General features: G+C 46.8%; 1 protein-coding gene, 3 long non-coding RNA genes and 4 pseudogenes across 8 annotated transcripts; 1 reads left to right on the forward strand and 7 right to left on the reverse strand.

Moving 5' to 3' along the window:
- Positions 1-2,822: 2,822 nt before the first annotated feature.
- LOC145535936 (uncharacterized) lies at positions 2,823-5,206 on the reverse strand. Its single transcript, XR_014075543.1, has 3 exons — positions 4,326-5,206; positions 3,868-3,996; positions 2,823-3,688 (listed from the first exon to the last, which is right to left on the reverse strand). It is a non-coding gene; the product is annotated as an uncharacterized LOC145535936 (long non-coding RNA).
- A 19,995-nt stretch (positions 5,207-25,201) lies between these two features.
- Positions 25,202-27,846, reverse strand: LOC145536023 (24-hydroxycholesterol 7-alpha-hydroxylase pseudogene; annotated as a pseudogene). Its single transcript, XR_014075601.1, has one exon. The product of XR_014075601.1 is annotated as a 24-hydroxycholesterol 7-alpha-hydroxylase pseudogene (transcript).
- Positions 27,847-49,125: 21,279 nt separating this feature from the next.
- LOC145535698 (zinc finger protein 510-like) lies at positions 49,126-75,800 on the reverse strand (annotated as a pseudogene).
- Positions 72,512-73,769, reverse strand: LOC145535532 (casein kinase I pseudogene; annotated as a pseudogene). Its single transcript, XR_014075451.1, has one exon. The product of XR_014075451.1 is annotated as a casein kinase I pseudogene (transcript).
- Positions 75,801-77,056: 1,256 nt separating the features above from the next.
- LOC145535530 (Krueppel-like factor 5) lies at positions 77,057-78,567 on the reverse strand. Of its 2 annotated transcripts, XM_081563987.1 has the most exons (2): positions 78,442-78,567; positions 77,057-78,369 (listed from the first exon to the last, which is right to left on the reverse strand). In XM_081563987.1, exons 1-2 carry the CDS (start codon positions 78,565-78,567, stop codon positions 77,203-77,205), a joined length of 1,293 nt encoding a protein of 430 aa, XP_081420113.1. In that variant the 3' UTR covers positions 77,057-77,202. The 2 variants fall into 2 exon arrangements, with proteins under 2 accessions (XP_081420113.1, XP_081420112.1); XM_081563986.1 differs by having other exon boundaries at positions 77,057-78,567.
- Positions 78,568-92,013: 13,446 nt separating this feature from the next.
- Positions 92,014-101,627, forward strand: LOC145535536 (uncharacterized). The gene is made up of 2 exons (XR_014075455.1): positions 92,014-92,531; positions 98,650-101,627. It is a non-coding gene; the product is annotated as an uncharacterized LOC145535536 (long non-coding RNA).
- Positions 101,628-116,948: 15,321 nt separating this feature from the next.
- LOC145535534 (uncharacterized) lies at positions 116,949-118,272 on the reverse strand. Its single transcript, XR_014075453.1, has 3 exons — positions 117,908-118,272; positions 117,450-117,578; positions 116,949-117,270 (listed from the first exon to the last, which is right to left on the reverse strand). It is a non-coding gene; the product is annotated as an uncharacterized LOC145535534 (long non-coding RNA).
- A 20,562-nt stretch (positions 118,273-138,834) lies between these two features.
- LOC145535527 (24-hydroxycholesterol 7-alpha-hydroxylase pseudogene) lies at positions 138,835-141,430 on the reverse strand (annotated as a pseudogene). The gene has a single exon (XR_014075449.1). The product of XR_014075449.1 is annotated as a 24-hydroxycholesterol 7-alpha-hydroxylase pseudogene (transcript).
- Between the last annotated feature and the right edge of the window lie 2,749 nt (positions 141,431-144,179).

A 144,179-nucleotide genomic window follows, 5' to 3' on the forward strand; every position in this document is an offset into this window, starting at 1 on the left:
TCCTCCAGCCAGAGGAAAACAACAAGGCCAAGAGTGCCCAAAGGCCAAGAAAAACAAACAATTAGGCCCTCATAATAAATCAGCAACCAGTGTAGGAATCAATGCCCTGGGGAAGGATGCACTGCCTAGGTTAATCTTAGGTGCTCTTACTTGGCCTAGGATCAGGGATAACCAGGGGCACAAAGTACCCTGTCATTGGTTGGTTGATCCCAACCAACAGGAAAAGCTGCTTGAGACAAGAGATGATGGAAATTCGGAAGTGGCCACCATTTTTAGCAGTCAGCCAGCTAAAAAGGGAGGGAAAAAGAAAATCAAATTAAATGTGGGAACTGTTCCTCTAATTCTCTCTGCCTCCTCAGCTGGTGACAGGCTCCCTGCACATGTCTACATCCCTAGACTTCGCCTTTCAGGGGTTTCCAATTGACTATTAGAATGACCCCAGACACCTGCCACCCGCCCAGGCCCCTTGGCAGACTGACATTGCTAGGATGCTGCCGTTCACTGTGAGCTCCTTCCCTACTGCCCTGTGGTAGGGCTGGACGCGTGGGCTCAGGGACTGGCGGGCCATCTCTGCCTCCATGGGTGACGGGAAGAGCACTACGATGGAGCTGGTGGCGGCGAGGTTAAGGGACCATCTCACATCAACCTTGCCTGTGCCTCAGGCCTACTCTTCATTCAGAGGCCTGTTTCCTTCTGGCCGTTCTCACTTGTCTCCATCGCCACACCAATCTGCTCCCAGCCCTTCCAGTCCCTCAGGCCATCTCCACCCACCATCTCTCCCTGCCACCCCTGACCCATACCCCCGAGGCCAGACCCTCCAGCCGTCTTCTTGGTCTCCCTCCCCACAGCCCTTCCTATCCCCAGGCTGACCGCCTTCTCTCCATTCCACTGTCTACAGTAGGCCGATTCCTCCCTGGTCCAACCCCTCACCTCTCTTCAAATAGGATACAAATTGAGAAGTTGGCTTCTAGGCCCTCTGGCCACGGGCAGCACATGCCCACCAAGTCCCGATGCAGCATGTCCACCAGGCCACGGCCCGGTGTGTTCTCTTGGCCCTGGGGTGGCATACCACCGGGCCCTGGCACCACATGCCCACCTGGTCCTGGGTCGGTGTGGCCACCCGGCCCTGGCATGGCTTGTCCACCTGGCCAAGGCGCAGCGTGTCCACCGGGCCCTGCCAAGGCCTGTCCGCCCAAGCCTGGCAAGGCGTTTCTGCCAGGTCCCGGAGCTTGAGGTACATGAGCTGGTTCTGGGGCACCAGCCGCGGCTGCACCCGCCTCTCCCACGCCTCTGAGGCCCTGGTTCCCTTCGGGGCCATTTGGGTCACCAGGTTTATCCGGGCCTCCATGGCCTCTAGCACCTCCTGCCATGCCACCTCTGCCGGCACCTGGGTCTGCAACCTCCAGGACCACTCATGCTGCAGTTCAGCCCACCACGGCCAGCCGGACCGTCTGAGGGGCTGCGGCACCCAAAGGAAACCACGCTCCTGGGTGGGTGACGTTACTATGGGTGCCGAGGACGCCTATGCAATCAGGCCCTGACATCAGTCCCTGGATGTCCCTCCTAGGTGGTTATGAGCACGTGAGTTTCCCACCAAACGTGGAAACACCAAGTGAGCCCCTTCCCCTTACACCTCTGCTGCCATGTTCACACGTGACCAGCCTACTGACTTCAACTTCTGGAAGGGAGTCGAGCACCAGGGCCAGGCCCGGTCGGTCCCATTCGTCTCCCACACGTAGATCAAGTCTGCGATCTTGTCCGTGCATGTGGGCATGTGCAGGTGCATGCACATGGGGGTGCGCTGGGAACCGGCCCTGCAGTCCTGAGACCAAGAATGTGGAGTAGGCTGTTCCTGCCCACCTGGAGAGGGAAGTGGGGACTACTGTTGTGCCCACTGGGGAAGGCATGGGGCAGGGATGCTTGTGGGTCCAGGCACACAGACTGCAGGGACTCCAGGCTGTGGGCGAGCCCCGGGCTCCTCAGAAGCACCGGAGGAACCAGCTAGACTCAAGGGCAGAGGGAAGGGTCCTGTTCTCCTGGACACTCGCAGTCTCTTGCCCTCTCCTGCTGGCACAGCTCTCATGGCCTTTCCCTCCCCAGGGTCAATGTCTTGAGGCTGTCCAGAAGGCTGGAGGTACCAGGGGACCTCAACTGGGAGGTGACCCTGTGTCTGCTGATCTGATGGGTGCTGGTCTACTTCTGTGTCTGGAAAGGAGTCAAGTCAACAGGCAAGGTACATCCGGAGGAGACCCTGTGGCTGAGGTAGCACTGCCTGGGCGTGGGGTTCATCTGCCAGGGACCACTGGTGACATGGGAGGTGACTGCATCAGGGGTTGTACTTCAATCCGGTCCCTGAGCCCCACCCCCTGGCTGGAGAGTCCTCGGCCCCCCAGCAGCATTCCCTCACCCACACTGGAGGGGAAGAGCCACCAGCATTGGCTGACCCTTTCCTGTGTGGGGGGCATCCCCATCCCACCTTTCCACCCTCCCAGTTTCTGTTGATTCTGGCTCCCAGTCAGTTTTAGGGTGTGCAAAGACCTGGTCTACTGCCTATGTCTGTCCCCTGCTCTGTGGCCAAGAGGACCCCAGGGGGAGCCTGGACATGTCAATGTATGGCAAAAACCACTATAATACTGTAAAGTAATCAGCCTCCAATTGAAAAGATAAATTAATTAAAAAAAAAAGAAAGAGAGAAGTAAACAGGTCAGTATTTCAAATTCTTGGAATATATTAATACTTTAAGGAAATAACCATTAATGGAAAGAATTATAAATTCCACTAATTCATTAACCATAGTAATGAAAAACGTGGAAACAACTTACATGTTCCATAATGAGATTATTATTGTTGTTGTTGTTTTTATTTAAAGACCCAATTTTAATTTTTTGGCCACGCCACAAGACATGTGGGATCGTAGTTCTGCTGCCAGGGATTGAACCTGCAGCCCTCACACTGGAAGTGCATAGTCTTATCCACTGGACTGCCTGGGAAGTCCCAATAATTACATTATGTTGCATCTTCTATCTATTGAATAACACATTTCTGAAGAGAATTTAGAAAGTGGAAAAGCTAGTATACCAAATGAAAAAAAATTCAGGAAAAAAATTAAAGCTAAACATGATAACTTCTACATCACATGCTATTATATATTTAATGTGCAAGTACAACTAGAAAAAATTCTTAAATGTAGACAGTATTTAGTGCTGAACATAGGGCTCGATTTTCATTTTCCCAAATTGTTTTCAATTCCCTTGTTATTGGAATTCAAACATCTGAATTTCAGTACCTTCCCTCTAACACGAGAACAAAGATAAAAAGTGTTTTTAAAATCCAAAGCGCATTAGCTGAAAAGAAACTGGGGCACAAAAAGTGACTTAGTTTTATTTTCTGCTGTAATAAACACTGAAGCACCCCACTCCTCAAGCAGCAGGGAAACAAAGCAAGTGAACCAAGAGAGACCAAAGGCCAGTAAAGGCAAAAACTTAGACTCAAATAACAAAGTGGCGATGACTCTTAGCTTGAATTCCCTATGCCCCGCTGAGTAGGGGACACAAGGTTAGGCCTCAGCCCCTTTCCTCAGCGAGGTGGGAGCCCAAGGCTCCGAATGTTCTGAATCACCAGGGAAAGCTGATCGAGGAATGGGTTCATGGAAAGTCGGATGAAAGCAATGTCTTCAGCAGTCCATCTACTAAAAGCAGGGAAAAGAAAATCAGGTTAAAGGGAAGATTGCTCCTGTAGGTCTAGGGTACCAACCCCCCTCCTTATACCAAGCCCCACAGTGTCTCCATCATAGCACGCTTAAGAGGGAACTCAGACCACAGCACCCGCCACCCCCCACTTCCCAAGGCAAACTCGTCTGGAACTCACACAAGCAGGTCACTGCCATTCACTGCAAATTCCTTCCGAATCAATCCTTGGTGGCGTTGGGCATCTGGGAGCAGAGATCTGCGAGCCATGTCTGCCTCCAGGGGCGACTGGAAAGGCACTCTGAGTGTGCTGGGAGAGACACGGTTAAGGCACCATCCATTACTGAATTTTCTGGTATCTCGGGCTTCCTCACACCTCAGAGGCCCGCTTTTACCCCAGGATGCCCATCCTCCCAACCACAACCTGAGACCACCCTGAGCTGCCTCCCTAACCCTTCGGTCCATCTCCCCCACCCTCCAGGCTCCTCAGGCCTCGACAACCTCCTTTCCTGCCAGGCTGCCCAGTCCTGCTGCCCCGGATCGCCCCCGTACTCCCTTCTATCCCTTCCTCAGGCTGCCGGCATGTTTCCCACCACCACACCACTGACCCTGCCCAGAAAGGCTCCATGAAAAGGATACAGCACCACCTCTTCACGTCTACGCCTTACAACCACGGGTGCTACATCTCCAGCAGGTCCTAGGCCACCTGGTGCCTGCTCACCCCGGGGACGAGCTCCAGGATCTTCCATCACCGCTCTTCCTCTGCCAGGCCCACCCCGGCCTTCTGGGGACCGGTGACGATCCTCACCTTCGGCGCTGCCTGAACCACTCTGGCAAGGAGGTGCTCTGGAGCTATGCTGGTCATCTCGGCCCTCTGCACCACCGGCACCACCACGCGATGCCTGCATGGCTGCTGCGCGTCTCCCTCAGATGCCAAATAAGGGGCGGAGAGACTGGGCCCCTCACGAAGTCCCTCCCCTTCTGCGCAAGGACGCCAAAAGTGCGCCTGCGCATACAGCCCAGCCACCCATGGGCTGCCATGGAGACCCCGTGAGGCTGGAGAGACTCCGCTCCGACACAATGCCACGCTCCTTTCAGGTGCCCCCGATGCGCCTGCGCACACGGGCCCCTCCAGTGCCGGCTCAGATGGCGTAGAATGGAGCCCGCCAAGTGTCCACGGAGACGTCACTGAGACACAAATGCCAACTTTCCCGTCTCATGGCCTAAAGCTAGTTCCACAGTGCAACTTTGATTTCTCCAACGTATGCCGCAAAGGGTCTCACGGGACTAAGGTGGGAGTCGAGGGCAAGGGGCCAAGCCACACCACCCACCCTGGTCCCCTTTTTGCCCACTCCACATCATAGCTGTGTTCTTTGACCGTAGTGATAGCTAGCACTTCCTATGGTCCAAGCGTTATTTCAAGTGCTTTCATGTGTTCGTCCATCACTTCAGTTTTCAGACAGTATTGCCATGGCACAGGCCTCCCTTGTGGTTCAGCTGGCAAAGACTCTGCCTGCAATGTAGGAGACCTTGCTTCGACCCCTGGGTTGGGAAGATCCCCTGGAGAAGGGAAAGGCTACCCACTCCAGTTGTCTGGCCTAGAGAATTCCATGGACGCTATAGTCCATGGGGTCGCACAGAGTCAGACACGACTGAGCGACTTTCACTTCACTTCACTTCATAAAATGAGAAAATATTCCAAAATTAATACTGAATGGCAATAAACTACTGTCTTATTCTCCAGCTTCTTACATTGTCTTCACTTGTGTTGCACTCCTTGAATATCTGGATCTCAGAACTTCCCCTCCAACCAGAAGACAAATACAGTATTAAGAAGTGCAGAAGCTAAAACTAAAGTCAGAGAGGGCACAGTAGCTCATTTTCATTTTCTGCAGTTAACAATCACCAAACTGTGTGGACCCTGAACCCCCCAACAGCAGCACAGGCACAAGATGAAGCCTGATCCATCTACTGCAGAAATCAATGCCCTCGGGAAGGACACTTGAGGCTAGGGCACATACGCTAGATTTAACCCTGACTTTCGTGCAGAGGCTTAGTAAAAAGTGGAGGGGGGGAAATAGCGCTGCAAGGTCCTCATCACCAGAGAATTCTGCAGACAGACGGCAATGGACGTCTGGAGCAGGGCATGGTTTTCAGCACTCAATTGGCTAAAATAGGGAGGGAAAGTGAAATTCAAGCTCCCAACAAGAAGGAGGAAGTGGAGCATGTCCTTCCTCTGTCCCCGTGCACCGACAAGCCCAGAGCACCACATTTCTCCTTTAGGCTTAACCCTGCATTATGGCTCCTCCTGGGCCAAGACTGGCCCTGGCCACTGCCCACCACCCCCTCCCCAGCCCGGGCCCCTGCCCCCTTTAGAACTGACAGAACCAACAGGCAGCCATTAACATTGAGCTCCTTCTGAACTGGCGCTCACGGTGGAGTACTTGGAGACAGGAAGTTGTTTGCGATTTTTGCCTGAGCGAGTGATGTGAAAGGTACGGTGAGGCTGCTGGTGGAGATATGGTTAAGGCACCATCCGCATTTCTCATTTTGCCTGTACGTCAGGCTCCCTGCTCATGGAGACCCACCTTCTCCCACAAGGTTGCCGCTGGACACCCTGGATATCACCGCCCCGACCCTCTGGATCCCTTCAGGTTGCTTTTCCTCACCACCATGCCCTGGCAGCCAGACCAATCCTGACCCATACCCTCCAGCCCCCCAGAGTACCCTCCTCCTACACTTTAGGCCCCGCTGCCTGCAACCACCCAAACCACCCCTAGCCCACACCCTGAAGTGCGTGGCCGCCCGGCAGGGTCCTCAGCTCATGGTGGACAGCCATGTTCACGTCCCCTCTGGTTCCTAAATACTAGGCTCCGAAGCGCTCAGTGGGGCTGCTCATTCCAGCACCACATGAGACCCAGCGACCAGAGCAGGACTCAGGGAACTTCTGAAGCCAGCACCTTGTCCCCTGCCCTCTCCCCTGGTCAGGGCAGGCTCTGCCGACCTGATGGAGCCCTCAGGCCTGCCTCGACCCTTCCCCCTCCCCCTGCCCCTCATAGTCTCCTCACAGCTCTTTCAGGAAACAAATACCACTGTGGAGTCACGAAGACTTTCAGTTACATCCTCCTGTAAGCCACGGGCAGGCACGGCTTCCATCCCCAGCTGGAGGAAGATGAGACACAGAGAGGTGAAGCAATCTGCCCGACATGGCAGGCAGGGTTGCCCGAGCTGAGGTCCGGCCCAGGCTGTGGCTCCAGGATCCGCTTTACAGGGCAATCCTCCATAATTGGTGTTAAAGACGTGTGTGTAGGTGCTCATCCACCAAGGCCACACCCCATCCACTCAGCGCCCCGCTAATAACACCCTGTGTCAGGCCACTACTGCTTCCTCCTCACTAAGGCCTGTCTCGGCGGCTTGGGCTGCCGCAAAAGAACAGCACAGATGGGGCCACTTAAACAGAAAGTGTGTATAGCTTACAGTTCTGGGGGCTGGCAGTCCAAGATCAGGTTGCCATCAGGGTCGGGTTCTAATGAAAACCTTCTTCTTGGTTCACAGACGGTGCCCCGGGCTGTGTCCTCACATGGCAGAGAGAGATCATCTCTCACGTGTCTTCTTATAAAGGCACTGATCCCATTCATGGGGGCTCCATCCTCGTGACCCAATCACCCCAACGCCTGCTCCCCCTCCTGACACCATCCCACTGGAGATAAGGGTTTCTGTGCATGAATTTGGGGGACACAAACATTCAGCCCATAGCAGTGCCTTCCAGCTCTGCTGTGCAAAAGCCAAGCCTGTTCTGCCTCTTTCAGGAAGCCTTCCATGACTGCCTCCATCTCCCTCCCTCTAATGCATGAACACCAATCAACATCATGTGATAAAGGGCATCATTTAAGCTCTGAACTGCAGCGATCACCAAGCACAGTTCCTTGTCATAAAAAACAGGGGAGTTAAGACTCTTTAGCTTCTCAAAGTCTGTAGTAACTTTCCTAGATTATGTCATGTGTATGCATCTTGTCCAAATATTAATCTCCTTCAGGTCTCGCTTTTTTTAAAATTATTTATCTATTTTTTAACTTTACAATATTGTATTTGTTTTGCCATACATTGACATGAATCCGCCATGGGCGTACATGTTTTCCCCTTCCAGAATCCCCTTCCCACCTCCTTCCCCATCCCATCCCTCCGGGTCATCCCGGTGCACCAGCCCCGAGCACCCTGTATCATGCATCGAACCTGGACTGGCAATTCGTTTCACATATGATCTTTATCTCATACAAACACTGGCACAGCTCTGGGCAAACACAGGGATTACGCTTTTGGGTCTGAGCCATCCGAGTTCTCTGCTCCTGGCCTGAGGTCCCACCAGCCCCCTCAGATCCTAGTGAAGAGGCAGCAAGCTCTGCACCAGGACTTGAGCCTCACGCAGCCTCAACTAATCCCCTAACGGGACACCAGCATCTCAGGACCATGGCGCCACATGCAGGGGGTGGTGACAATGGTGGTGTCTGCGCCCCCATCTCTGTCACTCACCAGCCATGGATTCAGGGCGCATTTTAATGTCAAAACACAAGCTGTCTTTTGAAATGTCTCAGGAGGCAAATCTCACTTTTCCAGGCACACTGGGAACAGGTAGGGAACAGGCGAATTATTACTAACTGACCTGATTGGTGAGGTGAGGTCACTGGACAGGATCATGTGCGGGCAGGTGCGTGGGGAAAGGGAGGAAGAAATGAGCTGGGGGCTGAGGAGGAGAGGGTGGGCTACGAACGCCCCCCAGGGGTTGTGAGCGGGTAGGTCAGCCGCCTGTGCATCTGGGACTGTCCCGTGTTAACACTGAACACTCAGAAAAGCTGGGGTGGCCTGTCACCCCGGTTCAGGTGACCCGTAAATGGTGGGGAGGGCTCAGCTGGTCTTTATTACCTGTATCATGGGTTGAAAATTCCCTGGACAATCAATGAGAAAAATTATGAAAAAAAACCCAAAGTCCCACATCTTCCTATATGGTTATAGACATCCACACACCAACCTTCACGCGTGTCTGTGTCCACCTATTGCAATGACACCAAGGAGGGTGTTTTAGGGCGTCTCTTAGAGACGGGTTTGATCCCTGGGTCGGGAAGATTCCCTGGAGGAGGGTGTGGCAGCCCACTCCAGTATCCTTGCCTGGAGAATCCCATGGACAGAGGAGGCTGGCAGGCTACGTACAGTCCACAGGGTCACAAGGAGTCAGGCATGACTGAAGTGACTTCACACACATGCTGTGTTCCTGCTCAGACTCAGCCAGAACCTTCCCGGGCCTCCTAGACCCACCAGGAGCTGCAGGACCGTGACATGTCACCTGACAGGAGCTGAGCCTGCAGCTGAGGGTGGGGAAGGGCGGCAGAGAGGCTCTGGCTCTCTGATGTCACAAGGCAGGTTTGGCCCCCAAGGACACACATGTCTTAAAGACAGACGTGGTGGCAATGGCTTTGGGAGCCCAGCTTAAGGCACTAGGTGCTCTGCCTGGTTCTGAAGGGGCCGCACCAGCCAGGGCCTCCTACCCATCGGGGAGGCTGGCTCTGCTGAACCAGGACATGGTTGAGCCCGGTGGGGAGCATGTGGTGAGAGAGTTTAATAGGCAGCCAGTCTTGTGTGCTGAGCTTGGTAATTAGAACTTCTGGAAAATCAGTGCACTCTAAAATGTTAGCAAAATGAAGCTGTTAATTAATTAAGCCAAATTTCAAGCTCCTTAGAATTTCAGGAGACATTTAAGCTGCAAACTCTCACTTGCAATTATGGAAATGTGACTTGGAGAAGACTTAAAGGAACCGTCATCAGGAGGGTCCTCCTTGAGGGTGCTCCTCACTTGCTTTCCCTTAATGGGAACCAGGGCACCATCGTAACCACAAGGGGACCAGGGGACCGCTGTGCAGATAGCCCCTGACTCATGATGCCGTGACTGCTGTCATTTTAAAAGCTGTACTTGGAAGTTTGAAATCTGCTCTTTTCTGGGCAGTGCTGTGTGGTCCGATCCTCTCTCGTGATGCTGGGCAGGGCAACTCCCGGTCAGCCTCGTGACCACGGGGGAAACCACAATACACGAACGACCGCTCTGGACCCAGATGGCCATTCTGCTTTTCACCTTCAGTACACTGTCCAGTAAACTACACGAGATATCCAACACTTGATTATAAAATAGGCTTTGTGCTAGAGGATTTTGCCCAAACCACCAAAGGCAGTTCCAAATGAGGAAGGGAAGCAGTGGTCATCCCCTAACCTGGACTACAACAGGAGCCATCATTTAGTGCCTGCTGCACACTCTGTGTGGTTACTACTATGTGATTTGAGCATCTAGATTACCCCAGGTTCTCCCAATAAACATGCAAATTAGGCATCTTAATCACCGTCATTTTATGGATGAGGAAACTGACTCAGAAGGCTCAAGGTCGAAAAAGCTAACAGGGTCGCCTGGCTCCAAAGTCTATATTTTTCCATTTTGTAATTTTCTCATCATTTGGGCAAAAATTATTTCTTTGGCTCAGATTCAACATACTATTAGGTTTCTCCTTCCACATCAGTGGCCAAGAAAGGGAACTAACTTTGACCATATCAAAGAAGGCTGCTCATGAGTTGTTCCAATAAACTTCACGGCATGCCTGGAGGTCTTTCTACCCTGTTTACAGATGAGGAAACTGAGGCTCTGAGGGGTCTTTAAAGTCACACAGTCCTGTGAGTGGCGGGGCTGGGTTTCAATCCAGCTCAGTTGTTGTTGTTATTGAGTTGCTAAGTTGTGTCTGACTTTTTTTGCGACCCCATGGACTACAGCATGCCAGGCCTCCCTGTCCTTCGCTGTCTCCTGGAGTTTGCCCAAGTTCATGTCAAGCCAGTTCAGGCTGCTTCTAAACTCTATTCTTTCCACCAGGGGAGTACTTCCCAAAGTTTGATTCACCATCAACCACCTTCATGATGTTTTTGTATTTTGATTTGAGTAACACTTAGTACTATTATTTGGGGCTTCCCAGGTGGCTCAGTGGTAAAGAATCCAACTGCCAACCAGGAGATGTGGATTTGATCCCTGGGTCAGGAAGATTCCCCTGGAGGAGGAAACGGCAACCCACTCCAGTACTCTTGCCTGGAGAATTCCTCGGACAGAGAAGCCTGGTGGGCTACAGTCCACGGGGTCACGAAGAGTCAGACATGACTGAGCAACTCAGCACAGTACTATTATTTACTAGTTATCTTTCAATCATTTCCCTTTCAATGCAAGCACATTTCATTTAAAAGGGATATTTTGCCTCACTAGTGTGAAGGGAACACCAGTATTCTCAGTAGTGAAGAGGTGGTAGGCATAAACAAACACCAACAAAACCAAACATTATTTCTAATTCTGTCTAGGTCTACCTAAAGATCTGTTTGTTTAAGATCTATTTAAAGGTCTCTTTGTTAAAAAGCAGTGTTAGCAGGCATCAGGGCTTGTCAAAGACTTTCTCCTGATCTATATGCCAAAGTCTGAAAGAGAAATGAAAATGGAATAATTTGTTTACTACGTACTGCCACCTTCCTTAGCTCTCCATGTCGCACCTACAGTTCGGCTCCAGACCATCCACCACTCGCCTCTTTGTTCCATAACATTAAGGAACTTCACCTATGTGTGTGGAGGAAAACAACCTTCAGAAAATGTCTGAGTTGCATCAAAACACTTTAAAGCTGCTTCTCATGGGTTGTTTCTGCCTAAGATGGTGTATTAGGAAGCAGAACTCGGAAAGATGCTCCTGGCTTTACCAGCCTTCTGTAAATAAATACCGGCTTGTGTAAATAAATACCGGCTGATTTGTTTGGTATGAACAGGATGGTGGAGCCATCAGGGAACACACAGAAACTGGTGGTCCTTAAGGCTGTGGGATTCCTGGCAAATGGAAGGCACTCAAACACTGTTGAATGAACAGGGCTTACAGCCATTATCATGAGAGAAAAGAGACCAGAGCAAATGAAACCAGGGTTGTTTTTTTCCTGTCCTCGACATTTTCACTTATTGTAGCTCAGGTTAACATGAGGATACAGGCAGCTGTAAGGGGGAGTCACCAGTGGCCTGTCTGTAAGGGAAGTGCTGGTGCTGATGGAGAGGAACCAGCCCCTTCTGGTGCCTTGGGATGGGGGATGGACCCGGTGGAAGTAACTGGTCCCAGTGGACTGGACCATTTCTCCTCTCCCCTTAGGCTGAGACGGCTGCATGTGGAAAGAGCACAGCAGGTCCATGGACACAGCTCACTTTTCCTTGCCGTTCATGATGGAGAAGCTACTGAAAGTCAGTGTGAAAGCTCTGGTGTCTACATGTCAGGTCTTGGAGGAGGCCCCACCCAGGGTATGAGGCTTTATCTACAACACTGCTCACTGTCCAGGGAAGTTGTACTGCTGTGTTGATCTGTGCTGTTTCCAGCCAGAATGCAATCTAGGGAGGGTGGTTCCTTCTGGATGGAGTGGCAATAACCTAAGAGTCTTGAGTTCACAGATGCTTTTAAAAGATTTCTAAGCTTCACATGTTCATTTTGGGCTTCCAAGGTGGTGCAGTGGTAAAGAATCCGCCTGCCAATGTAGGAGGTGCAAGAGATGTGGGTTCGATCCCTGGGTGGGGAAGAGTCCCTGGAGTAGGAAGTAGAAACCCACTCCAGTATTCCTGTGTGGAAAATTCCATGGACAGCAGAGCCTGATGGGTTACAGTCCATGGGGTCGCAAAGAGCGGGACATGGCCAAGCACACAGACACATGGCATGTTCATTTCGATGAGACTCTCAATAAAATTAACCTGACATAGTCTAGACCTTCAAGATGAGTATCTAATAACCAAGCCCTACCATGTAATTTTCGTTCCTGACTTGATGTTCACAAGCACAAGAGTGCCTGTGACACTACTAGAGGTGTTGTGAGCCAATGAGAAAAGAATAAAAGTGAATTTGACATGTAAATAATACATCTCTGACGAGCAAAGCAAAAATAAGATCATGCTCTACTGTTCCAACGAAGGTTTCTCAGCAGGTCAAATAAAGAAAGTGAAAGTGTTAGTTGCTCAGTCGTGTCTGACACTTTGCAACCCCATGCACTGTAGCCCGCCAGGCTCCTCTGTCCATGGGATTCTCCAGGCAAGAATACTGGAGTGGGTAGCCTATTCCTTCTCCAGGGGATTTTCCCAGCCCAGGGATCGAACCTACGTCTCCCACATTGCAGGTAGATTCTTTACCATTTGAGCCACCCGGGAAGTGCCAAATAAAGAAAAGTCATGGGAAGCTGAATCACAATATGACTAACACAGGCATGAAGATAACACAGGCATGAAAAAAGAAAGGCAGGAACAGTCAGTGCTATGATCACCAGGCACTGCTGCTTTTAAATTTGTTGATTTTGTAAATTTGTTGAGGCTCGTTGGTAAATTATATCTGGCTTTATAAGTTCTGTAAATATATACCAAGCTTTGTGTTTGTACAAAAGTACCATTTTAATAAAGTGATTTAAGTCTAATTCAATAATGTATTTACCGCATTAGCAGGTCAATGTTACTCATGAACATAGATGCAAAAAACATAGAGAAACTACTAGTTTAAAAAACCAGCAACCTATGTGTGCATATACGAAAAAGCTAGATTTATCTAACTGGATTTCTCCTAGTCAAACACGAGATGGCAAGGGTGAACGTCAACACTCTAGGAATCAGCGAACTGAGATGGACTGGAATGGGTGAGTTTAACTCAGATGACCATTATATCTACTACTGTGGGCAAGAATCCCTTATAAGAAATGGAGTAGCCATCATAGTCAACAAGAATCTGAAATGCAGTACTTGGATGCAATCTCAAAAGCGACAGAATGACCTCTATTCATTTTCAAGGCACATCATTCACTATCATGGTAATCCAAGTCTATGCCCCAACCAGTAACGCTGAAGAAGCTGAAGTTGAATGGTTCTATGAAGACCTACAAGAACTTTTATAACTAACACCCCCAAAAGATGTCCTTTTCATTATAGGGGACTGAAATGCAGAAGTATGAAGTCAAGAAACATCTGGAGTAATAGGCAAATTTGGCCTTGGAGTACAGAATGAAGCAGGGCAAAGGCTAATAGAATTTTGGCAAGAGAATGCACTAATCATAGCAAAAACCCTCTTCCAACAAGACAAGAGAAGACTCTACACATGGACATCACCAGATCATCAACACCCAAATCAGACTGATTATATTCTTTGCAGCCGAAGTTGGAGAGGCTCTATCCAGTCAGCAAAAACAAGACTGGGAGCTGACTGTGGCTGATCATGAACTCCTTATTGCCAAATTCAGACTGAAATTGAAGAAAGTAGGGAAAACCACGAGACCATTCAGGTATGACCTAAATCAAATCCCTTACAATTATAGAGTGGAAGTGAGAAATAGGTTTAAGGGACTAGATCTGATAGACAGAGTGCCTGATGAACTATGGACGAGGGTCATGACATTGTACAGGAGACAGGGATCAAGGCCATCCCCAAGAAAATCAAATGAAAAAAGTAAAATGGCTGTCTCAGGAGGCCTTACAAATAGCTGTGAAAAGAAGAGAAGCAAAAAGAAAAGGAGAAAAGGAAAGATGTACCCATTTGAATGCAGAGTTCAAAAGAATAGCAAGGAGAGGTAAGAACGCCTTCCTCAGTGATCACTGCAAAGAAATAGAGGAAAACAATAGAATGGGAAAGACTAGAGATCTCTTCAAGACAATTAGAGATACCAAGAGAGCATTTCATGCAAAAATGGGCTCAATAAAGGACAGAAATGGTGTGGACCTAACGGAAGCAGAAGATATTAAGAAGAGGTGGTAAGAATATACAAAAAAAGTATACAAAAAAGATCCTCACGATCTAGATAATCACGATGGTGTGATCACTCACCTTGAGCCAGACATCCTGGAATGTGAAGTCAAGTGGGCCTTAGGAAGCATCACTACAAGCAAAACTAGTGGAGGTATTGGAATTCCAACTGAGCTATTTCAAGTCCTGAAAGATGATGCTGTGAAAGTGCTGCACTCAATACGCCAGCAAATTTGGCAAACTCAGCACTGGCCACAGGACTGGAAAAGGTCAATTGTCATCCCAATCCCAGAGAAAGGCAACGCCAAAGAATGTTCAAACTACTGCACAATTGCACTCATCTCACATGCTAGTAAAGTGATGCTCAAAATTCGCCAAGCCAGGCTTCAGCAATACATGAACCGTGAACTTCCTGATGTTCAGCTGGTTTTAGAAAAGGCAGAGGAACCAGAGTTCAAATTGCCAGCATTCGCTGGATCATTGCAAAAGCAAGAGAGTTCTAGAAAAACATCTGTTTCTGCTTTATTGACTATGCCAAAGCCTTTGACTGTGTAGATCACAATAAACTGTGGAAAATTCTGAAAGAGATGGGAATACCAGACCATCTGACCTGCCTCTTGAGAAACCTGTAGGCAGGTCAGGAAGCAACAGTTAAAACTGGTCATGGAACAACAGACTGGTTCCAAATAGGAAAAGGAGAACATCAAGGCTGTGTATTGTCACCCTGGTTATTTATCTTATATGCAGAGTACATCATCAGAGATGCTGGACTGGATGAAGCACAAGCTGGAATCAAGATTTCCAGGAGAAATATCAATAACCTCAGATATACAGATGACACCACCCTTATGGCAGAAAGTGAAAAAGAACTAAAGAGCGTCTTGACGAACGTGAAAGAAGGGAGTGAAAAAGTTGGCTTAAAGCCCAACATTCAGAAAATTAAGACCATGGCATCCGGTCCCATCACTTCATGGCAAATAGATGGGGAAACAGCAGAAACAGTGGCTGACTTTATTTTTCTGTGGCTCCAAGATCACTGCAGATGGTGACTGCAACCATGAAATTAAAAGATGCTCACTCCTTGGAAGGAAAGTTATGCCCGACCTACACAGCATATTAAAAAGTAGAAACTACTTTGCCGACAAAGGTTCATCTAGTCAAGGCTATGGTTTTTCCGGTGGTCATGTATGGATGTGAGAGTTGGACTATAAAGAAAGCTGAGCACCGAAGAATTGATGCTTTTGAACTGCGGTGTTGGAGAAGACTCTTGAGAGTCCCTTGGACTGCAAGGAGGTCCAACCCGTCCATCCTAAAGGAGATCAGTCCTGGGTGTTCACTGAAGCTGAAACTCCAATATTTTGGCCACCTGATGTGAAGAGCTGACTCATTTGAAAAGACTCTGATGCTGGGAAAGATTGAAGACAGGAGAAGGGGGATGACAGAGGATGAGATGGTTGGATGGCATCACCGACTCCATGGACATGAGTTTGGGTAGACTCTGGGAGTTGGTGATGGACAAGGAGGCCTAGCAAGCCGCAGTGCATGGGGTCACATAGAGTTGGACACGACTGAATGACTGAACTGAACTGAACTGAAACCTACAAGTAAACTGTAACAACGTCTGCTCAGGGCTCCCCCTTTGGGGCACCCACAGGGAGCCTGGAACAGAGAGCTCATTTAGTCGTCTGTAAGCTACTGTGAAGCTTTACTTCCTACTTGGCTTTCGTACAGGATCCCTAGCCCAGCTCCGTACTGCCCTTTACTCGGAGAAGCTGGCCTGCTCTCCTCTGGTCATGTTGACATTATTCATATATTTTTGCCTGTGCTGAGTCTTCTTTGATGGACACGGGCTTTCTCTAGTTGGGGCGAGTCACGTCTACACACTAGTTGCTGTGCACAGGCTTCTCATCGCAATGGCTTCTCTTATTGCAGAACATTGGCTGTAGAACACAGCCTCAGGAGTTGCGGGGCATAAGCTCTGTTGCTCCATGGCTTGTTGGATCTTCCTAGACCAGGCGTTGAAGCAGTGTCTCTTGCATTGGCAGGTGGATTCCCATCCACTGAAACCCAGAGAAGCCCTCCTCATGTTTTATCTTGCTCGTCCTGAACTGTAAAAGCTTCTCTAACCTCTCCTTTCTCCTGGATTAAAAGTATATGTGTATGTGTGTGGGGGGGATGAATCATGTCTGACTCTTTGTGACCCATGGACTGGAGCCTGCCAGGCTCCTCTGTCCAGGGGATTTTCCAGGCAATGGAGTGGGTTCCCATTTCCTTCTCCAGGGGATCTTGCCCACCCAGTGATTGAACCTGTGTCTGTTGCATCTCTTGCATTGGCAGGAGGATTCTTTACGACAAGCACCATGTCTCTTTTGAAAGCCCGAAAGAAAGCATGTGGCTTTACACATTGGACCACCTGAATCATTTCCTCTACAAGGAGTTCACTGACACCATCCACTCACACCTGCTGTGTGACCTTTCCCACTCCTTCCAAACAGGTCCGGCTTAGCATCTGCAGCCTTTGACACATCTCCCTTGACATGGGTTTCAACCTAAATATCAGCTTTATTACTGATGAAACTGATTGGGTAGACCGTGATTGGGCATCTGAGCCAAGTCAATTTGCTGACTTCCTCCAGACTGGCTGAGACATGGGAATGGCCGCCCTCGGGGAACCATGGGCCCTGAGGATTGATCCACCTTCCCAGGTTGCTGCCTCCCATGTCAGGTTCATTCCCTGTCACACTCTGACCTGTGTGACAGACCCATTTTCTTCTGTACATATTACCTCTGAGATTTTCTTTCTCATACTGAGTCAGAATATCTGTCACACACACTCTTTCTGTAATATTCCTGTGTCACTCTATAATGCGTTTTCCATCACACTTATTCTCTCTTGCACCCTATCTCTCCCAGACTCTATCTCTGACACTCTGTGCCACACACTCACTCTGTCATCGTATGTGTGAGAGAGTTAACTTAGGTTGCTAGGGAGACCAAGGCTCTTCAAGGAAGAGGTGAACATTCTTTCTTTTTCACATTCTTTTACTTTAGACATGGAGGCCTGGTCCGCAGCAGAATCTCTTGCTCAAGGACATGACTTTTTTGAGCTCAGAACTTATGTCATGCGAGAAGGTCTGGGTAAAACTTCTATGGCTTTGAGCTCTGGGTTAACCCATTTCTTCTGGGTGATATCCTGCAGATGTCATCCCAGGATGTATGTTATGGGAAAGGGTCTGGGCAATATTTTCACCGCCTTGAGGCATCATTTTAATCTAAATCTATTTTCAGCAGCTAGCAGTAAAGTATATAATGCTGTCTTTAAACTAGCAAAGCAGGTGCTCTTTCCACCCGCTTCTGATGTCTATGTCAGAAGCTTTTTCTATCACTATCCCTTTAATAAAATTCCTACTACACAATTCTCTGAGTGACTGAAATTGCGTCTGTTGGTCCCGGAATTAAATGTTTTCCTTTGCAGGCCACGAATCCGGTGGCACTATTCAACACTCACTGCACATGTTAAGTTACCATCTATCATCCTGGGGGCTCACTATCACTATCACTATCATCTGCAACTTAGTCTCTGCCCATGATATTCTGTCCTCTTGAATTCCTGTGCCAATGACACATTCACTCTGTCACACTCACTCAAAACCATTCACCTGTCACAGTCGTAAAATCTCTGAGAAACTCATTCTATCATAGACTGTCTTTCCTTCATACTTCTGTCACTCTGTTCTCACACATATTATTTGTCATTGTCATTATCTTTTTCCTTTCCAGATCTCACAATTCAGACCCAACTTAGGTCCCATGCCTGATGGAGCACTGCAGTCATCAGCTGTGAGAAATGGAGAAACCAAAATGCACAAGACTTGGAGCTGCTGGTGTTGGGGAGAGAGTGGGTTTATGTGATTTGTTTGGAGGAGAGCTGCATCATGGGAGACAGGAGACTGACATGGCAATACTGTCTGACAACTGACCTGGTGGACCAACACCTGGGAAAGCACCTGAAACAGTGCATGGACCGAAGCAAGTGCTAGCTCTCACTATGGTAGAACAGCACAGGCACCGACGTGGAGTGGGCAGACGGGGCACACTGGTGGGTCATGTGTCTTGGCCCCTCACCCTCTAGTCCATCATAGTCTAGTGAGCCCCCTTCTACAGCATGACTATTCTTACAAGTGTCCCCCCAACCTGACAGTGGGCCGCTGAGGGAGAGATGTGTCCAGGCTCCCCGCTGGGGTCCTCTTGGCCACACAGCAGAAGACAGACACTGGCAGTTGGCCGGGTCTACCCACACCTTAAAACTGACTGGGGGCCAGGATCGGCAGAAACTGGCAAGGTGGGAAGGTGGGACAGGGATGCCGCACCCACAGGGAAGGGTCAGGCACTGCTGGTACCTCTCCCCTCCAAGGGGGGGTGGGGTGAAGGCTGCTGGCCTTGGATCTGGAGGGCCGAGAAGACTCTCTGGCCAGAGTGTGGGGCTCAGGGGCAGGACTGAAGTACAACCCCTGATGCAGTCACCTCCCAAGGCACCAGTGGTCCCTGGCAGATGAACCCCAGGTCCAGGCAATGCTGCCCCAGCCCTGTCGTCACTCCCAGCTGTACCTTGCCTGTTGACTTGACCCCCGTGCAGACACAGAAATAACCAGCACGCAGCAGGCAAGCAGGCACAGGGTCACCTCCCAGTTGAGGTCCCCTGGTACCTCCAGCCCTCCGGAGAACCTCAAGACTTTGTTTCTGGGGAGGGAAAGGCCGTGAGAGTTGTGCCAGCAGAGGGCAAGAGACTGCGGGTGTCCAGGGGAACATGGCCCTTCCCTCTGCCCTTGAGTCTAGCTAGTTCCTGTGGTGCTTTTGAGGGGCCCGGGGCTCGCACACAGCCTGGAATCCCTGCAGTCTGTGTGCCCAGACCCCCAGACGGCCCTGCCCCATGCCATCCCCGGTGGGCCCAAGAGTAGTCCCTGTTTCGCTCCCCAGGTGGTCAGGAATAGCCCCCTCCACATCCCTGCTCTCAGGACTCCAGGGCCAGGCCTCAGCGCACCCCCATGTGCATGCACCTGCAGATGCCCACACACATGGACAAGGACGCAGACTTGAGTTACGTGTGGGAGACAAATGGGACAGACTGGGCCTGGCCCTGGTGCTCGACTCCCTTCCAGAAATTGAAGTCAGTAGGCTGGTCACATGTGAACATGGCAGCAGAGGTATAAGGGGAAGCGGCTCACTTGGTGTTTCCACATTTGGCGGGAAACAGTTATGTGCTCAGAGCTGCCCTGGAGTGACATCCAGGGACTGGTGTCAGGGTCTGATTGCATAGCTATTCTCGGCCCCCATGGTGATGTCAACCGCCCAGTGGCGTGGTTTCCTTCGGGTGCCTCAGCCCCTCAGATGCTCTGGCTGGCCGTGGTGGGCTCACCTGCAGCATGAGTGGTCATGGAGTCTGCAGACCCAGGTGCCAGAGGAGGTAGCATGGTGGGAGGTGCTGAAGGCCAGAGAGGCCCGGATGAACCTGGTAACCCAAATGGCCCTGAAGGGCACGAGGGCCTCGGAGGCATGGGAGAGGCGGGTGCAGCAACGGCTGGAGTCTCAGAGCTGGTACAGGCACCTCACATTCTGGGACCTGGCAGAGACACCCTGCAGGGCTTGGGCGGACAGGCCTTGATGGGGCCCGGTGCCCAGGCCATGCCTTGGCCAGGTGGACAAGCTATGTCAGGGCCAGGTGACGATGCCACCACGGGACCAGTTGGGACATGTGGCACCAGGGCCAAGTGGCCACACTGCCCAGGGGCCAGGAGGACACGGCGGGCTGTGGCCTGGTGGACATGCTGCATCGGGTCTTTGTGGGCATGTGCCACCTGTGGCCAGAAGACCAAGAAGCCACATTCTCAATTTATATCCTATTTGAAGAAAGATTAGGGGCTGGAGCAGGAAGGAACGGACCTCCTGTAGACAGTGGAATGGAGAGAAGGCAGTGAGCCTGGGGATAGGAAGGGTTGTGGGGAGCGAGACCAAGAAGACGGCTGGAGGGTCTGGCCTCAGGGTATGGGTCAGGGTTGGCAGGGAGAGATGGAGGGGGGAGATTGTCTGAGGGACTGGAAGGGCTGGGAGCAGACTTGCTGTGGGGATGGAGACAAGTGAGAACGGCCAGAAGGAAACAGGCCTCCGAATGAAGGGTAGGCCTGAGGCACAGGCAAGGTTGGTGTGAGATGGTCCCTTAACTTCGCCGCCACCAGCTCCATCGTAGTGCTCCTCCCATCACCCTTGGAGGCAGAGATGGCCCGCCAGTCCCTGAGCCCACGCGTCCAGCCCTACCACAGGGCAGTAGGGAAGGAGCTCACAGTGAACGGCAGCATCCTAGCGATGTTAGTTTGCAAAGGGGCCTGGGCGGGTGGCAGGTGTCTGGGGTCATTCTAATAGTCAATTGGAGAACCCCCAAAGATGAAGTCTAAAGATGTAGACATGTGCAGTGAGCCTGTCACCAGCTGAGGGGGCAGAGAGAATTAGAGGAACAGTTCCCACATTTAATTTGATTTTCTTTTTCCCTGCCTTTTAGGCAGCTGACTGCTGAAGATGGGGGCCACCTCCAAATTTCCATCATCTCCTGTCTCAAGCAACTTTTCCTATGGGTTGGGATCAACCAACCAATTACAGGATACTTTGTGCCCCTGGTTATCCCTAAGCCTAGGCCAAAAAAGAGTGCCTAAGATTAACCTAGGCAGTGCATCCTTCCCCAGGGCATTGATTCCTACACTGGTTGCTAATTTATTGTGAGGGCCTAACTGTTTGCTTATATTGGCCTTTGGACACTCTTGGCCTTGTTGTTTTCCTCTGGCTGGAGGAGGAGGGTCTTTCAATATTTCTTGTAGCAAAAAATAAAGCTGAACTGTCATTCCGTGTCTGAATATATTTTCAAATACTGTGCCTCCACAGTTTCTTGCCTTTGTCCTTGGTTTCAAGGGAAGGTTCTGGGCTTCAGATAGTCTAGTAGTACAGTGTATTTGAAGAACAAGTTAGGGAATGGAAGAAAATTAAAATGTATCATGGCTTCTCATTCAGCATTAACTGCTGTCCGTATTTTAGAATACTTTCTTAGTTGTATAGTGGCAATATATGGCTCAGCTGGTAAAGAATCCGCCTGCAGTGCGGGAGACCCAGGTCTGATCCCTGGGTTCGGAAGATCCCCTGAGAAGAGAAAGGCTATGCACTTCAGCATTTTGGCCTGTTGAATTCTATGGATTTTATACTTCATGGGGTCACAGTGTCGGACATGACTGAGAGACTGTCACTCCATATTTAACAATAATGTAATTTTTGCATGTTCAGGATTAATGTGTCCCCCGGATTATTTTTATTTAACATGTAAACATTTTTATCTTTCTAAAATGTCCTCAAAAAGATGTACTTGGATGCATAAAAGAAGTATATAATGTAAGTTAAATTAAACATTTAATATGTTTCCATTTTCCCTATTAATGTTTCAGTGGAATTTTGTATAATTCTTTGCCTGACTGGTTATTTCCTCAAGATAGATTCCAATGGGAAGAAGTACTGTGTTAAAAATTCACATTTCTATTGATTTTTTAAGGCTATTGGTCCACAGTAGGTGGTTGCTACTCAAAAGTGTGCCCTCCCACCAGAATTCTAGTTGGCCCACCACCTTTTATAAGTAGGTCTGATTCCTCCCAAAGTAAAATGCTTAGCTTGCAAAAGATCAAACAACTCAGAAACACTAGAACTGTAACTTATGGCCTACTGACCTTGTTTTAGAGCAATGTAGTTAAGTTTAGGGACAATTAGTTAAGTCTTTGGGGGAGAAGTTAGCTCCCTCCAATGTCTAGTGTTTCCTGTAACTTCACCAGATTTGCTGATAGTTTTAGTAGTTCTGTGAATTTCATTGTACTTTCTACATGTATGATCAGGTTATCTGCAGATAAGGTGTTTTCAGTCACTCAGTTGTGTTCCACTCTGTGTAACCCCATGGATTACAGCCTGCCAGACTCCTCTGTCCATGGAATTTTCCAGGTAAGAATACTCAAGTGGGTTGCCATTTCTTCCCCCAGGAAATCTTCCTGACCTAGGGATCGAGTCCACGTCCCCTGCATTGGCAGGTAGATGATTTACCACTGTGCCACCTGAGAACTAGCACAGTGTTAAAACTGAAAGAAAGTAAATGTGCATCTTCACTGAGTAAAGATTCAGTAAATAGGAGTAAGCCCATCCCTTGGTGGCTCAGTAATAAAGAACCCACGCGCCAATGCAGGAGACTCGGGTTCCATCTCTGATTCAGGAAGATCCCCTGGAGTAGGACAACCCATCCAGTATTCTTGCCTGGGAAATCCCACGAACAGAGGATCTTGATGGGCTACAATCCATAGTGTTGTAGAGTAGAACACAACTGAGTGACTAAACAACAAAACAATAAGAAATCAGAAGAAGTTGAGAATCTGTGTGAGGACATGATACATTGCTGTTCTTAACGGTATGCTCCAACCATGTGATTGTGGGTATTGCTTTTGACACTTTTTTAATTTGTGTGAGTCTCAGTTGCAGCACACAGGCTTTTATCTAATAGTTGTAGCGTGTGGGATCTAGTTGGCTCACCGGGAACTGAACCTGGCCCCCGTGCATTAGGAGTGTGGAGTCTTTGCCCCTGGACTACAGGGGAAGTACCTGACATAAGTATTTTCTTTACTTGGAAAAATACTACTTTGCTCTATTCGATTAATGGGCTTCCCAAGTGGCACAGTGGTAAAGAATCTGCCTGCTAATGCAAGAGATGCAGTGTCAATCCCTAGGTCCAGATGATCCCTGGGAGAAGGAAATGGCAACCCACTGCAGTAATCTTGCTTGGGAAATCCATTGGACAGAGGAGCCTGGTGGGCTACAGTCCACAGGGTGGCCAGAGTTGGACATGCCTGAGTGACTAAAGCACTACCACCAACACATTATGTACAATAATTCTGATTTAAAAAGTAGGATTGTTGGGTCAAAAAGTAATCTCTCTTTAAAACGTTTTATACATGTTACCAAATTGCCCTCCAAAAAGGTTGCTTCGATTTGACTTCAACCGATTGGGCATGAAAGTGTCCATTTTCTTACTTCCTACCCTGTATTTGTCAGCTTCTTGCTTAGTCTCTAAGTTGTGCCCAACTCTTTTGCAACCCCTTGAACTGTAGCCCACCAGGCTCCTCTGCATATGTCCTTGGGGTTTTCCATGCAAGGATAATGGAGTGGGTTGCCATTTCTTTCTACAGGGGATCTTCCCGACCCAGGGATCACACTCATATCTCCTGCTTGGCAGGCAGATTGTTTATTTTACCACTGAGCCACCTGGGAAGCTCATTAATCTAATAGAGCAGACGATTATTTTCCCAAATAAAGAAAATACTTAGGTCAGAGACTTCCCTCGTGGTCTAGTGGCTAAGATTCCACACTCCCAATACAGGGGGCCCAGGTTCAATTCCTGGTGAGCCAACTAGATGCCATATGGTGCAACCATTAAATAAGAGCCCGCATGCTGCATTGAAGATCCTGCATGCTGCAACTGAGACCCACACAAATTAAAAAAGTAATACCCACAGTCTCATGGTGGGAGCATACTCTTAAGAACAGGAATGTATCATATCCTCACACAGATTCTCAACTTCTTCTGATGTCTTTCTTATTGTTTTGTTGTTTAGTTGCTCAGTTGTATTCTAGTCCACAACAGTATGGATTGTAGCCCACCAGGATCCTCTGTCCATGGGATTTCCCAGGCAAGGATACTGGATGGGTTGTCCTTTCCGACTCCAGGGGATCTTCGTGAATCAGGGATGGAACCCGAGTCTCCTGCATTGGCACATGGGTTCTTTACCACTGAGCCACCAAGGGATGGGCTTACTCTGATTTATTGAATCTTTACTCAGTGAAGATGCACATTGACTTTCTTTCAATTTTAACACCGCGTCACTTCCCAGGTGGCACAGTGGTAAAGAATCCGCCTGCCAATGCAGGAGATGTGGGTTCAATCCCTAGGTCAGGATGATCCCCTGGAGGATGGCAACCAACTTGAGTATTCCTACCTGGAAAATTTCATGGGCAGAGGAGCCTGGCAGGCTATATAATCTATGGGGTTGCAAAGAGTCGAACACAACTGAGTGACTGAGAACACCTTATCTGCAGATAACCTGATCGTACATGTAGAAAATACAGTGTAATTCACAGAACTACTAAAACGATGAGCAAATTTGGTGCGGTTGCAGGAAATACTAGACATTGGAGGGCGCTAACTCCTCCCCCAAAGACTTAACTAATTATCCCCAAACTTTCCACACTGAAATGAAACAAGGTCAGTAAGCCATAAAGTTATAGTTCTAGTGTTTCTGAGTTGTTTGATCTTCTGCAAGCTAAGCTTTTTACTTTGGGAGGAATCAGACCTACTAATAAAAGGTGGTGGGCAAACTAGAATTCTGGTGGGAGGGCACAGTTTTGAGTAGCAACCACCTACTATAGACCAATAGCCTTAAAAAATCCGTAGAAAAGTATATTTTTAACTCAGTACTTCTACCCTTTGGAATCTATCTTGAGGACATAACTAGTCAGGAAAAGACTTATAGAGAAGAATTGCACTGAATTATTATAAGGGGAAAATGGAAACATATTAAATGTTTAACACTTACATTACAGTACTTCTTTTGTGCATCCAAGTACATGTTTTTGAAGAAATTTTATTTTTATTTTTTTTATTTTTTCGCGAAGCTTATTTATTGTGCAACCAAGGAGGCAGACGGCATTTTATTGACTCTTAGAGGGCAAATCACGCTGTGATTGGGGTCAGATATTTCCCCCGAACATGATAGGATTTCTTTTCTGGATTTCATAGTAAATATTTCAGGCAAAGGTCTTAAGTAGTAGATTGAAATGTTATTTGACTTGACACGTCCCTTAGAGCTTCCATAAATTAGGAAAAATATTATCTCTTCAACTACAATTATAAACACCTTGAATCAAAAGGGTGCTTTCATCTTAGTTAAAATACAAATGAATAAATCAGTCAACATACATGTATTGAATATATCCTATAGAGAAGTGCTGTCCTAGGCAGAGTGGAGGATAGAAATGAGTGTCAGACATGATCCCTGACTTCACAGGTCTTAGAAAGTGATCATTTTATTCATATATTTGGCATTAGACATGTTTCTTAAATAATTAAATTAATAGTGGTTTAAGAATTCCAATTGCTAGTTAAGAATCATATTAAGAAAAAGAGCAACTTTCCAGAAATCATTATTTAATACTCTTTCAAGTCTAAGACTATTAGCCTTTTTCAAAATAGAAGTATGTTGTCTTCACAGTGAATTTAATGTATGAAAAATTTCATTCAAATGACATTATTTCTATTTAAAGTTTTGATATAATAATGCAGGGATCCCCAGTCACGAATCAGTATTGGGCCCTGGGCTGTTAGGAACCAGTCCACACAGCAGGAGGTGAGTGGTGGGAGAAACGGAAGACTCTGCCTCCCCCACTGATCTGTGGAAAAATTGTCTTTCATGAAACTGGTGTCTGGTCCCAAAGAGGTTGGGGACTGCTGCAGTAATGTACAAAACCAATGCCAACTTCTGAAGAATACCTCTTTTTGGATCACTGAAACATTTTACCCTGTATTGAGGCCTCAGTATCAATGAGAGTGATGTCAGATTCTTCGTCTACACTTCAAATACCAAATACACACGCCACCTGGACATTGTCTTGAACTAAATCCTAAAATAAAATTAAGTGACGTGTTCTTGTCAAACTCAGGTCTAGGTGCCTCCGGGCTACTGGATGGGGTTCAGTCATTCCTCCAGACGGCCCTGGCCCTCAGGCAGACATCATTTTCTTTGTTTAAACTGAATTCGGCATCGTCCTTCCGGCTGCTGGACACCCACCAAGTGGAGAGAACTCTGTTTTGGCAATGGGTCCAGAAGACTACAGTCATAATAATAAAATATTAAAATAATACATATTTGAATCTCCAATAGAGCCAGCCACCTTCCAGGACACTGGTACTTCCCGCTCCCAAATGCCATGAAGCAGTCCAAGAAAGCATGCTTCTCTAAATTTGCCTTTTTCCAACGTTCAGGCTTGAACAGGTCAGGTTCAGGAAAATACTTTGGATTTCGATGTAGCCAAAATGGAGACAACATCAATAAGTCACCAGAAGGAACAGTGTAATTCAAAATTTTAACTGGCTTCAGCACTTTTCGAGTGATGACACCAGGGGCTCGTAAACGAATGGTTTCCAAAATACACCATTTAATTAGAGGGAGTTTCTTCAAGTCATCCTCAGACACTTGAATCTTATCTTTACCTGCTGTGCCAAACACAGATGCTATGCCTTCCATAATGGTCCTGTGGATTTGGGGATGAGACAGGACAAATGCAAATGTCCAAAATGCAACAGGGACAGTATTGGACAGAGAAGCCCAAAGTAGTAAGAGCCCATAATTTGGACTCTTTTGTTCATTTGCTTCCATCTCTAGGAGATCCAGTACAGCCTGCATTACTGTCGGGGAATTATCTTTGGCAGATTTGTACGTTTTTATATCTGGGATGTTTTTCTCAAAAAGTGCCAGAAGCCATTTTTTGGATTTTGACCAGTTTCTGAAGAGGCATTCTGGCAACTGGGATCCATATTCAAAACCTTCATCATAAGCTTGAAAGTGCTGGTGAAACTCCCTGATTTTCCTCTCATCTGTGGGAAACAGACCTTTTTTAAAGAGTATGTTCACTGTGACTGGGTAAAGGAGGTGCCTCATAAACTTGTTCAGGTCTGTGGTCCCGTGAGTACCTAAATTCTGCAACTGTTCCTGTAATTCTTCAGTCAATTGTCCAGGGAATTTGTATAGGTTGAAAGTCCCCATTTTCCCTTTCACCGTGATATAAAGTTTCTCATGCAGTTTTAAAAAGATATTCTTTGCGATGGAGGCTGTACGATAGATGGGGTTTTGCACTGCTAGTTCAAAATTTACTTCTTTGGATTTTAGAAACACATTAATTCCCTCTTCTTCAGTAACAAAGGTCATTCGGGTGCCCATAACAATGACTGTAAATACTGGTCCATACTTGATTCTCGCTTTCTCTATAAATTCTAGAGGGGTTTTTCCAAACTCAAATCCAGCTCCAATCCAAGGAATCCAGCCCCCTATGCACGGCGGTCTACGCAAGTTCTTCCACTGAAGAAATAATAAAACAGCAACACAACCTAAGATTATAATCACTGCTGGGGAAATAAATTCCATGTTTTTGTCTAGCACCTTCCTGAGTCAGAGAAGGGAAAAGTCTTGCTTCTTCGCCCTGGAACAGGGCACTCACTGGACCACTCAACTTTTCCGCTGTTACTTTTGCAGTTTGTTCGACATCTAAACTTTAGCCTCTTTTCGCCGCCCCAATTTTTAGGTAATTTTTGCATCATCTCTTCCTCCCACGTCCACGTTTTTCTCAAGTCCTGGCTATCCGGGACAGAATTGAAGAAATTTCAGAAAGAGGAAAAGCGTGTATGTTAAATTAATTCCAGGAAAAACTTAATCCTGAACTTTCAAATATTACATTATTGTTATTTATGAAGTGACAGTCGCTGATTCATGTCCAACACTGCGACCCCATGGACTATACAATCCATGGAATTCTCCAGGACAGAATACTGGAGTGGGTTGCCTTTCCCTTCTCAGGTGATCTTCCCAACCCAGGGATTGAATCCAGGTCTCCCACATTGCAGGTGGATTCTTTACCAGCTGAGCCAAATATTGCCACTGTAAAACTAAGAAAATATTCCAAAATACTGACAGCAGTTAATGCTGAATGACAAGACATAATACATTTTAATTTTCTTCCACTTCCTAAATTGTCTTCAATTACACTGTACTACTAGCCTATATAGGAGAAGGCAATGGCACCCCACTCCAGTACTCTTGCCTGGAAAATCCCATGGATGGAGGAGCCTGGTAGGCTGCAGTCCATGGGGTCACGAAGAGTCAGACACAGCTTAGCGAATTCCCTTTCCCTTTTCACTTTCATGCACTGGAGAAGGAAATGGCAACCCACTCGAGTATTCTTGCCTGGAGAATCCCAGGGACGGTGGAGCCTAGGATTGGGAGCCTGGGACACCAGCAGCCTGGTGGGCTGCTGTCTATGGGGTTGCACAGAGTCGGACACGACTGAAGCAACTCAGCAGCAACTAGCCTATATGAAGCCCCGAACCTTCCCTTGAAACCAAGGACAAAGGCAAGAAACTGTGGAGGTGCAGTATTTGAAAATATATTCAGACAGAGAATGATAGTTCAGCTTTATTTTTTGCTATAAGAAATATTGAAACACCCTTCTCCTCCAGCCAGAGGAAAACAACAGGGCCAAGAGTGCCCAAAGGCCAATATAAGCAAACTAACAGTTAGGCCCCCTTAATAAATCAGCAACCAGTGTAGGAATCAATGCCCTGGGGAAGGATGCACTGCCTAGGTTAATCTTAGGTGCTCTTTCTTGGCCTAGGATTAGGGATAACCAGGGGCACAAAGTACCCCGTAATTGGTTGGTTGATCCCAACCGATAGGAAAAGCTGCTTGACACAGGAGGTGATGCAAATACTGAGTTGGCCACCGTTTTTAGCAGTCAGCCAGCTAAAAAGGATGGAAAAAGAAACTCAAAGTAAATGTGGGAACTGTTCCTCTAATTCTCTCTGCCCCCTCAGCTGGTGACAGGCTCACTGCGCATGTCTACATCCTTAGACTTCACCTTTGCGGGGTCTCCAATTGACTATTAGAATGACCCCAGACACCTGCCACCCGCCCAGGCCCCTTTGCAAACTAGGATCGTTGGCATGCTGCCATTCACTGTGAGCTCCTTCCCTACTGCCCTGTGGTAGGGCTGGATGCGTGGGCTCAGGGACTGGAGGGCCATCTCTGCCTCCATGGGTGGCGGGAGGAGCACTACGATGGAGCTGGTGGCAGCGAGGCTAAGGGACCCTCTCACACCAACCTTGCCTGTGCCTCAGGCCCACTCTTCATTCAGAGGCCTGTTTCCTTCTGGCTGTTATCACTTGTCTCCATCCCCACCCCAAGTCTGCTCCCCGGCCTTCCAGTCCCTCAGGCCATCTCCCGTCTCCATCTCTCCCTGCCACCCCTGACCCATACCCCCGAGGCCAGACCCGCCAGCCGTCTTCTTGTTCTCCCTCCCCGCAGCCCTTCCTATCCCCAGGCTGACCGTCTTCTCTCCATTCCAATGTCTAGAGTAGGCCCTTTCTTCCCTGCTCCATCCCCTCACCTCTGTTCCAATAAGATATAAATTGACAAGTTGGCTTCCTTGTGCTCCGGCCACAGGGGCACATGCCCACCAAGTCCCGATGCAGCACATACACCAGGCCCCGGGGCAGCGTGGCCACCGGGCTCTGGCATGGCTTGTCCCTCCAGCCAAGGCGAAGCATCTCCACCAGGTCCCGGAGCGTTAGATGCCTGCACCGGCTCTGGGGCTCCAGTTTCGGCCGCACCCGCCTCTCCCGCACTTCCGAGGCCCTGGTGCCCTTCAGGGCCATTTGGGTCACCAGGTTATCTGGGCCTCCCTGGCCTTCAGCACCTCCAACCACAACACCTCCACCGGCACCTGGGTCTGTGGCCTCCATGACCACACACGCTTCTCATCAGCCCACCACGGTCAGCCGGAGCATCTGAGGGGCTGAGGCACAAAAAGGAAACCATGCCCCTGAGCAGGTGATGTCATGATGGGCGCCGAGAACGCCTGTGCCATCAGGCCTTGACGCTGGCCCTGGATGTCCCTCTTAGGTGTTTATGAGCACTTCGCTGTTTCCCACCAAACGTGGAAACACCAAGTGAGCCCCTTCCCCTTACACCTCTGCTGCCACGTTCACATGTGACCAGCCTACTGACTTCAACTTCTGGAAGAGAGTCGAGCACCAGGGCCAAGCCCGGTCGGTCCCATTTGTCTCCCACACGTAGCTCAAGTCTGCGATCTTGTCTGGGCCTTAGGGCATGTGCAGGTGCATGCACATGGGGGTGCGCTGGGAACCAGCCCTGCAGTCCTGAGACCAAGAATGCGGAGTGGGCTGTGCCTATCCTGCCTGCCTGGGCAGGGAAGCAGGGACTGCTGTTGGACTCACTGGGGATGGCATGGGGCTGGGCTGACTGGGGGTCCAGGCTCAGAGACTGCAGGGACTGCAGGCTCTGGGCTTGCCCCGGGCCCCTCAGAAGCACTGGAGGAACCGGCTAGACTCAAGGGCTGGGGGAAGGGCCGTGTTCCCCTGGACACCCGCAGTCTCTTGCCCTCTGCTGGCACAACTCTCATGGCCTTTCCCTCCCCAGGAACAAAGTCTTGAGGCTCTCCGATGGCCTGTTCGTGCCGGGGCCCTCAACTGGGAGGTGACTCTGTGTCTGCTTGCTTGCTGGGTGCTGGTCTACTTCTGCGTCTGGAAGGCGGTGAAGACAACAAGCAAGGTACAGCCCGGAGTGACGACCGGGCTGAAGCAGCACTGCCTGGGCATGGGGTGCATCTGCCAGGGGCCATTGCTGCCATGGGAGGTGACTGCATCAGGGGTTGTACTTCAGTCCGGCCCCTGAGCCCCACACCCTGGCCTGAGAGTCCTCTCGGCCCTCCAAATCCAAGGCCAGCAGACTTCCCCCACCCCCTGTAGGAGGACAGGCACAAGCAGTGGCTGACCCTTCCCTGTGGGTGGGGCATTCCTGTCCCACCTTACCACCCTCCCACTTTCTCTCGATTCTGGCCCCCAGTCAGTTTTAGAGTGTGGGTAGACCCAGTCTATTGCCTGTGTCTGTCCCCTGCTCTGTGGCCAAGAGGACCCCAGCGGGGAGCCTGGACACATCTCGCCCTTAGGGGCCCACTGTCAGGTTGGGGGAACATTTGTAAGAATAGTCGTGCTGTAGAAGGGGGCTCACTAGACTACGATGGACTAGAGGGTGAGGGGCCAAGCCACACGACCCACTAGTGTGCCCCGTCTGTCCAGCCCACACCTGTACCTGTGCTCTTCCTTCGTAGTGAGAGCTAGCACTTGCTATGGTCCATGTGCTGTTGCAGGGGCTTTCCATGTGTTGGTCCACCAGGTCAGTTGTCAGACAGTATTGCCATGTCAGTCTCCTGTCTCCCATGATGCAGCTCTCCTCCAAACAAATCACATAAACCCACTCTCTCCCCAACACCAGCAGCTCCAAGTCTTGTGCATTTTGGTTTCTCCATTTCTCAAAACTGATGACTGCAGTGCTCCATCAGGCATGGGACTTAAGTTGGTTCTGAATTGTGAGATGTGCAAAGGAAAATGATAATGACAATGACAAATAATACGTGTGACAAGAGAGTGAGAGAGTATGAAGGAAAGACAGTGTATGATAGAATGAGTTCCTCAGAGATTTTACCACTGTGACAGGTGAATGGTTTTGAGTGAGTGTGACAGCCTGAATATGTGATTGGGACAGGAATTCAAAAGGACAGAATGTGGTGGGAAGAGACTAAGCTGCAGATGATAGTGATAGCGATAGTGAGCCCCCAAGATGATAGATGGTAACTTAACATGCACGGTGAGTGGTGGAAGGTGCCACCGGATTTGTGGTCTGCAAAGGAGAAGATTTAATTCCAGGACCAAGGGATGCAAGTTCAGTCACTCAGAGATTTGTGCAGTAGGAATTTTATTAAAGTGATAGTGACAGAAAAAGCTTCTGACATAGACATCAGAAGGGGTTTGAAAGAGTACCCGCTTTGCTAGTTTAAGGAGAGCATTATATACTTTACTGCTAGCTGCTGAGAATAGATTTAGATTAAAAAGATGCCTCAAGGCGGTGAAAATTTTGCCCAGGCCCTTTCTCGTAACATATATCCTGGGATGACATCTGCAGGATATTAACCAGAAGAAATGGTTTAACCTAGAGCTCAAGGCCATGGAAGTTTTACCCAGACCTTCTCCCATGACATAGGTTCCGAGCTCAAAAAAAGCATTTCATTGAGCAAGAGATTCTGCTGCCTACCAGGCCTCCATGTCTAGGGCAAAAGAATGTGAAAAAGAAAGAATGTTCACCTCTTCCTTAAAGAGCCTTGGTCCCGCTAGCAACCTGACTAAGTTAACTCTCTCACAGATACCATGACAGAGTGAGTGTGTGGCACAGAGTGTCAGAGATAGAGTCTAGGGGAGACTGGGTGTGAGAGAGAATAAGTGTAGTGGAAAAAGCATTATAGAGTGACACAGGAATGTTACAGAAAGAGTGTGTGTGACAGATAATCTAACTCAGTATGAGAAAGCGAATCTCAGAGATAATATGTACTGAAGAAAATGGGTCTGCCACACAGGTCAGAGTGCGACAGGGAATGAAGCTGACCACGGGAGGCAGCAGCCTGGGAAGGTGGATCAATCCTCGGGGCCCATGGTTCCCTGAGGGTGGCCATCCCCAGGTCTCAGCCAGTCTGGAGGAAGTCAGCAAATTGACTTGGCTCAGATGCCCAATCACGGTCTGCCCAATCAGTTTCATCAGTAATAAAGCTGATCTATTTAGGTTGAAACCCATGTCAAGGGAGATGTGTCAAAGGCTGCAGATGCTAACCTGGACCTGTCTGGAAGGAGTGTGAAAGGACTCGCAGCAGGCATGAGTGGATGATGTCAGTGAACTTGTAGAGGAAATGATTCAGGTGGTCCAATTTGTAGAGCCGCACACTTTCATTCAGGCTTTCAAAAGACAGGTGGCGCTAGTGGTAAAGACTCTGCCTGCCAACATGAGAGACACAACAGACACAGGTCCCATGCCTGGGTGAGGGAGAGTCCCTGGAGAAGGAAATGGGAAGCCACTCCAGTATTCTTGCCTGGAAAATTCCGTGGAGAGAAGAGACTTGTGGGCTACAGTCCATGGGTCGCAAAGAGTCAGACACGATTCTCCCCCCTCCCCCACATATACACATGTAATTTTAATCCAGGAGAAAGCAGAGGTTAGAGAAGTAGTTACAGTTCAGGATGGAGCAAGACAAAACATGAGGAGGACTTCCCTGGGGGTTCAGTGGATGGGGATCCACCTGCCAACGCGAGGAACACTGCTTCAATGCCCGGTCCTGGAAGATCCAACATGCCACAGAGCAACTGAGTCTGTGCTCTAGAGCCCACGTTCTGCAATAAGAGAAGTGACGGCGATGAGAAGCCTGTGCTCAGCAACTAGAGTGTAGACACCACTCGCCACAACTAGAGAAAGCCCGTGTTCATCAATGAAGACAAGCACCGGCAAAAGTATACGAATAAAGTCAACATGATGAGAGCACAGCATCTAGAGTGTAGTCCCCAATCCCTTCAACTAGAGAAAGCCTGTTTGCAGAAAGGAAGACCCAGCATAGGCAAAAATAAATAAATAAAATCAACAGGAGGAGAGGGGAGCAGGCCAGCTTCTCCAAGTAAAGGGCAGTGCAGTGCTGGGCTAGGGACCCTGTAGGAAAGCCAAGTGGGAAGTAAAGCATTGCAGTTACTTACAGATGACTAAATGAGCTCTCTGTCCAAGCTCCCTGTGGGTGCTAAAAAGGGGGAGCCCTGAGCAGACGTTGTGATAGTTTTAGTTGTAGATTTAGCAGATATTAATAGGTTTTCACCATCATCCCTGGAGAAAAACTGTGTCAGGCCAGAACCGGATTCTCATGGACATGTAGAGAGTAGGTGTGGACACTCTGGTCAGACATGTGGGAGGAAAGCCCAAAGATCGTACAGAGAGAGGGTCTAGCGTGTTGACTTCTGTCATCCATACACAAGTGGAAATTCATGAATTAAGCAGACCCACCTGAGGGTCTGACATTAGAGCAGAAAGACAGTCAGTGGGACGTCTAGGTGTCTCTGACTCACGCCTCCACAGTCGAGACCATGAGGACACCCTCATACACCCCCACTGAGGGGACTGGTCACAGTTTCCCAGGAGCAGAAATGCTGGAGGTCAGGGATGTGCAGGCTTCACTGGATTCAGTCATGCCAGACTGCTCCCTCCTATGGCTGCCCCCATCTCCACTCCTACTGTATCCTGCGACCTTTGGGGGTTTCCTCCGCTGTAACTAGCCTGTTTGTATCCTGTCCCCATTTCCACAAATCAGAATTGCAGTTAAATTCTGGATTATCAGCAGAATATTTAAAATATCGGTATATTCTTGATATTAATCTGTTATGGGCTTAAAACAATATTTAGGAAGTAGTTCCCCATTCCTGGCTCAGAAGAATATTTTATTACATTTTCTACAGTAGCTTTATTTATTCGGTAACTCAAGGAACATTTTTTGCTGGACACTGTTCCAGGCCTCCATGGAGGTTCCAGTCTAGCCGGGACAGACTGTCAAGAAATGAAATAACAACTACACTAGATAGCCTTTGGGAATATGGTGACATCTCTGGCCGGAAGGGCAGCAGGAGAAAAGACAGGGAGCACTTGGAGGAGTGGTTTTCCCTTTTCAACTGGGTGGTCAGGGTCGGCTTTGTTGTCAAGCAGAGACGGAGTGAGGACTTGAGGGAGGTTTGGGAGCGTGAGGAGACCAGTGTGGCTGGAGCAGAGTGGGTGAAGAGGAGAGCAGCAGGACAGGGGGCCAAGACCTGACGGGGACTGGATGTGGAGGCCTCAGGGGACATGCTGAGGGCTTGTGCTCAGAGTGAAGTGGGAGGTGGTGGAGGGTGGCTGTGGGTTGGACTGTGTCCCCCAGAAAAAGATGTTGAAGCCCCACCCCCTGGAGCCTGTGGATGGGACTTGATTTGGAAATGGGGTTTTGCAGATATAATTAGTTAAGGTGAGGTCACAGTGTGTTACGGTGGCCCAAATCAAGTGACTGCTACGTTTATAAGAAAGCCATGTGAGCACACAGAGAGAGAGGCTGTGTGAAGACAGAGGAAGAGTTGGAGTGAAGTGTCTACAAGGCAGAGAAGGCCAGGTGCTGCAGGCCACCACCAGAACCTATGAGAGAGGCCTGGAACTGACTCTCCCTTGGCGCCATCAGAGGGAATCAGCCCTGCCAACATCCCAGTCTCAGACTCCTGGCCTCCAGAACTGTGAGAGAATAAATTTCTCTTGCCTGAAGGCATCTTCTTTGTGGTACTTTATGATGGAAGCCCTAGGAAACTCATACAGTTATCAACAGAGTGGTGATATAATCTGACTGATATTTTTGATTCGTGAAGTCTGGGTTCATATTGTTCTTTTTGTTTTTCATGCTTATCAATATTGACTTCATATGTGCAAGACTTGCCTGCTGAAAAGTCACAACGTTCTCATCTGAGTCCTTAACTTTTTATACTTTTAGCTTTTGCGTGTAGAGCTCTGAGCGTTTGACTGTAATCTTTGTGAATGATGGAAGGTAAGTACACAAGGCAATGGAGGTTTGCTTTCCCCATATGGATATTCCACAACCATTTGCTCAACAAAAGATTATCCACCCCCGCCCCCCCGCATTGAATTACCTAGACTCCTCTGCTGAATATCCATTGACCACATACATATGTCTGGAAATGCTTCTGGACTGTCAGTCCTGTCCCATGGATCCACAGCTCCATTACTGGACATGTACAGTAAGCTATGAAACTAGGCTGTGTTTGTCTTTTTATTTGTGCATAGTCACAAGTCTTCAGGCTATCATCGCGCTTCTGTTCTCACATAAATTTCAATATCAGCTCATCAGGGAGTTCTCTGGTTGTCCAGTGGTTGAGACTCTACCTGCCAATGCAGAGAACACGGTTTCGATCCCTGCTCCGGGAAGATCCCACAAGCTGAAAGGCCACTAAGCCTGAGCACCACAACTGCTGGGCCTGTGCTCTGGAGCATGACAGCTGCAACTACTGAAACTTGAGTGCCTAGAGCCTGTGCTCTGCAACAAGAGAAGTCACCGCAATGAGAAGCTTATCTGCTGCAACTAGAGCGTAGCTCCCACTCACCATAACTAGAATAACCTGACGTGTGCAGCAACAAAGACCCAGCCAAGCCAAAATTACGTAAACAAGCAAACAAATGAATCTTTTAAAAAAGAACCTGCCTCACAATGCAGGGGACATCGCTTCAATCTCTGGTCAGGGAACGAAGATCCTATATGCAGTGGAGCAACTACTGAGCCTGGGCATCGTGACTGGAGTGCCTGTGCACTGCAACAAAAGATCCTGCGTGACACAATGAAGTTTCCACATTCCCCAAATAAGACCTGATGGAGCAAAAGAAAGAAAGAAAGAATTTGTTTAAGAAATCAGCTCATCAATTTCTGCAAAAATCGTTGCTGGCATTTTGGAGGACTCTATCGAGGAGTTTGGGTGAAATTGATCCTTGAACAATATCAATTCTTCCCATCAGACATGATTGAAGAACATGCATATGATACATCGCTGCATTTTTAGGACTTCTTCAATTTCTCCCATGGTGGTGTGTGATAAATTTTCTGAAATGTTCCCTAATGTTTCATAAAGGGCAAGGAGTCCTGTGTGTCTGGATCTAACTAGGCAAAGGTGAAGGAAAGTTGCATGGCTCAAGGTAGCCTGGAGTTAAAACTCCCCTCCAGGTCCTCCCCACCGTTCTAAGCAAAACAAAGAACTCTCTCACCCGAATTAAAAATAGACATTAGGTTGATTACACCCAGCTCCAAGCTGGCCCAGCCTCTGGCCGATCTCCAGAACTCCTTGCTCCAGCCATTTAAGAGATAACTACTCCCAGCAACCTTGGAGAAGAACAGGCCCCCTTAAGACAGTAGCTTTCTACATACATGCCTATATATACTTACTCTTTTCTTAGATAAGTGCAGCAGCTCGCTAACCTGACTGCTGCCCCTTCTCACCTCATAAAAGGTGATCTGTTCCTGTAGAGTGCCAATCTCATTCTTTTTCGGAACCTCGCCTACTCTAACTCCGAACCTTACATTTTTGGTGCTGAGACGCAGGAGGTTGAGGTTCCTTCTCCTTCTCCACAGCTAGCTCTTTGGAGTGTGGAAGACTGTCGAGCTCACGTTCCTGCCCGGGCTTTCAAGACCTCCTCGAGTGGACGCCCTGTGCCTTCGTGAGCGGTACAGGTCCTGTGTAAGGGCTTTATTGGTTTTCCACGTGCCCCGAGGAATACTGACCCCCCTTCCTGGTTTCTCTACACTCTCTTTTTCTCGAGACTGACCAACTCCAGCAGAGAGGCCTTTTGCCATTCGACCGCTTTACATGCAACACTCCATTCAAGCCAGCCCCTAAATTAAGGTAAGATCCAATCCGGACGGTTTTTCTAGAGGCGCCCTAAAACTTAGTCCTCTCCGGGTCCCAGGGACCCCCGGCCTAGGGCCACTCTGTAGGCGAAAGTAGGGATGCTTCCCCTCGACACAGAGCTCTCTTCTCATAACTCCTATTGCAACTATGGTGACAACTCGAGCTCCCAATAGGAACCTCTGCTTGTCTTTCAATTATGGGGTCTAGCCAATCTGTCCTAAAGGATTCCCCTCTGGCCCGTGTTCTCAAAAATCTCAAGCCACTCTCTCTCACTGAACTCAAAGCTAACCGATTAAAACAACTCTGTATACAGATCTGGCCTCAATACCAATTAGACAACCAAGACCACTGGCCTGAGTTCGGGACTTTTGATTTCAATATTTTATCAGATCTCACTAACTTCCTCAAACGGAATGGCAAAGGGTCAGAGGTCCCATATGCCCAAACCTTTTGAGCCCTTCGGAGCAGGCCCTCCCTATGCAAGAACTGCTCCACCCACGAGGTCCTTCTATGCACCTTGCCTCCCAAACAAAAGGGCTCTTCTTCTTCAACTAACCACTGGTCATGACCTTCCGCACCCCCAGAATTTGACCCAGCGGACGAGCCCCCTCCCTATCTGCCACCCCGCCAACCCTCTCCTTCCCCCTCATCCAATTCACCTACTGACCCCAAAACCTCTCCTGACTCCCCCTCAACCCCGCCACCCCATCTCCCTGACCACCCCTTCCCTCTTCCCTCCCCTCCTGCCACACGGTCACATACCCAACATATGTTTCCCCTGAGAGAGGGAGCAGGGCCAAAGGGCCCCACACGAGTCCACGTGCCATTTTCATTGTCAGATATCAGCCAGATAGAAGAAAAGTTAGGATCATTTTATGAAAATCCTACCAGATACAGAAAACAATTCCTGAAACTCTCCCAGGCCTATAACCTCACATGGAGTGACATATATTATATCCTAAATGCCTCTCTCACCCTAGATGAAAAAGAACGTATCCGGCAAGCGGCAAAAGCCCATGCCGATCACTTCCATAACCAAGACAGGGATAGCCCAGCTGCTGATGAGGCGGTGCCTCAATCAGATCCCCACTGGACTTACCAGCCCAGTGACCCAGGTATCAGGAGACTGAATCATATGATTACCTGCCTTCTAGAAGGAATGCAGAAAAATGCTCATATCCATGTCAATTATGATAAAGTCAGAGAAATCACCCAAGGGGCAGACATAAATACAGCCTTATTTTTGGCATGCCTCACAGAGGCAGTCCAGAAGTTTACTAACTAAGATATCACCACCCTGCTGGATTACTCTACCTTCATCTTCAGTTCATCAGCCAGTCCGCCCCTGACATTAGACGCAAGCTTCGACAGCTAGACAAGGGTCCTGAGACCTCCCCCCAAAGAGACCTTCTAGAAGTAGCCTTCAAGGTGTTCAATAATAGAGAGGAGGAAGCTAAGAGAGAAAAAGACCGTGAGAGAAAAGCTAAATATGCCCTTTTGGCGGCAGCAATTAAGGGAAGAGATCAGCCCGGCCCAAGTCATCCCAGACTGGGACTTAAGACCTCCCCCCTGGACCCTGCTTCCGATGCAACCAGTCAGGACACTGGACAAAGGCATGCCCAAACCTGCGGCCCCCTACAAAAGCATGCCCAACCTATGGTCAGTGGAGACACTAAAAGGTGGACTGTCCCCAGGGACGCCCTGACAACACTGGGGAGGTCCCCACCTCCCAGACCTGGAGAGTGGAATGTTCATAGGGATGCCCTGGCACCCCTGGAGAGATTCCCGCTTCTCCCCAAAACCCCAGCCCAACCCTACGAGAGTTGTTCCAATGACGGGGCCTGGGTTCCAGCCTCCCCGTCCGTGTCCCAGACACGAGCTCAGAACTTAGGGTAGACGGGGTAATGGCCAGAAAAAAGACCTGTATTATAATAGACACTGGAGCCGCTTTCTCTCTCTTAACTTCCTACTCTGGCCCAACTCAAGACTCAGAACTCACAATCAAGGGGGTCTCTGGAGTTCCCTTAAGGCCAAAACTCAGCCCTCCATTACTCTGTCAATTTGAAAAATCGACCTCATACGCTCATTCCTGATAATGCCTAAATGCCCAATGGCACTCCTAGAGAGACATTTGTTATCCAAATTGGGGGTCTTTATTACCATACCCCACCTCGATACAGTCTCTATATTCTGCATGAAGACGGCACCTGGACTGTCCCTCTCCCGCACCCCTGACTTTCCCTTAGATCTACCCGCCTTGGACCCCCACGTCTGGGACACTGATCACCCATCCATAGCCAAACATCATCCCCCAGTCCACATTACCCTAAAGGACCCCTCGAATATAATCACCCAACAAGAGTATTCTCTCACCCCCGAGGCCCACAGGAGACTTAAGCCTATCATAGACCGGTCTTCTTCAGGCCTCTATCTTAATGCCTACCCATTCACCACACAACACCCCTATTCTGGCAGTAAGGAAGGGACCAAACTCTTGGAGACTGGTCCAGGATAGGCAAAAAATCAATGAGGCCATCACGTCGACTTTCCCAGTAGCCCCTAACCCTTACACCCTTCTGTCTGCCATACCCCCGACTGCAACCCACTTCATGCTATTAGATCTCAAAGACACCTTTTTCACCATCCCCCTCCACCCCTTCTCTCAACCCCTTTTCGCCTTCACCTGGCAAGACCCCGAGACTCATGCTTCCCAACAACTAACAGTTCTCCCCCAGGGGTTCAGAGACAGCCCCCGCTTTTTTGGACAGGCTTTACAAAAGGACCTAGAGACACTCGACCTAGCCCAGAGTCATCTCCTCCAATACGTAGATGACCTCCTCCTTTGTAGCCCAACCCGAAAACTCTGCCTCCAACACACTGCCAAACTCCTTGGGGCCCTGGGATCCTAGGGTGATCGGGTGTTCCCATCCAAGACCCGGGTGTTCCCATCCAAGACCCAAGTAGTACAGACAAACGTCACCTATCTGGGGCTCTCCATGTCCCACCAACAAAAAATTATTCCCCCAGATATAATCCAGGCCTTAATTAACTGTCCACTTCCAAAAACCAAAAGAGAACTCCTGTCTATCCACGGCCTCCTAAATTTTTTCCGTATCTGGATCCCTAACTTCTCCCTCTTTGCAAAGCTGCTCTATGAGACAACTGAAGGATGTCTGGATGAGCCCCTCTTTAACCCTTTCTCGCTGGCCAATCCTATTCGCCAGCTCACCCCGAGCCTCCTCCGAGTGCCAACTCTCCACCTGCCAGATCACACCAGACCATTCTTTCTCTTTGCCCATTCCAACCAAGGACAGGCCCTGGGGCTTCTATGTCAGCAGGCTGGAGACACCTGGGCTCCCATAGCCTATCTGTCAAAACAGCTTGACATGGTGACCAAGGGTGGCCTCCCGACATACAGGCCACGGCTCCTATCGCAGCCCTCGCACCCAAAGCAAATAAACTCTCTAGACATGCCCCTTTAACAGTCTGTTCTCCACACACCTTCTGAGACTTACTATCACATCGGGCTTTCCTCTCCCTTCCCCCTTCCAGGGTACAGGTCCTATACGCCTTTCTCCTCAACCCTCGGCTCTCATTCTCCCCCTGCGCCCCCCTTAACCCCGCCAGCTTCTTACCCACATCCTCTACAACAGACCCTCTCCTACATAGCTGCAACCACCCTCTTAATACCTAAAGCCCCAAAACCAACCCAAAATGCTCCTCTAAATGTATGCTCACCTCATTCCTTCAAAGATTTACTCTCTCATCAGACTTTCCTTTCTCTGCCCCCTGCTCGAATACAAATCCTCCACACACACCTCCTCAACCCATCCCTTTCTTTTATGCCTTGTAAACCTCTTAATCCTGCTAGCTTACTCCCTACACCAGATCCAGAAGCAGAACACCTATTTCATGACTGTGTTCAGACCTTAGATATGACACTTAATCCCTTTGAACATATAACCGATCAGCCCCTTACTGACCCCAACGTCCCATCCTGGTTCATAGATGGCTATATGAACACTAATAGTCCAGAGACAGCCCAACAGAGTTATCCCCCCTTGCCTCATCAAGTTAGCCACACTCCCAGCTCACACATCCTCACAACAGGCTGAACTGATAACTCTTACACAAGCTTGGACCCTAGCCAAAGACCAAAAAAGAAACATTTACACTGACTCCAAATATGTCTATAACATATTACATTCTAACATTGTAATCTGGAAAGAGAGGAGATTGCTCACTCAGAAGGACACACCTATTCTCAATGCTTCTTTTATTTCTGAACTCCTCCATACGGCTCAGTTCCCCAAACAAGCTGCTGTAATACATTGCCGGAGACATCAGCAACATAGTCCTATCTCCTTTTAGACCAATATACCAAATCACAAAACAAAATGACAAGCCGCCTCTGGTAGTCCTGTCTTTACTATAGCCAAAATTGGTGAGCCTAACATCCACACTTTACTTTCATATTTACATTCCCTTTTCCACCCCTCTACAAAAGTACTTAAGACTTGCCTTCAGAACTTGATTAAACTGACTAAAGACGATGTGACTTATTTCAATAATCTGACCCAAACTTCTACCATTTGTCAGCGGACAAATCCTAATTCTAACATTCGCCCCCCTCCTTCCCCCACCCACCGAATTTATAGATATCTTCCCACACAAGCCTGGCAGGTAGATTTCACCCACATGCCACCCGTAAAAAGGCTGAAATTTCTCCTAGTCTTTGTAGATACATTTTCTAGATAGATTGAAGCTTTCCCGACTACTAACAAATGAGCCCCTACTGTGGGTCAGGTTATTCTTACTGAAATCCTCTCAAGGTTTGAAATGCCTTCCTCCCCCCAGGCTGACAATGGACCCGAATTCACATCCCAAATCACCCAAAATATTGCACGAGCCCTTCAAGTTCCTTAGAGGTTTCACATTCCATATCATCCCCCATTTTCTGATAGGGTTGAGAGAGCCAACCAAGTCCTAAAAAAAAACTCTGACCAAATTAACGATCAAACTTCATCAAGACTGAACGAAACTCCTCCCTTTAGCCCTCTTAAAGGTCCGGCCTTACCAAAAAAACCCTTAAATATCAGTCCATTCGAGGCCATGTATGGGAGGCCCACAATACCTTTGGCTCTTCCCCCCTCCCAAGACAGTCCCAAACTGCTTTCCCACCTTCCTTTTCCTTTACTTGCCCAGACACGAGATGCCCTTTGACAACATATGGATAACTTACTCCCCCGACCACACCCCAATCTTCCATACCCATCCCTTCAAATAAGAGACAAAGTCTATATGACAGTTCAGTCCCACTCAGATCTAACTCCAAAATGACAAGGACCCTACACAGTAATTCTGCTGACCCCTACTGCTCCAAAACTAACAACAAAATCACCCCTTGGGTACACATTACCCGGTTAAAAAAGGTTATGCAGCCCATTGATGAAAATGCTTACCAGACTAATACCTATTAAGTTTCTCACACAGGCCCTACAACTCTAAAGTCCTCACCACTTCCACCGCCCCAAACTGGCAACAGATGAGCCTGTCGGTTTCATGGCTACAATTATTCCTGAGACAACTTCTTTTTTTTTTTTTATAAATTTATTTATTTTAGTTGGGGGCTAATTACTTTACAATATTGTAATAGTTTTTGCCATACATTGACATGAATCAGCCATGGGTTTACAGGTGTTCCCCTTCCTGGACCCCCCACCCACCTCCCTCCCCATCCCATCCCTCTGGATCATCCCATTGCCCCGGCCCTGAGCCTGAGACAACTTCTAGCAGAAAGCTGGGTCTGGAGTCCTCAAGGAGCCACGCTGGAACACATTGAAGATTACATCGCCACCCTGTGGCTACAGGAAGCCTTTTCTAACCTTTACCCCTTCTCAGACCATTCATTTTTATCATCCTCCTACTCACCTTTGGGCCTTGTTTGTTTAATCTTTTCCAGAGATTCCTCCAAGACCGAATCCGAGCCTTTTCCTGAGACCAAGTCAAGACTGTTGTTTTGCTTGAGACCCTGATGGCTAAAATAAAAAATCAACACTACAGGCCTTAGACTTCCTTCCTCCCGTACCACCAACCCCTGACCCACATTTATCAGCACGAAGAAGCCCTGAACATTAAGGGCACCCACCTCTCTTTCTCTTTTTGTATATATTCCTTAGGGTCTGGAATGAAGGAAAGTTGCACGGCTGGAGGTAGCCTGGAGTTAAAACTCCCCTCCGCGTCCTTCCCACCATTCTATGCAAAACAAAGAACTCTCTCACCGGAAGAAAAACATGGACATTAGGTTGATTACACCCAGCTCCCAGCCGGTCCAGCCTCTGGCCCATCTCCAAAATTCCTTGCCCCAGCTGTTGAAGAGATAACTACTCTGAACAACCTTGGAGAAGAACAGGCCCCCTTAAGACAGTAACTTTCCACATACATGCCTATACATCTTTACTCTTTTCTTAGGTTAGTGCAGCAGCTGGCTAACCTGACTGCTGCCCCTTCTCGCCTCACTAAAGGTGATCTGTTCCTGTAAAGTGCCGGTCTCATTCTTTTTCTGAACCTCACCTTCTCTAACTCCCTTACCTTACAAGCAGTAAGTCTATTTCTCTTTCTTATCATTTATGTGCTCACTGGAGCATCACTTTTAATTTCCTACAAGAACTTTCCCTTTGCATTCATAACTTCAGTAACTGGTGTAAGAGGCCTAGCTTTCAGCCTGCCTCAAATTCTGATGCACCTTCCTCACTCAGCGTAACCATTTCTAGATGTTGATTTGAGCTGAGAGACTCTTCCTTTCACTTGAACACTTAGAGGCAAATTGTAAGTTTATCAACCGGCCTAATTTTCAATATTATTATGTCTCAGGGAAAGAGAGGCCTGAGGAGGACAGGAAGCAAGGCAGTTTGAACACATACATTTATCATCTAAGTTTGCCAACCTAGAGTCATGGATTAGTAGTAACATCAAAGATCACTGATCATAGATCAAGATAACAAGTGTAATAATAATGAAAAAGTGAGAAATATTGCAAAAATTACTGTAATGAGTCACAGAGACAGGCAGTGAGCAAATGCTATTGGAAAAATGAATGGTGCCAACAGACCTGCGGAATGCCCGGTGCCCACGAACTGTCAATTTGGTTTTTTTTGTTTTTTTTTTTAAAACCCACAGTACAGAAGCAGACTCATAGACACAGAAAACAAACTTAATCGTTACCAAAGTAGGAGGTGTTAATTCGGAGTATGGAATTATCAGATGTACATTACCATATATAAAATAGATAAACAACAAGCACCTACTATATAGCACAGGGAACTAGATTCAATATCTTGTAATAAACTATAATGGAAAAGAATTGAAAAAAAGAAAAAAAACTCATGATATCTGTAAAGCACAATAAAGCAAGGCACAAGTAAAATGAGGGAAGTCTGTACTAGGAGCTGGGGGAGGGCAGATGTGGCTCGCAACATTTCTTCAGACAATAGTTTCAGAGGTGAGCATCTATACTCAGGGAAAAAGGAGAGAAACTCATGACCAGTATGGACAGAAGCCAGGCACATGGTGACAGCTTTCGCTGGTTGGTTGAGCAAGGAGCAGGAGGGGATGTGAAACTTGTTGCAAAAGAAGCTGAAATGTCTTATGGCTCAGTCCATCTACAGTCTACCATGCCTACCTCAGATGCATTGAGAAACCACAGCCAAAGGACTCAGAGGTTTCTGTAGTAGATCCTTCCTGCTGTGGTACAGCTTCTTGGGGAGATTTCACCAAGACAAACTTCCGTAGGAAACCACAGATGAGGCAATGACTGGCATCCGGGCTCTACTGCCCCATACTGGATCTATAATGCTGATGAAGACGACATACTGCCAAGAGAGAAACTGACCCCCAAAATTCTAGATACATTCTTGAGATCAGCTCCACTGCCCTGAAAAATTTCCCTAGCCTTTATCTTAAGAGTGAGCAAAAACGGAAGTTATAGAGGTATAGATGGACTTCAGGATGTGCTACCCCCAAACATGGCACCTTGGTGTATAGAATACTCTAAGTGGAAAGACTCTGAGAAAACAGCTGAAACAGTGCATTCCCTCCGACCTTCCCCCCTGCCCTTCTTCCCTGAAGCAGGTCATTGAACCCTCAGGTGAGTGGTTCCCTGGCTATATACCCAGACTAAAAGAGCATCCTTACTTATCTCAGAAAACAAAGGGACCCTAAGAAACAGTTTGTGCTAAGTCTCTCCCAGTTACTAAACTTACTCTCTGACTTATCATATTCCTCCACAACCATCCAGTCTTCCTCTAACCCAGCACAGAACTCCTCAGGTCTAACTGTTGCTTCGTGTCTTCATTCCCTTATCAAGGCTCCCACATCATGTAAAACTTATGTGTATGCTTTTCTTCTGTTAATCTTTCTCTGTCAGCTTAAATTTCCCATTCAGCCAGGGACCCTAAGAAGTCAAGAAAACCTTTTTGCTCCCCCACTGTAAATAAAAAGGGTAGCACATGCCCTGAATCAAAGTGGACATCTTTAAAAGTTGCTACTGCTCTAGTCTTCCCTTCAGGGATCACACACCATTTTGAGAGTCCCTTGGACTGCAAGGAACTCAAACTAGTCAATGTTTAAACAGATCAACCCTAAATACTCATTGGGAAGACTGATGCTGAAGCTGAAGCTCCAATACTTTGGCAACCTGATGCGAAGAGCTGACTCATTGGAGAAGACCCTGATGCTGGGAAAGACTGAAGAAAAAAGGAGAAGGGGGCAGCAGAGCATGAGATGAATAGATAGCACCACTGACTCAAATGAACATGAATTTGAGCAAAGCCTGGGCGATAGTGAAGGACAGAGGAGCCTGGCATGCTGCAGTCCATGGGGTCACAAAGAGTTGGATACGACTTAGTGACAGAACAACTGCACTAGTAATACCTCAGCTAGCCAATGGGCACAACTAGAAAGCCACATGGCCATGGCTGCAGAATCAAGGCATCCTCAAATTTGAAAGAGATGGCATCAGTCACAAGGAACTTGCTGCCCGATACAGAGCTCTGGGCATACTGAAAACATGAGATCCTTTGGTTGAGGCCCAAGCAGCTGCTGCGTTGTTCAAAACTAAACATAACGGTAAAGACTTGCCTTCTGGCATGGAGCCACACTCTCACTCTACACGCTGTCCCTTCCTTCCCTTGTATTCTGCATATTGGCCATTTTGAAGCAGTTATTGGGTTGGAGTGGGGCTTCCTGTTCCCAAGAGGGACCAAAGGCCATACACCCCCCTCTGAGTATTCTGGAGAACTTTGGTGAAGGGAGAGACTTGGACTTTTAAGGATCTGTTGGCGACATGCACCTCGACCGTTCTATCTGATCTCGAGGGGTGAGAGAGCACCCAGATCCAACTGATGGGGGTTAGGCCTGGAGAAGGGAAAAGGACCATAAAGTCGCCCTGTTAAGTCAATTCAATGTACACCTGACCCCTGAACAACATGGTTCTGAGCTGTATGGGTCCAATCATGCATACATTTTTTTCAAAACATCTACTGAAAACATTCTTTGGAGTTTTAACAACTTATTTGAAAAATTTGCAGATGAATCGTGTAACCTAGAAATATTGAAAAATTAAGAAAATAGCGGGTACATCCTGAATTCATAAAGTACGTGTAGATAACAGTCTCTTTTGGCATTTACTACCATAAAATATACACAAATCTATTATAAAAAGTTAAAATTTATCAAACCTTCAAGCACACGTTTATAATCCATGGCGCGGTTCACAGTCAAGAGAAATGTAAGCAATGGAAAAAGTCAGGAATACATTCTAACTGCATAAATTGAACCGTAGTCCATACCTACTACTGTAATCATTTCATAGCCAGCTCCTTTTGCACCTGCCATGAGCTCAAGACATGCAGGTATCCACTTAAACACCATGTGATAGTAATCATCTCTGTGTGAGCAGTTTGTTTTTCCAAAAAATTGTGTGTTGAAGTAATAAGCCATCTCCTATGGTTCTCAAGTAGTTTTCATCATGCTTAGTGCAATATTGTAAACCTTGAATGACACCATGAACCAGACCAAACCACTAGTGATGCTGGAAGTGCTCCCAAGAAGCAGAGAAAAGCCACAGCATTACAACAAAAAATTGAACTGCTTGATATTTGCTATAGGTTGAGGTCTGCAGCTGTGGTTTCCCACCATTTCAAGACAAATGAACCCATCGTAAGGCCTATTGCTTTTGAAAAAAGCAAATTGGTGAAGCTGCCATTGCAGCTATACCAACAGGCCTGAAAACCTTGCACTTTTTGTGAAACGCTGTATCTAATTTTGAAAATGCAGCTGTAATGTAGATGCGGGATTGCTCTGAGAAAGGCATACCAAAAGCCTCTATATGATTCAAGGAAAAGCAAAGTCTTTCAACAACAACCTAAAGCAAAGGAAGGTGAAGAATCTGAAGCTGGGGAATGCAATGTCAGCAAAGAAAGGTCTGATAATTTTAAGAAAGAAGTTTGTTTGGCTTTTAAAATGTCAAGATGAGAGGAGAAGCAGCTTGCACCCACCAGGGGGCAGCAGATGCGTTCCAGATACCAGGCAGAAAAACCGCTGAGGAGAGGGATATCTGCCTGAAGAGGTTTTGAATACAGATAAAAGTGCCCTATTCTGCCGGAACCATGTGGAAAAAGACATTTACGAGTAAGTAAGAGAAGCAAGCACCGAGATTGAAGGCAGGGACGTCAGGACTGACTGACGGACGCTCCGTCGTGTCCGACTCTTTGCTTCCCCGTGGACTTTATAGTCCGTGGAATTCTCCAGGCCAGAATATCGGAGTGGGTAGACTTTCACTTCTCCAGGGGATCTTCCCCACCCGAGGATCATACCCACGTTATCTTGCTCGTCTCCTGCCCTGGCGGTCGAATTCTTTACCACTAGCGCCCAGGTAATGGATATAACATACAAAATATGTGTTAATCAACTGTTTATGTTAACCGTAAGGCTTCCAGTCAACAGTAGACTATTAGTAGTTAAGTTTTGGAAGAGTCTAAAGTTATACTTGGATTCTTGCCTCAGAGAGGGGTTGGTGCCCCTAACCCCTACGTTGTTCAAGGGTCAACAGAACTGTCATTGTTGCTTCCATGACCCAATACATCACCGGGACAGTGTTTTGCATGCTTGTTCTAGGAATGCTGGATGAAGACCAAAGGAAATTCTCTGGTTCAGGGGCTGCCACGTGTAGAGAGATGACAGCAGAGTGTGCAGTGCATTCCCCAACCCATCTCCCTATCCTCTCCCAGGTGTCCGAAGAGAAACAGCAGAGAATCCCTGGAGGACAAAGAGAAGTTACGGCCTTGATTAAGACTAAGATGCGGCAGGTAGATTAGGACAGTAAAGCATCAATACAATGGCCCAGTCTGGCCAGTGGGAAAAACCAGCGCGGGGTGCAGGCTCACTGTGGATTACCGCCAGCGGAATGTATGTTGCTCCGGTGGCCCTGGCCATTTGAGACTTTGTGGCTGTAAACAAATGTACAGCACAGACTGATGGCACTGGGAGTGCTGTGTCACCGCCTAGGCCTTCTTTTCTGTCCCACTGGACTTGGAAGACACTCCTCCATGGGTCTCTTGCGCTCCTACACATCTTGCTGAGTGTGACAGGAAAGCAAGGCCCCGAGTGCTCTTTCCCTGGCATTTCTCAGGTTTGTGCTTACAGCAAATGACTCCAAGGCTGGTTTCCAGGCTTCTCTTAGGGAGCAGGTTGCCCAGGCTCAGGGTCCTTTCCTGTAAGGCAACTCAGTGCACAGGCAGGCATTTGTCAAGGATGATCTGCGTCACCTCTGCGGGAACTCAGGCTTAGGAAACTCACAGCCTTTTAAAACTCACAGCCGTTTTTAAAAAACGGAATCTTCCCTGTTGCTAGAAGAGAAAGAGACCTTTTCCTCCTTCCCTTTTCTTAGAACATTTCCTTGAGAAAACTGGTATTTATAAACCCTTCCTCTGCCCCTTGGGTACATATGTAAATCTGAAAAGGGTTCATAAGCCTTCTGCCAGCAAAACAACCCGGGAATAATTTTCTTTTGGGCCTAGGAGCCATCTCCTTGAACTATAAACACCAAAGCAGACAGTGCTCTGTCTCTCTGTCATCCTGGCACCTTAGCCTCAGGCCCTGGCTCTAAGCTGGAACACAGTTCAGTTCAGTTCAGTCCCTCAGTCCTGTCTGACTCCTTGTAACCCCATGGGCTGCACCACGCCAGGCTTCCCTGTCCATCACCAACTCCCAGGGCTTGCTCTAACTCATGTCTGTTGAAGTCAGTGATGCCATGCAACCATCTCATCCTCTGTGTCCCTTTCCCCTACAGCCTTCAAACTTTCCCAGCAACAGGGTCTTTTCTAATGAGTCAGTTATTCACATCAGGTGGCCAAAGTATTGAAGATTCAGCTGCAGCATCAGTCCTTCCAATGAATATTCAGGATTCATTTCCTTTAGGATTGACAGGTTGGATATCCTGGCAGTCCAAGGGACTCGCAAGAGTCTTCTCCAGCACCAAAATTCAAAAGCATCAATTCTCTGCCTCTCAGCTCTCTTTATGGTCCAACTCTCACATCCATACATGACTACTGGAAAAACCATAGCTTTGACTAGACGGACCTTTGTGGGCAAAGTAATGTCTCTGATTTTTATCACACTCTCTTGGATTGTCATAGCTTTTCTTTCAAGGAGCAAGCATCTTTGCATTTTGTGGCTGCAGTCACAATCTGCAGTGATTCTGGAGCCCAAGAAAATAAAGTCTCTCACTGTTTCCACTGTTTCCCCATCTATTTGCCATGAAGTGATGGGACAGGATGCCATCATCTTTGTTTTTTGAATGTTGAGTTTTAAGCCAGCTTTTTCACTCTCCTTTTCCACTTTCATCATGAAGCTCTTTAGTTTCTCTTTGGTTTCTGCCTTAAGGGTGGTGTAATTTGCTCATGTGAAGTTATTGATATTTCTCCCGACAATCTTGATTCCAGTTTGTGCTTCATGCAGCCAGGCATTTCCCATGAGGTACTCTGCATAGAAGTTAAATAAGCAGGGTGACAATATACAGGCTTGACGTATCCTTTCTCAGTTTCGAACCAGTCTGTTCTTCCATGTCTAGTTCTAACTGTTGCTTCTTGACCTGCATACAGGTTTCTCAGGAGGCAGCTTAGGTGGTGTGGTATTCCCATCTCGTGAAGAATTTTCCATCGTTTGTTGAGATCCACAGAGTCAACGGCTTTAGCATAGTCAATAAGGCAGAAATGCATGTTTTTCTGGAATCCTCTTGCTTGTTTTATGATCCAACGGATGTTGGCGATTTGATCTCTGGTTCCTCTGCCTTTTCTAAAAGCAGCTTGAACATCTGGAAGTTCTCGGCTCACGTACTGTTGAAGCCTAGCTTGGAGAATTTGGAGCATTAATTTGCTAGTGTTTGAGATGAGTACAATTGTGTGGTAGTTTGAGCATTCTTTGCCATTGCCTTTCTTTGGGATTGGAATGAAAACTGACCTTTGCCAGTCCTCTGGCCACTGCTGAGTTTTCCAGATTTGCTGGCATTTGAGCGCAGCACTTTCACAGCATCATCTTTTAGGATTTGAAATAGCTCAGCTGGAATTCCATCACCTCCACTAACTTTGTTCATAATGGTGCTTCCTAAGACCCACTTGACTTCAGGATATCTGACTTCAGGATATCTTGACTTCCAGGATATCTGACTCTAGGTGAGTGATCACACCATCGTGGTTATCTGGGTCATTAACATCTGTTTTGTGTAGTTCTTCTGTGTACTCTTGCCACCCCTTCTTAATATCTTCTGCTTCTGTTAGGTCCATGCCATTCCTGTCTTTATTGTGCGCAATTTTGCATGAAATGTACCCTTGGTATCTCTAATGTTCTTGAAGGCATCTCTAGTCTTTCCCTTTCTATTGTTTCCCTCTGTTTCTTTGCATTGATCACTTAGGAAGGCTTGCTTATCTTTCCTTGATACCTGCTTGTCATAAGAGACAGGAGAAGTCTGACTCTGCCTTCGGATAAAGACAATTAACTGGCACAGATGCCACTACCATGACCAGCTGAGCTTAGGATGAACTACAAGAGAATGTAGAGAAAATGGTGGTCTCAGGTCCTCTTGCAGGACCACTAGTTGTCGTTCTTCTTAAGAACATTCAGGTACTGGACTGTGTATGCTCAGTTAAGCAAAAGGTTGATTTCTTGCTACCTTTGCAGTCTGATTAGCAGATTGCGCATGATGCCAAGCACAGTCTGGTTTAATACTCAGTAATGAAATCATTCTGTCTCTATTCTCCATTTGTGGAGAAGATCTCCTGCGTTTTCAGGAGACTGTATTTTTAATTTTCCCAGTTTGCTGATGAGGCTGGGATGGCCTGAAATTTCCCGAACTGAGCAGACCAGTGAAGATGAATTATAAAATGCCTCCCCCTTAGCTCTTTGCTCTTTTCCAATACTACCTGCATGGATCTCACTGTCCAGATTCTAGATTTTCTTTTTGAGTAAGCATGCATAATACAGGACCTAAAAATCCATCAGGGTCACCATCAGCTTTAATGGTGGGAAAGACGGGAAGCCCAGATGTTGCCTGCAGATCTTCTCTCTTGAATGGCCACTAGAGCTCTAGATGACATTTGGAAGGGAATCCATTTGAAAGGAAAATGCAGGCTTATATTGGCCTGAGGATGCTTCCATTAATTTGGATGAATTAACACATGCGGTGGTTTTTAGAAGAACCTCTTGCCCAGGTTTCCCTGGTGGCTCAGACGGTAAAGAATCTGCTAGCAACACAGGATACGTGGGTTCAATCCCTGGGTCAGGAAGATCCCCTGGAGAAGGGAATGGCAACCCACTCCAGTATTCTTGCCTGGAGAATCCCACGGACAGAGGAGCCTGGCAGGCTACTGTCCATGGTGTTGCAAAGAGGTGGACACGACTGATCGACAAACACTTGCACTTTCATCCCCAGCAAAGGAATTACTTGTGTTTACAGGATGAGTATCATCCTAGGAAGAAGGTTAAACACTATTTGGGAAGATGTAGGAAAATGGAAGAGGAAGTGGGAGAATTAAAGTCACTTTCTCTTTCTGCAAATCCTCCTCCTCCTTTCTCTGCTGTCTCCCCTCATTTTGGTCCCTTTCCATAGCATCTCTTTATCTTCACATCTCGATCAGACTTCTAGTGAAGGCAAAACTATGATCTTCAAGATGGGCAGTTAAATAGATTTCCCTGCAAAGAAGGACAAGGAGACAGTAATGAATTATCGGCCCTATGTGAGGTGTGTGAGTCTCATGCCCCAGCTCTGACTCCATTTCGGGCTTAGCCTAGATCCCAGCCTTCAAGAGTATTTTCTTATCTACAAACTAAATAGCTAGAAAAGCCGAGATGAGAAAGCAATACTGTTAAGGAGTAAGTGGGAACTTTAATAAAAGACGGTGTCCCCACCCCACCTCCCATGGTGGCTACAGGATGGGGATTTGTCACTTGGAATAGACCAGCAAAAATGGTGCTAGGCTGAAAAATACAATATGGGAAAGGAAACCCAAGAGTCATCTAATTCTACATTTTTCCTGACTCAATGACAAGACAGTTAGCCTTCCCTAACCACTTTGCCAATGAAACTGATGCCATTAAGTGGCTACCCAGACTTGAAACAGTACAAATCTACATGCTGTTCAACTTCCCTACATTATTCACTGAGGGATTCTTTTTGTGGGCCCAGGAAAGACCCACAGAAGTTTGCACAAGTACCTGGCAGTGTGTTTTCAATTTACAGCCCCAAACATCGGGATGTGCCCTGGTAGCTGCACAGAATTGTGCAAGCAGCAGGCTGTGGTTGGTTGATGGAGCAGGCATGTCAGGACCGAAAAGCAACCCAGCATATCAGGGGGAAAGGTGGCCAAAAGACTCAGACTATATGCCACCTCCCACAACCATGGAAGAACTAATGACTTGAGGGACCCACTGAGAGGCCTGCACATGGCCATACTTGAAGTCCTTCTACGAAAAGTGAGCTGGGAGAAATCACCCCACAACTTACCGGCCTGGATCCAGAGGCAGTTCAAAATCACCCACTAGTCCTAGCAACGTTTGTTTCAACCTAGAACAGACGATTGCATAAAACTTAGCAGCAGCTGCTCAATTTGGGGGCATGCTAGAGAAAAAGGAAGGAGAAAAGAAGCAGTTAAACATCACTGCGTTAGCCACTTGGTTACAGCTATTTTCTAAGGGAAGAACCCCTACTCTGGACAACACGTGAAGGGGGCCAAGTTAGGTGGGAAAACTGTATGTCATTATTACAGTATGCCAAGACACTGGATGAGGGACTGGAGAAAGAGACTCCTGAGAATGCAGAATCTGCAGGAACAAGGGAATCAGGAAAGCCCAGGACGAAACCCTCAGCCAGGGAATACTAGGGAAAAGTCTCAAAGTCAACTGATTGAGGGAACCTTGGAGGTGGAACCCAGTGAACTACAGGTTTCAATAACTTTCCCTGAGGCTAATCTATGCTTGCCTTTTCTGGTAAATATTCATGCTGCAGAAGACTCTTGAGAGTCCCTTGGTCTACAAGGAGATCAAACCAGTGAATCTTGAAGGAAATCATCCCTGAATATTCATTGGAAGGACTGATGATGAAGCTGAAGCTTCCAAGGCATGATGTGGACAGGAGCAGGAGCAGGGTGGGCAAGATCAAGGGCAGGATGTGGGTGGGCTCAGAGGCAAAAGTGGGTGAATTGGGCGGCAGGGTTTGTGTGAGGAGCCACCAGGGAAGCCCACTTGGGTGGGATTGGGAGAAAGTGTGGCCTGGGTTCAGGGTGAAACCACCCTCCTCTTCATCTTTAGCACCTCACTTTCAATCTCTCCCCAGAGCCACAAGGCTCTTCTACGATGTTTACAACCCACAGAGTAAGAGGTCCCAAGCCCTCAGTGGACCCCAAGGTGAGACTTTTCCTTCTCTATTTCATGACCTTCCATTTCCCCCCTTCTCCCTACCTGACCACCTTCTTCTTCTGGTTCTCCATGCTTGAATTGCCTCCTATTCCTTCTTCCCTCTGCCTGACTGCTTTCATACCTACTGACCAATCTCGGTGGGTCCCCTCCTCTCTTCCTGACCTCCCCTACACTCCCCCGCCCTACTGCTCAGGCATCTTCTAGTCTCACTTTTCTCTCTGCCTGGTTGCTGTTTCTTTATTGATAAGCTCCTTGCCTGACCACACCCCCCCAAACATTTCTCTTTCTGCCTGTCTCTCTCTTTCTGCCTGTCTAGCCTCCATTCCTCTCCTGCTCAGTAAAACCATCTCCTGTTCCTCCTGTCTCCTTGCTTGCCCATCTACTTTCTTTTCCTAGCCCCTGCCCAACATTCCACCCCAACCATCCCTGAAAAGCCACCCTCAATTCCTCTCTTTTGAATTTCGGACTTCCCTTCATTTATGTTTTTATTCTTGCTGCCTCACTTGTCCAGTCACCTTCTCCCTGCTTCTCATCTCCAAAATCCCTTCTTCTTTGCTTGATCAGCCCTCATCCCTCCACACTCCTGACCCCATTCCTCACCTCCTCTATGTTTTACCAACCTCCATTCACCTACTGTGGTCCAGCTAGTAAAGAATCCGCCTGAAATGCGGAAGACCCGGGTTCAATCCCTGGTTTGGGAAGATCCCCTGGAGAAGACAAAGGCTACCCACTGCAGTATTCTGGCCTAGAGAATTCCATGGGTCCATGGGGTCGCAAAGACTTGGACATGACTGGGCGGCTGTCACTCACATTCATCTACTTCTCCCTGTCAGACTTCCCCTCCATCCTTCTTCTCCTTCCTGTTTGATCTCTTTCTACTCTTCCATCCATCCTACCCATCACACCCTTTCCTACATCCTAGCTTAGCTTCTTCCTCCATCCTCCGTGCTTGATCATACCCGCTTTGCCCCCTTCTTCTTTACCTAGTAATCACTGAATTCCTCTCTTCCTTCCCGCTAGGTCACTTCCCGCCCCTCTCCTTCTGCCCGACTGCCCTCCAATCCCCCTCTTCCTCTCATTTTACCTGCCTGATCACCCTCCATAGCCACCCCTCTCCATACCTCATCATTATTCTTTCTGCCCTCAGGCTCCAGATGATCAGGTGTGTGGTTGTCCACTAGTGCACAATGTCTTTGAGGTCACTGATGATTTCTGTCATCTCCCCAAATGCCTTTGCAACCTCCACTATTGCTGGGAGAAGCTGAGGTGTGCCGAGGTGGACCTAGAGCATGTTTGTGTGGTAGGTTACGAGGCTGAGTGTGGCTGAGGGGCAGCATGGGATCCTAGAAGCCCCTTCTTACACTTACCCCCCGCAGTTGCACGAGCTGGTTGAGCAGGAACACAAGGAGCGCACAGCCATGATGAATCGGACAGGGTTGCCGGCCCTGATGCTTCACCAAGCAATCCAGCATGATCCACTCACCACTGACCTTCGCTCCAGAATAGACAGCTGAGCTCTGCTCAACTGAGGTCCTATGCCCGATACCTGGTCCAAGGGAGACACTACAAATTTCTCACACACCTGTTCCTATAACCATGTCTTTCTCAGGGCATCTCAAAGTTTCTCTGTGCTTCTCTGTTCCCCATTTAGTATCCTGTCTCTACGCCTCCTTAAGGTGGACTGGTCTTTAAAATTTCCCCATTTCTGTCCTTTCTCTTATCCCCCGTCTCTCTCTTTCCTGAATCTGGGCGGGGCCAAAGGGTCTGCCCTGTGCTCATCTCCCACTGGCCAGAGTTTTGTTTAGAAACTTGAGATTAGCAAGACATTTTAATATCTCCTGGTGGCCCCTAATCCAGTCTCTGTGCCCACAAACTCAATTCCACACCTCCGATGGTGGTGGGTCACAGTGCAGCTTTACTTGGGTGGCAGGCTCATTTGGAGTTGGCTGAGAAGTGCTGCACACTCAGCTCAGTTTGTCCTTTTCTGTCAAGGGAGAGGTGAGGCTACAAAGTGGGTACCAGTGACCCTGAGTCCCCCGTCCCAGGCCATCAGGTCTGTCATTGTCACCTGATCAGTGCACTTTGACCAACTTCTGTATAATTCTTGGCATTCCCCAGGCCAGAGGTGCTGGAAAAATGTTGCAATGGAGGGAAAAGGTGATGATTCCGTTTTGGGACACTGAGGAGAGTTCAAGGTGTCAATGCGATCGTGCCCTTGCCCCTGCCCATCTTGTTCCACCCCTCACCATACCATGAGATCCCAGCCCTTCTGTCAGCCTTGGCCCCTGTCAGTAGAGTCCTGGTCTATGCACACCCCCACTCCCAGACCTCTGATCCTGTCTTGTTCTCCTCTTCCCACTACCCTGCTCTGGGTCTACTCTTTCCAGCTGACTCTGTCTACCTAATGCCTGTAGGGTTGCCAGAAGAGGATTGGGACCTCTGCCACATCTGCCTTTGCCAGGCCCTGCCAGGCCAGTGGAGGTGTGTCCAGTAACGCTGCCTGTGGGGACTGGTATGCCTCCAATGAGAGACTTCAACTACTCTTCCTGTTCTTTTTATATTCACTTGACCCTCAGAGATTTTGGGGGGGCAAGTAATTTTCACTATTGTTTCTTCTGCATGGACTCAGATATTTCATCTAAATATTTCGGGATGTTGCTCTAGACTTACACCTCGTATTCCACCATCACTAGTATATTAGTTATCTAATGCACTCCCTATCTGGTGCCATATCTCCTTTTTTTATTCCCAGTATTGTATTTTTTTTCTTTCTTGATCATATTTTCCAGGAGCTAATCCCTTTAAATAATTATAAGATTAGATGTTAGTTTTATTTATACTCCCTAAGTTTATATTTATTTATGTAAACTTTCATTTGATTAATTGCCACCTTGATTGTTTGTTTTGTGTTTCATTTGTATGTGTTTGCTTCATTTTGTTCTTTCTTGAATTGAATTCCTAACTTTATTATTTTTTGTTTTCCAGTCTATTATAGTAGTAAAGGATTTGAAACTACACACGTTTTTCTAATGCAGCTGTACCTCATAAACTCTGGTCTGAAAAGTGCAACTTCAGAATTGATTTCTCACTCTGATTCTACCTTTTGAGGAATGTTTCTTAGTTTCTAACTGCTTAAGCAGTTTTGGCTATCTTTCCTTTCTATATTTGTAATTATGCTTTTACTGTGATGAGAGAATGTAGCATGTGGAATATGAATACTCAAAATATGACTCAAGATTTTCTTTGTGGCCCAGATTACTCAAGTGAGTTTTGTAAGACTTTTCATGGATGTAAGAAAACATATTTTCTGTTAGGTTCAGATTACTCATTAGGACTTTTCTATCTAGTTTGACAGTTACTGCTTCTTTACTCTGACTTTTGTCTTTTTGTCTGTTCCAACTCTTCTGTTATCAAAAGATAGAATAAATGTTGTAATATTTTAAGACAAATTTCTCTTTGTAGTTGTGTTTTTGGCAGGTAGAGGTGGGAAACCCTAAAGTACACATCTTAGGCTCTTTTGCACAACGCCACTATGGGTTTTCTCTGTTTTGCTTGTTGAGTCCTTTTGACCTTGAATTTACTTTGCCAAGCACATCATCACTGCTTCTTTTATTTTGCAGCCACTAACCTTGTGTGTGGGTTTCCCAGGTGACTCAGTGGTAAAGAATCCACCCGCAATGCAGGAGAGATGGGTTCTATCCCTGGGTCGGGAAGATCCCCTGGAGTAGGAAGTGGCGCTCCACTCCAGTATTCCTGCCTGAAAAATTCCATGGACAGAAGAGCCTGGGGGCTACAGTCCAGGACTTGCAACGAGTCAGACACGACTGAGCAACTGAGCATGCACAACCTTGTGTATCTTTGCCTAAACCTTATTTTTCTCACTGTTTAAGGTATGCTTCTTTTCAACTGTATACATTTGTTGCTCTCATCGCACACTTGCGTCTTCGGCTTTAGTCCATTTAAATACGTGTAAGTACGATAATCTTGTCTTTTCTATTATACCATCCTTATTATCAATTTTACTGTTTCCTAAATGCAACGTTTTTCTTTCCTTCTTCCTAATACTTTGATGCTTCTGTTCATTTTTGTCCCTCCCCCTTACCGCATTAATGCTTTTTATGTTTACTAATTGTACAATTATATATTGGGTCACTTCTAACAGGCATGATTTATGTGTTCTCTATTATTTGATCAGAATATAATCAGCCTTTCCTTGTAGAGAAAGATATTTATCACCCGTATTTGCCTCAGGAAGATGAACAGTATTATTTTGGGGTTTTTCTAGCAATATTTAAACTGCTCTTTGGAAGACTGTATTTTTCTTAGGGTAAGTCAATTCTGCTTCAAGAAAACTTACTTAGTATTTGTACCTCAAGGTCCCAATCACTTTATTTACCATAATTTAACTCTAGCTATATGAATGTGCAAATGTTTTACCACAACAGTTATTGCTAACCATTGTTTTGCTCTCTTATTTTGAGATCTATCTTCTCATTCCGTATTCATTTATTTAGAATACTTCCTTTAGTGTTTTCATCAAATAGAGTAAACTGGTGGAAGAGTCTTCAAATTATTTAGTGTCTGAACCTGTTGTTCTTTTGCTTTAAGGAGTGTTTTCTTGGGAGTGGGTATAGGATCTCTGCACTAGAGTCCTTCTTTTTAAGTACACTTTTTATTTTTGTATTGGAGTGTAGCAGATTAACAATGTTGTGATAGTTTCAGGTGGCAAACAAAGGGACTCAGCCATACACATATAGGTATCCAAGAGTCCTTCTTTATTGATGGCCTATGAGAAGTGGCTTCTAAGATGGCTCCCAGTGATCCCAGACTCCTGGTAGTCAAGACTTTGTGTAATTCCCTCCATTTGTGTGACTCACTTCTAAGCAGTAGCATACCTTTAACACTGAGGAGATGCCACCTTCGTGATTTGCTTACAAGAGATTGTAGCTTGTGTCTTGCTAACAGACTCTCTTCCTTGTGGACTTAGTGAACCAACTTGCCGTGTTGGGGAGGCCTAGATAGCAGGGAACTCAGGATTGCCTTTGACGAATAGTATGAAACTGAGGCTCTCAGTCCAACAGCCCAGATGAACTGGATCCTGCAAACAACCACATAAATGAGCTTGGAAGAACATCCTTCCCCAGGTGAGCCTTCGGATGAGGCCCCAAGCCCTGCTGAGACCTTGATGGCAGCCACACGAGAGACCCTGAAACAGACAATCGAGCTACGCCGTGCCTAGGATCTTGACCCACAGAAACTATGCGATAATCAGTATGTGTTGTTTTCGACAACTCAGTTTATGGGGATGTGGAGACAGACAGGTAGGGACTGGAGGGTCAGTGATTTTGTGAAAGATACTAGGTGGGTTTCTGAAATGAAAACCATAGCATCCATCAGGAAAGTTCAGTGTTTGGCTGCTCCATGAGGCAGTTTTCAAAACTACGTGGGTCATTAATTGGTAGTCTGGGGAGACAGATAATTGGAAACCTGCGTGGGATGGGGCACTGCTGCACTTGTGTTGGTTATTATTCAGTGTTGTCATAGTCATCACTGTGGATTAGTAATATGAGGAGCCTGGCCATTCAAGTGACTTTGAAGTGTCCTCTGGCAGTCCCTGTAGTCCATCCATGGGTGGATTCTGCTGGTCAGTGAGTGATTGGCAGCGAGAGGAATCAGGGGTATAGTGCCAGGGACGTGAGGTGAGCAGAGACCAACATTTTTGAGTTGGTCAGTCACAGGGGGACTTGGTGCACACCTGGTTTCCAGGGTCTAAGAAAGGAGGGAGGATGAGTTTGAGTTTTGGCCTCTGTCAGAAAAGGGAAATTCAAGCAGGTTGCTGTGGATGTGCACAGAAATATGCAGAAGCTCAGTTTATGCCCACAAGATGTCCTCCTTCAGCCAGAGCATCTTGAAGACGATGGATAATAGGAGTATTGTTTATTGGGAGCCGACCCGGTATGGGGTTCAGAATCACAGACTGACTTTGGAGTCGGCTGACCTTGGCTTCAGTATTTCCTGGTCTTTCTACTTGCTAGTAGTGTGACCTTGGGATAACTGACTTAGCCTCATTGTGCTTCAACAGCTTCTGCTGCCAAATGGTTTTAATGATCATCATTGTCATGTAGCTGGCAAGGTTACAGTGAAAATTAAATGAGGTACCTGATATTGATCAGCAGGGCCTCAGGGCAGAGCAAGTGTGTCACAGGAGGGGCAGATTCCAGACTTGCTGCCCCTGAGATGAATCACCATCCCACTGCTGAGCGTGAGTACCACGTGGCTGGTGTCCCACATCCAGAGCCCTGCCTGTTTCAGTGAAAAATGTGATGTAGTTGATGGAGGAAAGGTGGGATGAAGGGTGAGCCCCAGAGCCGGGGAGAGGGGGAGGTCCAGGGTGTCTGCAGGCAGCAATGTTCAGGTAGGGTGACCACCAGCCCCAGCCTGGGAGACATTGCCCCCTGATGTCCAGCACGCCCCACTGGCTCTGTGGCAAAGGCTCAGCTGATCACCACCCGAACTTCTGTTTTCCTGATCCTTGGGGATTTGCTAATTTCCCCTCTACCCTGATCTAGGGCAGAAAATTCCTTTTTTTTTTTTTGGAACCTAGAGGATGGCCAGGTAGTAGGGTGAACACAGTCTCTAGGGCCCTTCTAGTTCTTCCTCTTCTTCTCAAAGATGAATAAAGTGGCCTGAGAAGGTACATGAGTTGCCCAGGTCCCTGGGGTTGTGACTGTAATGAACTGGAGCCAGGTCTCCTGACTGTGTCCTCCACCCTCCCCACACTCCAGCCAAGACCAGCTTTCCCACTAAAAGTTCCCCTTGAAATTTTGCAAACAGAGGAGAATGAGGGAGCCAGACATTGCCCCACAGCTCCCTTCTTCTGACACTCCCGAGTCTGCTGTCAACTTCGGGGACAGGCTGGTTGTCACAGGAGCTCAGTAAGACAGTATGTGTTATAAAACTGCATTACTTTAGTTTTGTTGATTATATGGATTTGAAATAGTTAAATGTATTTTATATTATTATATAGATTCATATATGTTTATAAATGTGTAAAAATGTATATTAATATATATGATTATATAAAAATAGTTTCATTTTTGTAACAGGAAGTGACACAATCTAAGTAGAAAGAAGAAAATTAAAATGACCTCTAACTCTATTATCACCTAACTATCAATTCTATTAACGTTTTGATGTTTATGGTTTCAGACATTTTTTCTGTGTATGTGCATGTGTGTCTGTTCCTGAGTGTTTAATATATTAGTAATATATGCACACTTAGTTTATATGAAAATTAGAATTGTTTGTTTACCTTCATTTTTTGCTCTTTACACTAACTTAAACATTTCTCCATGTCGGCAAATATTTTTGTATGCAAATTTAACAGTTGCATAATATTGAGTTTTTGCATGTATCATCATTTTTATAACCAATATACTGTCAATCTAGGAATCATTTTAGGAATCAGTGACCTAAAATAGACTGGAATGGGTGAATTTAACTCAGATGACCGTTATATCTAACACTGTGGGCAAGAATCCCTTAGAAGAAATCGAGTAGCCCTCACAGTCAGTGAAAGAGTCTGATGTGCAAGAGTCTGATACTTGGGTGCAATCTCAAAAATGACAGAATAATCTCTGCTCGTTTCAAGGCAAACCATTCAGTAGCACAGTAAACCAAGTCTATGCCCCAACCAGTAGTGCTGAAGAAGCGGAAGTTGAACAGTTCTATGAAGACCTACAAAACTTTCTAGAACTAACACGCAAAACAGATGTCCTTTTCATTATAGGCAACTGGAATGCAAAAGCAGGAAGTCAAGAGATACCTGGAGTAACAGGCAAATTTGGCCTGGAAGGACAAAACAAAGCAGGGCAAAGGCTAACAGGGTTTTGCCAAGAAAACGCACTGCTCATAGCAACACCCTCTTCCAACAACACAAGAGAAGACTCTACACATGGACATCACCAGATGGTCAATACCAAAATCAGGTTGATTATATTCTCTGCAGCCAAAGATGGAGAAGCTCTATATGGTCAGCAAACACAAGACCGGGAGCTGACTGTGGCTCAGATCCTGAACTCCTTATTGCCAAATTCTGACTTTAACTGAAGAAAGTAGGGAAAACCGCTAGACCATTCAGGTATGACCTAAATCAAATCCCTTACGATTATGAGTGGAAGTGATAAATAGACTCAAGGGATTAGATCCAAAGGACACAGTGCCTGAAGAATTATGGACAGAGGTTCATTGTACAGGAGGCACTGATCCAGAGCATCCCCAAGTAAAAAAAATGCAAAAAGGCAAAATGGTAGTCTGAGGAGGCCTTACAAATAGCTGAGAAAAGAAAAGAAGCTAAAGGTAAAGGAGGAAAGGAAAGATATACCCATTTGAATGCAGAGTTCCAAAGACTAGCAAGGAGAGATAAGAAAGCCTTCTTCAGTGATCGATGCAAAGAAATAGAGGAAAACAACACAATGGGAAAGACTAGAGATCTCTTCAGGAAAATTAGAAACACCAAGGGAACATTTCATGCCAAGATGGGCACAATAAAGGACAGAAATGTTATGGACCCAACAGAAGCAGGAGATATTAAGAAGAGGTGGCAAGAATACAGAGAACTATACAAAAAAGATCTTCATGAACCAGATAACCATGATGGTCTGATCACTCACCTAGAGCCAGACAACCTGGAGTGTGAACTCAAGTGGGCCTTAGGAAGCACCACTATGAACAAAGCTAGTGGAGGTGATGGAATTCCAGGAGAACTATTTCAAATCCTAAAAGATGATGCTCTGAAAGTGCTGTGCTCAAATGCCAGCAGATTTGGAAAACTCAGCAGTGGCCACAGGACTGGCAAAGGTAAGTTTTCATTCCAATCCCAAAGAAAGGCAATGCTGAAGAATGTTCAAACTACTGCACAATTGCAATCACCTCACACGCTACCGAAGTAATGGTCAAAATTCTCCAAGCCAGGCTTCTTCAACTGTACGTGGACCGTGAACTTCCAGATGTTCAAGCTGCTTTTAGAAAAGGCAGACGAACCAGAGATCAAATTGCAACATCCGTTGAATCATCGAAAAAGCAAGAGAGTTCCAGAAAAACATCCACTTCTGCTTTATTGACTATGCTAAAGCCTTTGACTGTGTGCATCACAACAAACTGGAAAATTCTTCAAGAGATGGGAATAGCAGACCACCTGACCTGCTTCCTGAGAAATCTGTATGCAGGTCAAGAAGCAACAGTTAGAACTGGACGTGGTAGAACAGACTGGTTCCAAATCGGGAAAGGAGTACGTCGAGGTTGTATACTGTCACCCAGCTTGTTTAACCTCTATGCAGAGTACATCATGGGAAATGCCTGGCTGGATGAAGCACAAACTGGAATCAAGATTGCCGGGAGAAATATCAATAACTTCACAGGTGCAAATTTCAGCACCCTTAAGGCAGAAACCAAAGAGAAACTAAAGAGCCTCGTGATGAAAGTGGAAAAGGAGAGTGAAAAAGCTGGCTTAAAACTCAACATTCAAAAACCGAAGATGATGGCACCCGGTCCCATCACTTCATGGCAAATAGATGGGGAAACAATGGAAACAGTGAGAGACTTTATTTTCTTGGGCTCCAAATCACTGCAGATGGTGACTGAAGCCATGAAATTCAAAGACACTTGCTTCTTGGAAGAGAAGCTATGACAATCCAAGAGAGCATGAAAAACATCAGAGACATTACTTTGCCCACAAAGGTCCGTCTAGTCAAAGCTATGGTTTTTCCAGTAGTCATGTGTGGATGTGAGAGTTGGACCATAAAGAGAGCTGACGGGCAGAGAATTGATGCGTTTGAACTTTGGTGTTGGAGAAGACTCTTGCGAGTCCCTTGGACTGCCAGGAGATCCAACCAGTCAATCTGAAAGGAAATGAGTCCTGAATATTATTGGAAGGACTGATGATGCAGCTGAAGCTCCAATACTTTGGCCACCTGTTGTGAGTAACTGACTCATTAGAAAAGACCCCGTTGCTGGGAAAGATGGAAGGCTGTAGGAGAAGGGGACAACAGAGTATGAGATGGTTGGATGGCATCACCAACTCGATGGGCATGGGTTTTAGCATGCTACGGCAGTTGGTGATGGAAAGGGAAGCCTGGCGTGCTGCAGTCCCTGGGGTCGCAAAATTTGGACACAACTGAGCGAATGAACTGTACTGATACTGTTAGTAAACATGCATGAAGGATAGTTTGGGTTTTGACAATTAATACCACTGTAGTTACATTTATGCACTTAAATCTTTCTTCATATACGTGACTGATTTCTAGAAATTGAAGTCTTGGATCAGGGTGTAAGGAAAAATATTTAACGACTTAGGAGGGGATAGTCGGTACACTTAGTCCCAGTGAGAAACGTGCCTTTTCTAAGTGTCACACAATCATATCAGTTACAGATACACAGCTTGTGGCCATAGAAATATGGTGCTCCTTGGGTCTCCCACAGGGTGCGACCCCCAGCTGAAGTGTGGGTGTTTTCAGACGGGTGGATCTGATCTCTACAACACTTATGACTTCACAGACCAAGCTCCTTCCCAAAAAAGCAGGAAGTAACCAAGTTTTTAATGAGCTATCATTAATTCATGTATTTGTTTTTTTGCATCCATTGCTTTCCCAGTGTCTTTAGGGGGCCTTTAAGAATCCCTGAAGCATAGCCAAAGCAATCTTGAGAAAGAAGAATGGAACTGGAGGAATCAACCTGCCTGACTTCAGGCTCTACTACAAAGCCACAGTCATCAAGACAGTATGGTACTGGCACAAAGATAGAAATATAGATCAATGGAACAAAACAGAAAGCCCAGAGATAAACCCACACACCTATGGACACCTTATCTTCAACAAAGGAGGCAAGAATATACAATGGAGAAAAGACAATCTCTTTACCAAGTGGTGCTGGGAAAACTGGTCAACCACTTGTAAAAGAATGAAACTAGAACACTTCCTAACACCATACACAAAAATAAACTCAAAATGGATTAAAGATCTAAACGTAAGACCAGAAACTATAAAACTCCTAGAGGAAAACATAGGCAAAACACTCTCCGACATAAATCACAGCAGGATCCTCCATGACCCACCTCCCAGAATATTGGAAATAAAAGCAAAACTAAACAAATGGGACCTAATTAAAATTAAAAGCTTTTGCACAACAAAGGAAACTATAAGCAAGGTGAAAAGACAGCCTTCAGAATGGGAGAAAATAATAGCAAACGAAGCAACAGACAAACAATTAGTCTCAAAAATATACAAGCAACTCCTGCAGCTGAATTCCAGAAAAATAAACGACCCAATCAAAAAATGGGCAAAAGAACTAAACAGACATTTCTCCAAAGAAGACATACAGATGGCTAACAAACACATGAAAAGATGCTCAACATCACTCGTTATCAGAGAAATGCAAATCAAAACCACAATGAGGTACCATTTCACACCAGTCAGAATGGCTGCTATCCAAAAGTCTACAAGCAATAAATGCTGGAGAGGGTGTGGAGAAAAGGGAACCCTCTTACACTGTTGGTGGGAATGCAAACTAGTACAGCCCCTATGGAGAACAGTGTGGAGATTCCTTAAAAAACTGGGAATAGAACTGCCATATGACCCAGCAATCCCACTGCTGGGCATACACACTGAGGAAACCAGAATTGAAAGAGATGTGTGTACCCCAATGTTCATCGCAGCACTGTTTACAATAGCCAGGACATGGAAGCAACCTAGATGTCCATCAGCAGACGACTGGATAAGGAAGCTGTGGTACATATACACAATGGAATATTACTCAGCCATTAAAAAAATACATTTGAATCGGTTCTATTGAGATGGATGAAACTGGAGCCCATTATACAGAGTGAAGTAAGCCAGAAAGAAAAACACCAATACAGTATACTAATGCATATATATGGAATTTGAAAAATGGTAATGATAACCCTATATGCGAGACAGAATAAGAGAACACAGATGCATAGAACAGTCTTATGGACTCTGAGGGAGAAGGTGAGGGTGGGACGTTCTGGGAGAATAGCATGGAAACATGTATAATATCATATGTGAAACAGAACCCCATTCCATGTTTGCTGCATGAGACAAATACTCAGGGCTGGGGCAATGGGATGGCCCAGAGGGATGGGATGGGGAGGGAGGTGGGAGGGGGGTCCAGGACGGGGAACACATGTAAACCCATGGCTGATTCATGTCAATGTATGGCAAAAACTACTACAATACTGTAAAGTAATTAGCCCCCAACTAAAATAAATAAATTTATTTGAAAAAAAAAAAGAATCCCTGAAGCAAAATGTCCAGCTATGACTCTATAAATTTAGGTCAGAGGAGATATAGAGAGAATGAACAAAGTCAGCACCAAGATCTATCTTGAGTGTAGACAGTTGTGCCTGATAGTCCTGCAAAGTAAATAAAATTGAGCTATAAGTTTCTTTCTTACCTTCCTATTAGATGCAGCTGGAAAAGAAATGCAGTCATTTGCAAGATTTACATTGGTCACAGGTAGAAAATATGCCAATTCTTCCAGGGTAAATGTTTCCTGATAATTGAATTTCAAAAACAAGTTTGATCTCCTTATGGAGTGTAGATGAGTTAACCTTGTACTTTATCATCTAAATCAGGGCACTTTAGAATGGGGAAGGGGCATTGTTAATAATTATGGTGGGGGACTTCCTTCCTGGCAGTCCAGTAATTAGGACTCTGTGGTCTCACTGCTGAGGATCTGGGTTCAATCCCTGGTCAGGGAACTAAGACCTCACAAGCTGTGCAATGCAGCCATTAAGAATAGTAATAGTGGTTATACCAAACAACAGGTGTAAACTGGAAAAGGGGTCGGCCTAAGGAAAAAGACAGAGTGTTATCGACAGTAATCTTGTCGTTAAGTGTATTGTAGTAGGGTCTGCCACATGTTTAAGGGGTTGTTCTTATGAACTAACTATGGGCTCACGTAAGTTATTATTCCAGTGTACTTACATTCACAATCTCTATACTTATTCAATCTGTTCTTATTGATGAAAGCAACATGACACAAAGGTGTATCTTAGTTTCCCTTATATTTATCTGGTCATTGTATTGTCACAGTTTTTGTTTAAAATGAATGCTGCTGCTGCTGCTGCGAACTTGCTTCAGTCATGTCTGACTCTGTGTGACCCCATAGATGGCAACCCACCAGGCTCCACCGTCCCTAGGATTCTCCAGGCAAGAGTACTGAAGTGGGTCGCCATTGCCTTCTCCGTTAAAATGAATAATCATTTTAATTAAAAAGAAACAATGAATAATTCCTCTTGAATTCATCCAGTTTCTCATTGTGAAATGAAGCTTTTACGGTAATCTACTCTATGATTTCAGTCTCAGGTGTCTTTATTAAAAGGAGAAAAAGAAGGCAAAATTCAAACTTAGAACAGTTAGCCAAATATAGAGGAGCTACATGCAAGTGATCCAGGTTGGACACAGGGAAAGCAGATGAGGATGAGGATGATGATGATAGAGAACACTCCTATTGCTCTCTGTTTATGCTATGTACTTATAGTTTTTAGGACATGCCAGGCACTGTCCTATGTGACACAGAAGTAGGTACACACATATAAACTCATTTAATTCTCTCAGAAACCATATGAGCTGGATACTATTATACATTATTTAAAAAGGAAACTAAAGGCCAGAACAAGTAAATACTTTTCTCAAGATGGCATGGGTCATATGCAGGAGAGATTAAAACAATGCAGCACGTCTCCACTTACATAGTCTATCTGGTACCCATTTGGGGGCTTCCCTGGTGGCTCAGATGATAAAGAATCCACCTGTTAGTGCAGGAGACACAAGAGACACGGGTTCCATCCCTGGGTCGGAAGATCCCCTGGAGAAGGGAATGGAAACCCACTCCAGCATTGCTGCCTGGGAAATCCCATGGACAGAGGAGCCAGGTGGGCTACAGTCCACGGGGTCGCAAAGAGTCGGACACGACTGAGTGACTAAACATGCACCTACATAGTACCCATTTAGTTCTTCCAGCAGCTCAGCTTTACCCTAAGTAACGTACCAACTCAGCTGGAAGGGAAAATCACTGATGCTTTGTACAGAAGATGAAATACAATAGGTTTTAATATTAAATAGAATGAATAAGTTATGCTATTATCCCATTATACTAAATTTTAAAATATTGAGCCTGATCAGATCATGAAATCCAGTCTGTTTTCCTCTTTTAGTTAGGCTAAAATAGTGAAATCTAGAACTTTGTCTTATCCCTGCCAAGCTTCACTATTCTTTCACTCCTATGCTGTACTCTTTTTATCCACAAGCCTCATTTCATTTATTCTAGAGATCTTATGCATCCCGATTCACAGGCATGGATTGAGACTTCTTCCAACTTTCTACTTCATTTAGTATATATGTACAAAATTCACTAGAGCCAATAATATTTAGTTACAGCTAACACTATTCAATGTAAAATGTTAATGCCTGTGCTGAAAATAATTATCTTTAACATTCTGAGCCCATAGACTTCCTTATCAGCACATAAATAGAGTCATCAGTCTGGAAACATAGCTATGAATGTGAGTTTGTATTCTGCCAGTTGCCAAAGTGAAAGTCGCTCAGTCGTGTCCAACTCTTTGCAACTCCATGGACTGAACAGTCCCATGGAATTTTCCAGGCTTGAATACTGGAGTGGGTTGCCTTTCCCTTCTCCAGGGGATCTTCCAAACCAAGGGATCGAACCCAGGTCTCCCACATTGCAGACAGACTCTTTACCAGCTGAGCCACAAGGGAAGCCCAGAAATACTGGAGTGGGTAGCCTATCCGTTCTTCAGAGGATCTTCCTGACCCAGGAATCAAGCCGGTGTCCCCTGTGTTGCAGGCGGATTCTTTAACAACCAAGCTATGAGGGAAGCCGCGAGTCATGAACGTGTCCTCAAAACATCCAGCTTATTCCCCACTCCAATAATTATTCACATACACGTCTTCCATTCATTTGGCTCTTTCTGCCCTTTGTGCCAGTTCAAAATACATATGTGATTCATAGACCAGTTAAGAGCACTATGCTCTGAAAATTAGTCCACAGTCTCACCACAACTTTAGGGAGACATAATTTTCTCTGAATGTTAAAAGCAGACTTTATCTATGCTGCCCGCCTTGATGCTTTTTGAGGGAGAGCTGTCTCCTTCACTAGAGTGATTAATGCACAAGGCTGAATTCTTTTTTGTTTTCAAGCCATTTCCCCCTTCCTACTAACGAACTCTTTTTGACACACTTTAAAAATAAAAACCCACTGAAACATCTCCAAAACACTATTAATGTCAGTACTTGAACTGTTTGCTCCATTTTTCCACTAGAAAATTTAAGGATAAAATATTATTAATTGTTTAAAGTTTCCTCATAGGTATAGGATGGAATACAATCATGTACCACACAATCGAAAAACATTATCTTTAAAGATATATTTCTGGAAAGAAAGCAAAAAAATGATTAACATGGGTAGTCCCCGGGGAAGAGAACCGGAGCGTAGAGGTGAGAGTGAGATGTTTTAGTGTCTACTCTTTCACACATCTGAATTTCAAAGTTTGTGAATGTGTCATCTCTACAAACAAACAAACTCTGACATCAGATTGTATACTCTTGCTCATCACCCTATACCTCATCCTCAGCTGCTAACTTTGTGGTGTTTCAATTTCTCTTATAATCTGCTACTTTGAATGTTAATTGGATTTCTTATACATGTGGGGTTCCATTCCGTGAAGTGCTTGTTCTTATTGTTCTATCCGTTTGTAACTGTAGATATTTTGCATTTTCCTTCTTGATGAGTACCTTCTTTTCTTTATCCAAACTTTTTCCTTCCAATTAAATTAAAAATTAAATAGAGGGGGGAAAGTTTTTATTTGCTCTGAGTTCTATGGGATGGTGGGGGTGAGAAAAGGAAAAAAATATATTAGATACTGGAGTGATTAAGGGCCCAATTTTATGGAACAGGTGAAGCCTGTATCTAAATAGAGCCCTAAATAATCAATAGCCCAGGCACAGAGAGAAATTTCCTATGTAGGAAGCATTAAGAAAACTGGAGTTAAACATGAGTTGTGGAAGATATACAGATACAAGTTTGAGTTAGAAATAAGGGGCCTGCTGTCATTAAGAGCAAAGTTTCATTATCATGTGCTACATAATAGGGAGTAACTGCAATTTTATTTCATAAGGCTAGCACAAGATAAATGTCATGGTTTAGGTAATGATATCTGTCAGTAGCACTTAAAATAAACTTGTCAAAAAATGGAATTAGTTATCCCATTAAGAACAGAATGATTCAACCAGGATACAATATGGACTTGTGTTGTGGTGACAGAGATGGGACTTAAAAGGGGGGGGGCATTTAAATAACACTTTCAAAAAGAGAAAAAAAGAGGAATTGCAGAGTGAAGAATATTGGAGAACAATATCTGATTTGGGCAATGATGATTCCAGTTAATAATATATTTAGAGTGAAAGAACTGCACAGTGAGGAATGTCACTCCACATAGGTAAATTTTGGTACTAAGGTACAGACATAATGCAAGGACTAAGGGTATCACTATATGAGTCAGTAGAACAGGAAAATAAAACGTGTTCAGAATGGATGGAAGATTCCATTAAGCAAGGGAGGAGCAGAGGACAGGAGACAGCGCCTTTCAGTTAAAGGGAATGGAAGGAAAAAAGTTTGTAAAAAGAAAACAAGGTACTCATCAACAAGGAAAACGCAAAATATCTACAGTTACAGATGGATAGAACAATAAGAACAAGCACTTCACAGAATGGAACCCCACATGGATAACAAATCCAATTAACATTCAAAGTAGCAGATTATAAGAGAAATTGAAACACCACAAAGTTAGCAGCTGAGGATGAGGTATAGGGTGATGAGCAAGAGTATACAATCTGATGTCAGAGTTGACATATATAAAACAAAATGAGGTTGGTTTTAGATGACATTGAGAAGCTGGAGAGGAAATGGAAAGGGATTGGCAGGAGCAAGGGCAGGAATTGGTTCTTTTGAAAGGAAGCAGAGCCATGAAATCCGAACACATAAGGACAAAAACTATGGTGGGGAGGGGGGCAGGACAAAAGAAGCACCAAGTAGTAGGGAAGGAAAAAAATAACTAGGAAAGCAAGGTGCCTGAGATGGTAGCGTGGCATGTGATCTAGAGTACAGGGGTAGGGGGAGAAGGGCAGATAGCTCTCCTGCCAAAAAGCCAAGCAAAGAAGACAATGGATATTCCCAAGGGTCATACTAGGACATGGCATTTAAGTATTAAAGGGGCTTCTGTCAACTCTGCCTAAGCAACCCTAAAAGTTTAGAGACTTTATTTTTTTACAGAAACAGTTTACAGTTTTTAGTGAATCTGTAAACCAAAAAGCTCTCGTTTCCAAGTAAAAACAAGTTCCAGATCATGTAGATGTTTATAGTGACTAGTTTACCTAAACATATATCCATGTTCAGTTGTAAGATGTTAACTAAAATTCTGTGACAAATATGCTTTTTCTTAAATACCAAGAACATTAGAGAATTAATGCAGTCCTAAGGGTAATCTAGTGGTCACTAAGTTTTTCTTAAGCCTTCACTTAAGATGCTGTTATTTCTAGCACAGGTAAGCAGGCACAGTCTTTCATATGATCAAACACTGGAATCTTGGATTGCTACCATAACAGCTGGCTTGCAAACAAGTAGCCAACCATTTAAAGAATGTTTTAAGTGAACAACTTGCAAACCCCAGGGTTGGATAAACCCTCAGAATGCATTTACAGCCATAGCAACTGTGCTTAAAGACTGTACGGGTTGTTCTTCTGAAATGAGATCTCTCAAAGCAGTCGAGTTCAAAATAAACGATTTTAATTAAAACTGGCATAGGCACAATTTTCCCACCAATTTGTGTGTGTCAAGCATTTAGTGAACTTTTCCACTTGAAAAAGTGATATAGAAAACCAGATACCATGTTTCACTAATTACAGAGCCTTCAGGAGACACCACATCTCTGCTGACCAAAGCGTTTATAGGGAAATTAATTTCCTGCTCCAATCTCCTGCTCTGCGTCTTCTGTTCCTTGATTCATGCTTGAGAAGTTTTCACTTTACTTTTGGTTTTGTCACTTGGCTTGCCTGTCCGGGTTTGGGCCTGCTGACCCTGCCCACTTGAAGAGGCAGCCTGCTGTGCTGCTTTCTGCTTTAACACTATCCAATCAAATGCATAGTCATGTTGGTAATTCAGGGTCCTGAAAAGAGTGCGGAATAGCCGCCTCAGGTACGTATAATCTGGGGCTTCCTCAAAGGACAGCCCACGACAGTGCTTTAAGTACATGGCAAATGCTACAGGAAATCCGTCACATAAGACTTCAGCAGGCGTGGTCGTCTTAATTTTGCTAATCATTTTACATTTTTGCTTCATTGTTGGAGCCTTTAGTCCCTGCCATGGCAGGCTGCCTCTACAAAAATACATCAAAAGATATCCTAACGATTCCATGTCATCTCGGCGACTTTGTTCACCCCCAAGATGTGTGTTGAGGCTGACAAAGTCGGGCGTTCCAGTCAGATGTTTACCGTCTCTATAGGGTATGTGTTGCCCTGTCCTGCTGTCTCTGTACTTCTTGGCCAAACCAAAATCAATAAGGAACAACCTATTCCACTGCTGCCCAGTCCCGATTACAAAATTTTCTGGTTTAATATCTCTATGTATCATATTCATCGTATGGACATATTCGAGTCTACTTATCATCTGATTAGCTAGCATCAGTATAGTTTTCATTGTGAACCTTCTTGAACAGAAATTGAAGAGGTCTTCGAGGCTGGGTCCCAGAAGATCCATCACTAGCACATTGTATACTGTTTCCTGACCACACCACCGTATCTGGGGGATGCCAACCCCACCCTCAAGGATGCTGTAGAGTTCCTTTTCATGTATCAAGAGCGGCTGCCTCACCTTCCGTGATTCTAATTTTACAGCCACTTCTTCGTGGTTGGTGAGGTCAATTGCCAAATAAACGTCCCCGAAAGAGCCAGAGCCGATGTGCCGTACCAGTTTATATCTCCCTCCGACAATGAAATCAGCCTTGTATCCGCTGCTGCTCGCCATCCTGAGAGACAAAGATGGCGTTAGGGTTAAGCCCCAGCACCTCTAAGGGGACGATGGACGCCCGTAGGGCTCGTCCACGGAGCAAGGCTGTGAAGGCAGGCTAGGAACAGAAAACGCTGGCTGTTTCTCAGCGTTACAGGGCCCAGAATTGGCCAAGGGGAACCTGACCACCGCTACTGTCAGGTTTCTTTTCACCAGCCCTCAGATTGTTAAGGGGGTTCTCACCTTTAGCAGGCTGAGCCACTTGTTTCTGGCGGCAGCCGCGGCCTCGCTTTCGCGGCGAATTCGGGGGCTGGGGAGCCGTGAAGTTACGGTGGCGATACCGCTGCCACCACGGCCGCCGGCTCCGGTCAGGCCAGGCGAGATCCCTCGTCACCCCGCCGACGCTGCCATCTTGGTACAACGGCTGCAGCCAACACAAACTGCCCCGAGTTCCAGGAGGGCGCTTCGTGGCGCAGAGAACTCTGGGAAAGGAATCACGGGCGCTCTTAGAACCTTCAAGCCAGATTCTCTTCAGAGCCTTTCAAAGGCATCAGCCTCTCCTAGAAAAACAGATCTACTCCACGTCCCCCATCTCCTCAGCTCACACATCTGAGCAGCTGTGATGTGGGGTTTCCTCCTGCAATGTCCATGGGCCCTCTCCTTGCTCCAGCTTGAAGATGACCTCTGGTTTGGGAACTTGGTTCCCTGTGAACAGGACACGATACAGGATTGGGTCCGGGTCATTGGGTTTCAGGGCCTTTCAACCACACTTCTATCTGCTCTTCAGGAAAGGGATCCCATTTCCCTGGGAATAGAGTAATATTCAAAGAAGTGCAAAAGGACGGAAGTACCTCGGGCAAATCAAGGATGACACCATTACACACTTCGGATGCCCCAGAGCATTCAGCAGCTGAGAATGGAAGCAGCCTCTCTGAGGCCCCTGGCAGGTGCACAGGGCAGGTGTGCTTACTTACCCACCGCGCACAGGTGGCTGTAGGTCTCCAGTGTCACATCCCGGTACAGGCACCTCTGTACAGGGGCCAAGTGCTGCCACTCCTCCCTGCTGAAGCCCACAGTGACGTCCTCGAATGACCCCTGTTACAATACAGTCCCATTCAAGGTGACATGGTCAGCACTGGGGGTTGGATGGAAGAGATCTAGGAAGTTAGTTGTCTTGAATGATTTTCGCCATGATATGCTATGCTTATTAAATACCTAGTTATACCTAACACTGTGCAGGGTAAAAATAGCTAAAGCTATTAATTTCTCGTATTCAACATGTGTTAAATTCAATCAGTAAAGAATTATTCAGAAATTAAGATTAAATTAGCTTTTCTAAATCTTCTAGTTCTTTTAGGAAATACCTAGAATTCATTTTTTAAACAGGTAGGTACCAGACACGCTAGGTTCCTTGGCCAGTGCTGTGTGCTAATTCGCTTCAGTCGGGTCCGACTCTTTGTAACCCCATGAACTGTAGCCCGCCAGGCTCCTCTGTCCGTGAGATTCTCCAGGCAAGAAAACTGGAGTGGGTTGCCCTTTCCTTCTCTGGGGGTTCTTCGTGACCCGGGGATGGAACCCGAGTCTCCAGCATCGGCAGGAGCCTTCCTGCCATCCCAGCGTCACCTGGGAAGCCTATCTGAGACCTCAGCAAAAACACAGTTATTCTTATTTCTCCCACCAGTTTCTTTGAGGCAACCTAGCCTTTTCCATCAAGCACCTACAAATTTTTCCAGCCTCTACCCGCTGCCCAATTCCAAAGCCACTGCCATGTCTTTTTAGGTGTTTCTTTTTTTTTTTTTTTTCTTTTAGGCACTTTTTATTTTCAAAAAAAAAAAAATTGTCGTTTATATATATAAACAATTTCATTCTCTCAAAAAATTCTACAACTATACAGCTGTTTGCTCCATTATTTGCATAGGAAATGACCACAATACAAAAATAAGAGGGAAAAAGAAGCAAAACAGCAACCAATTTATGCTTTTCCTGTAAGTATGTTTCCACGTATAAACATTTTGAAGCCTCTTACAAAATATTTACACCATTTGTCATCTACGTACACGTTTTTAAGAGAAACTTTTCTAACAAACAAAACTATAATTTATCAAGTTATGAAAATTTTCTAAAAAAATTTACTATATTACCACAAAATAAATAAAGATAAACAATATTTTAAAAACAAAATTAAATTTTCATTTCAATTAAGACCCCTTTTGGCATTTTGCTTATTTATTCTGCCCTTTGGTTAACAGCATCAGTGTCACATTACTATTTTATATTGCATATATGTAGCACTTACTTCCTTAAGTTTTCAACATGTCATTTATAATTAAAGGCAGACACTGAGTCAGTGTTAACAATAGATTAACTAAACTGCACTGTAATTTAGGTAAAATTACTGTGTCTCACTGTATATTACATGCAAAGTCCACATAAATTGGCATTTAAACCAATTGTACTGCACAAGCAAACATCTCAGTATATGAAAACTGCATCATAAATTCAACGTTTCCGTATATGAAAACTGCATCATAAATTCAACATTCCCAAGTGAAAACTACATATGTCCTTCTTTTTCAAAAATGATACTGTTTAGCTTATTGTAAGATGTTTTAACTTTTGAATATTCTATCTTTAAGCTCTTGAGTTCACAATTTATATAAAATGTAGCTTGTATTTAAAATAAACAATCCGATTTTAATCAGTGCATGAAATCTGCTTTTGAAGTTCATTTGAGTCATTTATTTCTACCTACCACAGAAATGAATTTGGTAAGGTTTTACGAGGTATCTTACCACAAGTTCTAACTGTAAATGTATTCATGGTTATTTTCAAAAGAATTATTTATGATTTTTTCCCCAAAAGAATCTTAGAAAACGTGTAATAAACTATAAAGCTGATTTGCATATTTACAAAATTTTGAATAGCAAATATAGGCAACTCATATAAAAAACAAAACAAAACAACACATTTGTTCAATGGCTATTTGTGAATTGCCAGGTATGCTGCGTACCTCTAGAGAATTATCTTAGTATTTAAAAAAAACTCCTCTGATGTCAAGCAAACTCTTGACACACAATCCAGCTGTCTTCTTGTGCCAATGGACTCGTTTGCTAAACACTGTCACATTAAATGGTGGTGCTTTGGGAAGAACACTGCAAACATACCCTACACGCCCAGCCCACGCTGAGATGGGGCTACCTGTCTGAGATGACAGCATCTGCCTGGGTCAGGCCAGCATATAGCAAGCATTCCCGATTCGGACAAGGACCAAACACTTTGGTATTAACACAATGTATTCCCTGTTTTCTCAAATATACAAAATATACATTTCCAGTTTTGTGTTTTCATTTTCTTTTATATATATATAGAATTAATTGTGTAGTTTAAAATTTTGCCAAGTGAGCTGTGTGGGGCAGGCGGCGGAGGATGCACGGGCGGCGGCGCTGGCAGCTCAGTTCTGGTGCCTCTTCATGTGCAGCGCCAGGTGGTCGGAGCGCGAGAAGCTGCGGTTGCACACGCCGCACTGGAAGGGCTTGGCCCCGGTGTGCTTGCGGTAGTGGCGGGTCAGCTCGTCCGAGCGCGCGAACCTCCAGTCGCAGCCTTCCCAGGTGCACTTGTAAGGCTTCTCACCAGTATGAGTCCTCAGGTGAGCTTTTAAATGAGAAGAATTTGTATAAACTTTTGTGCAGCCCGGGTAATCGCAGTAGTGGATGCGCCGTTTCTCCAAATCGGGGTTACTCCTTCTATTGTATCTGACAGGCTGTATGTTTTGCGAAGTAACTGGCAGGGTGGCAGGTAAATTTGGATTATGAATTGCCAGTTTAGAAGCAATAGTAGCAGCATAGGATGGAGGTGGGGTTAAATTCTGGAGCATCTCTGCTTGTCTATCTGGACTTCCAGGCTCTGAGCTTGGTGGTGACGGGGGGAAGTAAGTGGCCTGCTGGGGAAGAAACTGACTTGGCATGGTGTATGTGCAAGGGGGCATGCTCTGGAACTGCTTCATGGCGGTCGGCGGGACAGCGGACGCGTGAGTGTTAAGGCCTGCCATGGCGGCCGACATTGAGACGTGAAGAGTGTCCATTACTGCTGTCTGGTTGGTAGAACTGGGCATATCTAGATCCGGTGTATTCAGGAGCTGGTACAGATGGCCCTGCTGGGGAGGGACAGAAAGATGAAGGTCTGGTGTAGGAAGTTCTTGTTTGATGAAAATATTGTTCACCTCTGGAGCTGCGGTCTGGTGGGAGCTGAATATGCTGGTGAACTCGGGGAGGGCCTGGGTTGGGGCCGGAGGAGGGGCTGTCGTCTCACTCTGGTGGCTGAAAATGGTAACAGGTTCTGTCTTGGTGTGTGTTACGCACGGTCTCTGGGATTTGTAGAGGCCAGTTCTCAGGTGAGTGATGTCAGGGAGGAAGACGTTCATGTTGATACTGTAAGGTAACCCTTCACTGTCAGTGAAGAACTGGTCTACGACTGAGGCACTGTCTCGTCTATACTTTTTATGTTCTGGAATTATAGAAACTGGAGGAAGCTGAGGTGTCAGGTACTTCTCCATTTCACATCTTGTCTGGACCAGCTCCTCGGCCGGCAGCCGCGGGCCCGCGGCGGGCGGCGGCGCGGGCTGCGGCGGCGCGGGCTGCGCCTGCGGGTGGTGGTGCGGGTGCTTCAGCTCGTCGCCGGCGAAGAGCGCCACGTCGCGGGCCGGGTTCGCGGCGCCCAGCACGGGCTTGAGCTGCGCGAACACGGGCTCATCCTGCGGGGCCGGCGGCTGGGGCACGGGTCCCAGGCGGGCGCTCATGGTCAGCACCCGCGTAGCCATGGGCACTCGGGGGTGGGGGGGCGGTTCCGGGCGAGGGGCGCGAGTCGAGCGCGCTTCCCACGTCGCCCACGCTGCTCGGGGCGGCGAGCTTGGCTCCGGACGGACCCCTCAGCTCACAAGCAGGCGCGGTTTTCAAAGGCGCGCACGAAAAACCAAACTCTTCCGCTCCGCCACGCGTAAACGCCGACGTCCACCCGGCGACCACTTTCTCCCGTCCCGCCCCACCGCGCTCCCTAGCTCCCCGGAGTCCGCTCCCGCCACTGCCTGTCTCCGAGAGCGAGCTGCTAGCGCGCGTACCTGCCCCGCGACTCGGTGTTTCTTATAATAGCACTCCACTCCCAAGTACAGAAAGCTGTAGTTTCCTAGGACTGTCGTAACAAAGTACCACAAACCGTGTGGCTCAGAACAACAAGAATCTCTTGTCTTGCAGTTCTGGGGGCCAGAAGTCTAAAATCAAGGTGTCAGCCAGGTCATACTCTTGTTGAAGGTGCTAGGGAGGGTTGTGTTCCATGCCTCTCTCCTGGTTTCTGGTGGCCTCAGGCATGTCTTGTCCTATAGAGGCATCACTCCAATCACACGGTCATCTATTCCTTGTGTGCCTCCACAAGGTCTCTCTTGTGTGTTTGTGTGTCTTTGTGTCTACACTTCCCTTTTTTGTAAGAATGCCAGGCATATTGGATTGGGGCCCACCTAATGACCTCATTCTAGCTTGATTACTTCTGGAAAGACCTGATAGGTTACTGCTGTGAGCCGTGTGCTACGCCAGGATTCGTGGCCTCGGGAGGAGAGGAATTCGATCCAGGGCAGAGATGAGGCTTGGCCACTGGAATTTTTTGTGTAGCAGAATTTTATTAAAGTATAAGAGAGACAGAGAAAGCTTCTGACATGGACATCAGAAAAGGGCAGAAAGAATGCCCCCTTGCTAGTTTTTTAGCAAAGTGTTTTATGTCTGTTAGCAAGCTTATTAATCAGATAAGAGAGACACCTCAAGGCTGAGGGAGTTTCACCAGGCCCCTCTCCCACAATAAGCATTTTTGAGATAGGAGGGCCCAAGGTGTGTCATCCCCCAGCCATAAAACAACTGACATGAATACTGGTTTGTTGAGCCATTATCAGCCCAAGGGTTGAGTAAAGAAAAACAAGTTAGTCTTAGGCAGAACCATTTTCAAGGAAGGCAGATTCCAAATCAAATACATGGTTTCATTAACATAGCTTAAGAAAAACTTTTCCATAGGAAACATATTGGTTAGCTCAATTCTGAACCAGGTGTCGTCAACACAGAATTAAAAGCAGAGAAGGAAAACTAATGTCTGCCACTTGCAGTTTATTTTCTCCTGCCGCTCTGGGACTTCTGTGCTTCCTACCTGTTACCCTCTCAGACCCTATTTCTACTTAGGTCACATTCAGAAATAGTGGGGGTTAGGACATCCACATATTTTCTTGGATGGACACAATTTTACTCATAACAGGGTCCTCATACATTCACAGGGTAGCTGCACATACCCAGTGAGAGGAGGTGGCTGTAGTTTTCAGCATCATGTCCTGGTACAGGATCCTGTGAGCAGAGTCCAGGTGCTGCCACTCCTCTCTGCTGAAGTCCGCGGTCATGTCCTCAAAGGACACTGACACCTGTAAACACAGCCCCATTGGGGGTGACCAGGTCAGTGCAGGGGGATCAGGGGAAGATAAGAAATTGCTTTTAGTGAGTTTTATCATAATACCTCATGGGCTATGATTTTTCTATTGTCACTCTGCTTATTTGACTTATATGCAGAATACATCATGAGAAATGCTGGGCTGAAGGAAGCACAAGCTGGAATCAAGATTGCCGGGAGAAATATCAATAACCTCAGATACGCAGATGACACCACCCTTATGGCAGAAAGTGAAGAAGAACTAAAGAGCCTCTTGATGAAAGTGAAAGAGGAGAGTGAAAAAGTTGGTTTAAACTCAACATTCAGAAAACTAAGATCATGGCATCCGGTCCCATCACTTGATGGCAAATAGATGGGGAAACAGTGGAAACGGTGACATGCTTAATTATTTTGGGCTCCAAAATCACTGCAGATGGTGACTGCAGCCGTGAAATTAAAAGATGCTTACTCCTTGGAAGAAAAGTTCTGACCAACCTAGACAGCATAGACATCACTTTGTCCACAAAGGTCCGTCTAGTCAAGGCTAAGGTTTTTCCGGTGGTCATGGATGGATGTGAGAGTTGGACTATCAAGAACACTGAGTGCCAAAGAATTGATGCTTTTGAACTGTGGTGCTGGAGAAGACTCTTGAGAGTCCCTTAGACTGCAAGGAGATCCAACCCGTCCATCCTACAGGAGATCAGTCCTGGGTGTTCTTTGGAAGGACTGATGTTGAAGCTGAAATTCCAATACTTTGGCCACCTGATGCGAAGAGCTGACTCATTTGAAAAGACCCTGATGCTGGGAAGGATTGAGGGCAGGAGGAGAAGGGGACGACAGAGGATGAGATGGTTGGATGGCATCACTGACTCAATGGACATGGGTTTGGGTAGACTCCGGCAGTTGGTGATGGACAGGGAGGCCTGGCGTGCTGCGGTTCACAGGGTCACAAAGAGTCGGACACAACTGAGTGACTGAATTGAACTGAACACATAATGTATAGAATAAAAATATCTAGTCATAAATTTCTGCCATCTATTGTACGTAGCAGTCTTTCATTTAAAAAATAATAATTTTCATTAGTTATCTATTTTGTACATAGTATACACAGTATACCTGATTCAGTATGCTATACAGCAGAAACCAACACAGCAGTGCAAAGCAACTATACTCCAATAATAAATAAATAAATAATGTGATTGAAAGGGGAAAAATAATGTTGTCCAGGATTTGAAGTTTATTCTATTGTGTTGCTCACGTTAAAGGGGAATTTGTGTTTTATTCTGTTTTGAAGGAGGCATGTACACTGTATAAAAATTTATTTACTGATTTATCATTGGCTGTGGTGGGGTCTTTGTTCCTGTGCATGGGCTTTCTCTAGTTGTGGCAAGCGGGGGCTACCATCCAGGTGCAATGTGAGCGCGTCTCATTGCAGTGGCCTCTCTTGTTGCAGAGCACAGGCTCTGGAGTACACGGGCTTCAGCGGCTGGTGTGCATGGGCTCTGAGGTGGGCTCCTGGGTTCTAAAGTGCAGCCTCAGTAGTTTTAGTGCACAGGGTCACTTGAACGGGAGGCCTTTCTCTTGACAAGTGGACTCTTAACTGTTGGACCAGAGGAAAGCCCAGCATCAACCCTTTTTTCTCAATTTACATAGCTCCCACTACTGCTGCTTTCATTTAGTCTTCAAAAATACAGGCATTTTCTCTTGATGCCTTTTTTCTGAGTCAATTTTCACTTAATTCCCTAGTTGTCAGAAAATGTTCAGTTCAGTTCAGTCGCTCAGTCGTGCCCAACTCTTTTGTGACCCCATGGACTGCAGCACACCAGGCTTCCCTGTCCATCACCAGCTCCTGAAATTTGCTCAAAGTCATGTCCATCGAGTCGGTGATGCAATCTAACCATCTCATCCTCTGTCAGCCCCTTCTCCTTCTGCCCTCAATCTTTCCCAGCATTAGGGTCTTTCCCAGTGAGTCAGTTCTTTGCAGCAGGTGGTGAAAGTATTGGAGTTTCAGCTTCAGCATCAGTCCTTCCAATGAATAGTCAGGACTGATTTCCTTTCGGATGGACTGGTTGGATCTCCTTGCAGTCCAAGGGACCTCAAGAGTCTTCTCCAACACCACGGTTCTAAAGCATCATTTCTTCGGTGCTCTGCTTTCTTTATAGTCCCAACTCTCACATCCGTCCATGACTACTGGAAAAACCATAGCTTTGACTAGATGGACCTTTGTAGGCAAAGTAATGTCTCTGCTTTTCAGTATGTTGTCTAGGTTTGTCATAGCTTTTCTTCCAAAGAGCAAGTGTCTTTTAATTTCATGGCTTCAGTCACCATCTGCAGTGATTTTGGAGCACAATAAAATAAAGCCTCTCACTGTTTCCATTGTTTCCCCATCTATTTGCCTTGACGTAATGGGACTGGATGCCATGGTTTTAGCTTTCTGAATGTTGAGTTTTAAGCCAGCTTTTTCACTCCCCTCTTTCACTTTTATCAAGAGGCTCTTAGTTCTTCACTTTCTGCCATAAGGCTAGTGTCATCTGCCTATCTGAGGTTATTGATATTTCTCCCAGCATTGTCGGTTCCAGCTTGTGCTTCATCCAGTCCAGCATTTCTCATGATGTACTCTGCATATAAGTTAAAGAAGCAGGGTGATATTATACAGCCTTGTCGTAGTCCTTTCGCGATTTCGGACCAGTCTGTTGTTCCATGTCCAGTTCTAACTGTTGCTGCTTGACCTGCATACAGATGTCTCAGGAGGCACGTTAGGTGGTCTGGTATCCCAGTCTCTTGAAGAATTTTCCGCAGTTTGTTGTGATCCACACAGTCAAAGGCTTTGATGTTGTCAATAAAGCAGAAGTAGATATTTTTCTGGAACTCTCTTGCTTTCTCAATGATCCAATGGTTGTTGACAAGTTGATCTCTGGTTCCTCTGCCTTTTCTAAAACCAGCTTGAACATCTCGAAGTTCATGGCTCACGTACAGTTGAAGCCTGACTTGGAGAATTTTGAGCATTACTTTGCTAGTGCGTGAGATGAGTACAATTGTGCGGCAGTTTGAACACTCTTTGGCTTTGCCTTTCTTTGGGAAAGGAATGACATCTGACCTTTTCCAGTCTTGTGGCGATTGCTGAGTTTTCCAAATGTGCTGGCATACTGAGTGAAGCACTTTCACAGCATCATCTTTTAGGATTTGAAATAGCTCAACCAGAAGTCCATCATCTCCACTAGCTTTGTTCGTGATGATGCTTCCGAAGGCCCACTTGACTTCACTTTCCAGGATGTCTGACTCTAGGTAAGTGATCACACCATCGTGGTTATCTGGGTCACTAAGTCTTTTTCGTATAGTTCTTCTGTGTATTCTTGCCACTTCTTCTTAATAGCTTTTGCTTTCGTTAGGTCCCTAATATTTTTGTCCTTTATTGTGCTCAGCTTTGCATGAAATGTTCCCTTGGTAGCTCTAATTTTCTTGAAGAGATCTCTAGTCTCTCCCATGCTATTGCTTTCCTCTAGTTCTTTGCATTGATCACTGAGGAAGGCTTTCTTATCTCTCTTTGCTATTCTTTGCAATTGTGGATTCAAATGGGTATATCTTTCCTTTTCTCCTTTGCCTTTGGCATCTCTTCTTTTCTCAGCTATTTGTAAGGCCTCCTCAGATAACCGTGTTGCCCTTTTTACATTTCTTTTCCTTGGGAATGGTCTTGATCACTGCCTCCTGTACAATGTCATGAACCTCCATCCATAGTGTTTCAGGCACTCTGTCTATCAGATCTAATCCTTTGAATCTGTTTGTCACTTCCACTGTATAATCATAAGGAATTTGATTTAGGTCATAACCGAATGGTCTAGTGGTTTTCCCTACTTTCTTCAATTTAAGTCTGAATTTGGCAATCAGCAGTTTTGATCTCAGTCACAGTCAGCTCCCAGTCTTATCTTTGCTGACCGTGTAGAGCTTCTCCATCCTTGGCTGCAAAGAATATAATCAATCTAATTTCTGTATTGACCATCTGGTGATATCCATGTGGAGTCATCTCTTCTTTTGTTGGAAGAGGGTGTTTGCTATGACAAGTGTGTTCTCTTGGCAAAACTCTATGAGCCTTTGCCCTGCTTCATTTTGTGCTCCAAAGCCAAATTTGCCTGTTACTCCAGGTATCTCTTGACTTCCTACTTTTGCATTCCAGCTCCCTATGATGAAAAGGACATCTTTCTTGGGTGTTAGTTCTAGAAGGTCTTGTAGGTCTTCATAGAACTGTTCAACTTCAGCTTCTTCAGCATTACTGGTTGGTGACTAGACTTGGATTACTGTGATATTGAACGGTTGGCCTTTGAAACAAACAGAGATCATTCTGTTGCTTTTGAGGTTGCACCCAAGTACTGCATTTCGGACACTTTTGTTGACTATGAAGCCCATGAACAGTTGGAAAACGTACTCTGTCCTATATCAACCCATGGTCTATCTAGAAGAAAGTTTCAGGTGTCCCAAGAAAAGAATGCATATTCAGCCAAGGATGGGTGCCGTGTTCTCTAATATATGTCAAGTTGATTGAGTGTTGTTGAAATTTTATAACGCTTTACTCATTTGTCTTCTACCTGTTCAATCAATTATTTGTCATCTTTTTGGTGAAAACTGAAATGGAGATGTTAGAAATTTATACTTCTACGCAAAGGAACTAGAATACACAAAGAAGGGACTAGCATGGAGGATTTCTATTATGTACTGTTAAGACTTACCCTAAATCTACAATAATTCAGACAGTGTGTTACGGATGCAAGTAAGTACAGACACATATATTAATGAAACAGAATAGAGGTTCAGAAACAGATTTGCACACATATAGACAACCAATTTATGAAAAAAGTGACAAAGTACTTCAATGGGGAAAAGCAAAGCCTTTTTATTTATTTATTTTTTGGGGTTTTTTTTTAATAAATTTATTTATTTTAGTTGGAGGCTAATTACTTTACAATATTGTAGTAGTTTTTGCCATACATTGACATGAATCAGCCATGGGTTTACATGTGTTCCCCATCCTGAACCCCCCTCCCACCTCCCTCCCCATCCCCTCCATCTGGGTCATTCCATTGCCCCAGCCCTGAGCATTTGTCTCATGCATTGAACATGGAGTGGAGCTCTGTTTCACATATGATAATATGCATGTTTCCATGCTATTGTCCTAGAACGTCCCACCCTCACCTTCTCCCTCAGAGTCCATAAGACTGTTCTATGCATCTGTGTCTCTTATTCTGTCTCACATATAGGGTTATCGTTACCATCTTTCAAATTCCATATATATGCAATAGTATACTGTATTGGTTTTTTTCTATCTGGCTTACTTCACTCTGTATAATGGGCTCCAGTTTCATCCATCTCAATAGAACCGATTCAAATGTATTTTTTTAATGGCTGAGTAATATTCCATTGTGTATATGTACCACAGCTTCCTTATCCAGTCGTCTGCTGATGGACATCTAGGTTGCTTCCATGTCCTGGCTATTGTAAACAGTGCTGCGATGAACATTGGGGTACACGCATCTCTTTCAATTCTGGTTTCCTCAGTGTGTATGCCCAGCAGTGGGATTGCTGGGTCATATGGCAGTTCTATTCCCAGTTTTTTAAGGAATCTCCACACTATTCTCCATAGTGGCTGTACTAATTTGCATTCCCACCAACAGTGTAAGAGGGTTCCCTTTTCTCCACACCCTCTCCAGCATTTATTGCTTGTAGACTTTTGGATAGCAGCCATTCTGACTGGTGTGAAATGGTACCTCATTGTGGTTTTGATTTGCATTTCTCTAATAATGAGTGATGTTGAGCATCTTTTCATGTGTTTGTTAGCCATCTGTATGTCTTATTTGGAGAAATGTCTGTTTAGTTCTTTGGCCCATTTTTTGATTGGGTTGTTTATTTTTCTGGAATTCAGCTGCAGGAGTTGCTTGTATATTTTTGAGACTAATTGTTTGTCTGTTGCTTCGTTTGCTATTATTTTCTCCCATTCTGAAGGCTGTCTTTTCACCTTGCTTATAGTTTCCTTTGTTGTGCAAAAGCTTTTAATTTTAATTAGGTCCCATTTGTTTAGTTTTGCTTTTATTTCCAATATTCTGGGAGGTGGGTCATGGAGGATCCTGCTGTGATTTATGTCGGAGAGTGTTTTGCCTATGTTTTCCTCTAGGAGTTTTATAGTTTCTGGTCTTACGTTTAGATCTTTAATCCATTTTGAGTTTATTTTTGTGTATGGTGTTAGGAAGTGTTCTAGTTTCATTCTTTTACAAGTGGTTGACCAGTTTTCCCAGCACCACTTGGTAAAGAGATTGTCTTTTCTCCATTGCATATTCTTGCCTCCTTTGTCGAAGATAAGGTGTCCATAGGTGCGTGGGTTTATCTCTGGGCTTTCTATTTTGTTCCATTGATCTATATTTCTATCTTTGTGCCAGTACCATACTGTCTTGATGACTGTGGCTTTGTAGTAGAGCCTGAAGTCAGGCAGGTTGATTCCTCCAGTTCCATTCTTCTTTCTCAAGATTGCTTTGGCTATTCGAGGTTTCTTATATTTCCATACAAATTGTGAAATGATTTGCTCTAGTTCTGTGGAAAGCCTTTTAAAAAAACTCTGCTGGAACAAGTAGATAAACACTTTGGAAGAGAACACAAACTGTGATCCACACTGCACACCATACACAAAAATTAACTTCAGTGTTCACACCACACACACAAACACACAGACACACAAACTAACTCTGTGAGGTGATGAGTGTGCTGATGAACTTGATTGTGCTATGAAAAAGGACATACAGATCAACGGGACAGATGAGAAAATCTAGAAATAAACCCACACATTGATGGTCAATTGCTTTATGCCAAAGGAGCCAAGAAAATGAAAAGGGAAGGTCAGTCTCTTCAATTACTGGTCCGGGAAAACTGAACAGCCACATGCAATAGAATGAAACTGGAGCACTCTCTTACAGCACACATCAAAGTGAACTCAAAATGGTTAAAGACTTGACCATACGACCTGAAACCATACAACTTGTGTTGAAATCATAGGTGGTAAGCTCCTTGACATAACGCATGGAGATAAATTCTTGGACTTGACACCAAAATCAAAGGCAACAAAAACAAAAATAAACAAGTGGGAATATACCAAACTGAAAATTTTATGCATAGCAAGTGAAACCTTCCACAAAATGACAAGGCAGCATACTGAATGGGAAAAATTATTTGCAAATTGTATGTCTGATAAGCGGTTAATATCCAAAATATGTGGGGCTTCCCTGATGGTTCAGATGATAAAAGAATCTGCCCACAATGCAGGACACCCTGCTTAGATCCCTGGGTCGGGAAGATCCCCTGGAGAAGGAAATGGATTTAAGGAAATAGAATTCAAATCCATAGATGTAAAATCTGTGGATTGGGTTGACAACACTTCAACACAGCAAGAGAGATAACCAGACATTATGTGCCATCTGGAGGGATGAATTAACAAGCGTTCAGTACCACTTCTGAAGTACTTGTGCCTAAAAATCGAATCTGTATCGATCAAGCCTCTAAAATTATCAGTCCATATTAACATAGGGACATGGGAACTATGAACTAACACCACAAGAATGCAATTAGAAAATTCCAAAAGGTGGAACATAGTTCAGGGCAAATGGCCCAGTTGCTTCCACAAGAATGTAACCGGAGTAGAGCCCATTACCTCAGTTCCAGATTAAAAGGGACTTCAGAGATTATTGAGGGAGAATTCTCCACAAATCTCAATTTCTGTATATCTTTCAAGCAGACCCAAGATTGCCTTTTTTCCAAACTATATTTTCAAAGATATTTATATAGCGAACAGCCTTAGAAGATAGAGTCACCCTCTCTCGAGCAAAGGGCAGGTTATACTAGAAATTATGGCCAAGACATTTCTTCCTCAAGGCAAGATTCAGGGAGGCTTACCACCCTTTATGAAAGACTCCATCGATGCCCATAAGCTAGGGGTGCTTCTCCTATGATGCAACCTAGCGCACATGCAGGTAGCATCTGGCCTCTGCATTACCCTGTGGGAACTGAAGTCTGGGGAACTGGTGAGAATGTTCATTCTCTGGCCACCACTAACGCTATGAGTATGCAAATCGTTTGACCCTGACCCAGGAGTCTCATGTCTGCTCTCAGCAGCCATAACACCGTGGCCAGCTAACTTGTTAGCTTGCATGTAGGATAAAATCTTAGATCTTGTACAGTTCTTGGAAGTTTTGGTGATTAGGATGTGCTGTGCACAGATATGTGGCTTTCTGGAAAAGGAAATAGAAGGGACTCATGAACATCCCTGCCCCAGAGATGTCCACCTCCTAGTCTCTGGAGCATGTGGATATGTTATACTACACGGCAAAGGGGGAATTAAGGCTGCAGATGGAATTAAGGTTGCCAATCAACTGCCCTTAAAACAAGGATACTATTTTGGCCTTTCTGGGTGGGGCCAGTGTAAAGAGTCCTTAGAAGTGTAGGAGTGAGGTAGACGAGAAGGCTAGAGTAATGTATGAGAATATCCAACCCGCTGTTGCTGGTGTTAAGGATGACGTGAACCATATCAAGGAATATGTGTGACCTCGAAAAGCTAGAAAGAGCAAAGCAATTGATTCTCCCCTTGAGCCTTCAGGAAAGAATCCATCTGGGTTTCCCTGGTTCGTCAGTCAGGAATCGGCTTGCCAATGCAGGAGACGAGGTTCGATCCCTTATCTGGGAATATCCCACCTGCTACGGATCAACTAAGTCCATGTACCGCAACTACTGAGCCGACGCTCTAGAGCCTGGGAACCGCAAATACTGAGCCCATGTGCTGCAACTACAGAAGCCCACACACCTAGAGCCTGTGCTCTGCAACAAAAGAAGCCTCCGCAATAAGTCCTCACACAGCAACAAAGAGTCGCCCCCGCTCACTGCTACTAGAGAAAAGCCCACGCACCAACGAAGATCCAGCACAGAAAAAATTAACAAAAATAATAACAAAGAACAAAACGAACCCATACCTGCCAACATCCTGACCTTGGCCCAGTGGGAGCCAGTTAAGATTTCAGAACAACAAGATTAAAAATTTCTCTTGTTTTAAGCCACTGAGTTTATGGCAGTTTGTTACAGGAATGATAGAAAAGTGACAGAGGCAAATTAAGGAGATTTGAGAGAAGTCCCTGGAATCAGTAGTGGGAAAATGTTGATCAAATTGTATGGTCAATAAATGGTCCTCCACTTTACTGCCAGTCAGTGAGGAGGAATTGGAGAAGTTATTGCACATGAAGTACCATGTAGTAGGTTTAGACAGCTGCCTCAATAGTGTTACGTATGGTTGGTCTTAATTCTTCTAGGTGGGGGGCTTCCTCACCAAACTGTGATCAGTCTCAAGTGTAACTTATAGTACACACTCTCAAGCCTCTAATTGTAACAACTTGTACAGGCATACCTCAGAGATATTGTGGGTATTCCAGACCACCACAATGAAGTGAGTATCACAATAAAGTGAGACACAAATTTTTGGTTTCCCAGTGCATATTCCAAAAGTTACCTTTAAATCATACTGTAGTCTTTAAGTGTTCAACAGCATTGTATCTTAAAAAGCAATGTAAGTTAATTAATTAAGAAATATTTTATTCTTAAAGGGCTTCTCAGGTGGCACAGTGGTAAAGAATCTGCCTGCCAGCAGAGGAGATGCAAGAGACAGTGGGTCAATCCCTGGGTCAGGAAGACCCCCTGGAGTAGGAAATGGCAACCCATTCCAGTATTCTTGCCTGGAAAATCCCTTGGACAGAGGAGCCTTGAGGGCTACAGTTCATGGTGTTGCAAAGAGTCAAACACTACTGAGCACAGAACAGCACTGAGGCCTAAAAGATGCTAACCATCATCTGAGTCTTCGGTGACTCGCAGTCATTTTGCTAACGGAGATTCTTGCCTTGATGTTGATGGGTACCACCTCCACCTTGACTAAGATGGTGGTTGCTGGGGTGACTGTGGCATTTCTTAAAATAAGACAGAAATGAAATTTGCCTCACTATCTCTTCCTTTCATGAACAACTTCTCTGCAGCATCTGATGCTGTTTGATATAGCATTTTACCCACAGCAGAACTTTTATCAAAATGTGAGTCAATCCTTTCAAATTCTGTTTTATCAACTAAGTTGATGTCATATACAGCAATCTTCATGGCATCTTCACCTGTAGTCGAGTTTATTTCAAAAAACTTTTTTTTTTTTTTGCTCACACGTAAGAAGCAGCTGTTCATCTATTCAAGCTTCACGATGAGATTGCAGCACTTAAGTCACATCTTCAGGCTCTACTTCAAATTCTAATTCTCTTGCTATTTCTGACATCGGCAGTTACTTCCTTCAGTGAAGTCCTGAAACCCTCAATATCATCCATGAGAGTTGAACCCACTTCTTCCAAACTCCTGTTAATGTCAATATTTTGACATCCTCCCATGAGTCATGAATGTTCTTAATGGCATCTAGAATGGTGAAACCTTTTCAGAATATTTTCAATTGCCCTTGCCCAGATCTATATGAGGAATCACTACCTATGGCAGCTAAAGCATTATGAAATGTATTTCTTAAATAATAAGGCTTAAGCTGAAATTACTCCTTGATCCATGAGTTGTAGAATGAATAGGGTGGTAGCAGGTATGAGAACAATATTCATCTCATTGTACATCTCCATTAGAGCTTTTGGGTGACTGGTCCATTGCCAGAGAGCAGTAATATTTTGAAAGCAATCTTTTTATTTTTCTGAGCAATATGTCTCAAGAACAGGCTTAAAATATTCAGTAAACCATGCAGTAAACAGATGTGCTGTCATCCAGGCTTTGTTGTTCCACTGACAGAGGATAGGTAGAGTGAAAGTGAAAATGTGAGTCTGTCAGTCGTGTCTGACTCTGTGGCCACATGGACTGTAGCCCACCAGGCTCCTCTGTCCACGGAATTCTCCCAGGCAAGAAGACTGGAGTAGGTTGCCATTCCCTTCTCCAGGAGATCTTCCCTACCCAGGCATCGAACCCAGGTCTCCTTCACTCTAGCCAGATTCTTTACTGTCTGAGCCACCAGGGAAGCCCACTTCCAAAGGACAGGTAGAATACATTTAGCCTAATTCTTAGGAGCGCTAGGATTTTCAGAATGCTCAGTGAACATTGGCTTCTTTCTTAAAGTTACCAGCTGCATTAGCCCCTAAAAGAGAGCCAGCTTGTTCTTAGAAACTTTCAAGTCAGGCCTTGCATTCTCGCTGACTATGAAAAGTCCTAGATGACATCTTCTTCTGATATAAAGCTGTTTGACTACAATGGAAATTTGTTGTTTGGTGTAGCCACTTTTATTAGTTATTGTAACTAGATCTTCTGGATAAGTTGCTGCAGCTTCTACGTTAGCACTTGCGACTTCAACTTGCACTTTTATGTTCCAGAGACAGCTTTCATTAACCCTCATGATCCAGCCTCTGCTAGATTCAGACTTTTCCTTTGCAGCTTCATTCAACTCTCTCAGGCTTCACAAAGGAGAAGAGTTACAGCTTTGCTCTGAGTAAAGCTTTGGCTTAAGGGCATGTTGTGGCTGGTTTGATCTTCTGTGCAAAGGTGAAAACCTTCTCTCCATATCAGCAGTGAAGGAAAGTTGCATGGCTCGAGGTAGGCTGGAGTTAAAACTCCCCTCCAGGTCCTCCCCACCATTCTAGGCAAAAGAAAGAACTCTCTCACTCAAAGAAAAAATAGACATTAGGTTGATTACACCCAGCTCCAAGCTGGCCCAGCTTCTGGCCGATCTCCAGAACTCCTCGCCCCAGCCATTTAAGAGATAACTACTCCCAGCAACCTTGGAGAAGAACAGGCCCCCTTAAGACAGTAGCTTTCTACATACATGCCTATATATACTTACTCTTTTCTTAGATAAGTGCAGCAGCTCGCTAACCTGACTGCTGCCCCTTCTCACCTCATTAAAGGTGATCTGTTCCTGTAGAGTGTCAGTCTCATTCTTTTTCGGAACCTCGCCTACTCTAACTCCGTACCTTACATTTTTGATGCTGACACCCAGGAGGTTGAGGTTCCTTCTCCTTCTCCACGGCCAGCTCTTCGGAGCGTGGAAGACTGTCGAGCTCACTTTCCTGCCCGAGCTTTCAAGACCTCCTCGAGAGGACGCCTTGTGCCTTCGTGAGCGGTACAAGTCCTGTGTAAGGGCTTTATTGGTTTTCCACGTACCCTGAGGAATACTGCGCCCCGCTTCCTGTTTTCTCTACACTCTCTTTTTCTCGAGACCGATCAACTCCAGGAGAGAGGCCTTTTGCCATTCAACTGCTTTACATGCAACACTGCATTCAAGCCGGCCCCTAAATTACGGTAAGATCCAATCCGGACGGTTTTTCTAGAGGCGCCCTAAAACTTAGTCCTCTCTGGGTCCCAGGGACCCTCGGCCTAGGGCCACTCTGTAGGCGACAGTAGGGGACGCTCCACCTCGACACAGAGCTCTCTTCTCATAACTCCTATTGCAACTATGGGTGACAACTCGAGCTCCCAATAGGAGCCTCTGCTTGCCTTTCAATTATGGGATCTGGCCAATCTGTCCTAAAGGATTCCCCTCTGGCCTGTGTTCTCAAAAATCTCAAGCCACTCTCTCTCACTGAACTCAAAGCTAACCGCTTGAAACAACTCTGTATACAGATCTGGCCTCAATACCAATTAGACAACCAAGACTGCTGGCCTGAGTTCGGGACTTTTGCTTTCAATATTTTATCAGATCTCACTAACTTCCTCAAACGGAATGGCAAAGGGTCAGGGGTCCCATATGCCCAAGCCTTTTGAGCCCTTCGGAGCAGGCCACCCTTATGCAAGAACTGCTCCACCCCCAAGGTCCTTCTATGCACCTTGCCTCCCAAACAAAAGGGCTCTTCTTCTTCAACTAACCACTGGTCATGACCTTCCACACCCCCAGAATTTGACCCAGCGGACGAGCCCCCTCCCTATCTGCCACCCCGCCAACCCTCTCCTTCCCCCTCATCCAATTCACCTACTGACCCCAAAACATCTCCTGACTCCCCCTCAAACCCGCCACCCCATCTCCCTGATCATCCCTCCCTTCTTCCCTCCCCTCCTGCCACACGGTCACATACCCAACATATGTTTCCCCTGAGAGAGGTGGCAGGACCAGAGGGCCCCACACGAGTGCACATGCCATTTTCATTGTCAGATATGAGCCAGATAGAAGATAAGTTAGGATCATTTTATGAAAATCCTACCAGATACAGAAAACAATTCCTGAGACTCTCCCAGGCCTATAACCTCACATGGAGTGACATATATTATATCCTAAATGCCACTCTCACCCCAGATGAAAAAGACCGTATCTGGCAAGCAGCAAAAGCCCACGCCGATCACTTACATAACCAAGACCGGGATAGCCCAGTTGCTGATGAGGCGGTGCCTCAAACAGATCCCCACTGGACTTACCAGCCCAATGACCCAGGTATCAAGAGACTCAATCATACGATTACTTGCCTTCTAGAAGGAATGCAGAAAAATACTCATATCCATGTCAGTTATGATAAAGTCAGAGAAATCACCCAAGGGGCACACATAAATCCACCGTTATTCTTAGCACGCCTCATAGAGGCAATCCAAAAGTATTCCAACCTAGATATCACCAGCCCTGCTGGGTTACTCTACCTTCATGTTCAATTCATCAGCCAGTCCGCCCCTGACATTAGACACAAGCTTCGACAACTAGAGAAGGGCCCTGTGATCCCCCAAAGAGACCTTCTAGAAGTAGCCTTCAAGGTGTTCAATAATAGAGAGGAGGAAGCTAAGAGAGAAAAAGACCATGAGAGAAAAGCTAAATATGCCCTTTTGGCGGCAGCAATTAAGGGAAGAGATCAGCCCGGCCCAAGTCATCCCAGACTGGGACTTAAGACCCCCCGCCCCGGACCCTGCTTCTGATGCAACCAGTCGGGACACTGGGCAAAGGCATGCCCAAACCTGTGACCCCACCCCCCTCCACAAAAGCACGCCCAACCTGTGGTCAGTGGAGACACTAAAAGGTGGACTGTCTCCAGGGACGCCCTGACACCCCTGGAGAGGTCCCCACCTCCCAGACCTGGAGAATGGAATGTCCACAGGGATGCCCTGGTGCCCCTGGGGAGATCCCCACTTCTCCCCAGAGCCCCAGCCCAACACTATGAGAGTTGTTCCAATGACGGGGCCTAGGTTGCAGCCCCCCAGCCCATGTCCCGGACATGAGCTCGGAACTTAGGGTAGACGGGGTTGTGGCCAGAAAAAAGACCTCCTTTATAGTAGACACTGGAGCCGCTTTCTCTCTCTTAACTTCCTACTCTGGCCCAACTGAAGACTCAGAACTCACAATCAAGGGGGTCTCTGGAGTTCCCTTAAGGCCAAAAAATCAGCCCTCCATTACTCTGTCAATTTGGAAAATTGACCCTCATACACTCATTCCTCATAATGCTTAAGTGCCCAATGGCACTCCTAGGGAGAGATCTATTATCCAAATTGGGAGTCTTTATTACCATAACCCCCCTCGATACAGTCTCTATATTCTGCATGCAGATGGCACCTGGACCATCCGTATCCCTCACCCCTGACCTTCCCTTGGATCTACCTGCCTTAGACCCCCAAGTCTTGGATGCTGATCATCCATCCATAGCCAAACATCATCCCCCAGTCCACATTACCCTAAAAGACCCCTCGACTATAATCACCCAACAACAGTACTCTCTCACCCCAGAGGCCCACAAGGGACTTAAGCCTCTCATAGGCCATCTTCTTCAGGCCTCTATCTTAATTCCTACCCATTCACCACACAACACCCCTATTCTGGCAGTAAGAAAGGGACCAAACTCTTGGAGACTGGTCCAGGACCTGAGAAAAATCAATGAGGCTATTACGCCAACATTCCCAGTAGTCCCTAACCCTTACACCCTTCTGTCTGCCATACCCCCAACTGCAACCCACTTCACAGTACTAGATCTCAAAGACGCCTTTTTCACCATCCCCCTCCATCGCCTCTCCCAACCCCTTTTCGCCTTCACCTGGCAAGACCCTGAGACTCACATGTCCCAACAACTAACATGGACAGTTCTCACCCAGAGGTTCAGAGACAGCCCCCACTTTTGGGGAAAGGCTTTACAAAAGGAGCCACACTCGACCTAGCCCCAAGTCATCTCCTCCAGTATGTAGATAACCTCCTCCTTTGTAGCCCAACCCAAAAACTCTGTCTCCAACATACTGCCAAGCTCCTTGAGGCCCTGGGGTCCTGGGGTTATCGGGTGTCCCAATCCAAGGCCCAAGTAGTACAGACAAACATCACCTACTTGGGGCTCTCCATATCCCACCAACAAAAAACTATTCCCCCAGATAGAATCTAGGCCTTAATTAACTTTTCACTTCCAAAAACAAAAAGAGAACTAACTCCTGTCTATCCTTGGCCTCCTAAACTTTTTCCGTATCTGGATCCCTAATTTCTCCCTCATAGCAAAGCCGCTCTATGAGGCTACTAAAGGATGTCCAGATGAGCCCCTCTTTAACACCACCTCTCTGGCCGATCCTATTCGCCAGCTCACCCAGAACCTCTTCCGAGTGCCAACTCTCTACCTGCCAGATCACACCAGACCATTCTTTCTCTTTGCCCATTCCAACCAAGGGCAGGCCCTAGGACTTCTATGTCAGCAGGCCAGAGACACCTGGGCTCCCATAGCCTATCTGTCAAAACAGCTTGACATGGTGGCCAAGGGGTGGCCTCCCTGCATACCGGCCATGGCTGCTATCGCAGCCCTCGTACGTGAAGCAAATAAACTCTCTTGACATGCCCCTTTAACAGTCTGTTCTCCACACACCTTCCGAGACTTACTATCACATCGGGCATTCCTCTCCCTTCCCCCTTCCAGGGTGCAAGTCCTACATGCCTTTCTCCTCGACCCTCGGCTCTCATTCTCCCCCTGCTCTCCCCTTAACCCCGTCAGCTTATTACCCACGTCCTCTACAACAGACCCTCTCCTACATAGCTGCAGCCTAACAGTAGATCTTACCCAAAACCCCTTTCAACATTTAACAGATCAGCCCATCTTAGACCCAGACACCTCACACTGGTTCGTTGATGGCGGCTCTCAAAAATCCCCACCCTTCGCAGCGGGATATGCCACCATCCAGAGGGACCTTTGCCACAATTACGAGACCCAGACAACTGAAGCTTCACCTCTGCCACCTCACACCACCTCCCAACAGGCAGAACTGATAGCTCTCACCAGAGCTTTGACTCTGACTAAATATCTAAGGGTTAACATCCACACAGACTCCAAATATGCCTGTAACCTACTTCACTCAAACATCCTAATATGGAGAGAGAGAGGTTTCCTAACCCAAAAGGGATTCCCCCATTATTAATTCAGACCTGATCCACAAACTTCTAGAAGCAGCACTCTTACCAAACAAAACCGCCATCCTCCCCTGTAGGGGACATCAAAAGAAAAGTCTCATATCAGCCTACAACAAAGCTGCAGACCAGAAGGCAAAAGAAATAGCCCTGTCCCATCCCTCCCTCCAGTCCCCTGTCATCTTAGCTCTGACTCCATCCGACCCTCCCACCACCAGAAAAATCCTCTCTTATCTACACTCACTCTTTCATCCCTCATCCAAGACACTCCAACAGTTCCTCCGTAACCACTTCCCCACATCCACTGCTGACCAACAATATTTAGATAACCTTAACCGCTCCTGTCAACCATGTCAACGTATTAATCCCAATTCCAACCTTAAACCCACCTCCTTTCCAACCCATCAAATGCGAGGCAGCCTCCCAGCACAGGTTTGGCAGATAGACTTGACTCATATGCCCCCGGTTTGGAGATTCAGATACCTCCTGGCCCTTGTGGACACCTTTTCAGGATGGGTAGAAGCATTTCCCACGACAAACAAAAGAGCCCACACCGTGGCCCAAATCCTCCTCACAGAAATTATCCCCAGGTTTGGCCTGCCTTCATCCCTACAGTCTGATAAGGGCCCAGAATTTACGTCCAAGGTCACCCAACAACTTGTCTAATTCTTACAGATACCCTGGAAATTTCACATTCCATATCATCCCCAGTCCTCAGGAAAGGTAGAGAGGATGAATAGAATAATCAAAGAAACTCGTACTAAATTAACCCTCGAGGTACATCTGGATTGGACTAAACTTTTGCCAACTGTTCTCCACAAAATGTGGGCTTTGCCCAGAAAGCCCTTGTGGCTGAGCCCCTTTGAGGTGATGTACGGAAGGCCCATGCTCCCTCCTGGACTCCCCCGTGAACCTCTTCCCATACCAAGCTTCCTACACTCCCCTCTGCTGGCGGAACTCTGCAATGCCCTCTCGAAATTCGTCAACCACAACCTGCTTGCCCCTGACCCCCAAGCCCCCTTGCCCCCTTTACAAATTGGGGACATGGTCTATCTGTCAGATAATCCCCAGGGTGACCTAAACCCAAAGTGGCAGGGACCATTCAAAATCATCCTGCTTACCCCAACCGCAGCTAAACTCGAGAAGGTCACCTCCTGGGTACACCTCTCCTGCCTAAAACGGGTCACTTCTCATCCTGCGCTACCTGGACACTCTTCAACCTACAGCTGTTCTTGACCCAACAGCTCCAACCCTGATATAACAGAAACATGCCTAGGCAACAGCCTGTACTTAACTCTTATCACATTATTGAAATAGACAACCCACTTTGCCTGAGATGTCAGCCTTAGACAGGTTAGTACAACATCAAGGCAAAAAAAAAAAAAAAAAAAGAGGGCAAAAAGACCTTTTAATCTTAAAGCAGAAAACTGTGAGATCTCTGTCTGTCTGGATATATATGTATGTCTCAGTGTATGTCTTTGTCTCTGGATAACATTGCTGAGGTTAATTTATAAATGAGCTAAACAACAGTTCATGGTTTCTGAAAGAAAGTAAGATGCATGTGTTCAGTAAAAAGGTAAAAGAAATGGAATTAAGAGAAAAAGGAAGTATGGCCTATAGATGGCTGTTCTATGAATGGATGAATACAGAAAGGGTAAAAAAGGTTTGTGGAAAGTGAAACCCAAAAGTTCTATGTGTGGTACATTTTATTAAGAGAAAAAGAGGTATGGCTTACAGATGGCTGTTCTATGAATGGGCAAATAAAGTGATGAATACAGAAAGTGTAAAAAAGGTTTGTGGCAAGTAGAAGAGAGTTTTGTGCATGACACAAGTTTCTTAAGACATTAAACTGCCTTTGCAAACAAACAAACAAACAAACACATGTTTCTATCCCATTACCCACTGGAGTCACCGCCTGGGAACACCTCCCTCACCTCAAATCTGATCCTGCACTGCCCTCCTTAACTGACCCCTATCAGGTCTCTCTCACAGGCCCACCTCCTAAAAAATTACCCGACGACAACCTCTGTCGACCATCTAAGAAGACACCGAATGACCTGGACACTCTTTAACCTACAGCTGTTCCTGACCCAACTACTACAAGACCTCTAGACCAGCGCCCCAACAGGAACCTCCTTCGAAGACCTGACCATGCTGGGGTCTCAACTGTGGCTTCAGGGAACCTTCTACAACCTGACTCCAGACGAAACTGATTTCTTTACTCTCATTCGCTACATCATTCTACATCCTAATGAACACTGTTCCTCCTCAGATTCAAACCACCACCAACTTGGGACCTTCTGGCCCTCGCCCTGGCTGGCCTCTTCCTGTCTCTCTAACTATAACTTCACTCTTAATCTTAGCCCTTGCTATAGGCCTAATAAGTATCTCCCCTCAGGACTGGTCGCTTATCCTTCGTCTTTCCATTGGCATCGCCTATGTCATTAGCTGTGTTCTACTCCTAGGGTACTATTTCCTCTGTACTGCCTAACTAACAGGACCATGACTCCTCTGTTCCCTATCCTTGCTGTACTCCCCAGTCTTCTGGCTAGTCCCTGCCCCTGTTCAGACATTTATTCCCATGTTCATTCCTCATGTTATAATATGGCTCCAAGACCATGTACCATGAACCTCGGGTGGGGGGGAGGGGAGTCCAAACCCCTACTCACTGTTAAAGTACAAAAGAGAGGAGGTTTCGTGAGCACCTGTCAAAAGCCAAATGGAAAAAACATATGTTTCTATCCCATTATCCACTGGGGATACTTAGATAGGGGCGGGATACTAGATCAAAATCAGAAAAAAAAAAACAACAACAAACAAGAACAAGTTATAAAGAAATTAATTTCCCAGTTACAGGCGACCCCCGAGACTTATAAATGCCTAGACCTCCTTTCCCAATTATGGCCTCTCCTAAAACCTCCCTCTGATAACCAACGCCTTACCCGCCTTTTCAACTCTTCTTTCCAATTCTTCCAGTACACACAACACACATCCCAGTGTTGGATATGCATGTCACTGTCTCCCTCACCACATGCAGCAATTCCCTTACCCTCAACCTGGCTGTCACAGGACAACTATACCTCCCCTTCCCAACAAAAAAAAACCACACAACTTATTGGGCCAGTCTCTGACAATGTCCTACTGTCTGCCTCTTCAAACCTAACCTGTATCAACTACTCTAGTCCCAACTACACTGGTCTTACAAACTCCACTCCCTCCTTCTGTTCCACTTGGGTTCTCTGGGACAGCACGAATAATTGCACCAACACGGGAATCTTCATTCTCTGTGGGACCTATGCATATTCATGTCTCCCCCTTGACCCCCCTGGACCTTGCATCTTGGTCTTCCTGACCCCGGGTCTAACATTCCTCAAAGAAGAAGAGGTAGAACAAATAGTCTACCCCCAAGAGAAACTTTCCCACAGAAAAAGACGAGCTGTCATAGCCCCCCTCCTGATTGGGACTGGCATAGCAGCAGCCCTAGGCACTGGGAGTGGGGGCATCTCGACCTCAGTCCACTTTTACTACAAGCTGTCCCAAGGACTTAATGAGGATATGGAGCAAGTAGCAGAGTCCTTCGTTTCAGTCCAAAGACAAATTAACTCATTAGCTTCTGTGGCCCTACAAAATAGGCGAGCCCTGGACCTTCTCACCGCAGAAAAGGGAGGGACCTGCCTTTTTCTAGGGGAAGACTGCTGCTCTTTTGTTAATGAAACGGGCATAGTCCAGGGCAGAGTCAAAGAACTTAGAGACAGAATTGAACGCTGCAAAAAAAGAGTTACAAAACCTTTACACTCCCCAAAACCTGTTCCAACAGGCCCTCCCTTGGTTACTCCCTTTCTTGGGACCATTGGTACTTATCATTTTATTCCTCTTATTTGGACCCTGTCCCTTCAATCTCTTTCAAAGGTTTCTGCAAGAATGGATTCGGGCCATCTCTCGAGACCAAGTCAAGACGGTTCTTTTGCTTGAAACTCTGATGGCGAGAATAGAAAATCAGCACTACGGGCCTTAGACTTCCTTCCTCCCAAACTACAAACCCCTGACCCTCATTTATCAGCACGAAGAAGCCCTGAACATTAACGGCGCCCACATCTCTTTCTCTTTTTAAATATATTCCTTAACGTCTAGAATGAAGGAAAGTTGCATGGCTCAAGGTAGCCTGGAGTTAAAACTCCCCTCCAGGTCCTCCCCACCATTCTAGGCAAAACAAAGAACTCTCTCACCCGAAGAAAAAATAGACATTAGGTTGATTATGCCCAGCTCCAAGCCAGCCCAGCCTCTGGCCGATCTCCAGAACTCCTTGCCCCAGCCATTTAAGAGATAACTGCTCCCAGCAACCTTGGAGAAGAACAGGCCCCCTTAAGACAGTAGCTTTCTACATACATGCCTATATATACTTTCTCTTTTCTTCGATAAGTGCAGCAGCTCGCTAATCTCACTGCTGCCCCTTCTCACTTCATTGAAGGTGATCTGTTCCTGTAGAGTGCCAGTCTCATTCTTTTTCTGAACCTCGCCTACTCTAACTCCGTACCTTACAAAAGGGATACTGGAAAGGGAAGTTATGAAGCCAGAGAAGATGCAGGCTGGACCGTGTAGGACTTTTCAGGCCACTGGAAGCCTGAGGCTTCAACTCTGACTGAGAGGGAGCCCGTTGGAGGGTTTGGAACTGAGTAATTATAGGACGTGACAGGTTTTAAAGCAACCCAGCAGCTTCAGCAGTCCATGTATGGGGTCAAAGTAGCTGAATGACTCCAAGTTTGCTGGCTGAGGAAGGGAGAATCAGACGAGAGTCCCATCCCCCGGGTGGACTGACTTCACCATTCTGGGCCAGTTTGGGGAGCACTGTCTGGAAAGGGCTGTCCCCAGTGCCCCTTCTCCAGCTTTTGCCCTTTCCTCCATCTGCCCGTTGTAAACACTCCCCTCCCTCTTTGGCGATTTGCCCACAAAAACTCTGATTTGTCTCCTTTTCTACCATATGGCTTGGCAGTTATTTACCTAAGAGCCAATCCCTTAGCAAGAAAATTCAGTAATAAAACTGTGGTACCTCAATTCAATAATAGTGAAGACTTTGCTATTGCAAGTGAAGAAAGGAACAAATCAATACAAAATAGCCGCCTTGGTTTACGCCAAAGGGAGAACTTCTGGGTCTGTGTAACTACAAGGTACAGAGGTAGTTTCTGTCTTCAGGCAAGGCTGGATCCAGCATTTGGTTCCCTGAGATCTGCCTTCTCGCTCCAGCTCCCCCTCTGTCCCTTGCCAGCCTGCCTCCCCTACAGCTCCCAAAGTGTCACTGGTTGGATGATATCACCCCGGCTGGACGAAAGCAGTGCTCCGATTGGCCATGTTGAGCCATATGCCCACTCCTGGAATCGGAGGTGAAGTCAACTCTATCACAATCGTAATGGGTGAGAGAAAAGGAAAGTGGTGATTTCCCAGGGTGACAGGAGGATACCAGAACCAAGAGAAGGAAAATGGACGCCGGGTGACAAAACCCATAGACGTCCTCGATGCTGGTATAGACTTTTCCTCAAATTCAAAATCAATTTCTATTTTTTTAAAGTGAGATAGGGAAGATTCTTCATTAATGTGAGCATCGGCCCTGCTACTGACTGTCCCATTAGCTCCCGTCCCCTGACTCTGGGGGTCCACATCCACTTCATGGGGGTGTCCTCTTCCCAATGCTCCCTCACAGACCTTTGCTGAATTAAAATTTCTAAGTAAGCGCTTTTTTCCAATGGGGAAATGGAACAGACCTTTATGTTCCAAAGCAACATCATTTCAAAAGTCATGATTCTTTATGAAGATAGTTAAACAACGCGGAAATCTAAACACTGAAATGATTTTCCCTAGTGTCCAGTGATAACACTGACAGTTGAGGGGGTGGCGCTTATTCTGCGTGGTTATTCTCTGCACTGCCCTGCATGTTCATAGGGTCAGAAAGTCCTGAAAGACAGGGATATGCCAGACCCAGAATTCTGCAATTTGCTTTGATCTCTTTCCATATTAGTTCCCAGCTATCTGGTTTGCTCTCTGATTGCCATATGTTACTCTAGCAGGATGGAATTACCATGATTTACTCAATGTTTCCCCCTGGATTTACATTCTACTAGTTTTTCACAATGAGAACCAATGCAGTAATTAATACTGTGGCCAATTCTGCCTTGCTCACATATACAAGAATTTTTCTACGATAGATTCCCAAAACTGGGTCAAAGGATATGAACATCTTAAAATGTATTAAAAAGTGCCAATCAAATGTCCAGATATTCATGTTAATGTATGGCAAAACCAATACAATATTGTAAAGGAAAAAAAAGAAAGAAAGAAAGAAATGTCCAGACAGATTTTACTATCACTCTGATACTGTATAGGACTCCTTGTTTTGGCTTTCTGGCGGTCCAGTGGTTAAGAATCTGCCTGCACATGGGTTCGATCCCTGGGCCAGGAAGATCCCACATGCCCGGCGCACCTAAGCCCGTGTGCCACATCTACTGAGCTCACTCAGATCTAGAGTCTATGCTCCTCGACAAGAGAAGCCTCTGCAATGGGAAGCCTGAGCACAGCAATTTGAGGGTAGCCCCTGCTGGCTACAAGCACAGACAACCTGCACACAGTTAACAAGAGGTGGCACAGGCAAAAATAAACAAATAACGTTCATAAATAAAATTTTTAAAAAGAGTCCTTGTTTCCAGCTATAGCCTTCTCGGACATTGACGATTTCAGTTAATTAAATTCATCCTACACTAAGATCTGCTCTGGTCCTACAGAGCCAATCTTAAAAAGTAAGACCCAAAAGGATCCAACTGGGTCCAAGCATCTTAACAAGATTTCAGAATAAAGCTCAAGAATGAGTTTAGGAATAGAAAAAAGTCGAGCATGCAAGGGACATTCGATAATGCTTGGCATCCGATCTAAAATTACCAGGAGGCAAAGAAGCAGGAAACTCCAATCCATTATAACAGAAGTCAGTGTGTTGTTGTTCAGTCACTCAGTTGAGTCTAATTCTTTGCAACCCCACGGACTGCTTCTCTCTAGGCTTCCCTGTCTTTCACCATCTCCCAGAACTTGCTCAAACTCATGTCCGTGGAGTCGTGATGCCATCCAACCATCTCGTCTTCTGTCATTCCCTTCTCCCCCTGCCTTTAATCTCTCCCAGCATCAGGGTCTTTGGCAATGAGTCAGATCTTCGCATCAGGTGGCCAAAGTGATGGAGATTTCATTTTAACAGAAATCAGTTCAAATGCATCAATGGGAAAGGAAAGAGATAAATGTGTATTTATTTACAGACAAAATGATGGTCTATTTAGGAAGGTCAATGGGATCTACAAAAGAGCTATTACAATTAATTAGTGAGTTTGGTATGGTTTCAGGATACAAGGATACTCTTGAGAGTGCCTTGGACTGCAAGACCAAACCAGTCAAACCTAAAGGAAATCAGTCCTGAATTTGCATTGGAAGGACTGATGCTGAAGCTGAAGCTTCAACACTTTGGCCAGCAGATGCGAAAAGCTGACTCACTGGAAGAGACCCTGATGTTGGGAGAGACTGAAGGCCAAAGGAGAATGGGAGGACAGAGGAATACATGGTTTGACAGCATTACCCCCTCAATGGAAATGAACTTGAGCAAACTCCAGGAGACAGTGGGGACACAGAGCCTGGTTTGCTACAGTCCATGGGGTTGCAAAGAGTTGGACACTAGTTAGAGACTGAACAACAACAACAATGTTCTGGTATTATATCTTAATATATAAATGTAACTATAAAACTGAGAAAATATTCCAAAATCAATACTGAATGGCAGTACACAACTTTCTTATTCTCCCACTTCTTACATTGTCTTCTCTTATGTTGTACTCCTTGAACGTCTGGATCTCAGAACCTCCCCTTCAACCGGAGGATGATCCCAGTATTAGGAAGTGAACAAGCTAAAATTAACGTCAGACACAGCACAGTGTCTGACGTTAATTTTAGCTTGATGCTTTTGAACTGTGGTGTTGGAGAAGACTCTTGAGAGTCCCTTGGACTGCAAGGAGATCCAACCCGTCCATCCTAAAGGAGATCAGTCCTGGGTGTTCACTGGAAGGACTGATGTTGAAGCTGAAACTCCAATACTTTGGCCACCTCATGCGAAGAGTTGACTCACTGGAAAAGACCCTAATGCTGGGAAGGATCGGGGGCAGGAGGAGCAGGGGACGACAGAGGATGAGATGGTTGGATGGCATCACCGACTCGGTGGACATGGGTTTGGGTAAACTCCGGGAGTTGGTGATGGACAGGGAGGCCTGGCGTGCTGCGGTTCATGGGGTCGCAAAGAGTCGGACACGACTGAGCGACTGAACTGAACTGAACTGAACAGCACAGTAGCTCAGTTTTATTTTCTGCAGTTAACAATCACCAAACAAACTATGTGGACCCTGAGCCCCCAAACAGCATCACAGGAACAAGATGAAGCCCCATCAAACTACTGCAGAAACCAATGCCCTTGGGAAGGACACTTGAGGCTAGGGCACGTAGGCTAGGTTTAAGGCCCTCGTCTGTGCTGAGACTGAGCAAAAAGGCGGGGGGCACAAAGTGCTGCAAGGTCCACATCACCAGGGAAAGCTGCTCCAGACAGAAGGCGACAGCCGTCTGGAGCAGGGCATGGTCTTCAGCAGTCAATCGGCTAAAAGGGAGGGAAAATGAAATTCAAGCTCCCGCCGAGAAGGAGGAAGAGGAGCATGTCCTCCCTTTATCCCCGCACACCGACAAGCCCAGAGCACCACACTTCTCCTCTAGGCTTAACCCTCCATTATGGCTCCTCCTGGGCCGAGACTGGTCACCACCCACCACCCCTCCACCGCCCCGGGCCCCTTTAGAACTAACAGAACCAACATGCGCCCATTAACGTAGAGCTCCCTCCGAACCGGCCATCGCATTTGAGTACATCGAGTCAGGAGGCGGCGGGCGTTGTCCGCCTGCGCGTGCGATGAGAAAGGCACTGTGAGGCTGCTGGTGGAGATACAGTTAAGGTACCATCCACATTTCTCATTTTGCCTGTACGTCAGGCTCCCTGCTCACGGAGACCCGCCTTCTCCCACAAGGCTGCCGCCGGACACCCTGGCCATCACTGCCTGGCCCTCTGGACCTCTTCAGGTTGCTTTTCCTCACCATCATGCCCTGGCAGCCAGACCACCCCTGACCCATACCCTCCAGCCCCCCAGAGTACCCTCCTCCTACACTTTAGGCCCCGCCCCCTGCAACCCCCCAAACCACCCCTAGCCCACACCCCGACCCCCCCGGCCGCCTGGCCCACCGGGGCTCCTGGAATAGGATAGAACTGGAAGTCTCAGTTACTCAGAACTCCGGCTCCGGGTGCAGCATCTCCACCACACCCTGGTGCGTGGGGTGCCCCCGGGATCTGCATAATTGCACAGGCTGCACCATCTGGCTCTCCTGCAGCGCTGGGGCCTCTGGGATCATTCAGGTCGCTGGAGCCAACAGGGACTCCTTGACTGATGGCATCACCAGGGCCATCTGGGTCACCAGGGCCATCGCGGCCACCAGCACCACCCGGCACACCTTGGCCGCCACGTGCTGTGCCTGCTGCAGAGGCCGTGGCACCTGTGTCTTCACAGGCTGCCCTCGTGGCTCCTCCACCGTGTGCCTCGGACTCCATCTTGAACCCCTCTCCCCTTCCCTCCGCGGCGGGAAACACTGAACCGTCCCTACAGATCCCAGCCCTGTAGTGCAACCTGCAACTCAGCATCGGCAGAGCGCCTGAGGAAACACATCTTGGTCTTGCCTCACGATTGGTTCCCACCAACCATTGGTTCCCGTGATGACTGCAGGCTCTCGGGCACCGGGAACCCCTTGCTTAAACTTCACGTCTTCGTGCGCCATGTTGCCCCAATGCGCGTGCGCAGACACACACCCATGTGGTCTGGGCCCTCTTAAGTCAGCCCTGCCTCAGGCCCAGAAACCTGGTAAACGGCTCAGCCGTGAGGCCTCTGGGTGGCGCTCCATCCTTTAGTGTGGGGGCAGCTCCTCAGTGCACATGCTCAAACAGACCCTGTCCTACTCCTCAGGGCACGTGACTGTTTCCACTCCAAGCCTGAAAACCCCAAGTGAGCCCTGGTCCCTGTGCACCCTAAAGTCTGTGCTGCTGCCAGCTTGGCGTCGCTCACAGGTGACCATCCTGCTGAGCGCAGGTCCTTGTCATTGACTCCCAGAAGGGAGCTGGGCACCCCTGGGTCAGTGCTGGTCTGTCCCTCTGGTATCTCGCACATAGCTCACGTGTGTGTATGTGTTTCTGTGTGCATGAGCGCATGAGCAGGTGCATGCACATGGGCGTGTGTATGGGTGTGCTTGTAAGAGAGAGCATGTGCACAGATTTATGCACATAGGCGTGTGAATGTGCTTATCTGTGTGTGTGTCCAAGAGAGTGCCCTTACACAGGTGCCTGCCCATCAGGTGTGTGCGTGGGTGTGTTTCAGAGAGAGAGCACATGCACAGATTCATGACATAAGCATGTGCATGTGTCTGTGTGTGGAGGTGCTTGTGTGTGGGCATGTATGTGTGGTCAGAGAGAGCGTGTGGTCAGGGGCATGCACATGGGTGTGTGTGTGTGTGTGCGTCAAAGAGGCCACGGTTGGGATGCATTCACATGGGCATATGTCTCTGTGTGTATGCTTGCAAGGTGCCTTCACGTGGGAGTGGGGTGACCCGGCGCTGGAGGCATGGTACGAGGGATGCGGAGCATGCTGTGCCTGCCCACCTGGGGAGGAAAGCGGGGGGGACTGCTGTTAGACTCACTGGGAATGGCATGGGGCTGGGCCGCCTGGGGCTCCAGGCACACAGACTACAGGGACTCCAGGCTGGGGACTTACATCAGGCCCCCCAGAAGCACCGGTGGGACTGGCTGGACTCAAGGGCTGAGGGAAGGGCAATACCCCCTAGGACACCCCCAGTCTCTTGGCCCTCTGCTGGCACAACTCTCATGGGCTTTCCCTTCCCAGGGACAAAGTCTTGCGGCTCTCTGGAGGGCTGGAGGTGCCAGGGGCCCTCAACTGGGAGGTGACCCTGTGTCTGTTGGCCTGCTGGGTGCTGGTCTACTTCTGTGTCTGGAAGGGGGACTAGTCAACAGACACGGTACAGCCGGGGGTGATGACGGGGCTAGGGCACCACTGCCTGGGAGGTGGTGTGCGTCTTGCAGGGACCACTGATGATTATATTTTCCTCCATTATCATGTTAGCTGTAGGAGTTTTGTAGATTACCTTGATCAGATTAAGAAAGTCTGTTTGTAATCCTAGTTTGATGACAGTTTTTATCATAGTGGTTGTTGAATATTGTCAAAAGCTTTTATGGCATCTATGGAAATGATCATATGGTTTTTCTCCTGTGTTTTCTTAATATGATGAATGACACTGGTTGATGATTTTTTAATGCATAACCACTCTTTCATTCTTGGGGTAGATCTCATTTGGCCATAATGCTTTCTATATGGCTGGATTAAATTTGCTAACATTTCATTTTTTGTGCTTAACTTAATGAGGATAGTGGTCTGTGGTTTTCTTTTCTTGCAACATTTTCATCTGGTTTTGGTATTTTGTAAGGCTGGCCTCATAAAATGATTTGAGAAAGGTTTTCCCTCCTCTACTTTCTGAAAGAATTTGTATAGGATTGGGGATATTTCTCCGTTAGGTAATTCATAGCATTCACTAGTTAAGTCACATGGGCCTGGAGTTTCCTGTTCCATATGTTTGTTAGATTTAGGGATATTTAGGTTTTCCACTTTCATCTTGAGTTAGTTTTGGGAATTTGTATCATTCAAGGAATTTCTTAATTTCATCTAAATTGGCAAATTTATTCACAAACATTGTTCCTAATGTGCTGTGCTTACTTGCTCAGTCCTGTCCAACTCTTTGCGACCTCATGGATTGTAGCCTGCCAGGCTCCTCTGTCCACAGGGATTCTCCAGGCAAGAATAGTGGAGTGGGTTCTCATGCCCTTCTCCAGGGAATCTTCCCCACCCAGGGATTGGACCCAGGTCTCCTGCATTGCAGGTGGATTCTTTACCAGCTGAGCTACTATGGAAGCCCTTAAACCACCTAGTCTGTGGTATTTTATTATTATTATTATTGTATCATGCCAGGCTAAGCTGCCAAATGGACTTCCCAGGTGGCTCACTGGTAAAATAAAGTATCTCCCTGCCAAGCAGGAGATGGGACTTGGATCCCTGGGTTAGGAAGATCTCCTGAAGAAGGAAATGGCAACCCACTCCATTATCCTTGCCTGGAAAACCCCATGGACATACACAGAGGAGCCTGGTGGGCTACAGTTCATGGGCTTGCAAAAGAGTTGGGCACAAGTTAGAGACTAAACAACAAGCTGACAAATACAGGGTAGGAAATAAGAAAACGGACACTTTCATACCCAATTGTTTGGAGTCAAATCGAAGCAACCTTTTTGGAGGGCAATTTGGTAACATATATAAAACATTTTAAAATGAGATTACTTTTTGACCCAACAATCCTACTTCTTAAATCAGAAGTATTGAACATAATGTGTTGGTGGTAGTGGTGTCGTTACGCAGGCATGTCTGACTCTTGTGACCCTGTGGACTGTAGCCCACCAGGCTCCTCTGTCCATGGGATTTCCTAGGCAAGAATACTGGAGTGGGTTGCCGTTTCCTTCTCCACGTAATGTGTTAACACGAAACAAATGTACCAGAATATCCATTTCAGCATTCTTTATAATACTGAAAAATTGCAAACAGCCTACCGGCCTATATACAAGAGATTGGTTCAAATAAGTATGGATTACACATTCTGGAGAATGCTAAATGGCTCTTAAAAGTACTGTGGATGGCACAGGCTTTACCATATCCACTATCAGTTCGGTTCAGTTGCTCAGTCGTGTCCGACTGTTTGCGACCCCATGAACCGCCGCACGCCAGGCCTCCCTGTCCATCACCAACTCCCTGAGTCCACCCAAACCCATGTCCATCGAGTTGGTGATGCCATCCAGCCACCTCATCCTCTGTCGTCCCCCTCTCCTCCTGCCCTCAATCTTTCCCAGCATCAGGGTCCTTTCCAATGAGTCAGCTCTTCGCATCAGGTGGCCAAAGTACTGGAGTTTCAGCTTCAAAATCAGTCCTTCCAATGAACATCCAGGACTGATCTCCTTTAGGATGGACGGGCTGGATCTCCTTGCAGTCCAAGGGACTCTCAAGAGTCCTCTCCAACACCACAGTTCAAAAGCATCAATTCTTTGGCACTCAGCTTTCTTTATACTCCAACTCTCACATCCATACATGACCACCGGAAAACCCATAGCCTTTACTAGACGGACCTTTGTTGGCAAAGTAATGTCTCTGCTTTTTAATATGCTATCTAGGTTGGTCATAACCTCCCTTCCAAGGAGTAAGCGTCTTTTAATTTCATGGCTGCAGTCACCATCTGCAGTGATTTTTGAGCCCAGAAAAATAAAGTCAGCCACAGTTTCCACTGTTTCCCCATCTATCTGCCATGAAGTGATGGGACCGGATGCCATGATCTTAGTTTTCTGAATGTTGAGCTTTAAGCCAACTTTTTCACTCTCCATTTTCACTTTCCTCAAGAGACTCTTTAGTTCTTCTTCACTTTCTGCCATAAGGGTGGTATCATCTGCATATCTGAGGTTATTGATATTTTTCCAGGCAATCTTGATTCCAGCTTGTGCTTCCTCCAGCCCAGCGTTTCTCATGATGTACTCTGCATATAAGTTAAATAAGCAGGGTGACAATATAGGGCCTTGACGTACTCCTTTTCCTATTTGGAACCAGTCTGTTGTTCATGTCCAGTTCTAACGGTTGCTTCCTGACCTGCATACAGGTTCCTCAAGAGGCAGGTCAGGTGGTCTGGTATTCCCATCTCTTTCAGAATTGTCCACAGTTTATTGTGATCCACACGGTCAAAGGCTTTGGCGTAGCCCCCTTTTGGGTCAATTCTGGGCGCCCTGTCTGGAAAGGGATGGTTTTCTTCCTTGTCCCCTTCCTTCAGCTTCCCCTTGCAGTTTCCCTTCCCTCCCCTCCTTTGACTCATCTGTCTCGTTTTCAACCACAATGTGAGTTGATCAGCAAGGAACTAATCCCTTAGTAAGAAAATAGGCCGATTTCTCCCTTGAAGTAATAAAGAAGGGCCAAGTCTTCAGATGACATTCGTTAAGTAAGAAAGAGAATTATGATTCTTCAATTGACTAACCCTCAAGACTTTGCTATTGCAAGTGAAAAAATGGACAAATCAATAAAAAATACTCACCTTCATTTAAGCCACAGGGGGAACCTCTGGGTCTGTTTAACTACAAGGTACAGAGGTAGTTTCTGTCTTCAGGCATGGCTGGACGCAGCATTTTGTTCCCTGAGATTTGCCTTCTTGCTCCAACTCCCCCTCTGTCATTTGCCAGTCTGCATCCCCTACAGCCCGCAGACTGTCACTGGTTGGATGATATCACTACAGCTGGAGGAAAGCAGTGGTCCAATTGGGCAGGCCTGAGCCACAAGTCTATCCCTGGAATCAGAGTTAAAGTCAACTCTGTCCTAATCATAATGGCCTAGAGAAAAGGAAAGGGGCAACTTTCCAGAGTGACAGCATATCAGTACCAAGAGAAGGAAAGTGGTTGCTGGGTTACAAAACCCATACATGTCCTCGACAGCGGTACAGACTTTTCATCAACTTCGAAATTATTTTCTAATGTTTTAAAGGAACCAGACTGGGAAAGATTATTTCCTTATCTAATAGAACGTGTATGCTCAGTCTCTCAGTCATGTTAGACTCTTTGCGAGCCCGTAGACTATAGACCGCCAGGCTCCTCTGTCCACGGAATTTTCCAGGAAAGAATACTGGAGTGGGTTGCCATTTCCTTCTCCAAGGGATCTTCTGGACCCAGGGATTGAAACTGCATCTCTTGCATCTCCTGCATTAGCAGGCTGATTCTTTACCACTGTGCCACCTGGGAAGCCCATTAATGTAATAGAGCAAAGTAGTATTTTTCCAAGTAAAGAAAATACTTATGTCAGGGACTTCCCCAGTGGTCCAGTGGCTGAGACTCCACACTCCCAATGCAGGGGGCCCAGGTTCAATTCCTGGTGAGCCGACTAGATCCCACATGCGGCAACTATTAAATAAAAGCTTACGTGCTGCAACTGAGACCCACACACGTTAAAGAGGTGTCACAAGTAATACCCACAGTCACATGGTGGGAGCATACTGTTAAGAACAGGAACGTATCATATCCTTACACAGATTCTCAACTTCTTCTGATTTCTTATTGTTTTGTGTTCAGTCACTCAGTTGTGTTCTACTCTGCAACACTATGGATTGTAGCCCACCAAGATCCTCTGACCACGGGATTTCCCAGGCAAGAATACTGGAGTGGGTTGCCCTTTCCTACTCCAGGGGATCATCCTGAATCATGGATGGAACCCAAGTCTTCTGCATTGGCACATGGGTTCTTCACCGCTGAGCCACCAAGGGATGGGCTTACTCCTATTTACTGAATCTTTACTCAGTGAAGGTGCACATTTAGTTTCTTTCAATTTTAACCCTGTGCCACTTCCCAGGTGGCACAGTGGTAAACCCAACTGCCAACGCAGGGGCCACAGACTCGATCCCTAGGTCAGGAAGATCCCCTGGAGAAGAAATGGCAACCCACTTGAGTATTCTTACCTGGAAAATTCCATGGATAGAGGAGCCTGGCAGGCTATAATCCATGGGGTTACGGAGAGTCGAACACAGCCGAGTGACTGAGGACACCTTATCTGCAGATAACCAGATCACACATGTAGAAAGTACAATGTAATTCACAGAACTACTAAAACTATCAGCAAATCTGGTGAGATTGTAGGAAACACTATAGACATTGGAGGGAGCTAAATCCTTCCCCAAAGACTTAACTAATTGTCCCTAAACTTTTCTACATTGCTCTAAAACAAGGTCAGTAGGCCATAAAGTTACAGATCTAGTGTTTCTGAGTTGTTTGATCTTCTGCAAGCTAAGCTTTTTACTTTGGGAGGAATCAGACCTATTGATAAAATGTGGTGGGCAAACAAGAATTCTGGTGGGAGGGCACACTTTTGAGTAGCAGCCACCGACTGTAGACCAACACCCTAAAAAATAAATAGAAATGTGAATTTGTAGCTCATACTTCTACCCCTTGGAATGTATCTAGAGGAGATAACCAGTCAGGCAAAGACTTACACAGAAGATTTCCACTGAATCATTAATAGGGAAAAATGGAAACATATTAAATATCTAACACTTACATTATAGTACTTCTTTTATGCATCCAAGTACATGCTTTGAAGAAATTTTAGAAAGAGAAAAATGCTTATATGTTAAATAAAAATAATTCCAGGAAAAAATTAATCCGGAGCATGCAACAATTACGTTATTGTTATATATGAAGTGACAGTCTCTCAGTCGTGTCTGCCACTGTGACCTCATGAACTATACCATCCATAGAATTCTCCAGTCCAGAATCCTAGAGTGCATAGCCTTTCCCTACTCAGGGGATCTTCCCAACCCAGGGATCGAACCCGGGTCTCCCGCATTGCAAGTGGATTCTTTACCAGCTGAGCCATATAAATGCCACTATGCTTGCTAAGTCACTTCAGTCGTGTCCGACCCTCTGCGACCCCGTGGACCATGGCCCGCCAGGCTCCCCTGTTCATGGGATTCTCCAGGCAAGAACACTGCAGTGGGTTGCCATTTCCTTCTCCAAAATGCCAGTATAAAACTAAGAAAGTATTCCAACATACAGGCAGCAGTTAATGCTGAAAAACAAGGCATAATACATTTAATTTTTTTCCATTTCCTAAATTGTCTTCAATTACACTCTACTCCTAGACTATCTGAAGCCCAGAACCTTCCCTTGAAACCAAGGACAAAGGCAAGAAACTGTGGAGGCGCAGTATTTGAAAATATATTCAGACACAGAATGATAGTTGAGCTTTATTTTATGCTACAAGAAATATTGAAACACCCTCCTCTTCCTCCAGCCAGAGGAAAACAACAAGGCCAAGAGTGCCCAAAGGCCAAGAAAAACAAACAATTAGGCCCTCATAATAAATCAGCAACCAGTGTAGGAATCAATGCCCTGGGGAAGGATGCACTGCCTAGGTTAATCTTAGGTGCTCTTACTTGGCCTAGGATCAGGGATAACCAGGGGCACAAAGTACCCTGTCATTGGTTGGTTGATCCCAACCAACAGGAAAAGCTGCTTGAGACAAGAGATGATGGAAATTCGGAAGTGGCCACCATTTTTAGCAGTCAGCCAGCTAAAAAGGGAGGGAAAAAGAAAATCAAATTAAATGTGGGAACTGTTCCTCTAATTCTCTCTGCCTCTTCAGCTGGTGACAGGCTCCCTGCACATGTCTACATCCCTAGACTTCGCCTTTCAGGGGTTTCCAATTGACTATTAGAATGACCCCAGACACCTGCCACCCGCCCAGGCCCCTTGGCAGACTGACATTGCTAGGATGCTGCCGTTCACTGTGAGCTCCTTCCCTACTGCCCTGTGGTAGGGCTGGACGCGTGGGCTCAGGGACTGGCGGGCCATCTCTGCCTCCATGGGTGACGGGAAGAGCACTACGATGGAGCTGGTGGCGGCGAGGTTAAGGGACCATCTCACATCAACCTTGCCTGTGCCTCAGGCCTACTCTTCATTCAGAGGCCTGTTTCCTTCTGGCCGTTCTCACTTGTCTCCATCGCCACACCAATCTGCTCCCAGCCCTTCCAGTCCCTCAGGCCATCTCCACCCACCATCTCTCCCTGCCACCCCTGACCCATACCCCCGAGGCCAGACCCTCCAGCCGTCTTCTTGGTCTCCCTCCCCACAGCCCTTCCTATCCCCAGGCTGACCGCCTTCTCTCCATTCCACTGTCTACAGTAGGCCGATTCCTCCCTGGTCCAACCCCTCACCTCTCTTCAAATAGGATACAAATTGAGAAGTTGGCTTCTAGGCCCTCTGGCCACGGGCAGCACATGCCCACCAAGTCCCGATGCAGCATGTCCACCAGGCCACGGCCCGGTGTGTTCTCTTGGCCCTGGGGTGGCATACCACCGGGCCCTGGCACCACATGCCCACCTGGTCCTGGGTCGGTGTGGCCACCCGGCCCTGGCATGGCTTGTCCACCTGGCCAAGGCGCGGCGTGTCCACCGGGCCCTGCCAAGGCCTGTCCGCCCAAGCCTGGCAAGGCGTTTCTGCCAGGTCCCGGAGCTTGAGGTACATGAGCTGGTTCTGGGGCACCAGCCGCGGCTGCACCCGCCTCTCCCACGCCTCTGAGGCCCTGGTTCCCTTCGGGGCCATTTGGGTCACCAGGTTTATCCGGGCCTCCATGGCCTCTAGCACCTCCTGCCATGCCACCTCTGCCGGCACCTGGGTCTGCAACCTCCAGGACCACTCATGCTGCAGTTCAGCCCACCACGGCCAGCCAGACCGTCTGAGGGGCTGAGGCACCCAAAGGAAACCACGCTCCTGGGTGGGTGACGTTACTATGGGTGCCGAGGACGCCTATGCAATCAGGCCCTGACATCAGTCCCTGGATGTCCCTCCTAGGTGGTTATGAGCACGTGACAGTTTCCCACCAAACGTGGAAACACCAAGTGAGCCCCTTCCCCTTACACCTCTGCTGCCATGTTCACACGTGACCAGCCTACTGACTTCAACTTCTGGAAGGGAGTCGAGCACCAGGGCCAGGCCCGGTCGGTCCCATTCGTCTCCCACACGTAGATCAAGTCTGCGATCTTGTCCGTGCATGTGGGCATGTGCAGGTGCATGCACATGGGGGTGCGCTGGGAACCGGCCCTGCAGTCCTGAGACCAAGAATGTGGAGTAGGCTGTTCCTGCCCACCTGGAGAGGGAAGTGGGGACTACTGTTGTGCCCACTGGGGAAGGCATGGGGCAGGGATGCTTGCGGGTCCAGGCACACAGACTGCAGGGACTCCAGGCTGTGGGCGAGCCCCGGGCTCCTCAGAAGCACCGGAGGAACCAGCTAGACTCAAGGGCAGAGGGAAGGGTCCTGTTCTCCTGGACACTCGCAGTCTCTTGCCCTCTCCTGCTGGCAGAGCTCTCATGGCCTTTCCCTCCCCAGGGTCAATGTCTTGAGGCTGTCCAGAAGGCTGGAGGTACCAGGGGACCTCAACTGGGAGGTGACCCTGTGTCTGCTGATCTGATGGGTGCTGGTCTACTTCTGTGTCTGGAAAGGAGTCAAGTCAACAGGCAAGGTACATCCGGAGGAGACCCTGTGGCTGAGGTAGCACTGCCTGGGTGTGGGGTTCATCTGCCAGGGACCACTGGTGACATGGGAGGTGACTGCATCAGGGGTTGTACTTCAATCCGGTCCCTGAGCCCCACCCCCTGGCTGGAGAGTCCTCGGCCCCCCAGCAGCATTCCCTCACCCACACTGGAGGGGAAGAGCCACCAGCATTGGCTGACCCTTTCCTGTGTGGGGGGCATCCCCATCCCACCTTTCCACCCTCCCAGTTTCTGTTGATTCTGGCTCCCAGTCAGTTTTAGGGTGTGCAAAGACCTGGTCTACTGCCTATGTCTGTCCCCTGCTCTGTGGCCAAGAGGACCCCAGGGGGAGCCTGGACATGTCAATGTATGGCAAAAACCACTATAATACTGTAAAGTAATCAGCCTCCAATTGAAAAGATAAATTAATTTAAAAAAAAAGAAAGAGAGAAGTAAACAGGTCAGTATTTCAAATTCTTGGAATATATTAATACTTTAAGGAAATAACCATTAATGGAAAGAATGATAAATTCCACTAATTCATTAACCATAGTAATGAAAAACGTGGAAACAACTTACATGTTCCATAATGAGATTATTATTGTTGTTGTTGTTTTTATTTAAAGACCCAATTTTAATTTTTTGGCCACGCCACAAGACATGTGGGATCGTAGTTCTGCTGCCAGGGATTGAACCTGCAGCCCTTACACTGGAAGTGCATAGTCTTATCCACTGGACTGCCTGGGAAGTCCCAATAATTACATTATGTTGCATCTTCTATCTATTGAATAACACATTTCTGAAGAGAATTTAGAAAGTGGAAAAGCTAGTATACCAAATGAAAAAAAATTCAGGAAAAAAATTAAAGCTAAACATGATAACTTCTACATCACATGCTATTATATATTTAATGTGCAAGTACAACTAGAAAAAATTCTTAAATGTAGACAGTATTTAGTGCTGAACATAGGGCTCGATTTTCATTTTCCCAAATTGTTTTCAATTCCCTTGTTATTGGAATTCAAACATCTGAATTTCAGTACCTTCCCTCTAACACGAGAACAAAGATAAAAAGTGTTTTTAAAATCCGAAGCGCATTAGCTGAAAAGAAACTGGGGCACAAAAAGTGACTTAGTTTTATTTTCTGCTGTAATAAACACTGAAGCACCCCACTCCTCAAGCAGCAGGGAAACAAAGCAAGTGAACCAAGAGAGACCAAAGGCCAGTAAAGGCAAAAACTTAGACTCAAATAACAAAGTGGCGATGACTCTTAGCTTGAATTCCCTATGCCCCGCTGAGTAGGGGACACAAGGTTAGGCCTCAGCCCCTTTCCTCAGCGAGGTGGGAGCCCAAGGCTCCGAATGTTCTGAATCACCAGGGAAAGCTGATCGAGGAATGGGTTCATGGAAAGTCGGATGAAAGCAATGTCTTCAGCAGTCCATCTACTAAAAGCAGGGAAAAGAAAATCAGGTTAAAGGGAAGATTGCTCCTGTAGGTCTAGGGTACCAACCCCCCTCCTTATACCAAGCCCCACAGTGTCTCCATCATAGCACGCTTAAGAGGGAACTCAGACCACAGCACCCGCCACCCCCCACTTCCCAAGGCAAACTCGTCTGGAACTCACACAAGCAGGTCACTGCCATTCACTGCAAATTCCTTCCGAATCAATCCTTGGTGGCGTTGGGCATCTGGGAGCAGAGATCTGCGAGCCATGTCTGCCTCCAGGGGCGACTGGAAAGGCACTCTGAGTGTGCTGGGAGAGACACGGTTAAGGCACCATCCATTACTGAATTTTCTGGTATCTCGGGCTTCCTCACACCTCAGAGGCCCGCTTTTACCCCAGGATGCCCATCCTCCCAACCACAACCTGAGACCACCCTGAGCTGCCTCCCTAACCCTTCGGTCCATCTCCCCCACCCTCCAGGCTCCTCAGGCCTCGACAACCTCCTTTCCTGCCAGGCTGCCCAGTCCTGCTGCCCCGGATCGCCCCCGTACTCCCTTCTATCCCTTCCTCAGGCTGCCGGCATGTTTCCCACCACCACACCACTGACCCTGCCCAGAAAGGCTCCATGAAAAGGATACAGCACCACCTCTTCACGTCTACGCCTTACAACCACGGGTGCTACATCTCCAGCAGGTCCTAGGCCACCTGGTGCCTGCTCACCCCGGGGACGAGCTCCAGGATCTTCCATCACCGCTCTTCCTCTGCCAGGCCCACCCCGGCCTTCTGGGGACCGGTGACGATCCTCACCTTCGGCGCTGCCTGAACCACTCTGGCAAGGAGGTGCTCTGGAGCTATGCTGGTCATCTCGGCCCTCTGCACCACCGGCACCACCACGAGATGCCTGCATGGCTGCTGCGCGTCTCCCTCAGATGCCAAATAAGGGGCGGAGAGACTGGGCCCCTCACGAAGTCCCTCCCCTTCTGCGCAAGGACGCCAAAAGTGCGCCTGCGCATACAGCCCAGCCACCCATGGGCTGCCATGGAGACCCCGTGAGGCTGGAGGGACTCCGCTCCGACACAATGCCACGCTCCTTTCAGGTGCCCCCGATGCGCCTGCGCACACGGGCCCCTCCAGTGCCGGCTCAGATGGCGTAGAATGGAGCCCGCCAAGTGTCCACGGAGACGTCACTGAGACACAAATGCCAACTTTCCCGTCTCATGGCCTAAAGCTAGTTCCACAGTGCAACTTTGATTTCTCCAACGTATGCCGCAAAGGGTCTCACGGGACTAAGGTGGGAGTCGAGGGCAAGGGGCCAAGCCACACCACCCACCCTGGTCCCCTTTTTGCCCACTCCACATCATAGCTGTGTTCTTTGACCGTAGTGATAGCTAGCACTTCCTATGGTCCAAGCGTTATTTCAAGTGCTTTCATGTGTTCGTCCATCACTTCAGTTTTCAGACAGTATTGCCATGGCACAGGCCTCCCTTGTGGTTCAGCTGGCAAAGACTCTGCCTGCAATGTAGGAGACCTTGCTTCGACCCCTGGGTTGGGAAGATCCCCTGGAGAAGGGAAAGGCTACCCACTCCAGTTGTCTGGCCTAGAGAATTCCATGGACGCTATAGTCCATGGGGTCGCACAGAGTCAGACACGACTGAGCGACTTTCACTTCACTTCACTTCATAAAATGAGAAAATATTCCAAAATTAATACTGAATGGCAATAAACTACTGTCTTATTCTCCGGCTTCTTACATTGTCTTCACTTGTGTTGCACTCCTTGAATATCTGGATCTCAGAACTTCCCCTCCAACCAGAAGACAAATACAGTATTAAGAAGTGCAGAAGCTAAAACTAAAGTCAGAGAGGGCACAGTAGCTCATTTTCATTTTCTGCAGTTAACAATCACCAAACTGTGTGGACCCTGAACCCCCCAACAGCAGCACAGGCACAAGATGAAGCCTGATCCATCTACTGCAGAAATGAATGCCCTCGGGAAGGACACTTGAGGCTAGGGCACATACGCTAGATTTAACCCTGACTTTCGTGCAGAGGCTTAGTAAAAAGTGGAGGGGGGGAAATAGCGCTGCAAGGTCCTCATCACCAGAGAATTCTGCAGACAGACGGAAATGGACGTCTGGAGCAGGGCATGGTTTTCAGCACTCAATTGGCTAAAATAGGGAGGGAAAATGAAATTCAAGCTCCCAACAAGAAGGAGGAAGTGGAGCATGTCCTTCCTCTGTCCCCGTGCACCGACAAGCCCAGAGCACCACATTTCTCCTTTAGGCTTAACCCTGCATTATGGCTCCTCCTGGGCCAAGACTGGCCCTGGCCACTGCCCACCACCCCCTCCCCAGCCCGGGCCCCTGCCCCCTTTAGAACTGACAGAACCAACAGGCAGCCATTAACATTGAGCTCCTTCTGAACTGGCGCTCACGGTGGAGTACTTGGAGACAGGAAGTTGTTTGCGATTTTTGCCTGAGCGAGTGATGTGAAAGGTACGGTGAGGCTGCTGGTGGAGATATGGTTAAGGCACCATCCGCATTTCTCATTTTGCCTGTACGTCAGGCTCCCTGCTCATGGAGACCCACCTTCTCCCACAAGGTTGCCGCTGGACACCCTGGATATCACCGCCCCGACCCTCTGGATCCCTTCAGGTTGCTTTTCCTCACCACCATGCCCTGGCAGCCAGACCAATCCTGACCCATACCCTCCAGCCCCCCAGAGTACCCTCCTCCTACACTTTAGGCCCCGCTGCCTGCAACCACCCAAACCACCCCTAGCCCACACCCTGAAGTGCGTGGCCGCCCGGCAGGGTCCTCAGCTCATGGTGGACAGCCATGTTCACGTCCCCTCTGGTTCCTAAATACTAGGCTCCGAAGCGCTCAGTGGGGCTGCTCATTCCAGCACCACATGAGACCCAGCGACCAGAGCAGGACTCAGGGAACTTCTGAAGCCAGCACCTTGTCCCCTGCCCTCTCCCCTGGTCAGGGCAGGCTCTGCCGACCTGATGGAGCCCTCAGGCCTGCCTCGACCCTTCCCCCTCCCCCTGCCCCTCATAGTCTCCTCACAGCTCTTTCAGGAAACAAATACCACTGTGGAGTCATGAAGACTTTCAGTTACATCCTCCTGTAAGCCACGGGCAGGCACGGCTTCCATCCCCAGCTGGAGGAAGATGAGACACAGAGAGGTGAAGCAATCTGCCCGACATGGCAGGCAGGGTTGCCCGAGCTGAGGTCCGGCCCAGGCTGTGGCTCCAGGATCCGCTTTACAGGGCAATCCTCCATAATTGGTGTTAAAGACGTGTGTGTAGGTGCTCATCCACCAAGGCCACACCCCATCCACTCAGCGCCCCGCTAATAACACCCTGTGTCAGGCCACTACTGCTTCCTCCTCACTAAGGCCTGTCTCGGCGGCTTGGGCTGCCGTAAAAGAACAGCACAGATGGGGCCACTTAAACAGAAAGTGTGTATAGCTTACAGTTCTGGGGGCTGGCAGTCCAAGATCAGGTTGCCATCGGGGTCGGGTTCTGATGAAAACCTTCTTCTTGGTTCACAGACGGTGCCCCGGGCTGTGTCCTCACATGGCAGAGAGAGATCATCTCTCACGTGTCTTCTTATAAAGGCACTGATCCCATTCATGGGGGCTCCATCCTCCTGACCCAATCACCCCAACGCCTGCTCCCCCTCCTGACACCATCCCACTGGAGATAAGGGTTTCTGTGCATGAATTTGGGGGACACAAACATTCAGCCCATAGCAGTGCCTTCCAGCTCTGCTGTGCAAAAGCCAAGCCTGTTCTGCCTCTTTCAGGAAGCCTTCCATGACTGCCTCCATCTCCCTCCCTCTAATGCATGAACACCAATCAACATCATGTGATAAAGGGCATCATTTAAGCTCTGAACTGCAGCGATCACCAAGCACAGTTCCTTGTCATAAAAAACAGGGGAGTTAAGACTCTTTAGCTTCTCAAAGTCTGTAGTAACTTTCCTAGATTATGTCATGTGTGTGCATCTTGTCCAAATATTAATCTCCTTCAGGTCTCGCTTTTTTTAAAATTATTTATCTATTTTTTAACTTTACAATATTGTATTTGTTTTGCCATACATTGACATGAATCCGCCATGGGCATACATGTTTTCCCCTTCCAGAATCCCCTTCCCACCTCCTTCCCCGTCCCATCCCTCCGGGTCATCCCGGTGCACCAGCCCCGAGCACCCTGTATCATGCATCGAACCTGGACTGGCAATTCGTTTCACATATGATCTTTATCTCATACAAACACTGGCACAGCTCTGGGCAAACACAGGGATTACGCTTTTGGGTCTGAGCCATCCGAGTTCTCTGCTCCTGGCCTGAGGTCCCACCAGCCCCCTCAGATCCTAGTGAACAGGCAGCAAGCTCTGCACCAGGACTTGAGCCTCACGCAGCCTCAACTAATCCCCTAACGGGACACCAGCATCTCAGGACCACGGCGCCACATGCAGGGGGTGGTGACAATGGTGGTGTCTGCGCCCCCATCTCTGTCACTCACCAGCCATGGATTCAGGGCGCATTTTAATGTCAAAACACAAGCTGTCTTTTGAAATGTCTCAGGAGGCAAATCTCACTTTTCCAGGCACACTGGGAACAGGTAGGGAACAGGCGAATTATTACTAACTGACCTGATTGGTGAGGTGAGGTCACTGGACAGGATCATGTGCGGGCAGGTGCGTGGGGAAAGGGAGGAAGAAATGAGCTGGGGGCTGAGGAGGAGAGGGTGGGCTACGAACGCCCCCCAGGGGTTGTGAGCGGGTAGGTCAGCCGCCTGTGCATCTGGGACTGTCCCGTGTTAACACTGAACACTCAGAAAAGCTGGGGTGGCCTGTCACCCCGGTTCAGGTGACCCGTAAATGGTGGGGAGGGCTCAGCTGGTCTTTATTACCTGTATCATGGGTTGAAAATTCCCTGGACAATCAATGAGAAAAATTATGAAAAAAAACCCAAAGTCCCACATCTTCCTATATGGTTATAGACATCCACACACCAACCTTCACGCGTGTCTGTGTCCACCTATTGCAATGACACCAAGGAGGGTGTTTTAGGGCGTCTCTTAGAGACGGGTTTGATCCCTGGGTCGGGAAGATTCCCTGGAGGAGGGCGTGGCAGCCCACTCCAGTATCCTTGCCTGGAGAATCCCATGGACAGAGGAGGCTGGCAGGCTACGTACAGTCCACAGGGTCACAAGGAGTCAGGCATGACTGAAGTGACTTCACACACATGCTGTGTTCCTGCTCAGACTCAGCCAGAACCTTCCCGGGCCTCCTAGACCCACCAGGAGCTGCAGGACCGTGACATGTCACCTGACAGGAGCTGAGCCTGCAGCTGAGGGTGGGGAAGGGCGGCAGAGAGGCTCTGGCTCTCTGATGTCACAAGGCAGGTTTGGCCCCCAAGGACACACATGTCTTAAAGACAGACGTGGTGGCAATGGCTTTGGGAGCCCAGCTTAAGGCACTAGGTGCTCTGCCTGGTTCTGAAGGGGCCGCACCAGCCAGGGCCTCCTACCCATCGGGGAGGCTGGCTCTGCTGAACCAGGACATGGTTGAGCCCGGTGGGGAGCATGTGGTGAGACAGTTTAATAGGCAGCCAGTCTTGTGTGCTGAGCTTGGTAATTAGAACTTCTGGAAAATCAGTGCACTCTAAAATGTTAGCAAAATGAAGCTGTTAATTAATTAAGCCAAATTTCAAGCTCCTTAGAATTTCAGGAGACATTTAAGCTGCAAACTCTCACTTGCAATTATGGAAATGTGACTTGGAGAAGACTTAAAGGAACCGTCATCAGGAGGGTCCTCCTTGAGGGTGCTCCGCACTTGCTTTCCCTTAATGGGAACCAGGGCACCATCGTAACCACAAGGGGACCAGGGGACCGCTGTGCAGATAGCCCCTGACTCATGATGCCGTGACTGCTGTCATTTTAAAAGCTGTACTTGGAAGTTTGAAATCTGCTCTTTTCTGGGCAGTGCTGTGTGGTCCGATCCTCTCTCGTGATGCTGGGCAGGGCAACTCCCGGTCAGCCTCGTGACCACGGGGGAAACCACAATACACGAACGACCGCTCTGGACCCAGATGGCCATTCTGCTTTTCACCTTCAGTACACTGTCCAGTAAACTACACGAGATATCCAACACTTGATTATAAAATAGGCTTTGTGCTAGAGGATTTTGCCCAAACCACCAAAGGCAGTTCCAAATGAGGAAGGGAAGCAGTGGTCATCCCCTAACCTGGACTACAACAGGAGCCATCATTTAGTGCCTGCTGCACACTCTGTGTGGTTACTACTATGTGATTTGAGCATCTAGATTACCCCAGGTTCTCCCAATAAACATGCAAATTAGGCATCTTAATCACCGTCATTTTATGGATGAGGAAACTGACTCAGAAGGCTCAAGGTCGAAAAAGCTAACAGGGTCGCCTGGCTCCAAAGTCTATATTTTTCCATTTTGTAATTTTCTCATCATTTGGGCAAAAATTATTTCTTTGGCTCAGATTCAACATACTATTAGGTTTCTCCTTCCACATCAGTGGCCAAGAGAGGGAACTAACTTTGACCATATCAAAGAAGGCTGCTCATGAGTTGTTCCAATAAACTTCACGGCATGCCTGGAGGTCTTTCTACCCTGTTTACAGATGAGGAAACTGAGGCTCTGAGGGGTCTTTAAAGTCACACAGTCCTGTGAGTGGCGGGGCTGGGTTTCAATCCAGCTCAGTTGTTGTTGTTATTGAGTTGCTAAGTTGTGTCTGACTTTTTTTGCGACCCCATGGACTACAGCATGCCAGGCCTCCCTGTCCTTCGCTGTCTCCTGGAGTTTGCCCAAGTTCGTGTCAAGCCAGTTCAGGCTGCTTCTAAACTCTATTCTTTCCACCAGGGGAGTACTTCCCAAAGTTTGATTCACCATCAACCACCTTCATGATGTTTTTGTATTTTGATTTGAGTAACACTTAGTACTATTATTTGGGGCTTCCCAGGTGGCTCAGTGGTAAAGAATCCAACTGCCAACCAGGAGATGTGGATTTGATCCCTGGGTCAGGAAGATTCCCCTGGAGGAGGAAACGGCAACCCACTCCAGTACTCTTGCCTGGAGAATTCCTCGGACAGAGAAGCCTGGTGGGCTACAGTCCACGGGGTCACGAAGAGTCAGACATGACTGAGCAACTCAGCACAGTACTATTATTTACTAGTTATCTTTCAATCATTTCCCTTTCAATGCAAGCACATTTCATTTAAAAGGGATATTTTGCCTCACTAGTGTGAAGGGAACACCAGTATTCTCAGTAGTGAAGAGGTGGTAGGCATAAACAAACACCAACAAAACCAAACATTATTTCTAATTCTGTCTAGGTCTACCTAAAGATCTGTTTGTTTAAGATCTATTTAAAGGTCTCTTTGTTAAAAAGCAGTGTTAGCAGGCATCAGGGCTTGTCAAAGACTTTCTCCTGATCTATATGCCAAAGTCTGAAAGAGAAATGAAAATGGAATAATTTGTTTACTACGTACTGCCACCTTCCTTAGCTCTCCATGTCGCACCTACGGTTCGGCCCCAGACCATCCACCACTCGCCTCTTTGTTCCATAACATTAAGGAACTTCACCTATGTGTGTGGAGGAAAACAACCTTCAGAAAATGTCTGAGTTGCATCAAAACACTTTAAAGCTGCTTCTCATGGGTTGTTTCTGCCTAAGATGGTGTATTAGGAAGCAGAACTCGGAAAGATGCTCCTGGCTTTACCAGCCTTCTGTAAATAAATACCGGCTTGTGTAAATAAATACCGGCCGATTTGTTTGGTATGAACAGGATGGTGGAGCCATCAGGGAACACACAGAAACTGGTGGTCCTTAAGGCTGTGGGATTCCTGGCAAATGGAAGGCACTCAAACACTGTTGAATGAACAGGGCTTACAGCCATTATCATGAGAGAAAAGAGACCAGAGCAAATGAAACCAGGGTTGTTTTTTTCCTGTCCTCGACATTTTCACTTATTGTAGATCAGGTTAACATGAGGATACAGGCAGCTGTAAGGGGGAGTCACCAGTGGCCTGTCTGTAAGGGAAGTGCTGGTGCTGATGGAGAGGAACCAGCCCCTTCAGGTGCCTTGGGATGGGGGATGGACCCGGTGGAAGTAACTGGTCCCAGTGGACTGGACCATTTCTCCTCTCCCCTTAGGCTGAGACAGCTGCATGTGGAAAGAGCACAGCAGGTCCATGGACACAGCTCACTTTTCCTTGCCGTTCACGATGGAGAAGCTACTGAAAGTCAGTGTGAAAGCTCTGGTGTCTACATGTCAGGTCTTGGAGGAGGCCCCACCCAGGGTATGAGGCTTTATCTACAACACTGCTCACTGTCCAGGGAAGTTGTACTGCTGTGTTGATCTGTGCTGTTTCCAGCCAGAATGCAATCTAGGGAGGGTGGTTCCTTCTGGATGGAGTGGCAATAACCTAACAGTCTTGAGTTCACAGATGCTTTTAAAAGATTTCTAAGCTTCACATGTTCATTTTGGGCTTCCAAGGTGGTGCAGTGGTAAAGAATCCACCTGCCAATGTAGGAGGTGCAAGAGATGTGGGTTCGATCCCTGCGTGGGGAAGAGTCCCTGGAGTAGGAAGTAGAAACCCACTCCAGTATTCCTGTGTGGAAAATTCCATGGACAGCAGAGCCTGATGGGTTACAGTCCATGGGGTCGCAAAGAGCGGGACATGGCCAAGCACACAGACACATGGCATGTTCATTTCGATGAGACTCTCAATAAAATTAACCTGACATAGTCTAGACCTTCAAGATGAGTATCTAATAACCAAGCCCTACCATGTAATTTTCGTTCCTGACTTGATGTTCACAAGCACAAGAGTGCCTGTGACACTACTAGAGGTGTTGTGAGCCAATGAGAAAAGAATAAAAGTGAATTTGACATGTAAATAATACATCTCTGACGAGCAAAGCAAAAATAAGATCATGCTCTACTGTTCCAACGAAGGTTTCTCAGCAGGTCAAATAAAGAAAGTGAAAGTGTTAGTTGCTCAGTCGTGTCTGACACTTTGCAACCCCATGCACTGTAGCCCGCCAGGCTCCTCTGTCCATGGGATTCTCCAGGCAAGAATACTGGAGTGGGTAGCCTATTCCTTCTCCAGGGGATTTTCCCAGCCCAGGGATCGAACCTACGTCTCCCACATTGCAGGTAGATTCTTTACCATTTGAGCCACCCGGGAAGTGCCAAATAAAGAAAAGTCATGGGAAGCTGAATCACAATATGACTAACACAGGCATGAAGATAACACAGGCATGAAAAAAGAAAGGCAGGAACAGTCAGTGCTATGATCACCAGGCACTGCTGCTTTTAAATTTGTTGATTTTGTAAATTTGTTGAGGCTCGTTGGTAAATTATATCTGGCTTTATAAGTTCTGTAAATATATACCAAGCTTTGTGTTTGTACCAAAGTACCATTTTAATAAAGTGATTTAAGTCCAATTCAATAATGTATTTACCACATTAGCAGATCAATGTTACTCATGAACATAGATGCAAAAAACATAGAGAAACTACTAGTTTAAAAAACCAGCAACCTATGTGTGCATATACGAAAAAGCTAGATTTATCTAACTGGATTTCTCCTAGTCAAACACGAGATGGCAAGGGTGAACGTCAACACTCTAGGAATCAGCGAACTGAAATGGACTGGAATGGGTGAGTTTAACTCAGATGACCATTATATCTACTACTGTGGGCAAGAATCCCTTATAAGAAATGGAGTAGCCATCATAGTCAACAAGAATCTGAAATGCAGTACTTGGATGCAATCTCAAAAGCGACAGAATGACCTCTATTCATTTTCAAGGCACATCATTCACTATCATGGTAATCCAAGTCTATGCCCCGACCAGTAACGCTGAAGAAGCTGAAGTTGAATGGTTCTATGAAGACCTACAAGAACTTTTATAACTAACACCCCCAAAAGATGTCCTTTTCATTATAGGGGACTGAAATGCAGAAGTAGGAAGTCAAGAAACATCTGGAGTAATAGGCAAATTTGGCCTTGGAGTACAGAATGAAGCAGGGCAAAGGCTAATAGAGTTTTGGCAAGAGAATGCACTAATCATAGCAAAAACCCTCTTCCAACAAGACAAGAGAAGACTCTACACGTGGACATCACCAGATCATCAACACCCAAATCAGACTGATTATATTCTTTGCAGCCGAAGTTGGAGAGGCTCTATCCAGTCAGCAAAAACAAGACTGGGAGCTGACTGTGGCTGATCATGAACTCCTTATTGCCAAATTCAGACTGAAATTGAAGAAAGTAGGGAAAACCACGAGACCATTCAGGTATGACCTAAATCAAATCCCTTACAATTATAGAGTGGAAGTGAGAAATAGGTTTAAGGGACTAGATCTGATAGACAGAGTGCCTGATGAACTATGGACGAGGGTCATGACATTGTACAGGAGACAGGGATCAAGGCCATCCCCAAGAAAATCAAATGAAAAAAGTAAAATGGCTGTCTCAGGAGGCCTTACAAATAGCTGTGAAAAGAAGAGAAGCAAAAAGAAAAGGAGAAAAGGAAAGATATATCCATTTGAATGCAGAGTTCAAAAGAATAGCAAGGAGAGGTAAGAACGCCTTCCTCAGTGATCACTGCAAAGAAATAGAGGAAAACAATAGAATGGGAAAGACTAGAGATCTCTTCAAGACAATTAGAGATACCAAGAGAGCATTTCATGCAAAAATGGGCTCAATAAAGGACAGAAATGGTGTGGACCTAACGGAAGCAGAAGATATTAAGAAGAGGTGGTAAGAATATACAAAAAAAGTATACAAAAAAGATCCTCACGATCTAGATAATCACGATGGTGTGATCACTCACCTTGAGCCAGACATCCTGGAATGTGAAGTCAAGTGGGCCTTAGGAAGCATCACTACAAGCAAAACTAGTGGAGGTATTGGAATTCCAACTGAGCTATTTCAAGTCCTGAAAGATGATGCTGTGAAAGTGCTGCACTCAATACGCCAGCAAATTTGGCAAACTCAGCACTGGCCACAGGACTGGAAAAGGTCAATTGTCATCCCAATCCCAGAGAAAGGCAACGCCAAAGAATGTTCAAACTACTGCACAATTGCACTCATCTCACATGCTAGTAAAGTGATGCTCAAAATTCGCCAAGCCAGGCTTCAGCAATACATGAACCGTGAACTTCCTGATGTTCAGCTGGTTTTAGAAAAGGCAGAGGAACCAGAGTTCAAATTGCCAGCATTCGCTGGATCATTGCAAAAGCAAGAGAGTTCTAGAAAAACATCTGTTTCTGCTTTATTGACTATGCCAAAGCCTTTGACTGTGTAGATCACAATAAACTGTGGAAAATTCTGAAAGAGATGGGAATACCAGACCATCTGACCTGCCTCTTGAGAAACCTGTAGGCAGGTCAGGAAGCAACAGTTAAAACTGGTCATGGAACAACAGACTGGTTCCAAATAGGAAAAGGAGAACATCAAGGCTGTGTATTGTCACCCTGGTTATTTATCTTATATGCAGAGTACATCATCAGAGATGCTGGACTGGATGAAGCACAAGCTGGAATCAAGATTTCCAGGAGAAATATCAATAACCTCAGATATACAGATGACACCACCCTTATGGCAGAAAGTGAAAAAGAACTAAAGAGCGTCTTGACGAACGTGAAAGAAGGGAGTGAAAAAGTTGGCTTAAAGGCCAACATTCAGAAAATTAAGACCATGGCATCCGGTCCCATCACTTCATGGCAAATAGATGGGGAAACAGCAGAAACAGTGGCTGACTTTATTTTTCTGTGGCTCCAAGATCACTGCAGATGGTGACTGCAACCATGAAATTAAAAGATGCTCACTCCTTGGAAGGAAAGTTATGCCCGACCTACACAGCATATTAAAAAGTAGAAACTACTTTGCCGACAAAGGTTCATCTAGTCAAGGCTATGGTTTTTCCGGTGGTCATGTATGGATGTGAGAGTTGGACTATAAAGAAAGCTGAGCACTGAAGAATTGATGCTTTTGAACTGCGGTGTTGGAGAAGACTCTTGAGAGTCCCTTGGACTGCAAGGAGGTCCAACCCGTCCATCCTAAAGGAGATCAGTCCTGGGTGTTCACTGAAGCTGAAACTCCAATATTTTGGCCACCTGATGTGAAGAGCTGACTCATTTGAAAAGACTCTGATGCTGGGAAAGATTGAAGACAGGAGAAGGGGGATGACAGAGGATGAGATGGTTGGATGGCATCACCGACTCCATGGACATGAGTTTGGGTAGACTCTGGGAGTTGGTGATGGACAAGGAGGCCTAGCAAGCCGCAGTGCATGGGGTCACATAGAGTTGGACACGACTGAATGACTGAACTGAACTGAACTGAAACCTACAAGTAAACTGTAACAACGTCTGCTCAGGGCTCCCCCTTTGGGGCACCCACAGGGAGCCTGGAACAGAGAGCTCATTTAGTCGTCTGTAAGCAACTGTGAGGCTTTACTTCCTACTTGGCTTTCGTACAGGATCCCTAGCCCAGCTCCGTACTGCCCTTTACTCGGAGAAGCTGGCCTGCTCTCCTCTGGTCATGTTGACATTATTCATATATTTTTGCCTGTGCTGAGTCTTCTTTGATGGACACGGGCTTTCTCTAGTTGGGGCGAGTCACGTCTACACACTAGTTGCTGTGCACAGGCTTCTCATCGCAATGGCTTCTCTTATTGCAGAACATTGGCTGTAGAACACAGCCTCAGGAGTTGCGGGGCATAAGCTCTGTTGCTCCATGGCTTGTTGGATCTTCCTAGACCAGGCGTTGAGGCAGTGTCTCTTGCATTGGCAGGTGGATTCCCATCCACTGAAACCCAGAGAAGTCCTCCTCATGTTTTATCTTGCTCGTCCTGAACTGTAAAAGCTTCTCTAACCTCTCCTTTCTCCTGGATTAAAAGTATATGTGTATATGTGTGTGGGGGATGAATCATGTCTGACTCTTTGTGACCCATGGACTGGAGCCTGCCAGGCTCCTCTGTCCACGGGATTTTCCAGGCAATGGAGTGGGTTCCCATTTCCTTCTCCAGGGGATCTTGCCCACCCAGTGATTGAACCTGTGTCTGTTGCATCTCTTGCATTGGCAGGAGGATTCTTTACGACAAGCACCACGTCTCTTTTGAAAGCCCGAAAGAAAGCATGTGGCTTTACACATTGGACCACCTGAATCATTTCCTCTACAAGGAGTTCACTGACACCATCCACTCACACCTGCTGTGTGACCTTTCCCACTCCTACCAAACAGGTCCGGCTTAGCATCTGCAGCCTTTGACACATCTCCCTTGACATGGGTTTCAACCTAAATATCAGCTTTATTACTGATGAAACTGATTGGGTAGACCGTGATTGGGCATCTGAGCCAAGTCAATTTGCTGACTTCCTCCAGACTGGCTGAGACATGGGAATGGCCGCCCTCGGGGAACCATGGGCCCCGAGGATTGATCCACCTTCCCAGGTTGCTGCCTCCCGTGTCAGGTTCATTCCCTGTCACACTCTGACCTGTGTGACAGACCCATTTTCTTCTGTACATATTACCTCTGAGATTTTCTTTCTCATACTGAGTCAGAATATCTGTCACACACACTCTTTCTGTAATATTCCTGTGTCACTCTATAATGCGTTTTCCATCACACTTATTCTCTCTTACACCCTATCTCTCCCAGACTCTATCTCTGACACTCTGTGCCACACACTCACTCTGTCATCGTATGTGTGAGAGAGTTAACTTAGGTTGCTAGGGAGACCAAGGCTCTTGAAGGAAGAGGTGAACATTCTTTCTTTTTCACATTATTTTACTTTAGACATGGAGGCCTGGTCCGCAGTAGAATCTCTTGCTCAAGGACATGATTTTTTTGAGCTCAGAACTTATGTCATGCGAGAAGGTCTGGGTAAAACTTCTATGGGTTTGAGCTCTGGGCTAACCCATTTCTTCTGGGTGATATCCTGCAGATGTCATCCCAGGATGTATGTTACGGGAAAGGGTCTGGGCAAAATTTTCACCGCCTTGAGGCATCATTTTAATCTAAATCTATTTTCTGCAGCTAGCAGTAATGTATATAATGCTGTCTTTAAACTAGCAAAGCAGGTGCTCTTTCCACCTGCTTCTGATGTCTATGTCAGAAGCTTTTTCTATCACTATCCCTTTAATAAAATTCCTACTACACAATTCTCTGAGTGACTGAAATTGCGTCTGTTGGTCCCGGAATTAAATCTTTTCCTTTGCAGGCCACGAATCCGGTGGCACTATTCAACACTCACTGCACATGTTAAGTTACCATCTATCATCCTGGGGGCTCACTATCACTATCACTATCATCTGCAACTTAGTCTCTGCCCATGATATTCTGTCCTTTTGAATTCCTGTGCCAATGACACATTCACTCTGTCACACTCACTCAAAACCATTCACCTGTCACAGTCGTAAAATCTCTGAGAAACTCATTCTATCATAGACTGTCTTTCCTTCATACTTCTGTCACTCTGTTCTCACACATATTATTTGTCATTGTCATTATCTTTTTCCTTTCCAGATCTCACAATTCAGACCCAACTTAGGTCCCGTGCCTGATGGAGCACTGCAGTCATCAGCTGTGAGAAATGGAGAAACCAAAATGCACAAGACTTGGAGCTGCTGGTGTTGGGGAGAGAGTGGGTTTATGTGATTTGTTTGGAGGAGAGCTGCATCATGGGAGACAGGAGACTGACATGGCAATACTGTCTGACAACTGACCTGGTGGACCAACACCTGGGAAAGCACCTGAAACAGTGCATGGACCGAAGCAAGTGCTAGCTCTCACTATGGTAGAACAGCACAGGCACCGACGTGGAGTGGGCAGACGGGGCACACTGGTGGGTCATGTGTCTTGGCCCCTCACCCTCTAGTCCATCATAGTCTAGTGAGCCCCCTTCTACAGCATGACTATTCTTACAAGTGTCCCCCCAACCTGACAGTGGGCCGCTGAGGGAGAGATGTGTCCAGGCTCCCCGCTGGGGTCCTCTTGGCCACACAGCAGAAGACAGACACAGGCAGTAGACCAGGTCTACCCACACCTTAAAACTGACTGGGGGCCAGAATCGGCAGAAACTGGCAAGGTGGGAAGGTGGGACAGGGATGCCGCACCCACAGGGAAGGGTCAGGCACTGCTGGTACCTCTCCCCTCCAAGGGGGGGTGGGGTGAAGGCTGCTGGCCTTGGATCTGGAGGGCCGAGAAGACTCTCTGGCCAGAGTGTGGGGCTCAGGGGCAGGACTGAAGTACAACCCCTGATGCAGTCACCTCCCAAGGCACCAGTGGTCCCTGGCAGATGAACCCCAGGTCCAGGCAATGCTGCCCCAGCCCTGTCGTCACTCCCAGCTGTACCTTGCCTGTTGACTTGACCCCCGTGCAGACACAGAAATAACCAGCACGCAGCAGGCAAGCAGGCACAGGGTCACCTCCCAGTTGAGGTCCCCTGGTACCTCCAGCCCTCCGGAGAACCTCAAGACTTTGTTTCTGGGGAGGGAAAGGCCGTGAGAGTTGTGCCAGCAGAGGGCAAGAGACTGCGGGTGTCCAGGGGAACATGGCCCTTCCCTCTGCCCTTGAGTCTAGCTAGTTCCTCTGGTGCTTTTGAGGGGCCCGGGGCTCGCACACAGCCTGGAATCCCTGCAGTCTGTGTGCCCAGACCCCCAGACGGCCCTGCCCCATGCCATCCCCGGTGGGCCCAAAGTAGTCCCTGTTTCGCTCCCCAGGTGGTCAGGAATAGCCCCCTCCACATCCCTGCTCTCAGGACTCCAGGGCCAGGCCTCAGCGCACCCCCATGTGCATGCACCTGCAGGTGCCCACACGCATGGACAAGGACGCAGACTTGAGTTACGTGTGGGAGACAAATGGGACAGACTGGGCCTGGCCCTGGTGCTCAATTCCCTTCCAGAAATTGAAGTCAGTAGGCTGGTCACATGTGAACATGGCAGCAGAGGTATAAGGGGAAGCGGCTCACTTGTTGTTTCCACGTTTGGCGGGAAACAGTTATGTGCTCAGAACTGCCCCGGAGTGACATCCAGGGACTGGTGTCAGGGTCTGATTGCATAGCTATTCTCGGCCCCCATGGTGATGTCAACCGCCCAGTGGCGTGGTTTCCTTCGGGTGCCTCAGCCCCTCAGATGCTCTGGCTGGCCGTGGTGGGCTCACCTGCAGCATGAGTGGTCATGGAGTCTGCAGACCCAGGTGCCAGAGGAGGTAGCATGGTGGGAGGTGCTGAAGGCCAGAGAGGCCCGGATGAACCTGGTAACCCAAATGGCCCTGAAGGGCACGAGGGCCTCGGAGGCATGGGAGAGGCGGGTGCAGCAACAGCTGGAGTCCCAGAGCTGGTACAGGCACCTCACACTCTGGGACCTGGCAGAGACACCCTGCAGGGCTTGGGCGGACAGGCCTTGATGGGGCCCGGTGCCCAGGCCATGCCTTGGCCAGGTGGACAAGCTATGTCAGGGCCAGGTGACGATGCCACCACGGGACCAGTTGGGACATGTGGCACCAGGGCCAAGTGGCCACACTGCCCAGGGGCCAGGAGGACACGGCGGGCTGTGGCCTGGTGGACATGCTGCAACGGGACTTCGTGGGCATGTGCCACCTGTGGCCAGAAGACCAAGAAGCCACATTCTCAATTTATATCCTATTTGAAGAAAGATTAGGGGCTGGAGCAGGAAGGAACGGACCTCCTGTAGACAGTGGAATGGAGAGAAGGCAGTGAGCCTGGGGATAGGAAGGGTTGTGGGGAGGGAGACCAAGAAGACGGCTGGAGGGTCTGGCCTCAGGGTATGGGTCAGGGTTGGCAGGGAGAGATGGAGGGGGGAGATTGTCTGAGGGACTGGAAGGGCAGGGAGCAGACTTGCTGTGGGGATGGAGACAAGTGAGAACGGCCAGAAGGAAACAGGCCTCCGAATGAAGGGTAGGCCTGAGGCACAGGCAAGGTTGGTGTGAGATGGTCCCTTAACTTCGCTGCCACCAGCTCCTTCGTAGTGCTCCTCCCATCACCCTTGGAGGCAGAGATAGCCCGCCAGTCCCTGAGCCCACGCGTCCAGCCCTACCACAGGGCAGTAGGGAAGGAGCTCACAGTGAACGGCAGCATCCTAGCGATGTTAGTTTGCAAAGGGGCCTGGGCGGGTGGCAGGTGTCTGGGGTCATTCTAATAGTCAATTGGAGAACCCCCAAAGATGAAGTCTAAAGATGTAGACATGTGCAGTGAGCCTGTCACCAGCTGAGGGGGCAGAGAGAATTAGAGGAACAGTTCCCACATTTAATTTGATTTTCTTTTTCCCTGCCTTTTAGGCAGCTGACTGCTGAAGATGGGGGCCACCTCCAAATTTCCATCATCTCCTGTCTCAAGCAACTTTTCCTATGGGTTGGGATCAACCAACCAATTACAGGATACTTTGTGCCCCTGGTTATCCCTAAGCCTAGGCCAAAAAAGAGTGCCTAAGATTAACCTAGGCAGTGCATCCTTCCCCAGGGCATTGATTCCTACACTGGTTGCTAATTTATTGTGAGGGCCTAACTGTTTGCTTATATTGGCCTTTGGACACTCTTGGCCTTGTGGTTTTCCTCTGGCTGGAGGAGGAGGGTCTTTCAATATTTCTTGTAGCAAAAAATAAAGCTGAACTGTCATTCTGTGTCTGAATATATTTTCAAATACTGTGCCTCCACAGTTTCTTGCCTTTGTCCTTGGTTTCAAGGGAAGGTTCTGGGCTTCAGATAGTCTAGTAGTACAGTGTATTTGAAGAACAAGTTAGGGAATGGAAGAAAATTAAAATGTATCATGACTTCTCATTCAGCATTAACTGCTGTCCGTATTTTAGAATACTTTCTTAGTTGTATAGTGGCAATATATGGCTCAGCTGGTAAAGAATCTGCCTGCAGTGCGGGAGACCCGGGTCTGATCCCTGGGTTGGGAAGATCCCCTGAGAAGAGAAAGGCTATGCACTTCAGCATTTTGGCCTGTTGAATTCTATGGATTTTATACTTCATGGGGTCACAGTGTCGGACATGACTGAGAGACTGTCACTCCATATTTAACAATAATGTAATTTTTGCATGTTCAGGATTAATGTGTCCCCCGGATTATTTTTATTTAACATGTAAACATTTTTATCTTTCTAAAATTTCCTCAAAAAGATGTACTTGGATGCATAAAAGAAGTACTATAATGTAAGTTAAATTAAACATTTAATATGTTTCCATTTTCCCTATTAATGTTTCAGTGGAATTTTGTATAATTCTTTGCCTGACTGGTTATTTCCTCAAGATAGATTCCAATGGGAAGAAGTACTGTGTTAAAAATTCACATTTCTATTGATTTTTTAAGGCTATTGGTCCACAGTAGGTGGTTGCTACTCAAAAGTGTGCCCTCCCACCAGAATTCTAGTTGGCCCACCGCCTTTTATAAGTAGGTCTGATTCCTCCCAAAGTAAAATGCTTAGCTTGCAAAAGATCAAACAACTCAGAAACACTAGAACTGTAACTTATGGCCTACTGACCTTGTTTTAGAGCAATGTAGTTAAGTTTAGGGACAATTAGTTAAGTCTTTGGGGGAGAAGTTAGCTCCCTCCAATGTCTAGTGTTTCCTGTAACTTCACCAGATTTGCTGATAGTTTTAGTAGTTCTGTGAATTTCATTGTACTTTCTACATGTATGATCAGGTTATCTGCAGATAAGGTGTTTTCAGTCACTCAGTTGTGTTCGACTCTGTGTAACCCCATGGATTACAGCCTGCCAGACTCCTCTGTCCATGGAATTTTCTCCAGGTAAGAATACTCAAGTGGGTTGCCATTTCTTCCCCCAGGGAATCTTCCTGACCGAGGGATCGAGTCCGCGTCCCCTGCGTTGGCAGGTATATGATTTACCACTGTGCCACCTGAGAACTAGCACAGTGTTAAAACTGAAAGAAAGTAAATGTGCATCTTCACTGAGTAAAGATTCAGTAAATAGGAGTAAGCCCATCCCTTGGTGGCTCAGTAATAAAGAACCCACGCGCCAATGCAGGAGACTCGGGTTCCATCTCTGATTCAGGAAGATCCCCTGGAGTAGGACAACCCATCCAGTATTCTTGCCTGGGAAATCCCACGAACAGAGGATCTTGACGGGCTACAATCCATAGTGTTGTAGAGTAGAACACAACTGAGTGACTAAACAACAAAACAATAAGAAATCAGAAGAAGTTGAGAATCTGTGTGAGGACATGATACATTGCTGTTCTTAACGGTATGCTCCAACCATGTGATTGTGGGTATTGCTTTTGACACTTTTTTAATTTGTGTGAGTCTCAGTTGCAGCACACAGGCTTTTATCTAATAGTTGTAGCGTGTGGGATCTAGTTGGCTCACCGGGACCTGAACCTGGCCCCCGTGCATTAGGAGTGTGGAGTCTTTGCCCCTGGACTTCAGGGGAAGTACCTGACATAAGTATTTTCTTTACTTGGAAAAATACTACTTTGCTCTATTCGATTAATGGGCTTCCCAAGTGGCACAGTGGTAAAGAATCTGCCTGCTAATGCAAGAGATGCAGTGTCAATCCCTAGGTCCAGATGATCCCTGGGAGAAGGAAATGGCAACCCACTGCAGTAATCTTGCTTGGGAAATCCATTGGACAGAGGAGCCTGGTGGGCTACAGTCCACAGGGTGGCCAGAGTTGGACATGCCTGAGTGACTAAAGCACTACCACCAACACATTATGTACAATAATTCTGATTTAAAAAGTAGGATTGTTGGGTCAAAAAGTAATCTCTCTTTAAAACGTTTTATACATGTTACCAAATTGCCCTCCAAAAAGGTTGCTTCGATTTGACTTCAACCGATTGGGCATGAAAGTGTCCATTTTCTTACTTCCTACCCTGTATTTGTCAGCTTCTTGCTTAGTCTCTAAGTTGTGCCCAACTCTTTTGCAACCCCTTGAACTGTAGCCCACCAGGCTCCTCTGCATATGTCCTTGGGGTTTTCCATGCAAGGATAATGGAGTGGGTTGCCATTTCTTTCTACAGGGGATCTTCCCGACCCAGGGATCACACTCATATCTCCTGCTTGGCAGGCAGATTGTTTATTTTACCACTGAGCCACCTGGGAAGCTCATTAATCTAATAGAGCAGACGATTATTTTCCCAAATAAAGAAAATACTTAGGTCAGAGACTTCCCTCGTGGTCTAGTGGCTAAGATTCCACACTCCCAATACAGGGGGCCCAGGTTCAATTCCTGGTGAGCCAACTAGATGCCATATGGTGCAACCATTAAATAAGAGCCCGCATGCTGCATTGAAGATCCTGCATGCTGCAACTGAGACCCACACAAATTAAAAAAGTAATACCCACAGTCTCATGGTGGGAGCATACTCTTAAGAACAGGAATGTATCATATCCTCACACAGATTCTCAACTTCTTCTGATGTCTTTCTTATTGTTTTGTTGTTTAGTTGCTCAGTTGTATTCTAGTCCACAACAGTATGGATTGTAGCCCACCAGGATCCTCTGTCCATGGGATTTCCCAGGCAAGGATACTGGATGGGTTGTCCTTTCCGACTCCAGGGGATCTTCCTGAATCAGGGATGGAACCCGAGTCTCCTGCATTGGCACATGGGTTCTTTACCACTGAGCCACCAAGGGATGGGCTTACTCTGATTTATTGAATCTTTACTCAGTGAAGATGCACATTGACTTTCTTTCAATTTTAACACCGCGTCACTTCCCAGGTGGCACATTGGTAAAGAATCCGCCTGCCAATGCAGGAGATGTGGGTTCAATCCCTAGGTCAGGATGATCCCCTGGAGGATGGCAACCAACTTGAGTATTCCTACCTGGAAAATTTCATGGGCAGAGGAGCCTGGCAGGCTATATAATCTATGGGGTTGCAAAGAGTCGAACACAACTGAGTGACTGAGAACACCTTATCTGCAGATAACCTGATCGTACATGTAGAAAATACAGTGTAATTCACAGAACTACTAAAACGATGAGCAAATTTGGTGCGGTTGCAGGAAATACTAGACATTGGAGGGCGCTAACTCCTCCCCCAAAGACTTAACTAATTATCCCCAAACTTTCCACACTGAAATGAAACAAGGTCAGTAGGCCATAAAGTTATAGTTCTAGTGTTTCTGAGTTGTTTGATCTTCTGCAAGCTAAGCTTTTTACTTTGGGAGGAATCAGACCTACTAATAAAAGGTGGTGGGCAAACTAGAATTCTGGTGGGAGGGCACAGTTTTGAGTAGCAACCACCTACTATAGACCAATAGCCTTAAAAAATCCGTAGAAAAGTATATTTTTAACTCAGTACTTCTACCCTTTGGAATCTATCTTGAGGACATAACCAGTCAGGAAAAGACTTATAGAGAAGAATTGCACTGAATTATTATAAGGGGAAAATGGAAACATATTAAATGTTTAACACTTACATTACAGTACTTCTTTTGTGCATCCAAGTACATGTTTTTGAAGAAATTTTATTTTTATTTTTTTTATTTTTTCGCGAAGCTTATTTATTGTGCAACCAAGGAGGCAGACGGCATTTTATTGACTCTTAGAGGGCAAATCACGCTGTGATTGGGGTCAGATATTTCCCCCGAACATGATAGGATTTCTTTTCTGGATTTCATAGTAAATATTTCAGGCAAAGGTCTTAAGTAGTAGATTGAAATGTTATTTGACTTGACACGTCCCTTAGAGCTTCTATAAATTAGGAAAAATATTATCTCTTCAACTACAATTATAAACACCTTGAATCAAAAGGGTGCTTTCATCTTAGTTAAAATACAAATGAATAAATCAGTCAACATACATGTATTGAATATATCCTATAGAGAAGTGCTGTCCTAGGCAGAGTGGAGGATAGAAATGAGTGTCAGACATGATCCCTGACTTCACAGGTCTTAGAAAGTGATCATTTTATTCATATATTTGGCATTAGACATGTTTCTTAAATAATTAAATTAATAGTGGTTTAAGAATTCCAATTGCTAGTTAAGAATCATATTAAGAAAAAGAGCAACTTTCCAGAAATCATTATTTAATACTCTTTCAAGTCTAAGACTATTAGCCTTTTTCAAAATAGAAGTATGTTGTCTTCACAGTGAATTTAATGTATGAAAAATTTCATTCAAATGACATTATTTCTATTTAAAGTTTTGATATAATAATGCAGGGATCCCCAGTCACGAATCAGTATTGGGCCCTGGGCTGTTAGGAACCAGTCCACACAGCAGGAGGTGAGTGGTGGGAGAAACGGAAGACTCTGCCTCCCCCACTGATCTGTGGAAAAATTGTCTTTCATGAAACTGGTGTCTGGTCCCAAAGAGGTTGGGGACTGCTGCAGTAATGTACAAAACCAATGCCAACTTCTGAAGAATACCTCTTTTTGGATCACTGAAACATTTTACCCTGTATTGAGGCCTCAGTATCAATGAGAGTGATGTCAGATTCTTCGTCTACACTTCAAATACCAAATACACACGCCACCTGGACATTGTCTTGAACTAAATCCTAAAATAAAATTAAGTGACGTGTTCTTGTCAAACTCAGGTCTAGGTGCCTCCGGGCTACTGGATGGGGTTCAGTCATTCCTCCAGACGGCCCTGGCCCTCAGGCAGACATCATTTTCTTTGTTTAAACTGAATTCGGCATCGTCCTTCCGGCTGCTGGACACCCACCAAGTGGAGAGAACTCTGTTTTGGCAATGGGTCCAGAAGACTACAGTCATAATAATAAAATATTAAAATAATACATATTTGAATCTCCAATAGAGCCAGCCACCTTCCAGGACACTGGTACTTCCCGCTCCCAAATGCCATGAAGCAGTCCAAGAAAGCATGCTTCTCTAAATTTGCCTTTTTCCAACGTTCAGGCTTGAACAGGTCAGGTTCAGGAAAATACTTTGGATTTCGATGTAGCCAAAATGGAGACAACATCAATAAGTCACCAGAAGGAACAGTGTAATTCAAAATTTTAACTGGCTTCAGCACTTTTCGAGTGATGACACCAGGGGCTCGTAAACGAATGGTTTCCAAAATACACCATTTAATTAGAGGGAGTTTCTTCAAGTCATCCTCAGACACTTGAATCTTATCTTTACCTGCTGTGCCAAACACAGATGCTATGCCTTCCATAATGGTCCTGTGGATTTGGGGATGAGACAGGACAAATGCAAATGTCCAAAATGCAACAGGGACAGTATTGGACAGAGAAGCCCAAAGTAGTAAGAGCCCATAATTTGGACTCTTTTGTTCATTTGCTTCCATCTCTAGGAGATCCAGTACAGCCTGCATTACTGTCGGGGAATTATCTTTGGCAGATTTGTACGTTTTTATATCTGGGATGTTTTTCTCAAAAAGTGCCAGAAGCCATTTTTTGGATTTTGACCAGTTTCTGAAGAGGCATTCTGGCAACTGGGATCCATATTCAAAACCTTCATCATAAGCTTGAAAGTGCTGGTGAAACTCCCTGATTTTCCTCTCATCTGTGGGAAACAGACCTTTTTTAAAGAGTATGTTCACTGTGACTGGGTAAAGGAGGTGCCTCATAAACTTGTTCAGGTCTGTGGTCCCGTGAGTACCTAAATTCTGCAACTGTTCCTGTAATTCTTCAGTCAATTGTCCAGGGAATTTGTATAGGTTGAAAGTCCCCATTTTCCCTTTCACCGTGATATAAAGTTTCTCATGCAGTTTTAAAAAGATATTCTTTGCGATGGAGGCTGTACGATAGATGGGGTTTTGCACTGCTAGTTCAAAATTTACTTCTTTGGATTTTAGAAACACATTAATTCCCTCTTCTTCAGTAACAAAGGTCATTCGGGTGCCCATAACAATGACTGTAAATACTGGTCCATACTTGATTCTCGCTTTCTCTATAAATTCTAGAGGGGTTTTTCCAAACTCAAATCCAGCTCCAATCCAAGGAATCCAGCCCCCTATGCACGGCGGTCTACGCAAGTTCTTCCACTGAAGAAATAATAAAACAGCAACACAACCTAAGATTATAATCACTGCTGGGGAAATAAATTCCATGTTTTTGTCTAGCACCTTCCTGAGTCAGAGAAGGGAAAAGTCTTGCTTCTTCGCCCTGGAACAGGGCACTCACTGGACCACTCAACTTTTCCGCTGTTACTTTTGCAGTTTGTTGGACTTCTAAACTTTAGCCTCTTTTCCTCGCCCCAATTTTTAGGTAATTTTTGCATCATCTCTTCCTCCCACGTCCACGTCTTTCTCAAGTCCTGGCTATCCGGGACAGAATTGAAGAAATTTTAGAAAGAGGAAAAGCGTGTATGTTAAATTAATTCCAGGAAAAACTTAATCCTGAACTTTCAAATATTACATTATTGTTATTTATGAAGTGACAGTCGCTGATTCATGTCCAACACTGCGACCCCATGGACTATACAATCCATGGAATTCTCCAGGACAGAATACTGGAGTGGGTTGCCTTTCCCTTCTCAGGTGATCTTCCCAACCCAGGGATTGAATCCAGGTCTCCCACATTGCAGGTGGATTCTTTACCAGCTGAGCCAAATATTGCCACTGTAAAACTAAGAAAATATTCCAAAATACTGACAGCAGTTAATGCTGAATGACAAGACATAATACATTTTAATTTTCTTCCACTTCCTAAATTGTCTTCAATTACACTGTACTACTAGCCTATATAGGAGAAGGCAATGGCACCCCACTCCAGTACTCTTGCCTGGAAAATCCCATGGATGGAGGAGCCTGGTAGGCTGCAGTCCATGGGGTCACGAAGAGTCAGACACAGCTTAGCGACTTCCCTTTCCCTTTTCACTTTCATGCACTGGAGAAGGAAATGGCAACCCACTCCAGTATTCTTGCCTGGAGAATCCCAGGGACGGTGGAGCCTAGGATTGGGAGCCTGGGACACCAGCAGCCTGGTGGGCTGCTGTCTATGGGGTTGCACAGAGTCGGACACGACTGAAGCAACTCAGCAGCAACTAGCCTATATGAAGCCCCGAACCTTCCCTTGAAACCAAGGACAAAGGCAAGAAACTGTGGAGGTGCAGTATTTGAAAATATATTCAGACAGAGAATGATAGTTCAGCTTTATTTTTTGCTATAAGAAATATTGAAACACCCTTCTCCTCCAGCCAGAGGAAAACAACAGGGCCAAGAGTGCCCAAAGGCCAATATAAGCAAACTAACAGTTAGGCCCCCTTAATAAATCAGCAACCAGTGTAGGAATCAATGCCCTGGGGAAGGATGCACTGCCTAGGTTAATCTTAGGTGCTCTTTCTTGGCCTAGGATTAGGGATAACCAGGGGCACAAAGTACCCCGTAATTGGTTGGTTGATCCCAACCGATAGGAAAAGCTGCTTGACACAGGAGGTGATGGAAATACTGAGTTGGCCACCGTTTTTAGCAGTCAGCCAGCTAAAAAGGATGGAAAAAGAAACTCAAAGTAAATGTGGGAACTGTTCCTCTAATTCTCTCTGCCCCCTCAGCTGGTGACAGGCTCACTGCGCATGTCTACATCCTTAGACTTCACCTTTGCGGGGTCTCCAATTGACTATTAGAATGACCCCAGACACCTGCCACCCGCCCAGGCCCCTTTGCAAACTAACATCGTTGGCATGCTGCCATTCACTGTGAGCTCCTTCCCTACTGCCCTGTGGTAGGGCTGGATGCGTGGGCTCAGGGACTGGCTGGCCATCTCTGCCTCCATGGGTGGCGGGAGGAGCACTACGATGGAGCTGGTGGCAGCGAGGCTAAGGGACCCTCTCACACCAACCTTGCCTGTGCCTCAGGCCCACTCTTCATTCAGAGGCCTGTTTCCTTCTGGCTGTTATCACTTGTCTCCATCCCCACCCCAAGTCTGCTCCCCGGCCTTCCAGTCCCTCAGGCCATCTCCCCTCTCCATCTCTCCCTGCCACCCCTGACCCATACCCCCGAGGCCAGACCCGCCAGCCGTCTTCTTGTTCTCCCTCCCCGCAGCCCTTCCTATCCCCAGGCTGACCGTCTTCTCTCCATTCCAATGTCTAGAGTAGGCCCTTTCTTCCCTGCTCCATCCCCTCACCTCTGTTCCAATAAGATATAAATTGACAAGTTGGCTTCCTTGTGCTCCGGCCACAGGGGCACATGCCCACCAAGTCCCGATGCAGCACATACACCAGGCCCCGGGGCAGCGTGGCCACCGGGCTCTGGCATGGCTTGTCCCTCCAGCCAAGGCGAAGCATCTCCACCAGGTCCCGGAGCGTTAGATGCCTGCACCGGCTCTGGGGCTCCAGTTTCGGCCGCACCCGCCTCTCCCGCACTTCCGAGGCCCTGGTGCCCTTCAGGGCCATTTGGGTCACCAGGTTATCTGGGCCTCCCTGGCCTTCAGCACCTCCAACCACAACACCTCCACCGGCACCTGGGTCTGTGGCCTCCATGACCACACACGCTTCTCATCAGCCCACCACGGTCAGCCGGAGCATCTGAGGGGCTGAGGCACAAAAAGGAAACCATGCCCCTGAGCAGGTGATGTCATGATGGGCGCCGAGAACGCCTGTGCCATCAGGCCTTGACGCTGGCCCTGGATGTCCCTCTTAGGTGTTTATGAGCACTTCGCTGTTTCCCACCAAACGTGGAAACACCAAGTGAGCCCCTTCCCCTTACACCTCTGCTGCCACGTTCACATGTGACCAGCCTACTGACTTCAACTTCTGGAAGAGAGTCGAGCACCAGGGCCAAGCCCGGTCGGTCCCATTTGTCTCCCACACGTAGCTCAAGTCTGCGATCTTGTCTGGGCCTTAGGGCATGTGCAGGTGCATGCACATGGGGGTGCGCTGGGAACCAGCCCTGCAGTCCTGAGACCAAGAATGCGGAGTGGGCTGTGCCTATCCTGCCTGCCTGGGCAGGGAAG

Source organism: Giraffa tippelskirchi, chromosome X, assembly GCF_054371585.1.
Source record: "Giraffa tippelskirchi isolate mGirTip1 chromosome X, T2T-mGirTip1v1.2.pri, whole genome shotgun sequence".
NCBI lineage: Eukaryota > Metazoa > Chordata > Mammalia > Artiodactyla > Giraffidae > Giraffa > Giraffa tippelskirchi.

What these genes read in the sequence shown, in the direction of transcription:
- LOC145535530 (XM_081563986.1), bottom strand. Translation starts at nt 78,567, where the DNA reads ATGGCTACGCGGGTGCTGACCATGAGCGCCCGCCTGGGACCCGTGCCC.